This window comes from Falco biarmicus, chromosome 5 (assembly GCF_023638135.1).
Source record: "Falco biarmicus isolate bFalBia1 chromosome 5, bFalBia1.pri, whole genome shotgun sequence".
Taxonomy (NCBI): domain Eukaryota; kingdom Metazoa; phylum Chordata; class Aves; order Falconiformes; family Falconidae; genus Falco; species Falco biarmicus.
This window is the reverse complement of record NC_079292.1, coordinates 40,126,199-40,270,377: the sequence shown is the minus strand read 5'-3', so window position 1 is coordinate 40,270,377 and position 144,179 is coordinate 40,126,199. Positions and strand designations below refer to the sequence as shown.

The 144,179-nt window shown below is 39.3% G+C and overlaps 2 protein-coding genes and 2 long non-coding RNA genes across 7 annotated transcripts; 3 read left to right on the top strand and 1 right to left on the bottom strand.

The window, feature by feature from the left end:
- Positions 1-54,109: 54,109 nt before the first annotated feature.
- LOC130150700 (uncharacterized) lies at positions 54,110-90,485 on the top strand. 2 transcript variants are annotated; one of them, XR_008822337.1, is made up of 4 exons: positions 54,110-54,485; positions 54,577-54,707; positions 76,438-76,519; positions 85,838-90,485. It is a non-coding gene; the product is annotated as an uncharacterized LOC130150700 (long non-coding RNA). The 2 variants fall into 2 exon arrangements; XR_008822336.1 differs by lacking the exon at positions 54,577-54,707.
- A 1,169-nt stretch (positions 90,486-91,654) lies between these two features.
- On the bottom strand, positions 91,655-111,203 carry RPAP3 (RNA polymerase II associated protein 3). Of its 2 annotated transcripts, XM_056339952.1 has the most exons (17): positions 111,062-111,203; positions 108,700-108,858; positions 107,967-108,107; positions 107,347-107,469; positions 105,363-105,490; positions 104,675-104,796; positions 104,244-104,314; positions 103,161-103,292; positions 101,670-101,797; positions 99,911-100,032; positions 99,406-99,476; positions 99,139-99,255; positions 96,893-97,104; positions 95,503-95,698; positions 94,756-94,853; positions 93,241-93,341; positions 91,655-92,145 (listed from the first exon to the last, which is right to left on the bottom strand). In XM_056339952.1, the coding sequence occupies exons 2-17, from the start codon at positions 108,850-108,852 to the stop codon at positions 92,054-92,056; spliced, it is 2,007 nt and encodes a 668-aa protein (XP_056195927.1). In that variant the 5' UTR covers positions 108,853-108,858; positions 111,062-111,203; the 3' UTR covers positions 91,655-92,053. The 2 variants fall into 2 exon arrangements, 1 of the variants encoding a protein (XP_056195927.1); XR_008822025.1 differs by lacking the exon at positions 111,062-111,203 and having other exon boundaries at positions 93,241-93,369.
- On the top strand, positions 95,705-98,076 carry LOC130149843 (uncharacterized). The gene is made up of 2 exons (XR_008822026.1): positions 95,705-96,213; positions 97,437-98,076. It is a non-coding gene; the product is annotated as an uncharacterized LOC130149843 (long non-coding RNA).
- A 124-nt stretch (positions 111,204-111,327) lies between the features above and the next one.
- Positions 111,328-118,291, top strand: ATP23 (ATP23 metallopeptidase and ATP synthase assembly factor homolog). Of its 2 annotated transcripts, none has more exons than XM_056339953.1 (6): positions 111,328-111,565; positions 112,300-112,345; positions 112,452-112,533; positions 112,823-112,960; positions 116,687-116,770; positions 117,740-118,291. In XM_056339953.1, exons 1-6 carry the CDS (start codon positions 111,373-111,375, stop codon positions 117,941-117,943), a joined length of 747 nt encoding a protein of 248 aa, XP_056195928.1. In that variant the 5' UTR covers positions 111,328-111,372; the 3' UTR covers positions 117,944-118,291. The 2 variants fall into 2 exon arrangements, with proteins under 2 accessions (XP_056195928.1, XP_056195929.1); XM_056339954.1 differs by having other exon boundaries at positions 111,433-111,565; positions 112,247-112,345.
- Positions 118,292-144,179: the final 25,888 nt, after the last annotated feature.

The following is a 144,179-nucleotide window of genomic DNA, read 5'->3' as shown; positions in this document are numbered from 1 at the left end:
AGCTGAGGTCTGCTGAACTTTCCTAGCAAACTGAAGTACCTTCTGGTGGTTCCCAGGGCTGGCAGACAGCTAAGTGACATCTGAAGTCCCTGTCCTGGAGGTGCTGTGCTGATTGCTAGAAGATACGTCATTGTGAGCTCATGTGGAAATCAAGGACACTGAAGTAGGTGTTTGAGAGCGAAGCATTAGTTTTCTTTTATAGCAGGGGACTAGAGTCTAATGAATTTTGTAAAACATGGGGGAGACTGTGGTGACTCACACTAGGAATGTGTATTTGTGCCTAAATTACATAAACACAGTAGGATGTCCATATGGCTGTGTTGAAAGAGCTGTTTAATAACTGAATACACAAATGAGGTGCCCATGATGCCAATCTTTACAGATTATTGTACTGATCTGCTGCCTAATGACTTGGCTGGATCTTTCCTATTGCAGCAAGATCAAAAGGGAAAAGTTACATTCAATCCTTTCTTTCCTATAGCTCCAAGATGCAGCCTTAACAATGTGAACATTTTCTTTAGAAACAGCACTATTTTCCAGGGGTTTGCCCTTTCTGCAACACGTTCCCTGGCCAGTGGATGTGCTTCTCATTCATTTCTTACAGTGTCTGAAGCTGGGATCAGAAGGTATTCAGAGGGCTAACTTTGGCAGGGAAATCAATGCTGGGTACCTGTGAAACTTCCAGGTCTTGGGTAAAGGTTGTCTGGTGGACATTGAGCTGGCTCCCTTGAACAATTCTGTTTTCTAGTCTGATTTTTGATGCATGCAAAGCATTACATACTAAATGTTTATCATCCTAATGAACACAAGACTATCGTTAGGACCATTAGACCTGATGCTTGAAGGCATTACCTCCTCACCTTCCTGTCTCATGCACTGCTGAGCATCAGTGTTTACATAGCACTAAGGTATCATATTTATGTTGCACGTGATTAGTAATTTATTCTAATGATCTCTTTGTTCTTTAGAAAGTCTGTTTAAAGTAGACTACCCTTTACTTTTGCCATTAAAAAAAATTATCTTGAACTTGCTGTAAAAGTATCATGAGAATTTCAAGCTCCAAATAGTTCACCTTTCTTTTCAAAATGAGTATTCTTCATCTGAGGAGTCTGCCCACATGCTAATGTTTACAGATGTAGGTGCATATCTGTATGTGTAAAATAGGCATTCTGTACCTTTACTTCAGTGTAAGCCTTTTTTTTTTTTTAAGTAGAAATAGAAGTTAATCTCTGACTTTAATCTTTACTCCCCTACAAAACACTGTTTGTATTGACTGTCCCCACCCAGTCCCCCCATGTCATGTCCATCCCCCCTCCCCGAAGTTGGAATTTCAAAGGGAATTTTTTTTTTCATTATGTTGGTAGTTGGAGACTAGGTAGAGAGCTGCTTACAGGGTTAATTTGGTGTTGCCTTTCTGTGGTAAATGAATTTGCAGGATTCAACTACCATAGCACATACCAGTTATTGGGAGATAGTACAGCCCTTTCAGCTTATCAGTGTCACAACCAAGTCTTTTCTGGTGAAAATATGGCTGGGTGGGCTTCTGTGCTGAATGGTAGGATTGGTAGTAAAGCACACTCAGAAGAGACTTAGAAAAGAATGTACTTGTACTTCCTGACTTTCCAGCTACAAAAATGCTTTTAAAAAGGATTTTTTCCAAATTTCACATAGTTTGGACTGCAACAATGTTCACCATATCACTTCCTCAACTTCTCTGAAGTCACTGCAGTAAATGATCATGTGGAAAAGTGTCCTTGAAGGCAATTTAACAGCTGGAAACACAGAGGAAGAGCCAGTCCCTTGTGAGCAATAAACTCTCAGCAAAGAGAATTTAAAGCAATTTGCCAGTTCCTCAGTGCTTCAGCTATGAGCATGTTCTACGGGAGTAATGGGATAGTTATATTTGTATTATATAAATGACACTCATAACACAGAGAAAACAGCTTCTACAGCTGCAAGGAGCTTTGCTGGTCACCATGTTGGTCACTTCATGCTGCCACTCAGCTCTCCCTGTGGGGCACAATGTCTGTCACAGGCTGGGCTTTCTCCTTGGGGACAGGACGGCTGGGCACTACCTCTCCTTATGGAAACCTATCAATTCCTAAATCAGCACCAGATATTTGCCGCATAAGGTGAGGAGTCAGAAATAATGTTACCTGTTAATCTGAGCTCCATTTTACTTTGCTTGAAAAAGCCTGTCAAATTTTGCCAAATAACATTCCCCCTCCAAATTTTTGTAAGAGTGTTTATAACCTCGTCTTTGATCTAGCAGTTCCCAAGTAGCAAAATGGTTGTTGTTGTTGTTGTTTTGGTCTAGAAGAACTTGCACTTTCTTTTAAAGAGATATTTGTATTTTCATAAATAATAGGCTTTTATTTTTAAAGACTGAACATGAAATCAATTCCAGGTAGGTATAAGCCTATGTTTTAATTCTCTATATGCAATTAAAATGTTGAATTTGCCAGTACAACACAGCCAGAGAAGGAGTTCAGCTGCCAAAATAAGGAGCATGGCAGAATTGCAATGTAAGAAGTCTTGCTAGGCTTGGTATTTTTCTGTTGAATGTAAGGAGTCATTGCTAATGTGTCTTGATTTACCCAGCAATTAGTGAAGCCTTTCAGAGTTGCCTTGTCTTGATGGGGAAAGCTCTGTATGCCCCACCCACGCCCTGGTTAATTGCTGTCTCTAACAAAGCTACTCCAAAGGAGTTGCATTGCTGATATGAAGCCTTAGACAGTAGAAATCATTATAGCTATACTCCTCTCCATGGAACAACACCAATTTATATCATTTGAAGATCTGACATATAGTGATACTGGTTTGTGTGTCCTCTGTGGTTCAGAAAGTCTGAATAAAGGAACAGGTCTAAAAGAAAGACTTCATGCTCTGCAGTAGAATTTACAATATTTTCTCAGTTGACTGAGTGTCAAGCAGGACAATGACAAGACCTGTGCCTAATTCAGGGGAGGAACAAAGAGAATGTACCCGAAACCCATTCGCTGAGAGGATTTACTGCCTTACTTGGTTTTCTGATTAAGTGAACTGGCAATGCCAGGTTGTCACCTGATTAAGGTCAACAAGGAAACCATGTGCTGACAGCCAGATTACCTTTTCTACCTAGAACGTGGATGAAGGAGGTCACACTGGCACTTATTCTCTTTTTGAGATGCTTGAGATGCTTGGTTGACAAGCAAGAAATTAGATCCCAATTCAGTCCTAGAAGGGAGGAGAAGTGATGAACGTATAGATCCCACTCAGATCTGAAGCTGGGGGTCCTTGCAGTGTTCTCACAGGAGGCACCTTCTGCCCCTCTGTGCAAATCTTGCTTGGTGTAAACAGGAAGAGGAGTCCTGGGGAGAGTGAGAAAGAGAAGGACTGGGGAGTGAGAGGCTCTACTACTTGCACTGTGGGGTTTTGTGGTTAAAGTTAGATAGCCATTGGGAAAACCAACGAAGCACCAGGGAGGGCAGGAGCCATTCCTGTGTGAGAGAGCCCATTTGCCAAGGTACAAAATTCTGCTTCTGCTGAGACCTGCTCTCTGGTTTTGAGTTACTCTGCATCTCTGTCTGTAGAGCGCTGCAGCTGCAACAACGAGTATTAGAAAGGTCTCCCTCTGCCTGATGTGTCACTGGGTGATTAGGACAGGCTCCTGCAAAGTGACTGGGGGTAGTGGAACTTCCCACTTCGTGTCTGGGACCACTAAACATGACCCGTCACCTGCTGTTTCCTTTAAATGATGGTGAGCAGGACTGCTAAGTCCTGTGCTTCAGCATCAGTACTCAGAATACACCGAATGATTTGGGGTTTTCCAGGGACATAACTGTAAGAATCACCTAGTTCTTGAATCACAAAACTTTAAGCAAGAGGTAGGTTTCATCAGCCTAAAGAACGGATTATTTCAATATATGCAAAAGCACACACAGCTTTACAGACAGAAAGCAGTTTTCACTGAAAAATGCAGATACATGTATTGAATCAAGAATCCAAAAGAGCGAAGTAGCAATTTTCTAGGTTGCTTCTCTGAATTTAGAAATCTAGCTGGAGATTAGGCACATAAGAAATATTTTGGATTTTGTAAGGTATCTGAGTTCTTTAAAAAAAAATAAAAATATATGATTTAAAAAGGTTATCTACCCGCTGTGAATCATTTTTGTTACTTAATTCTCAAGCTGCCCACAAGATGAACAAGCAGTTGACAGCTTTCTATTGTCAATAAATAAGCATTGCATATTATTGTTTGATGTAAATGCAAATAGAAAGTAAATTGATTATGGCAAACCGGTAGAGACAATCTGAGATGGGCTTCTGGCATCAGTAACTGCAGGTTTTAAAATTATGTCCAAACAGGTAACAGCTCAGACAATAATTCACAGTACGGAGTGTACTTTGTACAGAACACTCATTTCTTACTTGCTCCTGAGACCTTAATAGTTAGAACTAGGTAAGAAATGATACTGTCATTCATTGTAAGGTACTTTTGTTAAGGGGCAGGCACGAGAAGGATAGCATTTTAAAATTCTAGGTTAAAAATAGTCAAGGGCATTTTTTAATAACATATCTTTTATGATTATAAGTAGGAACCATAATGAAGTGACAGAAATATCTCGGTTTTGATTAGATAATGATAACAAATTCATATTTAATTTGGCATGTACCTTAGACACCCAAATCCTTTTTCTGGGAACAAAACTTTTTTTATAGTTTTGTACTAATTTTAGGGGTTTAAAGGTGATTAAGTACTTTAAAAATAAACATTCATGGTTACTAAGCAGCAGCTGAGAAAAAATAATTGGTGGTGTAGTTGTGTGCTTTGCTTTGCTGAATCATGTTAGTGTGACATGGATTGAAAGATAAATCGTAGATTTGTTGGAAAGGAACAAATATGAAGGGAAATAATATTTTAGGCACCATACTTTAAAGATATGCCTTATAAAAAAAGAATTCTGCATGCAGAAGATAGTTTAACGAGTGCATATTCTTCTTTAAATCCACAACTTGTTTTGTGGTCATATAGAAAAGATTGTGTTCAAACTTGTCACCATTGTTGAAATTTCAGATTATATTTTAGCATTCTATAAATTCAACAACAAATCTAGTGACATCTTTTGCAAGTTATAAAAAAGGTTCATTGTTAACTAAGCAGAACATGGTTTAAAGAAGGAATTGAGCAACTCTTATGTTTTACTAAGATTAGTGATGTTGTGGCTTAAAAACTATGAAGGAAATAAAAGAACCTCCAAAATAATAACTATAAAAATCTTTGTATGTTCCCAGAAACAAGTGAGATGAAGCTATGCCCTGGATTTTAGACAGCCATGCTATCTTCCTTTCATGGTTACTTTAGGGTTTTGGAATTTTTTTCCATGACAGTTAAGCAATGACAATTTAGGATTATATAAAATTAAGACACTTTTGGTATTATCATAAAATAGTATTTTTGGAAACACTCATGAATTCCCTGGCACAGAAAGAGCTGCCCTAATTTCTTATATGATCCTAGAATACAGAAAAAAGTGACCAAAATGGAATAAAGGAACAACTGCACAGGAAAAGTCCTGCAAAAGGAAAATGTTTGTATCCCCTTAAACATTGGGATATATATTACAACCATATATTAAAAATAAACCATAATTAATATATAAGCAAAAAGAGCTTCTCTTAAAACGTACAGCTAATGAACAAACCAGAATGAAGTAAAATAGTACTGAAAAGAAAAACAATGAAAGACAATGTTCTGCCTTTCCTTTTCCTTTTTCTCCTCCTTCTCTAGTAGATATATAATGTAGATGCTTTATACATTGTTTTAAATTTCTCAGCTTCCTGGTGCAGCTGAATGGGGAAACAGACCTAGAAAGCTGTATTTCAGCTCTCCATCGAGGGCCTGACAGAGCCCATGTTTGTCATTTAAATATCTACAGTACATGCTGCCGGTGGGAAGAAATTAATCTTTTAGAAAGTATTGTGCAGCTCAACTAGGCACTGGAAGGAGAGGCAAGGACTTCACTGGGAAGAAGTTTATTATTTATATAGCATTGCATGTCCACATGGTCTTATGCACTAAATCAGCAGCACTGGTCAAATATGTGTCTTGCTTCAAAGAGCTGCTGAGGCTGTGTGTGTCTCCAAATAGCCACTGGTTCAGGGAAGAGAAATTTATCACTGCCCAGACAGGGGCAGGAAAGCTCCTAGTGGGGTGACAGGGAAGCCAGGATGGAGGGCACAGGAGGTGCTGAACACTGAAAAATGCCCAAACACAGCTCCTCCTCCTGCTGCTGCTTTTAAGGGACAGGATTACACATCTCTGATGAACTCTGGGGGAAGCTTGAGAGGGAGAGGGTATCTAACTCACATCAGATTACCCCCCTGCAACTATTGTTAGTTTGGTATTAATTCACTTCAACAATGACAGCAGCCTGGCTTGAAGGGTGGGTTAAAAATGTTCACCTACAGTGAGGTAAGGGAGCAGCTAAGTACTAAGTAATTCACTCATCATGCTGTGACCTTCTGAATAGCAAGGATAAGGTCAATACAGCTGTGCTCCAGGGAGCAGCTGGGGTACCCATATGCTTCCAGCAGATTCCCAGCCTCTGTGAGTGGTGATACCATCTTGATCCTTCATCCTTTACATAGGTCCTCCACATTTAATAGATGTTGATTAACCACAGGTTCTGCTTCTCACAGTGAATTTGGAGAATACGCCCTCCATCTGCAAATTTTTGCTAGGCCAAATGTCATAGAGTGATGATGGGTGTAAGTAGGTAAATACAACTGGTGGGGATCTAGTGGTAGGTGTCCCCATATTAAGATGAAGTGTGCAGACCCGCATTGCTTAGCTGTATTGTGGTCCATCTGTAGTCATTCAAGCCAATCTTTCAAGGCAGTAATTTAAAATCGTCAATAACCTGAGAAGCCAGGGATATCTGACTGTTAAACCTGACTTGGTGGCTGATTTTCTGCAAGGTACCTGTAAAACCGCTAGACATTCTAGAGGTGTTTAGCTGCCTAAAAGCCTCAAAAGTCTGACTGCATGGTACTGATTTTGCCAAAGTGGTCGCTTTCTTCCACTTCGTATACAGTGACTGAAGTGGGCCACTGTGCAGCAGGATGCTGTATGGGTGTTCCTCAGACCATGGTAAGAGACCAGATGGGCTCCCTAACAGGAACTTATCTTTCATCCATCATTTGAAGTCGTAAGTATAGGTGCATGCATGTGATTTTAGAAGGGCTGATGACCAACACCTTCACTGGATTCAGGAAGAACTCCAGATGCTTGCACCTTCTGAAACAGGGTCAAGTGTGTCAATCAAGGAAAACCAACCACTCTGAAAACACATTTTTAGAGCTTTTTTATTCTCCATAAATAAACATATCTCCATTATCTCACACATGTGCTGCAGGGATTAGTTATCCACTGCACAGAAATCTCTCTGAAAACCTCCTACAAATCTCAATACAAGTGTTGCAAGCGTTTTTGTGCCATGTTTGCACTGATAGCTCAATTGGCTATAAATACCTGTAATCTGGGATCATTTAGCACAGTGAAGGTAACCCCCTCCATTATTTACCACCCTGAGCACTACTTTGGCCGCTGCGGGCATGCTTGGTAGCTGTGGTGGCTCCTGCACTGCTCATGGGCGTTACACCACTTTCCCCTGTGATGAATGCTGAATCTTTTGTGACACCCACTGTACTCAGTTACAAAGTTATAGTTGTACTTAGTTATAAAGTTACTTCAATTTTCTGCAGTTACTGCTACTGTAACTGCTCTGTTTTCAGGTTTCGTAAAGTAATGTGTTTGGGACTAATTCAAAGACTCTTAAATTACCAATCCCTCTATGAGGCTCAATTTTCATTTCTTTCACTTGACAAAAAAAGCAGAAAGTATGTCATTTTCCTTCAAATATACCTTTGAAAAGTCAAGCAGCTTGAGATCTCTGTAGTATTATACCATGGTGTGGGCAAATGAGCAAGCAACTAATTTCTCTCCCAAATAAGGAAACATTTTTGTAACAGTTAGCTTTTACAGACAAAATGTAATTAGAGACTTGCTATCCGTTATATAGTGCAGAAAGCTGTCGTTACTTGAGTGTTTGCAATTCTATAAATTAGTTGCAGAAATCTGCTGGAAAATAAAGAACAGTAAATGTTTTATCTTGCTATGAGTGTTCAAGATGATTACTTTGACTCCATAGCGAGTCCTTAATAATCCAGGATTTTGTTCACAAGTGGAATTAAATGGAGGGCAGAGAGAAGCAGTGCACAGAAGCAAGACCTTGGCCTTGCATCATGTGCTGGTGCTTAGTTTTCCAACATAGTCTGCTATACTCCACATGATTAAGTCCCTGTCAACTCTTTCTGTGGTTCAGTTATTTCTTTCTGTCCAAAACAGCAGTACAGCTATGCTCTGTTACATTACCATGATGCATTTACCACTCTTGGGGTTCAGTGGAATGATTGCCATACCATATATTATGGAAATGAGGCTAAGGACAGAACCAAGATTTGTCAGCAACATGTATTTTAATAATACTTAATTTTAATAATAATTAAAGTATTAACCAGACAATAGGAAAATACCTCTATGTTCAAAGGGAGGTGAAAAAATAAAATAAAATAAAAAATTAAAAAACCCCAACCTCTATGTTCAAAGGGAGGTGAAAGATGTTTGAAGCCCAAGTCGCACCTGTTGCTTAAACCAGAAGGAAGACACACTAATTGGCACTACCGTGGCTCTGAACAAAACACCACTTCCAGATCCTGTTAGATTGCTCTTAGGGAGGGAAGCTATGGCCCAAGTAGAGAGAATGTTTAGCCAGCAACCTGCTCTCTGAGCTCCTATAGGAAGCAGCACCTTGCTTTTGTGCAGGAAAGCAGCACGCTCTGAGTTGCTTCAGGCGCGTTAAATTGCATGCCAGCTTTCATATTTTCCCCCTTCACCAGAGACTGATTAGGTACAAGGCAAGGACTCCTGAATATGTGCCAACAAGGCACGTATACCCTATAAGGGATCTGTTTATTTATTTGAACTTGGTGGGAGGTTTTAGCCATGTACTTGCATTCCAGAAGTAATAAAGCAAGGAAAATAAATCTTTTGCACTTTCAAAGAGTAAAGACACATGCCACATTTTGGATTTTGGAAAGGGAAATACAGAATTTGTACAACCATATTCCCAAGAGAGGATTTGTTACTCAGGGGTCTACTATTACATGTGGAAGTGGTCAGTAGAGTCTGCAGCCTAGAGTTTAGAGAACAAAGTATGAAGGGCAGCAAATCAACATCTGCTCCACGATTAGTTCAGTATTACTAGAAGAGAGCCCTGGTGCTATCTGTCTTCCAACTGCCAAGAGCACATTTACTCTTCTGGGATGGAATTTCCAAGCTGTGCAAATATGCTCATCAAAGGTTGGGGCAAATTTGTTTGCCATCCCCATTAATCTGAAATCAGTTAGATGTGTTTTTGTAAAGTGAAGCTGCTCATTATCATTTCCACTGGTGGTGACTGACAGTGTGTGACAGTTTGTTGTGATTAAGAGATACAATTTGGAGAGAAACCAAGGCTGTAAAACATTTCAAGTCAGTGCTAGAAATGTGAAAAAGCCTTTAAGCGATTGTCAAGGAATAACATTGGAGTCTCAAACTTTCTTTGGGATTTCAGCATCTGGAGGGCATTTCACTGTTTACATTTCCAGGGGAGAATATAAACTTGGGCTCTCTGCTACTGTGCTGAAGATTAATGCTAAATAGTTCAAGACATTTAGCAGCTCTTTACATCTTACATTTTGTAGTAGCACAGGCTGTGTTGCTCATTTGCTTTTGCTTCTTTTTTTAAAAAATCATCCTTGGAAGAAAATTACCAGTATGATCTAATGCTTTGGACTGTAAATGGACACAGTTTCCAAGGCTCCCAGGTTCTGCCAAGTATGCTATAGAAAGGACAGAGAAAATTTTTTGTGTGAACTTCAGAGTGCAGAGCTGTGTCTTGTCTTGACACTGTGTGTCAGATTCATACTGATTTAGAAAATCAAATTATTTGACACTATATTAATATCACATTAAAAATACTGCCTGATACTTGTTTGGGATCAAGCACAGGGATTTTCCTGGTCTTTGTCATAAAATATCTATTATTTAATTGAAAAAAAAATTAAATATCAATATTTTTATTTTATAATTACTTTTCTTCATTTACCTGCTTTGTCAGCTAAAAAGCTCGAAAAAAGTCCCTTTCACTGTTTCTTAAAGGTAAAGGACAGTTCAAGTCTTTGATTCTCTTTTCAGAGCTCTTCGTTGCCCTGATGCTCTGCTATCTGACCTTCCATTTCACTGAAATAATGTCAATCTTCTGTGTGTTTGACTTCATGAATTTGTAATCTAGCCCTGAAGACATCGTAACTGCATTATACATCAGAGCCCTCAGTCATTTGGGTTGACATGAGAAGAGGCAAAGCTGGGTACAGTCACAAGACTCAATTTCAAGCAAATCAGAGCTTCTTTTCTAGGTGATGTAATCTTAATTTTCCCCTAATTCCCCTCTGTCTTTCTGGTAAGTTATTTCAGGCCCCTTGAGGGAAGCTTTCAGGCAGTCCTGTCTGCTTGATGTTGGCCGTGTGTCATCACTGCAGTGCGAACGGGCTACTTGGGGCAGCCAGTGCTGGAAAGGAAAACCTGGTTTCATTCACATTGGCATAAAATTATTTTTAAATGTTAGCTAAAGCTGACAAAATTAAGGAAGGGATTCTTCTTGGCACTCAGCTGTTTGCCCTAAACAGGGCCCTGAATAAACTCCTGAGGGTAATAGGCGTGATTGAGTTTAGATCCAAAGCCACTGGTAATCACTCATTCAGGGTAGTGCTAATAATGCTTCTGTCTGTTGAACCAGGATCTGTGAAATGAACTAATAGGCTTGAACCCAGTTCCTTTGGGAGTATTTGCATTCTCTCCCAGTCTCTTTGTTTAGCCTTCAATATTAAAATCTATATGAAACTGAGAAATGGTGCGAAGAAAAGATATGGAAACACTTTAGAAGGGAAAACTTGTATTTTTGAAAGGACATGCTGTTAAGTTTTGGAATAAACTATTTAGGATCCTGCAGCTGAATCATGATCCCCAGAGAGTTTCAAAGATAGTTGATATCTTTAGTCCCCAGTTTATCTCACTTAATTAATCCCACTCCATTTAACCCATATGGGAGCTTAGTCATCATAGGTTCTCTGCAAAGTCAGTGGAGAGGGACGGAGATTTTCTGAAGATTTTCAGCCAACCTGAACAGAACTTTGTAAATTCAGGGGATAAGGCCTTGTTGAAATAGCAGTTTTTAGCTATAATGTGTAATTATTATGCTATTAAAAATAATTCACACTGCAAGTGATCTGAGACAAGAACAAGAGGTCACTTTAGTTTTTGATTAACACATCTGGGTTTATATTTTCAAATCAATCAATGGGTACTCTACTTAAGTATGAATTAAAGACATCATTCGACATTAATTTAAGACCAGATGTTCAGAGGTGTTTAAATGGCTCACTCCTGTTAAAATCAATAAATTCTGAGGTTCTGGACCTTTGTGATTAACAAGTTCTACAAAAACCAGCCTTTATTTGGTGGCCTGCTATGTTATGCTCATATAGGATATTGTATGAATAATAAAAGTCTTAGTCATATCATTTGTATCCTTCCTCTGTAACCATAAATCAAATCTAATCAGCACAAAAATGTTTCTTACCCTTCCAAAACCTATTAGGGAAAGGGTTATTGCTCTACATGATGCCAGCTGGACAGTCAAGTTATCATCACACAGTATATTTCACCTTGAGAAGGCTCTTGTGAAAGCCTCAGCAGATCATTTGGATGCAAGCAAACTATTAAATTCAGTTCCAGTTTGTATGGCATCTCTTTGGTTTTTGGGTTACTTTATTCAGCACCAGCTTAACTTCTTTATTTTTTTGATTAATCTCCCCACTTTTCTGGTTGAAGAGATCACCAACAAACCCTGTGCCTGACAGCTTGACCATCTTAAGAAAGGAGTGACACTGGGAATTTGCCCAGTGTGTAGAGCTTTTCTGTTAAGAAGTTTAATGTGAAAGGAGAAGGATCGGTGTTTATAATTTGCAGACAAACCCATTTGGTGTATATTTCTTTACAATGCAAAACCAGTTCTCATCATGCTTAGTTAAAAGGTATAGAAAAAAAGCAAGAAAACTAATCTTAATGAAATAAACAACTATTCCTTATGTCTTTAGTATACAACATCAGTAACATTCCTCAAGAAGCAAATCACTCTACAGAACCAGTGTTTTACTGGCAAGCGCACAGCTTTATTTTCAAGCTTCATAGCTCTTTTGCTCATACTGTTCCTTTAAGTCACCTTACACATATCTTCATTGCTTTACCTCAAGGCCGCTACAATAAAACTCCCGAGCTACTGTTGGGAGAGATGTAAGGAATAGCAGAAAAAACCTATGATTTTTTTTTTTTCACTTTACCATTTTACCAGTACCAGAATTTGCCAAAAAATCCTAAGAATGGAGAAGATTCTTTTCGTTTTGTTCAAAAGTTAAAAAGAAGACTTTACATGTACACTTCTAAGCTACAAAATGAGGAGGGGTGGCACAGAGCCAGCAGCATCAGTTCTCTACTTTTCTGTGTATGACTTTCATTCATACTTCTGTTCCTTGTTCTCCACCATAAATCTTCTGCAAAGTTCTTAGACAAAAAGGCATCCTATTAATTCTGGGGTTAAACTTGGAGTCACCCAAATATCTACCAAAAACCCAGTCTCCCTTTCAATCATTTATCCAAATCTAATTTAGTGTTTCCTACATATTCATTATGTTTATTGTGGTCATAGTGGTTGGTTTTTATACCTGTTCTCATCACGTATTAACAACTGCCTTTGTTATACCATTTCTATACTCATGCAAATAATGCCTACGTACTGTATTTTCTTTGCACACTCTGCCCCAGCCATGAAAGATGGCTATTCAAGAAATAACTTTATGAGGAAATAATTTTTTTTTGTTTCATTGATTTGTGTGTCTTTCCACAAGATTTATTTCGTATTAGGTTCTGGGCTGCCTATGTGTTATTCAGATTTCTAGACCTATCAGTAAATCTACACTCCGCAGCGACTGCAAGCCTCATTTTGCCTCAGCTGAGTTGTTAACCTACAGTTCTGTCATATGTATTCTGCAGCTTCACCAACTTAATGAAAGGCAGCTTGACTACTTAGTAGGAACTATTGCAAATGTGTCTTGTCCAGAAATCCTCTGACAACAGAAAATGTTTGAGCTGTAATATTAAAATTTAGTAAAGATGAATAATTTAGCTTGCATCTGGTTTGATTGCAAAAGCTGTCCTCACTTTTCAGAAGTCTTCTGTAAAGGAAAGACCTTCATGTTTTATAAAACTGTAACCTAAATATGCTCTTGGAATGTGAAAAATGTATGTCACACAGATGTGTTCATTTATTTTTTTTGTACACCCTAGCCTTTCTGCAACTGTATTGTAATAAAAAGTGACCTTGTGTAACAGGAGTGAATGTAACTAGCAATTCAAATCCCCTGTGTGTTATCTAAGTAATGTTAAATGGCCTCAGAATATTTAAGATTCAAACTCAATAATTTTTGTAAAAACTGAAGCAGGATTTCTTTATTCTTTTAGCTTTCATAGAAGGTGGTATTTCAGCAGTTGATGCTATTTGTAGTGATTATTATTTTAAATAAGAGCAGCTAATTTGTCTGTTAAAGTAATCCCTTGTGGAGCGATGACTGCATAAATGAGACTGTACATTGTAGATTTCATCTCTTTTATTTATTTTTTTTACATTTTGATTTAACACCTTCTAAAGATGCATAGAGAACTGGACACACGGTGAGTCCCCAGTGGAGTGGAAAACTGCAACCATTTGGATGTCTTCTGTTTCAAAACAGAAAGAAAAATTATTTTTCAATACTTCTTACCATCAGAATTCTGATACACTTACAAAATCTCAATTTCACAGTTGAAAAGCTGTGCCAACTTTGAGATTATTATCTAATATGAAACATGCTCTTTTTTATTATAATTTCTTCAAGAAAACAGTATTTTTTTCTTCCTGACTCATATTCACAAAAGCTTATTCTGCTCCTGTCTGAATATAATGTTTAAATAATATTCACATGGAATGAAAGTCATGCTCTAAGATGAACAAGATTGAAGGCTCAAATGAGTTAATGTAAAATCAAAACATTTGCAGGGAAGTTGCAATAACTCTCGTACACAGCATGTGATTTATTTATTTTTGCTTTTTTCTGGAGACCTACCACAGAAAATGAAGATTAACAAAGTGCTTGTTTTTTGATAAAAGAAAGTGACTTCTTACAAAACACACTAGTAAGGCTCAGATGAACGTAACCTGCCAGCTTCAGAATAAAACTTGATTCAGCCAATTAAGTATCCTAATTTCATCCCTTAGAGGTGCCTGCAATAGGCCTACACAGAACCACAGACGGAAAAAGACATTTTAGACTAACAGAGACGGGAGACACAGCTACTTGCCTTAGATTGTGTCTCCTTCTGTCTTGTCTCTTTCTGCCTTATCAGGCAAAGTTTTGTTAAGCTGAAATTTGACCAAATTTGTCGAGCCGTAGTTCTATGCTGTCATTGGTTATGTTCATGTTATCCTTGTCGTGAAAAGGTTTAACCCAAGAAAATGGGAAGGGAATCGGGGGGGGGGGGTGTAAATTGAGTGATTACAGCAATTGTTCCTTTACAACATATTCTACAAATAGAGGTTTTGTGTTGTAAAAAATTAGATTGCCTCCCATAACAGAAACTCTTAGTGTAAACCTGAAGGTGTCCCCAGCATGCATTTTGTCATTGTGGAGGTTCTATCCTGTATCAAGAAGTTTCCTTTCATTTGTGTCAAGTGCTGAAGTACCCAGGATTTGAAGTACTCTAAGTACTAATAGGTTCCTCAGATATCAGGGGGTTTCCATGTACTCCTTGTCAGGAAATGTATTACAGCAGATCCAGATCTCATACCTACTTGAGGACACACAAGGAAGTGAGTTCAGGTAGACTCTTCTTCTCTTCATTGTCTCACAAATGTAACCCAAAGAGGAAAAAAAGCTTTAAGATGTATCTGAAGAAACACATTCACACACATGCATCAGTGTGCTTTATTTTTTTTTTTTTTTTTTTTTACTTAGTCTTAAGGCTCAGTCTTAAGGAAAGAAAAAATGTGAAACACCGACTATGTTAAAGCCTGTGTCTGTTTGAATGAGCCACACCATGCAGCATGGAAGAACAGAGGTGCTGGGGGGACACCTGGGGCTGTACCTCTGGGGATCACCTTGCAGGGTCACAATGCTCCTCCTTCAGGCTGGTCCCACTCTGGCTCCACGTACTGTGCTCCTGTCAACAGCCGGAGCACAGGAGAGGGTGATAACTCCTGGTACATGTACCCCCATCTTGTCCAGGAGTCCCACTCCTGCGCTCTCAGAGCACCCCACACTGAATCCACGCACAGTAAGTGGGGACAAACCGAGGGTCCTGCGCTACAGACACACCCAAAGACTACCACAGCAGTAGACAAGGGTTTACTTATCAAACTAGCAGACAGAAACATTACATGAAAAATGTGATACTTTTGCTATGAACCTTTTTGCATCAAACAGTAGCCACAATATTTCATTTCAAGAGAAATCTGCATTTTCACTCTGGCTATAGAACAGCTTAAGCAGCTTTAACTTGAGTTTACAACCCTGCTTTAAATTGCTCTGTATGCTTGTACTGAGCCCTTAAATACATTGTATTAACTTCCTGACATTTTGGCACTGGGGAGGAGGCTTCCAGTGATTCTGCCTGCTTAACCACAGAGCAAATATTTCCTTTTACAGAGATTAACAGAAAAAAACCCTATCATTTCATGAAGTTGCAGGAGTCCAATTAAATAATTACTTTCAAATTCCAGTGCGTTTCAAGAGTGTTTTTCTCATCCTCTCTTGGCATTAATCATTTCTTTAAAATGTGAAGTATCACAATCTGGCCAATGCTGTCTCTGCTAGGGATGGATAAACAGGAAGGATGATTGGGTTTTTTTGCAAAATGCAGAACCGTTAAAATGTGCTTTATCTTCTGTTTGGTTTGCTGGAATATTTTCTGATGCATGCCAACAAAAGTCTAATCAGATTACAAAAAAAGTCAAGTCCTACTGATTTCTGTGGGAAAGTTTCACTTTGGTTTTGAAAACTTAGGAAAGAAAATTTCTCTTCTTGATATAAAGCCTTAAGGAATGCCTCTCTCCCTCCCTTTCTGCCTTTCTCCCTGAACTAGACAGATTTCCTGCAGTCAGTATCTTTTCTTCAAACACCCAGTGCACCATAACTAATAAGGGAAGAAGAACTTTTTCTAGAATTTGTTATTTGTAGAGTTCTACTTATAAAGTCTGCAGATATCCTGCTAAATTATAGAGTTTTATCCTTTTTCTTATTCACTTTACTAACATTCTGACTTTTAACTACCATATACTTTACAGTAACCACAAGATGCCTGAAAAAAAGATAGTGAAGTCTAAAAAATGTTTAATGATAGCCAGACACAGAGTATTGCATTAAGTAGTTACAGAAAGAATTTCTGAAATTAAAAGTAGCTTCTTTAATTTTACAACAGATTTTATTTTTTCAGCAAAACAGATTTTCCAGTCCTTCATAAACCAATGCTTTTATTAGGACCTGAAAGAAAAATAATTTCTATTGAAGTTTCAATTATGTGATATTTTTAGGATTTTTCCCATTACAAAAATTGTTTTCTGCTGGCTCTAATAATCTGCCTACTATGTATGCTCTACAAAAATTCAGTTGTACTGATGGTTTTTGCTTAAAACAGCCATAAGTCTTTTCTAAGCTATTTCCTAAAAAGCCTTTTTTTTTTTTTTTAATTTCTTATCATATTAATTTAGGAAGATTTTCCTTGGATTGAATTTTTCCTTATTTTAAATATTTTAAAACTTTGAATTATTTCTTATTTCAAATCTTCTTTCTACCTTTAAGAAGCTTGGCACTTTTAGGACACTGTATTGTCTCTTAACCTGTAATGCTTTTCTTTTTTTCCTTTCTACTCATGTACTCATATTTCTTGTTTTATAATCTCTCTTTCAGTCCAAAACACAGCTGCATGAATTTAGCCCTTGGTCAATCTCTGTATATAGGTTAAAATGACAGACAACAAACCTTAACTACCAAAGAATGATACTTCTTGCTTTGGGCAAAATGATATTCTTGTATGTCTTTGGTTATGTTCTATTATTTCAGTGTTCAGTAAGCCCAGCCAAACTAGATGTAAATTACCTAATTTGAGCATGAATAACATGACATTAGTGGTTCCCAATACTTCCTGATTTTTAGAATCTTTTCAGTTCTCAGGCTGAGGCACTGGTGCCTCTGTAATATATTTAGTCTCCTGACAACAGTTTTCCTTTTTCTACATGTCTCCTACTGAACATCCACAGATTTTCCATTGCTCATGGATTACAATTTGAAAATCACTGATTGTGGTGGTGCTAATTTTCACTTCTTAAAATAGCGAGCTCTGGGCTGCACGTAGATGTGGTTTCATTTTTTTCTACAAATGTAACAATGTTGGTGTAGAAAGGGATTTTGATAAATTACAATTGATGAGAGATCTGATAAAGACTTCAATATTCCAAAACTACTCTAAAGAGGGTAAAAACTACTGATCTTCTCCAATATCATTAGGTTGAGAAGTAATGGACTTTAATAAGAGACCTTTTGGTTAGATATTAGGAAAAGCTTTCTAAGAGGAGATTATGAAGCACTGGCAGTAGGTAGGTTCATAGAATCATAGAATGGTTTGGGTTGGAAGGCACTTTAAAGATCACTTAGTTCCAACCCCCTGCCATGGGCAGGGACACCTTCCACTAGACCAGGTTGCTCAAAGCCCCATCCAGCCTGGCCCTGAACACTTCCAGGGATGGGGCATCCACAGCTTCTCTGGACAACCTGTTCCTGAGTCTCGCCTCAACACCCTCATAGTGAATAATTTATTTCTTATATCTAATCTAAATCTACCCTTTTTCATCTTAAAGCCATTCCCCCTTATCCTGTTGCTACATGCCCTTGTAAAAGGTCCTTCTCCAGCTTTCCTGTAGGTTCCTTTTAGGTACTGCAAGGCTGCAGTAAGGTCTCCCCGGAGCCTTCTCTACTGCAGGCTGAACAACCCCAACTCTCTCAGCCTGTCTTCAGAGGAGAGGTGCTCCAGCCCTCTGATCATCTTTGTCGCCCTCCTGTGGACTTGCAAAAAGAACAGAATGCTGTCACAGGAGACCTGGGGAACAATTCAGGCAGATGTCTGTTAGAAATGGTAAGGGTACTGTTGATCCTGTCTTGCGATAAGAATGTACACTTGATGATCTACATCTTTCTTTAGTGATTTCAGTTGTTGCAACTTTCTCTCTAGGTAGGAGACGTGAAGAGCTTTATGATGATAGTGGTTCTTTCCACAAGCAGAAGAGTGCCCTCACTAAGGATCTAAAAAGAGCTCTATTTTTTTCCAAGTGGTATTTATAACTCTGCAACTAGGAGAGCTTGCTGGCATTGGTATATCCTCATAGAGATGTAGTTTATGTATCAGAGAATCATTCAAATGTTGGTTGGAAAAGTACCACTGAATTACAATATGGCATTTTTTATAGCTTAGAGCAATTCTTCTAGTGAAACTGGGTATTACACTGGAGTAATTATGTAAGGTGAAGTAATGTTTTGCTAGTAGACTTCGTGTATGAGATATTTTGCTTGTACATGTCTTTCTGGAGCTTGGGGTTTGCATTTTTTTAATACCTAACTGATATAGACATGCCAGTAAGACATATAAATACAGGCCCAGTCTGTCACATCAATACAAAATTCTGTGTGTAGAGAAACTCTCCAGCTGGCAAAGACCATGCATAGGCCCTTTAAGGTTACTGGTGTAACTAAAAGGACAATCCAGGCATTATTTCTGAACTTGTCTGAAAAGTCAGATTTGTCAAAGAAGAGCTCTTGTGACACCTGACAGAGTGCAATTTTAGAAACCCCTGGTCTCATCCCTAAAAGCATCACTACACCCATCCTCATGAGCCCTCCTGAGTGCTTTGACACGCAGAAGGTAATGAGCTTGATGTTGTGCCACCTGCAGCTTTCAACTTCTCCCTGAACCCATCCTACTGTGTTCGCAGGGTGCTGCTTCAAAGCCGTGCCGTGAGAGCTGACTTTATATCCCACCATGTACCCTGTGGACATGCCCTTGGATAATCCATTCACCATTCTTCACAGGAGGTTTCCTAGCCTCAAACCATGAGAGAAATAAATGAAATCACAAAGTTTTATGAATTAATCTTTGCAAAATTTCACACACAGCATACAGTGGCTATTTTCTGCCATGTCCGTAAAGTAAGAACAGTAAACCTAGCAAAATTATGTCAAATTGGTAAGTATAAGGATTTTTTGGTACATTCCATTGTGCTAAACACAAATAAATTGCAAAATTATTTACAAATTCAGTCTTCAGAACTTTACAGCTCAATGTTTTATTTTCTGCTAGCCTGGAAAGGAAAGTTAGTAGAACTATTCACAGTATTAGTATATATGTGTATACATGTAATGTGTATACATATATTTTTATATATGCACATACAAGGTCATGTGCATATATACATATATGTATATATTTGCATGGGGAATTTTAAATAAATAAATTTGTTCATTTAGGGAGGGAGCATCTGAAGTGTCAGTGCCCAAAAGGCACACTGATAATGTTTGCAATGCCAAGAATTTGGGTGGTCTAGAAGTAGGTAAAACTAAATGATAAGCAAATGAAACAACTAATGCAGATTGGAAGGAATATCCATGAGCCACTATTTACACTTGATCTTGTGCTGAATGTAACCCATCAGATAAAATGCCTTGAAATCATTATGAAAATCTCTGCTTTACTGACAAAAGCAAAACTTCAATTTCCTAATGTTCCCTTGTAGCAGATACAGATGATCTTTTTTTGTTCTTCTTTCTGAGACATTCTAACATTACTGTTTGCAGCAAGGCTTTGAGATTTTGCAGAAAGGAAAAAAATGAAAAGTCTTTTCTTTGTCCCAGGAAATTCTTAGTGAAGCTATCACTATTAATTAAATCACTGGCTCCTGTAGAACAGTCTGTACTAGGTACCACTCAAAAGTGTAGCATAGGAGAAGGGTTAGGCCATAGCTTCCCTTCTTATTCCTGCCCCCATTGCACTTACATATTGTGATACAGACTTCAGCTGCATGGGTTTTGTTGGTTTGGTTTGGTGGTGGTTTTTTTGTTTGTTTTTTGTTTTTTGTTTTTTGTTTTTTTTTTTCCCCAAGTGACTTGAGCACAAAGTTCACAAAGTGACTTTACAGAGCAAGATGCACACAAGCTGGAGTCAAATTAATGCTGCCCCTACATGTTATATAACTTCAGTTTACCCTAACTTCTGAATGCCTGACTTTTCAATACACATATTTTTTTAATTCTGTTTGCCTGTGGACCTATGTAAATATGAGGATACAACAAAATACGAAAAAAAAATCTTCTGTTATCTATATTAATTTTGCTGAATGACTGTATAAGACACCAGAGATGTTCAGTTTTCATTCTATCTCAAAAACAACAAAAAACCCTGCAGAAGCAGATGTTCTGAAAGGCACCTTGTTAAAATCTGATGCTTTCCTTCTGCTCCCAAGTCTCTGAACTAGCAGCAGTTTATTTTGTATTTGTATACTCTGGAAATTCTTTGACTTTCTCCCAGTTGTGAACAGTTGTCAAGGCTGGTCTCAGGACTGGAGGGACAACTGCACTTTCTAGGTTTCTTTTATCCCTGTTTAAAAAAGTCATTTGCTATTCAAGAGCATTTGATAAAACACACTGACATGGTTGATTATAATGTTACAGTTTAATAGGATCATTTTCAATAATATAACTAAAACCTGTATGATTCATGACATAAATCTGCTGAAAAAGTTTAATCAGTTTAGACTTTCCACTGTTGGCTGATTCAGAGGTCCTGGGCCGCCTGCACAGTTTGCTGTAATGCAGTAGGTTAGAAATCTGTACACACTTGCTGCAGTTGCCAATGGACTTAGACTTATTACTTTTCTCCTAGATATTTGAGTGCTTGGGTAATCCTTCTTGTGGAATGGGGTTCAGAGGTTTTACTTCAGAAGAGAGATGCACACAGCTTAGAGTTGTAGAGATTCAGAGAACCAGGATGACACCCCAGAGGATGTGAAAGCCCATAAAACAAACTTCTAACTGATGCAAAGGTAAAGATATCTGGAGTGATAATTGGTAAATTCTCCTTCACTGCTTATTCATCCTACAATCTTGCATCTTTCTAAAAGAGCTGGCATAGGCATTTGAAGACATTTTTACACAGGTATTTGTGCAGAATAATGGTGCATACCATTCTCTTATGGCTACTGACTAGATTTATGAGAGGATTTTGGTGTGTAAAGCAAGGTGTAAGTGAGCTGTAGGCACCTAAATCCTAAGCTGGAAACCAAACACACTCCAGCCTACCTTTCAGCTGCGATTCTACGAGGGAAACATCTAGGTGCCTGATGTCCTGAGCATCCCACTTCCCACATGCTGCCCCAGCCTGAATGTCTTGGGGATGCCATTGAAAACACTCGACCTCCAAGAGGGCAACAGATCCTGCCCTATTGAGAGCTGAAATTCTGTGAACATTAGATCCCTTGGAAAGGAATTTATAACAGCAACTGGATGATGGGGGACACCATATGCTCATCACCAGGAAAAGTTGGTGACCTTTGTCTGTTTCCTGGGTATAGGCAGAAATACAGATAGATAGATAGATAGATAGATAGATAGATAGATAGATAGATAGATAGATAGATAGATATTCTGGACTTAAGTACAAAGCCAGGTGTTTCAAGAAATACAGAAGTGGTGCAGAAAACCTTAAGTGCCTGTGCTTGGCTTTCATGCATGAGCAACTAGACATGCTTGTGCTACTGAAGATTCTCAATTCCTTTTCCTCCCTCAAATTCAACTTGAGAATATCTAGATCTGACAGTTTATTTGCAACACATCTTTAAGAACAGATCAGGAACTCAGTCTGCATTCAGCAGCAACAAGTTGGAGATGCTGATGTCTAACCACACGTGTGGGGCTTATATCTGCCTCTTCCATAGTCCTCAGTTGTTTTTTACCATCGTAAATAAAAGGAAAACCTGAGATTTGGGTGTCAGGATTTCCAATCTGGCCTTAACATTCTTGGCCTCATTTCATAAGAGGTTTGGGGGGGGGGGGTGTGTGTGTGTGTGCTTCAGCATATGCTTGATCTCATTGGCTTTAATAGGATAAACCACTGACATATTTAATTTACCACCTTGCGAAACTGGGGTTGCAGTCAGGTGTATTTTTATTGATTTCCGCTGGCTTCCTTCTGTCCAGTGATTTTCCTTCACTACCTTCTGCTGAAGCAAATTACCTCAATCCATATAAAGACTGTCACATTTTTGTCTGAAGCCTAATGGAAGAGAAGACAGAAATGCTCGTTTCAAGAGAGTTGGGGTCAGTTCATTTGCCAGCCTTCAGATCTTTGGGAAACAGATTGCTACTGCAGATTCCCTGCAAGAGGATTATTCTTTGGAGGTATTTCTCATCCAGCTGCAAAAACATTCACTTTTGGTTTCTTTAGGTAAGATAGTGCTTATCTGAGCTCAACAAATAACAGTGTAATAAAATAAACCACATAGGGTACGTAAATTCCTTCCTTCCTGGGGAAAGAGGGAGATTGCAGAATATGTGCATGCAAGTCTGAGCACCAGTGAACCATCTAGATCCATCCAGCACTCTCCACTACGTTTGCAGTAGGTTTGCAAAAATCAGGCAGATATAACAAAAAGTTTTAAGGCTGATTTTTCAGAAATTATGAGTGTTTAGAAGTCCAGGTGATGTCAGTGGAAAGTGATTATTTCTCAAATTATTGAAAATCAATCCTGTAATGAACAGATTGTTTCCTGCTAATTTGCCCTATTAACAATGTGTCTGTAAGTTGTTTATTGAATGTGAATGGATTTTTGGGTGTGCTTTCTCATTTATGTCCACCTTGCACTACTGCAAATCCCTTGACTTTCATTGGGTAACTCTTGACTTACATCAATTTGATGAAACAGCAAAATTCAATATATGCCTGTTACTTGCACAAGGCCTTCAAAAGTGATGGTTGTCTCTCCTGCTATCTTAGTTGATACGCAAGAGGCAAACAACAACAACATCAAGGACTATTTTTTGTGGTTTCAGTTATTCCATGAAAATTGTCCTTGTCTCAATTTGTGGGTAACACAATGGAGTTAATTCTCCTCCACCACAAACTTTCCTACAAGTGAAGATGACATGAATACAGTGAGGGACATGGGCACACCCCCACAACAGCTTCTCATGTGTCTGCTCTCTCAGAAATTCACACTTGCTTCCCAAGGAGAAAAAAAATCTAAATATTTTGTGTCAAAGCTGTCAGAACATTTCAACAAAATAAAAGCATTCCATTGTGGTGTTGACACTGGCAACCCTTAAACAGACATACTTTTAAAGTAGCAGAATAAAAAGTTATTTCTAGCTAAGAAGTTGAAGCAGGCTGAAAAAAATTGGGGTTTGTTTTGTTTTTCACAAGGAAGAATATTGACATAATTTCTAGATGTCACCTGATTTTGAATGAGCCGCATCTTCTGATAGAGAAAAGTTCTGCATTTCTTTTTCTATCACTCTGAGATTTTTTCTTTTCATTGACAAGCACTAATAGTCTGTTTATGTTTGTAGTATCAAATTGGTCTGAGTGTGATCTTAAAATTGTATTTCACTATACTATCCTTTTTAAGTCTGAAATGAATATTTTTGTATTTAATCTTGATCAGAATTCATGCTATAAGGGGAAAAAATAGTTTTAAAGAGATCCTGTAAAATCACATACTGGTGTTAAATTGACAAAGAGCAAAGTCCACGGAAGTCATAAATGGATATCGGTTTGACTCTTTAGATACCTTCTGCAATGGCATAGATTAAGTACAGAGTGTACAGAGGAACCTCCCCAGCAGGCAACAAATACATGCACTTTCTACCTAGCTACATTCATCAGAAAAACAATATGGAGTTTCACACTATTTTCTTTTGCTTACTAGTCAAAGTACACCTATACCCTGGAATTCTCATTTGATTTATTTCAAAGAGGCTGACAAAAGTTAACAGTGACATTGCAATTTGAGTACTTATTGCATGGTACCATAAGCACAATGAATTTATGTTGTTGCAAACAAATGGAGAAAAAGTAACATATTGCAAAAGCTCTCAAACACTGAACTATTTGCAACTTAGATTCTTTCAGCCAGAAAGGAAGAAGGAAAAAGGGAAAATCTGGGGAAGTCAAAAGATCAGACAGTCTTTGGGAATCTCCTGAACAGATGAAGAAAAATAGGCTTACTAGCACTGGGTGCTGAGCCAGGATGAACTTGCTCATAAGTGCCCTCACGCAGCAGTGTACCGGTACTTCCCCTGCTTGACCTTAAAAGGGTTGCTGGGATGTAAAGCATTTCATTATCTTTAAGCTCCAGTTCCTTGCAGTGAAATTCAGGGGTGGATGATGTCACAATCATCTGTCACAAAGATTTATATTCTAAATTAGAGTTAGCTACAATATATGTATGATTTAACAGATTGTCTTTACTATATTATAATGTCAATGCTGGACATTCCATGCTTCATTTGCCTCTAGCTGGAAGATTTAAGGGGTAATAATCAGTGGCTCGAGAGGACTATAAGTCACCCACTTTTTTAATCTGCTTTTTTTTTAAAAAAAAAAAAAAACAAACGAAACAACAGAGGTAAAATGGAGCTTGAAAATGTACTGTGGCTGACCTGGCCTGACTGCATTCCCACTTTAAATAACAAATACTCCTCTCCCCTTACTATGGTCTAATGCAAGTGAAAAATGTAGTTGGACATTATGAATTGAATATATTTCGGTAATCATGGGACCAAAATCTTTCATGGGAGACTTCACTCATTTCTCAGTGTCATTTATAATGAGAATGCATCAATAACTGTTATTGATGGTTATTGAGCAGATACATCAATAACTGAAGTAATCATTAGATTCTGGTAAATATAATTTTGTTTGCAAGATGCTCAGAAACTGTACAAAGTCTGGCACAAAATAGGCTGCTCTACTAAGGAACTTAAAATTATCTCCCACCTCTATGTGACACACAGATCACATCAGTCTTGGCTTAGCTGGTTTTCATTGCTTCCATCTGAGCCACTATATGAATAACAGGTTTCTTAATCAGCAGTTTTCTATCTAAGAAAATGGACCAACTCTTCAGAGGGAGAGAGAGGTGTTACTGAAAATGTTTTATGTTGTGATGTGGTATACAGCGTCTGTAAAGAAGAATGCAGAAGCTGCAGTGTGTCTGTACACCAGAAAAACCTTCACTGAAGAAATTAATTAATTTGAACTCTTTGACAGAAACATTGAAACACAGGCAAAGAAGTTTCTTTTGGAATATAAATGGCAGGCAAAAGTCAGCACTTTGAGGTGTGGAGGGACATGTGAAAGAAATTGGGTATGCCTGGGTTAATTTAAACTTTTTTGTAAGTGATCTGGCAGAGTCAATTACTGCATAAATTGCGTCAACCTTATAGCAGTTGTCATGTCCATGAAACTGTCTGGTGGTACTTACTCAAGTCACTGCTATAAAACACTGGTGAATTTCCAAGATTTCAGGAAGAATGGAGCCAAGAAAGTGTCCCAAAATTTTGGGACACTGACCAGTTATTATAGAATTAACTTTCCTCCAGGGGGAGTTTCCTCCATCATTGTTCATGCTGGAGTTTTTCATACTCACTCTGGAGGCTTCCATCTGTGTGCTGGAGATAGAAAAATATCCAAGACAAACCGCTGGTCTTCTCACACTTGCAGACGAATCTGGACTATGGGAAGGGAATGAAAAAATAAAATCTATTTAACCTGGGGGAAAGTTTTCACAAAGTAGTGATTCTACAGTAGAAAATCATTTGGCAAAGCACTGGGGTATGTATATTATAAACATCCAGAATTCTATTTTCTACAAGAAGGTCATCTCATCCAGAATAGACACATTACATTGCAATGCCCTTCAGATATTCAAATCCTCAATTATCCACATGTTTTCTAGGTCCCCTGTGACATTTAGAAAGACAGGTTGTGCAGTATAACTCCAAAACATGAAAACTCAGGGGAAAAAAAAAAAGAATTTTCTTCAATAGTTAAGGAGGTATAATAGCACATATTTCATAGTGAATTAAATGAAAACATTGGGCTTAGTCTGACCGCAAAATGCTTAGTTGAATCCAGTTAGCCAGTGGAAATAAGCAGCCTTCCTTAAAATTAAAAGTTCCCATTCCTACCAAGGAAAAATATGGCTCTCTGGATGCTTCCTAAACTTTCTCAGTAAAGAACATAGTATATACCCCACCCCCACCTCACACTCCCCCAGTAAATTCAACTCAATTATTATAAGACAATAGCATTTTTTAGGTGCTATTTCACTCTTAAAATAACTAGTGTTAAAATCTCTAATCTGCAGCATATAGATAAGGTGCAGTGTAGATTAATAAAAGCCCTCATGAGGCTGTAATAGACTATAACTATCTAGGTGCAGGTGTTCATAAATTAAAATTTTCTCCCAATTAATTCCCATACCTGTGACTAGGATAGGATAATGACATGTGTCATATTAGCTCAGCTGGTCCTTTGCCAAGGCTTGGCAATGATATCTGATCTCTGTATTCTTTTCCACAGGGTGAGGTTTCTAATTATAATCTCTAATGATAAGAAAATTGCCATTGACAGCGTTTCCAGAGAAGCGCTTTGATTTTTATACTCATGGAGGTATAATGCCAGTCTACATTTATAAAGAAATAAGACATACAGAAGTCTAAGAAAATATTCTGCTTTCTGCAGTCCTGCCTGTATTACTTGAGCAAAGAGCAACTGCAGCATTCAGATGGCAAATAAATAATCTTTTGGTCTAATGGATGTGTGATAGATAGATCCTACTTCACAACTTAATTAATAGCTAAGAAGCAGAAAAATGTAATTAATTCACTATACTCTCTAGAATGAAAGATTCCTAGTTATTTTTTGTTTAGTCGAAGTATTGAGCTATGCTGCTTCCAGTATTCACTGGTATGTCCATTTGTTTTGGACAGATGAAGTTGGAATAGCAACAGTAACTCTGACTGCCAACATGAAACCTTTAAATAGGGGTATTTACTCAAGTGAAACAAAATTCCAATGGTTTTAGTGGGAATGAGGTGGCGATTCTAGATGGATACCCTAAAATACATGAGGTTTCTTAGTGCAATCCATTGTTTTTCTCTCAAGACCCTGCTTTTCAGTTAAAAAATACCTTTGAAATAGAGATTACACTGGAATGTGCCAACAGCTGCTCCCTTGAAACTGCAGCTATGGCCTGGAGGCATGGAAAGCCCATGCGATGGTGAGGAGCAGGCACCTGCCTGCCTCGAGATCTGCCAGATGCACCCCTATGAAATCATCCATATTTGGCTTCAAAAAACCCCAACAATACATAGAGCCCTAACCCTGATGTTTTTCTGTGTTCACAAAGGCCTGTCCCTTTTCTCTGTTGTAGCAGGTTCTGTCACTCCATTCAGGATGCACTGGAATGAATCAGCTTCTCCCAAAAAGCCTGAGAGACTCTCCTGGGTGGCAGCTGGAGAGTGATGTTGCAGCTTGGGTTTAGGTGTTTAAAATAAGACTAGGTACATATGAATGTATGGGGTAAAGGAAGTTGGGAATTATGATCCTCTTAAAAGGATTCAGCCTGAATCTTAAGAAGGAGGTAGCAGTACCTTGATTTCCAGACTGCCACTTCAGGGGTCCTTTTTCTACCAGTTCTATCAGCTTTCTCTGCCAGATCCTATTCCTCATTCCCCGTATTCCTGTGCTGGAAACTGAAGCAGTGCCCACAATACATGTCGGCAGGAGGGAACTGCACTACAATATAGTGTGATCTGGAAGCCGAGTTTGCCTGGATGTTTGTAGCAGGGTGAGAAATTAACACAGTAGTTTTACTTCTCCACAACTGCCTTTAAGCACACTTCTGAGAAGAGAGACCATTAGTTTTAATAGAAAATCAGACAAGTGAACACTGCAAGTCTTGAGTATTATTGGCGTAGATCTCCTCACAGCATCTAACATCCTTATTTTCTGCCCAATGAACAGCACTGAAATTTTATTTCTATAATACACAATACTGACTTCAATTCTTCACTATTTTACCATGTACATCTTCTTTAACATGAATACCAGACACTTAGGAAGGCCAGTGGAAACACACTGCTTACAATTTTAGTCTACAATGAAGTTACTCTACTTTTGCTCAAACTGATTTGTGTAATGGAGCAAAGTTTTAACACATAGGTCATAATTCAAGTCTGGCTAACCAGCTGTTGCTGGTTAGTTAGGAATTAATGGAGACAAGCAAAGAAGCACCTGTCCTTTGCGTAAAACTATTTAATGACTACTTCTACACTGTTGGTGCCTGCTCTGTTGTTTGGGAATGTTTTCAGTCTTTGGGCACATTGGACTGATCAGATACTAAGTATGGCCACAAATTCATCATTAAATCTGTACTGTGTAAACACAATGCAAATATATGTTTTTTTAAAAAGTAGTCTTTTCTGTCTCTAGAAAATAATCCTATCTGCTGGGCATGAAACTATAACTTAAAAACATTCAGAATACTAAGCAAGTGCAAAATATAATGGCTTATTTAGTTAATTTACAGAAACAATTCAAGATTTCAGTTTCAACCTATAAATGTTTATGGCTAGCTGCTAACTTTTGCGATCTCACTGTGTTTGCTTTTGTGTGATGCCAAGTAAACTCTCAACAGTGCCAGACTTGAATTGTCAACCTCTTTAACACAGGAGTTTTTTGTTCCAGATCTTACTCTTACTTTGGCTACACAAACATGTTCATTGACGTGAAGTTAAATCAGAAGGCTTCTTTTCTCAAGGTGGTATTTTTCAGAGGAACGTCATTATAGCAACATTTTAAAATCAGCCAGTAGACATTTAGGAATTAAACCCTCATTGCCCTTAACTGTACTTTTGAAAATAAAAGTGAAGTTCCTGGTTACTTTTAGTGATTTGAGAAGACTTAACTGTGTTTATGCGTACTATTTATCAACTTTGAAAGACCTGAACAGACTGTTCAATGCACTGGCACTTGCTTTGGTTTAGGTGAGGTGGTTTTCTGAGGCTCCTCTTCCATGTGAATAAAGAAAAATACCTGCAGAGAGTGATTCAGAGCAGCAGCCTAACTGTAAGTGCTCTGATTCATCTGTCGGAGGAGTACATCTCTCTCCTGTGACTCCAGATGCAATTTATCAACCTGCCTCCCCAGTCTAAGTTAGCCTGCATGGATCTTACCTGTTTGTTTTTCTTCTGAGTTCAGTTCTTCTGGCTTCATAAAATGTTTAATACTGATGAGATAATTTCATCACGGCCCCCCACTGTCAGGTTTTTGCTAGCCAAACTGAGTTTTGGTCTTGAGATTTTTGGAGTGCAGTTTTGATAAATAGAGGTTATCACCACTTCAGATTGGAGGTTCTCTGGGGAGGCAAATAAACAATGCTATCTTTTTGGAAATAGCTCTAATGTGCTGTAGCCCTGGTGTGGTGTATTTGGTTTTCTTGTTGTCTGTTTGTAAGCGATGTGTGTGATGTGTCTTGCTGGGATGGTGGGACCCTCTCGGAGGGGAGAAGTTTACTGCTGCCCTTGGGACTTTCTCACCAGCTGAGGAGGGAGAAAAATCCCCTCTCAAAGACTGCAGGGAAAAGGTAGAAGAGAAATCATGGGGTAAAGCAGAAGGCTTGCACAGGGCTCCTGGCATGCACAGGGAAGAGTGAGCTGGGTCTAAAGGGAGGAGAATGGAAGCGTGTCAGTGTAATGCAAAAGCTTAGGCAGATCTCACTCAAACAAAACTTTGCCTGCTTTGTGGTTCTAGAACATAGATACATGCAGATCTCACTAGATTATTCAGCAGTGAACCTGAACATGCTGGGCTATTGCAGTTACTGTCCCCACAAAATACGATTCTGGAAAAGCCATGTGAGAAAATTGAAGTCATATTTCTGGTAAATTCAGTTACATGGTGATCTCCTGTTGCAAAAAACCCAGCAGTTACCTCTCAGACACGGGGATGCAAAGGAAAAAGTGAAGATCACTACGTGGAGGTAATGAGACTGTCATACCCAGCTCTACAAGAAACTAAAATATTATGCAGACCTGACAAGAAAAAATACCTCTGTTTTCCAGTAAGTTGTAATTTTGAAGGAAGATGATGAAATAGTAGTAGAGAAAGAAGGTAAAAACAACCTTACATATTATCAAAATCAGATTTAGCTCTTCAGATTCCTGAATTAGCATACCCTGCCTGTTTTGTTTTCAGTTCTCTTGTTTCTTGTTCCATGATATATTATCGTTACCGGTAGCAGGGAAATTAATTGCTCCTGAAGCTTTTACAGCAGAAGTTAGAGACGAGGTATTCAAATTTAATGAAGTTGTCACTCAGGTGCTTCTTCTTCTTTCACTTAAAGATATAAATGAATATTTTCTCTCATCATGGTTATATCTGTGCTTTTTGGTATGCAGTGTTCCTTGAAATACTGAAATGTTTTAAAATAAAATTTTAGTCTAAAATTGTCGGCTTACTAATTGGTATCTTTTAATGTATCTTGTCTAAGGTCTTTATTGTACTCAGTGAACTACTCTGAACTGTTTTGAAGTGTGCACTGCGAAGAAGCAGCTTCATTTAGAAAAAAATGGTGTTAAAATTTTGTGAGAAATGATTGTGGCTTATCTAAAAGTATCTTTCTAATTGCATGTTCTCCAGATAAATGGAAGTTCTAGGAAATTATGGTACAAAGGAAAATAAAGGTCAGAGCAACAAGTGAAACTGTCACATTCCATCGCCTGCAGTACTAAAATATTAACTATGCCTGCCAGGGGTACTTCTTCTGTGTTAATAAATCATTATGTTTGACTCTGCTGAAGTATTGCTGTAAAACAAAACAAGCCATATCCTCAGAGAATGACATCATTCTCTTTGAGATCAGTGTATTATCACTTTCCTTGTTTCCTCTTAAGCATATTTTATACAGGACATTTTGCTATTGTCAGGTATTGGATGGAAATTAATTACTCTGACAGTTCAGTTACAGAAGCCTCTGACACTTTGTTATACTGAATTCAATTTGTTTTCCACCAGATAAGTTCTGTTTTGTGCATTGTTCCTCTAAGCACATGTCCCAAAGATCAAATTTCCACCTAAAATTCCCAGTTTACTAATCTGATTTTTTCCCTTTTGCTGCTAACATAATTGATCTCTTCATTGTTATATCATTTCCTGCCTGAGCTGAAATTGATGATAATTAGATGCAGAAGCTATGGAGAAAAGACCAGCTTTAGAGGAAAGTCAATTGCAAGTGTATGGGTGGATGATATATTTAGTTACATTATTACTATAATACATATCTATTCAAAAGCTCTTTCTATATGCAGAAATAGTTTGAGGAAAGGACATTCTAGAGAAAACCCAGGTACTAGGATTTTGTAGGGGATCTGATAGAAGACAACAAACTGAATAGAGAACAACTTTATTCAGAAACCCTCCATCATTTCACATGTAAGTAGAAATATTTTCGCTTAGCATCCATATCATTTTTTTTTATATGACCATTAAATTTTTGACTGTTAACCCCAGTTCCATGCAGCTGTTAGGGTTATACCCCTTCCATGTTCTTACAGAGCACTTCTGTCAGCAGATTCACAGAGCTATCAAGTCTTGCATGCTGAGTGTGAGACAGCACAATTTACCCCCTTTCACACTCCCCTGTAGCAGTCCATAGATCCAGCACATTTTCCATGCAGGTCCCCAGACTCTGTCCTTCCTCAGGACCCCTCAGACCAGATGTGTGTGTTCAGCATGTACCTGTCTGCCATACCCTTGTGCCAAGAGCCCCAGACGAGAATGGCTGAACAGGACTGTTCTATAATCAGGACCATGTACTGGTAGAAAGCACTTACCCACCCAGCTGCAGAACTGTTCCCTGCCTCATGCCATGATACACCTGGGTCTCAAGACCATGCCATGATATGGAGTGTGTCATGCCATGTTCAGGTGCCATCCAACAGCCTCACGGCTTCATGTCAAGTGAGTCTCATACATCAGGATCTTATTCAGCTGAGAGGTGTGAATTCATAGTGTTTATCTGCTTGAAACCTGTTTTAGTTACAAGAGCTGACTAGAAAGAGCCAGTGTTAAACTGAGGTTAAGAAGAAAATCAACACTACTTCATATTTCACTTTGTGGAGCTAGGGAAAGAGTTCCTATAGATCATTAACATGTGATGCTGTAAAGAGCTAGAAATAGTTTTAATCGTATTTCTGAAGGACAGATTCATTATAGGACATTCAAAACTATTCCAAAGTAGCTCCAGATTAAGAGCTTGGCTTCTAAGAACAGTAACGACAAACTATCTTTTCTTAGTGCCTTTTCCTAAGTATCTATGCTTAGCTGATATCAGGACAAGGATGTGGGCCTAGATGATTCCTTTGTCTGACACAATATAGCAGTTCTGGTGCACCCAGGTGGCTGATGGAATGGGAATACTTAGTGAAAATTCTCTCTTCTCCACACATACCCTGGCTAAACTTTTAGAAATGGCATTGTGCCCCAAAACTTTCAACCAAACCAACGTTAGACCTAAGGAAGGTGCAACAGAGCACCAGCTGTTTTCGTACACACAATAAAACACTTCTTTCCTTCTAGGCTCTTGGAATGGGAATGACTCGAGGAGTTACAGAAGTGTCACATTCTGTCTTTCTGCAGGTAACGTTCCTTTCAGCCAATGGCCTTATATTCTACAGCTCTTTCCCATTATTTTTAATAATAGGTCCTCAAAAGAAGAACAGCTGTTTAATTGCCTCCAGAGTATAGACCAACTATAATGTAAAGGTATACCAAACTATCAAGCAAGACAGAATATTAAGAATGGGATTTCAAAATGGTGAATTTTAGCATCTTCCATTGTTAGTGATAACCAATTCAAAACCCAGAATAAAATTTACCTCCTTGCTGTATAAATCCTTTTCCCCCCCTTTGATAAATAACAGGGTTTCTCTTTTTCTTCATAAAGAAAAATTCTAATATGGATCTAATTTGGAGGCATCTCTTTTGCCTCAATTTATCACCAGTGCCTTCAGCATTGTCAGCACAACAGTGCACGTCAGGGCAGATAAACTTAATTCCTTCTTCTGACTGGCATACGGTGTCCTTAAAATGGAACCAAATATGTCATAAATAAACAGTGGCTATCTTTTTACACTAAAATTTTTACTACAATGTATATGTATACAACTAAGGATGTGTGATTTAGGCTACATCTGAGTATTTTTGTTGTGCTTTTTGAAATGAAAGATATCTGAATATGATATTTTGACATGAAGTACTGTCTTCTTTTCCTCACAGGCAAAGAATATTGTATTAAATTGCTGCAAGATCCTTTTTACAGCAGGACTATCATGTTTCCCTGTAATTTCAGCTTTGATTTTATAATTTACTTTTTTTTTGCATTGACACAGCAGCTTCATTTTGAAAAAGATCCCAAAGCATTCTGAAAACTGTCACACACTGAAATACAAACTAGGCATAAAGACTTCAATTCTCATGTGCCGACACTTTTCTGTGGCTGAGGGGATGGGGGGAATTAGGAATTACTTGTATGGATTTAAAAGACTGTAAAAAGAAAGGTTATGGTGATTTTCGAGAGCTTTCAGTAGCAATTTGGAATCTCACATAATTGTGTTTGGCACTTTACGATGAGGACAGGGTTTTTTTATGTTTTAGGAAGGATCGGAGTGAACAGCCATCAGCAGGCTTTTACCTGAAAAGATAAGCCAAAGCTGCATATTTTCTAGGTAGCTCTCAAACCCTACCTTGAAATTACTCTGTCACCATAGTAACCTCCTAACTGCTAAACATGGTGCATAAGTGTACCACATTACCGGAGCTTCATCTTGGCCCAAAAACTTAGATTCTGTCTCAGCTGTGGAGCTTTCTGACTGGGAGGGAATTTGATTGCTCTCTGAAATGAACATATATGTATGTGTTAGTAAATACTAAAAAAAGGGAAAGAAACAATTACACTAAAATGCAAGGTTTTACCTGATGGTTTTGGATTAAACTGTCCAGAAAGGTACTGAGATGGGGGAGGTCTATAACATTCAGGCAATTTTTTTTCAGAACAATTTATAATAGGTATTGTGGAGCCAAAGGTTTTTATGGTGAATTATATGATGTGGTTACCTGCCAAAACTGTGATTTCCTTGCTTGTGCAACAGTTTACACACTACGCTGACTGCCAGAAGAAAAAACAAATCCAATTAATTCCATGCTTTATTCCTCAACGAACTCCTGGGGACATTTAGACTACAAGTTTTACAAACCTGGGAGACAAATTTCTGGTGCCAGTTTTCCCCAGGGGCCCAACAGTTGCTGTTACCTTACTGGATGTGGCCAGACAACACAGCAGCAAAATGCAAGCATTCTTTATATGGATACATGACCCTGGTCCTGCACACAGGTACACACACACTCATGTATGCACAAATGCACACAAGTCATGCAAGGAGACAACACAACCAAAGCTCCAGCATGTGCACACGTATGCAGCTTCAGGTGGAAATCACAGAGCCATTGGGTGACACAGCCTGGTGTGTACATGCACCCCATCAAGGGAGTGCCTGTATTTCAGGTCAGATGCTGGTGCTTAGTTCATAATGTTCGTGTAGCTGGTTGACATTCAGTGAAGAGATGGGAAAAGGAGCTAGCCAATGCACTCTGAGTTTTTATTTCACATGCCATATAGCTTTGCTTCACATATCTTGCTTCACCATTTCTCTCTGACTGAACTCCAGCAAATAAGCACTCAAAAGTAAAGTGTAAGTGTTTAAAGACTTAGCATCTTTTCTCATTGCCCTTCAATCAATGTAAGGAAACATTTCAACTACACTTCTGAAAGCCTCATCAAGCCTTTGAACAAAATCAAGCCTAGACTTGATGATACTTCTAAATTTAAAATTCAGAAGGCCCCTTGAAATTTTGCTGATCACAAAAGCATAAAAAGGGCACAAAACCTCTTAAAATTTTTATTTACAGTTCATATTTAATTCAGGTTATTAGGAGAAGTTATGGATTAGTATACCCTGCTGTTGTAAAATACATATTTATGAGATTTGGATGAATAATTCACAAAACCAATGTACTGCTTGGCTACTGAAAGGATATTTGCAAGCAGATCATGCTTTTCAGGATTTCTTTATTACTTACAATTACTAAATCAATGTATTTGTGATCAGAATTTTTAATCTGTGGCTTGCCTGTGACTGGTTCTCAGAATATTTCATATTCTAGTTGTTTTGCCTGGTAGCAATAGGTGAGATAAATCATGTGATGCTAATTCCATGCTCTGATTTGAGTGATAAATGAACATTTCTAAAGTAACTTGTCATGTGGGAGGACAGAATATTCAGTTTCTGTGAATACTTGTGCATATGACTTCAAAATCTGTTTTCCACCAACACTTGTGCCAGCACAATTTGATCATACAAACATTTGAACAAAAGAAATATAAGCTGCTAGCAATCATACCAAAGCAAAATGTGAGCAAATATTTAGAAAAACATTTTTTTTCCGCTATATTGTCTTAGCTTGAAATAATGAGAGAGAAATCAGGGAATTTTTTGGAAACTTATTCTATGTAATGGGACTAGAAGCCAGCTCCTATTCTGCTGTGCCAGAACTATCTGCTCAGTGTTCTTCAAAGAAATAAAATGTCTGCATTTGTATGTGCCTCACTTCAGAAAAATGAATATTTTTTTCTTTATTATACTTAGCATGGGTCCAGAGTATGAATTAGCACATGCATTTCACAAGGAGGAAAAGAGCCATTAATAGCATCCTTTCCAATTAATAATTAAAGTAGGACTGTAAATGATTCTTTCCACTCACTACTGAAACTGAAGGAACCAACCTTTAATGGTGATAATTGACAAGCTTAATAACACTGCTTCAATATATCAAAGGATGATATGACATGGGACAGTGAATTGAAGAATTATTTTCTGCATTTGATCAGCGTTGTCGTGCAGGTCCTGCTTTGCCGTTTTTGTGTGACCTTTTCTTTCCCTTGGCTGTGAATTCTAGCGGCTACTTATAAACTCTTGGAAGCTCAGATATTCAGCTTTCCAAAGAGTGGGACATCACTTTAAGATGGAGAATTGGTGGCTGGGAGGTGAGACACTCAGCTAGGGCTCAAGTCCTCTGGTTTCTGCCTTAATTTTCTATGCCAGCTTGGGCATATCACTTACAATTTTCTTTACTTCTGTTTCCTACCTGTAAAACAATCATAATCATGCTTCCCTATTTTTGTGAGGACAACCTAATGTTAATGAGGTGGTTAGCTAAGTAATATAGAAGGGAATGAAGAGTGGATCCAGATGACACACACAAATGAAACCTTCTGCACAGATGACATTGTCTGACTCAGAGACAGATGAGTGTTTCATTGTCTGAGTGTCATACCAGCAAGCTCTGAATGTCAAACTGTCAATATTGCACAAAACCAGAATTCTAAACCAGTGGTTTAGAATGCAACGCATTTTTCTAACATCTTAGCAATATTGTTATGAAATCTCCCTTTTTATTAGCTGAAATTCTAATAAAAGTCACTTAAACATTAAGGCTTGTGCTCTAGTTGTGTAACAAAGGCAGATGATACAAAAAGCCATTTATCTCCTTTGTTCTTCTTTGTAACAAATTGCTCTTCTGTTTTTGGGTGACAAAGACCCATTAGGAGCTTCCAGAAGGAAGAGTGGCATACCTCAGATGACCTAGCCTTGGAGCCCTGCAGAGCCCTCTCTCTCTCTACAGGTGGAAGAACACACTGAAAACATTTGCAAAGGGCAGCAGAGTGTTTGTCCTCCCCAAGGGTCTGCAAATTGCTGTGGCAAGGACAAGAAAGAGACTCCTTTGGACAACCCCTGGGGACAATGTCCTTCTCTGCCATGGTCACCTAGCTAAGAAAATGAAATGGAACATGGATGAGCTGATTCTGTCACGTGAAATAGCATAAACCACTAGGCTATTTGCATGAAAACTGGCTTCAGCTATATACCTGAAAAAAATGTATTTGACAGAATAAGAGCATTTTAAATGTTTTGAAAAAGGACAATGATGGTAAGACCTTCATATTTTATATTGCACCATGAGGGTGGCAATATTATTAACTGATAGCAGGCCACCTTTTTCATTAGAGTCATGAAATAGTTTGCTACTGGAAAGTGATATCTCTGAATCAAGTGTGTGCATGTCTTTCCCCTTATGACTTTGATCACTTTACATAAATACATACATATGTGTGTGTGTATATATATATATATATATGTATTTAATGTGCATATATGTCTACGTACGTGAAGATGACATGCATATTTGGTGATCAAAATAGGAATGTGGAAGCCTTGATATAGGCTGGTTTTCATCCATTTCCTCTTTGGAAAAGAGACAGTATATATCCTTTGGCATGTCTATGTGCACATATATGTGGAATACATAATCATCTTAGATTCAGTCATATAGGGGTATATGCACATACCCAAGATGTTCACTTCCTAAGTCCTTAGCCTGACTGTACCCATTCACCCATGCCTGTGGGAGAAAGGCTGATGGAATCTGTATGAACTTTTCCCTTGATTGTCACAATGTCAGAATATTGGCAGCTGTCCTAATGGAGATATAAGTAAATCTGGCAGACCATAGTTTAAAATTAGTTCTCTCTATTGTCCTACTTGTTTTTTTTGCAACAGCCCCAGCCACACTGAGCTTGTACTGTATCATGCAACCACCACAGTTTTGCAGGCTGCTGGACATATTCAGTGGTGTGGACAATTAGTGGTCCACTACATTTTTACTTTCATAGAAGTTATTAGGCAAATACTTAGATTTTTGAATACATTTAAGGATGTTTACTACATTAACACAAAAAACTGCTTTGCCCTCAATGAACTCTGAAATTTTGCTTCTGCATTTAATGATTTACATAAAAAAGAACGAAGGCCATGAAGAAGGATGGCTGTCAGTGCATCAGTGGTACAACAGAACGATTCATGTCAGACCTTTGGAGGGTATTATTATCTTTCTTGGACATCTGCACTCCTGGGCTTATATCTGCCATTCTTCTACTTGAAAAAGATACTTCCAAATTGAAATTATTGCTTCTTCCAGTAACTGCAGACCTTGGTGTTTTCAGAGTGTTTGGAACACGAAAAATGCCTGTTTCTTGGTCTGTAAATTCTCTTATAATCTTTAGAGATTAACCCTGCTCAAAAATCATGGCTTAAACTTAAAAAATATTATATTTATAATGAGTGACAAAAAGGAAAGATCACATTGGTTTTCATTTGCTTTAACTCAATTTTATTTCTAGGGGGAAACTTCCTATTTGCAAGAGCTTCAAGCTCATCACTAGATGCATGTGCATACACCCACATCTAGAGATACACACAAGCCTACCTCTTTCCTAGTTTGTGGAGATTTCAGCTAGACAGCAGTAAGGCTGCCTACAGTCTTACACAATTAAGGCCTAAATCTACATAATTAAATTTGATCTTGTAAGTGAATCTTAAACAAAACTGGGGAATTAAGTAAGTAGCTTTCCTAGTGCCTGTGTAACAAGAATTTAGTACTTCCTATCTAATAGTTATGTTTGTAGTCTCAATGCCTCCAAAAGAATTCTTGAGACTGTTTCTGCAGAATTCTGCTTACCAGACACAAGGCCATGTCTCTTTGGCTTCTGTTTGCAATACCTAGGTAACCTCAGAACCGTCCATATTTTTTAGTGGGTTGCAGGCTACTGCACTTCAAAAGCAGCTTGGTTTTTCTTTGCTTATATGTGGCAGAAAATCTTAGTGGAGAACTTCTACTATTACGTTTCACTTTCAACTTTTAGAGTCAATGAGGTATGCTGAAGCCCTGCAAGGTTGATGAAATAATCTAGGGCAAAATGAAGCAAAGAATTCTCTGCCCCAGGCAGATTTGCAGAGGAAAGCATTACAACCTAATGAAAATAATTTACATAACATTACAATAATGAAAGAATAATAGGAAGAAGCAAAGTGCTTTAATTAATGATATATTTTGGAGTCAGTTGGAAAGTCAGATCACCTGGATCTGTGGCCAGCTTGTTTAAACAAACAACATGAAAACAAGTTAACAAGGAAATGTATAGTTAATAAAATTGGTGGCTTATATTTGCACATACATTATTTCCATGTGCTGTCTAACTGAAGTTTTTTTGCAGAGAAGCTATGTGTTCTCTGCCATTTACTGATTTATTATCCCTTTGTTCAGTGTAAACTTGACTATTATAAGCAGCTATATCAATACATCCTTATCTCCAAACAATTTGTGTGCCAGTTTAGTGAGATTCAGAATGTACTTAATTACTTTGGTGTATAGCAACGGCTGTATCTTGTGGTAATTATTTAAAGCTATGCAATTTTTTCATTGCATTAAGGAACTGGGTGCCAAAAGGTCATTTGTGTTTATGGTGCTTCCTTCCCTTAACACCAGATTTCAGTTGTTACTGATTTGTTCATTATGAATAATAAATCATTACTGTGAGGAGGTAAACAGCCTCATTTTTCTACAATTAGAAAGAAAAAGTGTGTAGGCTGGCTTAATTTTAAGGCAGGTGAATTAATAATACAATGATACTTAGATTTTTGTCTTTATGCTTTCCATACCCAGAACTGCATGTCTTTAGTCTGCTCATTTGTACTTCCAAGCATCTCTCATTCCAGTATTTGGCACAAGCTGTTCCCACAACTTTAAAGTCACATTTTGTGTTAGGATTTAAGGTCAAAAAGATTGCAGAATGTCAACAAATAAAAAGATTGCTATATGCCTGTTTGATATGAATGCAGCAAATCCCATAAGGAAAAGTTACCACTTTCTAGCCAGCTAAAAGTTTTAACCTCTGTTTCATTTTATCGGGGTACTAACTAGAAAGTTACATCATACATGATTGATCCAGAAGATCAGTTTTACACAGCAATTCAGATTTTGTAGCTGTACGATAATATGCCAATACAGGCTGAGTTTTCTCACATGTGCACAGAGGTGCCTTGAGATTCTTCCTATCCTAGACCTAGCAGTACTAAAAGATTATAAAATGGTCTTTAGTTTCAAACATTTAAAGGTGGTCTTATTCATGAACATGAATACATAGAATGTCAGGGGTTTTATATTAAAATGCATTTCTACATTTGTGGAAGCATGATACTGCTGAACTGGTCATAATTTATTTCTGTGTGTGGCCTCTGTCCAGGCTTGATTTTGAGTCCAGCAGCACAATAAGCTACATATATGTTTTCCTGGGTTGCTTCCTCCAGCCCCCAACCCCCCCACCCCCCACCCCCCAGTGGGTGGCAGTACAGGGGTTTGTTTCTATTGATTTATTCATTTATTTATTTCCCTCATGACCTATTAAGTATATGCCATTGTGCACAGCCTACTTAGCAGTCAGCCCAACAGCTGATGGATCCTTGGGTTGTTTGGTTAAAGAGAAACCAGGAATGAGGGTTGGTTACAAGCCCGGAAAAAAACACCTGCTTGCCTCACAGTGTGCAGTGCATTCCAGATGCGCGCCCTGGGGTGTGAGCTGCTCCGCGCTGCCGCGGGGCGCGGGGGCTGATGTGGGGCCGCGGGAGCCGGTGCGGTTCGGGCAGCCCGAGCCCCGGCAGTGCCGCGGCGTTTCAGCACCACGGACAGCGCCCCCGCCCCGCCCCGCCGGGCTGCAGTTGGCCAGCGGTCACGGCCGGGACCTTACCCTGAAGAGGTATTTTTCCTCCACTACCAGCTGTTACCATCACTATCGGCTCTAAGTCACGCCTTCGACCAATAAAACACATTTGGAGGACTGAAGAGAAGCTTTTATCTCTCTGACTCTGATCAAAGCTTCACCTTTGTTTTCAGAATTAGAAGGTTGGGAAGTTGGGGTTGGACCTGCTGAGCATGATGTTTGCTTGAAGATTCTATTTGTCAAGGCAAGACCAGGCTTTTACAAGTCTGATGGCACTGACAGTAAGGAGTGTTCCTTCTTGTGAGAGTAGGAAGATACTTGGGCATTGCAATGGGTTATACACTTGTATCTCAAACAGGGATTACATGGAGAAATTTGGCCTTCCAATGTTTCTCCTGAGTTATTGTCTGTAAACTATGCTGATAGCTCAAAGCAATTAGCCTGTGGTCTCACAGAGTTTCAAAAATGAGATCTGAGCACATCTTACGTAGACTCCAAAGCTACAGGCTACACAGGCTAAGTAGCTGGATTGCTTTTTTTTTTCTTAATCCTCCTATCCCATTAACCCTACCTAGTAACCATAGGTGAGTACCTAACTGGATGAAAGATCATCTGAAGAGGAGAAACATATTTCTTATGTAAGACAGCTCTCCTTTAGTAACTCTAAAATCCAGGTTTCACTTTTGCATCCTCCACTTCCACCCCTACAGGCTCTGATGCTGCCAATAGCCAGCTGTTCCTGGCCACTTCTAACAGGAGAAGGAGAAGGAGGAGGAGGAGGAATGCTTCCAGCAAACTCTTTCCTCTCATGGCAGCAGAATCTTCTCATTGATTTAGCTGCTAAATAATTCAGAAGTAGCAACCATCTGTTTAAGTCAATGTCCTGTTTCATGCCTCCCCAGGGAAAAGGCAGCAGTCCAGGAAGAAATATGAAGTGCAAAACGCCGACTTTCTTACATGAAGACTATGCAACAGTTCAGATATTTTGCTCCTACATTTTCTTTCACTTGAGCTGGATCAGGCTAATTCAGACTTTCACACACCAGAGACCAATTATAAACAGGGGACAATGGCCTTCCCCCGAACCAACTTCAAGGAAAGAGAAGAGCTGTAAAGATCAAAAAGGTTCAGTTCCATAAACATTCTTCAGGGTCTGAAGAAAAAATAAGCAGATGTGGGAAACCGGGTTTCAGGGACTTTCAGGTACCTACTGCATATGTACACATTGGATGCAATAATTTTTCCACATGCCTACTGGTTAGTTACGAATCTGAGTCAAATTTAACTTTGACATCTGATTCACTCTATGACAGAGAACAGCTTTTTAAAGCTAACATGTGATTAATGATCCAAAGTTTCACCAAATAATAGCAATCTGAGTCCACATAGAAAATTCAGTAACTTTACATTCTTTAAAACTGACAAGTGTGTGAAATAATGATTTAGTTTGTCCTTTAAGGCTGATAATAGACATCTGTAAAATGTGGTACACAAACATAAAAAGTTTCTGTGCCTCTTCAAGTATGTCTATCTGAGTTACTTTCCATTTGGTTTTGGCAGGACCACTGCTGAATTATGTGATGGACCCATGCTAGGACTCTCCTCTTTTTCTGCCACTCCAAATCTGAATAGATACTTCAGGTAATTTTTCCCATTCTTTTGTAGGGAGTTTCTCTGTGTGAAATCAATCTTGAAAGACTGGAGCAGGGCAGAAACTTTGCCTGTGTTCAAATACATTTTTCAGTAATGAGAAGAGAGAGATAAGGAGAATAACGTGTGAGAAATATAATCAGAATACAAGTAAGAAAAAATTACTACCACTGTGATAGCATCTTATAGTTTAGGCAATACACTGGTTGCTCATTAGACTGAGTGTTTCATCACAGAGTGTTTTGGGGCACACATGGGGAATTGCTGCTCCTTCAAATTTTCCAGGTCTCAGCAATTCCAATACTGCCTTCCAGTCTAGGATTCACCTCACCTAAATTAACTTAATAGGTTGGTATCTAACCTTATCTAGCTGATTGCATTCTGTAGTTAATGGGGAGAGACAGACACTTCCAGAAGGCAGCTCATTACATCCTAACCCAGGGCACCAATCAATGTAGAGGGGCTGAGTTTCATTCAGGAGATGCCTGTCTCCCTAAACTGGTAATTGTCCAGAACCTATATAACTGTGTTAACCTAGAACACTCCATTTTAGAAGTATAGCATTATACAGAATATTCCTACTTGTTTCCAGATCCATGATTTGCGTGAAAGTCGACATCAGAACCGTCGAGCCACTAAACTTCAAACTCATCCTTCAGTCTTCCTCATTGCTTAAATCCAGCTTTTCTCAGAGCTTCAGTATTATGGGGTATACATGGTTAAATGAAGAGGTACAAGTAAATTCACGTCAGCACCTACTGCTTTCTTAACTGACGTGGACTGCTCCTCCTGGCATGTGCTAGTGTCCATTCAAGTTTCCAAACTGTTTCTTTTGGGTATTTTCCCTGATAGCAACTCCTCTGAAAGCTGAGGTGTTATGACCTTATCTTTCAACCAGCCTGCTTTGACCTTTGTCCCATGATCCGACAGAGTTCATCTATTTCAAAAAGTCTGCACACTTGTTTTCCACTTTTCTTTCAAGCTCCTTTTTTATTGTCATCTTGATCCAGACTTTTCTGGTTTGTATTTTTTTTAGTTTATATAGACTTGTCGACTTGTCTTTGCAGATAACATTGGTGAAATTGTTTTCTTTTTTTTTTTTTTTTTTTTTTTTTTTTTTAGATCAGACATTACAGTCCAATATTCCAAAAGGCCTGGCAAAGCTCTGCTGTCAATGATAATGATTTCTTATCTTTTTTTCTCAAATAATATTCAGCCTAGGGCTGAATTACTGCATATTGAGTCCATCAATGATATTGCAATTTCATAAAAGCATTAGAGATAACTGGTTTCCCCAAATCAACCCATTGTATGAGAATGAATAAGAGGTGATCTTATAAATCTGAAAAAAAAAATACAAGCATTGGAAAACTGTTAGAAAGTATTGATTTAGTTACACAGAAATTGTGAAATTTTTTAAATGAGAAAAAATATAACAAAATACTGCAAATTCCATATAATTTTTGGTTATGCCCTAAGCAGTTCTCAAAATAACAATGGTACATGTCTTAGCACTTGAAAAATACTAAGTCATTTCATCACAAGATTTAAATACTCCTCTGGCAGATACAGGTAATTACAGTATTTCCTAGTCTGATAGGGAAGACTTTTATTTACCTGGAACGCAGAAGAATCTAAGTAAGCTTTCTGATTATTTAACTCATTGCTAACTGCTTTCCTGTGTATGCCTGAGTGTGTTTACAGATACCTAAAACTCTGTCTGGAAAAGTATCAGAAGTAATTAGCTTTTTAGTGATAGCTTAGGAAAAGATGAGTTAAGGTAAGGATCGATTGTCACAGTACTTCTTACCTAGTTACTATTGCCGAGACAATTAGGTTAATATGGAGTCTCACTAAAAATGAAGTTTATTTTTCATGTGGTTTTCAGACTAATATTATTTTCTTTCAGCCTATAATGGAATAAATGGGGCCTCATGTTTGAAAGAATTATCTGCTTAGACATGCAGTCAAACAGCTTCATCTTGTTTTGAATTGCTAACTATCCCCAAAGAACTACTCATTAATTTTACCTCTATTTTCTATCTGAAGTATACATTTTCTTCTGTTGTGTGCACCACACAGTCAAAATGCTAAGAAATCATCTTGAAGCAGAGAAATAATCAGATTGACTCCATCTTGTTGCAGATAATTTAACTTGATTTCCTCTGTAGCCATGTATCATTAAGACATTGTTCATGAGAAGCCCTAAAACCGTTTGGATTAGCTTCCCTCTTGTCCTTTTGGGAAGATCTTCTAAGGGCTCTGACAACAGCAACACTCCCCAGACCTGTAGCATCTGCTTAGTACTGTTATTTCTGAATCTGATTTAAAAGTTCACATCACTTTCAATGGGCTTTTGGACAGGTTTAGGAGATCAGTAGACCTAATTGTACTTTATTATCATGATAGTGACTTAGAATAATGGAATTGTAGAACCACAGAATGGTTTGCCCTTAGAGACCAGCTAGTTCCAACCCCCTAGCCACAGACAGGGCCACCTTCCACTAGACCAGGTTGTTTAAAGCCCCATCCAACCTAGTCTTGAGCACTGCCAGGATTAGGCCATCCACAACTTCTCTGGGCAACCTGTTCCAGTGCCTCACCACCCTCGCAGTAAAGGATTTCTTCCTCATATCTAATCTGAATCTACCCTCTTTCAGTTTAAAGCCATTACCGCTTCTCCTATCACTACACTGCCTGGTAAAGGGTCCCTCCCCAGCTTTCCTGTAGGCCCCCTTTGACTACTGGAAGGTTGCTATAATGTCTCCCTGGAGCCTTCTTTTCTATAAACTAAATAATCCCAACTCTCTGAGTCTGTCCTCTTATGGGAGATATTCCAGCCCACTGATCATTTCTGTGGCCGTCCTCTGGAGCCACTCGAGCAGGTGATAATTTCTTGGGAATAACTCTTTCAGTTAAATGAATTCAGTGATTAATGAAAGCCTGATTTTCTATTTGACAGTCACTGGGAAGAGTTCATTTCAGTTCTGCCATTTTTCCATTTTTTTCATTTTAAAATGACTATTTTTCTTGACAATATGAAACCATATAAAAAGGGATTCTTATGTGAACTGCTTATCTTTTGGAAAGTGTGCACTCCAGGAATCATCGACCTAAACCAGCAACTAAGTTAAATTACACAGACAGCTCAGATGAAATATCCTAGTTTTTCTTTTCTAGTGTCCTGTATTAAAAGCCTGTGTTTTTCAGAAAGATGAAAGACACGTTCAATAGCAAAATAGATTTTGGACTACTGAAACCCTTAAATCAGCCAATTATACTAGTATCATTAGCCTTCTCTTCTGGGAAAAGCCAGAAAACCATTTTGAAAAGCAGGGGTCCCATTGAAAAATAGTGTAATAAATCTGTATCGCAGTACTCTTGGGCACCAGAGTTGCTTGTAAACAAATAGTCATGATTCATTGCCATTTATTAACACCCAAGACAGAGTTCTGTAGAAGTTAGCAAGGTCTGAGAAAAAAATGCATATGAGCTTATTCCTGTTCAGGAAGTGGTAATATATTAAATCTGTCCTTTAGAATCTACTACTTATCTTTAATATATGCTTACCTTCATTGTTTCCCTATGAAAACTACATCTTTCTCAAATTATATTTTTTGGCTGAGGTTTTTCAAAAGAGGACTATTTTTCTCCTCTGCCTACAAGGCCCTAGTTGCCTTTTGTTGCCTTCTGCAGTCAGAGGTAAATGAAGGAAAGAGAAGTGATTAAGCAATTTCAATATGATTTAAAAGCCATTTAAAAAAAAAAAACCTGATATTTTTGAGTTCTAATTTTCTGCTTCTCTGGCCAATTTTAGCAAAACTTCAGTTATCCTGCTATGTACTCAAAGAGCTAAGCTAAACCAGAGCATATTGACACATGGTAGTCATTTGAAGGCAGAAAAAATTCTTACATTTCACTTACATTGCTTTCAGCAGTAGGATATGAACATCTTCAAGGTTTAAAACTAAGTTCAAGGTTCATCACACCTATCTTTTTTCATCTTAGTTTGGCACCTATCTTGCAATTGTCTAGACTCGTTCTAATGGGCAAGGGCTTACTTATAAAGTTTCATCCCATTTGAGATGAAAGAATGAATAAGTCCCTAGAAGTACATGTGACGGGATTTGAATTTAAGTTACTGAAATCGAACAGGTCGGTTGAACTCTTTTTTTCTTATGTTATATATGTGTAATTCTAATTAATAACAGCAAGAATACAATACATGAACTGCATATATTGCTCATTTGATTTACACAACTATTTTATTAATTCCCTGTAACTTAATACAGCCTGAAAAAATCATTAAATTTATATATGATAGTGTGGTGGGTTGACCTTGGCTGGATGCCAGGTGCCCACCAAGCCACTTTATCACTCCCCTCCTCAGCAGAACAGGGGAGGAAGAAAATAAGGTGGGAAAAAACCACATGGGTCAAGTTAAAGTCAGTTTGATAAAGCAAAAGAAAGACCACACACAGAAGCAAAGGAAACTGAAAGATATCTCCGCTACTTTCCGTCAGCAGGCAGTGTCCAACCATTTCCTGGGAAGTAGGACTTGAGTATACATAGTGGTTGCTTTGGAAGACAAACATCACTATAGTGAGTGACCCCCACCCTCCTCCTCCTTTCTCTTAGCTTTTATTGTTGAGCAGATGGCATATGATATGGAATATCCTTTTGATCACTTTGGCTCAGCTGCCCTGGCTGTGTCCCCTCCCAAGACCTTGCCCACCCCCAGCCTGCTGGTGAGGGGGGATGTTGCAGAGACAGCCCTGATGCTGTGCGAGCGCTGCTCAGCAGCAGCCAAAGCGCTGGGGTGTTGTCAACACCTTCTAGCCACCAATGCAAGCACAGCGCTGTGGGGGCTGCTGTGGGGAAAATTGACTTGACCTCAGCCAGACCCAATAGAGATAGATATAAAGTATGGAAACTCTAGAAAAGCTCAATCCTATAAAAAGGATGAGTGAGAATTCAAGGAGTTTTTAATCTCAATAGCTTCTCATTATAAAGGGTTGAGTCACTGAAATCGTTCTTGGCAGGAAATGGTCATGAGCATCGCTGCTCACCCTTTTCTTTACCTTTAGAGAGTGTAAAGAGAAATAAAAGCTATGATGGCAGTGGTTCAAAACTGAGTCAAAATTACAGTTAATTCAAAGTTAAGTCAATAAACAAATGTTAAAAGTGGTTCAAGTATAGATCCATATTTTATTGCACTCTACTTATTTTGGAAAATAAGGACATTATTATTGCTCTGCTCTGCCAAAACTTTTAGACTATTGGTTTTGTAGCTTGGTGATGTGACATTTTTTTTTAAATCTCAAACATTTATTTATTTTTTTCATTTATATCTTTATTCTCTATATTTTTTACAAATAATTAAAATTACTTCAGTGGTGGGTTAAACTTGGGTGGCTGCTAGGTGCCTACCAAGCTGCTCTATCACTCCTCCTCCCCAGGAGGATAGGAGGAGAAAGTGGACGAAAAGCCTCATGAGCTGAGACAAGAACAAGGAGGTTGCTCACTAGTTATTGTCACAGGCAAAACAGACTTGACATGGGTAAGGTCAATCAAATCAATTGACAATTAATGACAGAGTAGGATCATAAGGAATAAAAATAAAATTTAAAAAACCTTCCCCTCACCTCCCCTTCTTGCCAGGCTCTAATTCATTCCTTCACTCCCAGCTCTTCTACCTTGTCCTCCCCAAGGGAACACGGGGAAAAGGAATGGGGGTTGTGATCAGTTCATAATATTTTGTCTCTGCTACTCCTTCCTCCTCACATTCTTCCCCTGCTACATCATGGTGTCCCTCCCTTCAGGATACAGTCCTTCAAGAACGGCTCCAAGGTGGGTTCTTCTCATGGGCTGCAGGTCCTCAAGACCTGCTTCAGCATGGGTCCTTTCCACAGGGTACAGTCCTTCAGGAATGGACCGCTCCAGCTTGGCTCCCTCACAGACCACAGTTCCTGCCAGGATCCTGCTCCTGTGTGGGCTCCTCTCTATGGGCTGCAGCTTCCTCCAGGGCTTATCCACCTGCTGCAGTGTAGGATCCTCCATGAGCTGCAGTGTGGGTATCTGCTCCAACCATTGCCCTCCATGGGCTGCAGGGAGGTAACCTGCATCACCACAGTCTTCTCCATGGGCTGCAGGGGGATCTCTGCTCTGGCACTTCAAGCAACTCCTCCCCCTCCTGCTCTGACTTTGGTGTCTGCAGGGCTCTTTCTCTCACATTTTCTCACTCCTTTCTCTCATAGCTCCAACATATCTTTTTTTATCTTTTCTTAAATATGTTGTCACAGAGGTGCCACCAGCATTGTTGATGGGCTCAGCTTTGGCCGGCAGTGGGTCTGTCTTGTAGGTGCCTGGAAGTGGTACTGTCCAACATGGTGGCAGCTAGTCTTTTCTCACAGAAGCCACTTCTGCAGCCTCCCACCACTGCCAACACCTGGACACATACACCCAATATACCTTCTACTGTTATAAGGCTTTTGTGCTGGTTTGCCTGGAAGATAACAGCAACTGAATATCTCTAAGCTGTTAGATGGATCCTGTATTAGAAACCTGGAAAGATGGAATGTAGCAGTTCTCCTGCTGTATGCTGAAGAATATAGGAGAGGATTTGGCATCTGCTTTGAGAAACTAAAAGGTTAACATTGCCTACTGGTTATTTTGAGCGTACAAAATGATTTTGAACAGCTCCAAATGAGTATTGTAAAATGATTTATTGCGTTCTGTCTGCACAAAAAAAATATCTCTCTTCTCTGGAGATCATCCCATTCTTTTTGAATGCCAGAAATTCTCACAAATAAACTTTGAAAAGGTGAAAAATTATTCCTTAGCAGGTAATGTTCTGGACGGCCATGCTGTAGTACTGGTAGATATGAGTTGATGTCCACATGTAACTGCTTTACCTTCCCCCAGTGATGGGGACTTGCAGTTCAGTTTTAGAGAGTTCAAAGTAGCTGTCGTCAGATTATTTCTATAGCACATCTAAGCACAAACTTAAACAAAGGAGCCATTTGTGTCAAACTGATCCTAAGATCTTTTACAAGATACATCTGTCTTTTACATTTTTTGGTTTGATTTCCTAAGAGAATACACATTTTAAATGCATGATGGATTATGTCATAGCTAATGAACATCAGTGCTGATCTCACTTAGCATCACCTGTTTTCTTCATCATTTTGGTATTCTTTGTCTGTCTGTAAAGATACCAATTGCTTTCTTGTTGTAATCTCTGTTATCTTGGCAACCATGTGAATATTGCAGATTAGTGATTTGAATGTAATGAAAATTTAAGTGCCTTTGGTTTTTTGCTTTCTGTGAGAATGTCTTTAGTCAAAATTATCATCTGACAGCTAAAGAAACATCTTGTCCTCATTTTGTATAGTAAAAAAAGTGTTATGTACCTGGAATGATACCATGATATTTGACAGTGAAAAATTAACAATCAAAAAATAATTAAAAAAACCCAAAACAAACAGCAATTCATATGTGGTGGTGGTGGTGGGTTAGCTTTTTTTTTTTCCCCCTTGGATATGGCTACCTACATCCTTATCATCCCATAAATCCCATAGATTAAACAGCCTCTTACATAATATGAAGTAAATATTTACTGTTTCCTCAAATTTGCAACCTAGTAGTAATTCATTCTAAACAGAAATGACACATTTTGAAGTGTGATGCTCTGTAAACTCATTGAAAGGAAGTGCATTTGGGGTTATCGTGGAATTTTGATTATCTTCCTTCTGCAGTATTCTGCATGATTCCTGTGTTTGCAAATGTTTTCTTTAGTAATAAAATCATCAGAGCTTCTTTTGCACAACTCATTCCTATTAATCCAAGTCTTTTGTTACATCTTAAACTCTCATTGAAATTTACCACTAAATCTAAGTATATAAATTTATCTTTACTCCCACTATTTCTTACTGTGTGAGTTTTGATCTATTATATAGCCTAATCTCCTTCTGGGAAGATTTTGCTAACTGTAGGCATGCTAGAGGTAGAAAGAACCATGAGTCAGTGCAGGACACCTATATACAGAGAATGAGGGTTCACTAAGACAAAGGGCAGCAGAACCTGATCTGTTTTTAACAAGCAAATGCTCTCTCCAGTAGCATCACAATGTGGTTTAAGCATGGCATATGTGTTTAAGATCTTCAAGCAGATATCCAGTTGCAGTGATACTGATATATATACATATATACACACACACACACACCCCCCATCCAATTATTTGATCTTTTCTTATGCTTTATGTACAGAAAATAAACATATACTTCCTTTTATTTGTACGATTCATAGTAGAATCTAAAATGCTGAAAGGATGCCACTACCACCCTTGACCAAATCCTGTAAGCCCATAAATAGGAGCAATACTAGTGACAACAACAATGGGCTTGAGACATTCTTAATCATACAGATCTTATAAATATGCTTATTTTGGACTATTATAGTTCAAAATTAACATCACATTTCATGCTAATACATGTGATATATACTGTGGGAGAATGCAGTATCTGTAATTCTTACACAACAGGCTTGGCCTGGTTTTGGCTGAGAAAGAGTTACCTTTCTTCTTAGTACCTGGTGCAGAGCTGTGTTTTGGATTCGGTGTGAGAACAATGTTGATAACACTGATGGTTTTAGTTGTTACTGGGTGATATTTATACTAAGTCAAGGACTTTTCAGTTTCTCAGGCCCTGTCAGCCAGAGGGCTGGGGGGGCACAGGGAAACTGGGAGGGGACACAGCCAGGGCAGCTGACCCGAACTGGCCAAAGGGATATCCCATACCATGGGACAGCATGCTCAGTATATATACTGGGGGGTGGTGGTGGTGGTTGGAGTGGGCTGATCATTGCTCAGGAACTGGCTGGGCATCGGTCAGCAGGTGGTGAGCAGTTGTGTGGTGCATCACTTATTTTCTTTCTTCCATTCCCTTTGGATTTCATTCATCTCCCCCTCCCCCTCCTTTTCATTATAGCTGTTATTGTTGTTATTACTATTGCTCTTTCATTTTTATTTTACCTCAGTTATTACATTGGTTTTATCTCAACTCTTGAGTTTTACTTTCTGATTCTCCTCCCCATCCCTCTGGGTGAGAGGAGAGTGAGCAAACAGCTGCGCGGTGCTTGGTTACCAGCTGGGGTTAAACCATGACAGTGCAATATAAACAAAAGTGATAAAGCGGGGCAGAACTGAATAGTCAGTGAGTATGAAAAAACCTTGGAAATAATAGTATTCCTGATAAGTGAATAAAAAATAATAAAAGGGGAATAAATTACAATCACTTAGGGACCACTTCCCACTTCATCCCAGTCTCTATAGCTATGGAGCTTGTTGTACTCCTTTTTAAAAAAACCCCAAACGTATAAGCTTCCATATTTCCTCCTTTTTGTCAATGTACCTGATTGTGCTTAAGTGGAATTTGCCAGTAAAAACTTCAGCTTTTGAAGTTTTAACATTTTGATTTTCTTTGTTGAAAATGCTGAAATAATTTCTGATTAATTCTTCCAGTAAAATTCCTGAAGAAAGAAAATTCTACTCCCACTGGATCCATAGTAAACTGTATTCAAGGTCAAGAGCTGCATTAGAAGTTTAGGGATATCAGCAGAACACAGAGAAGAGGAAAAAAAAAACCCAAAACTCTTGCAATTTTATTCCTATAAAATGGGGTATAGAAAAGGGAAATCTGTGTTTAAAGGAAAGCTAGGAAAGGCCACATCTTCTGTTGTAGCACTAACATCCTGGGGTAGGATGGGGAGATTACTGAAGAGTAGTTTTATTGGAAAGCACAATTGGGTGTCTCACTCAAGGCCCTTTGGGTAGAGCCACAGCTACAACCACAGAATACTGCAAGAAAAGACAGGAGCTAATCAAAGACCATCAATTTAAAAAGCAACTGATTGACCTTAGGAATCTCATAGCTGTCCAGATGACAATATAAGGATGTAGAACTTCATTTTAACAAAATTACTGAAAAATAGAAAAGATTTTCAGAGAATCAATATTAAACCATGCAGAGTAATTTCTAGGAGGTGTTGGGTTGTAAATTATTGCCTTAGATGGGATTCCTTCCCATGTCTACAGTGGACTAGCTCTGTTCAAAGTATGCACCTTCTAATCCATGAATAGTCAGTGGAAAGAAACAGGTATTTCTGGGGCAGGTGCTTACAGTAGATGCATATGTCAGGGAGCAGCAAAAGCAAGGCTGCTTCAGGAAGGAGGATGAGCCAGGAGGAGAGGGTGACCCCAGCACAGGCAGGCAGAGATACCCTGAGAGGCCAGTCCCACCACACCCACGCAGGAGCAGGGTGGTGGTAAGGACACAGTCCATCAACAAACAATTCAGTGATCATCAGATGAGGTGAGGTAACAAGTCAGGTCCAGGTCCACCTAGGAAGTCCAGGCAGCATGCCAGGACAGCCGGAGACAGGGCCAGAGAAAGCAGTGACAGAAGACTATGAAGGTCATTCTCTTACATGAGTCATTATTTACAGCGTGTGACCTGTGGGGCTGACAGGCTTCGGCTGTGCCTAGCTTTGATAGAATTATCCTGGCAAAATTCAGGTACAAGGGAAAGAAATGGGTCTGAGACATTTCCTTAGGCCATAATTAATTGTCAACTATTTTCAAATAAGCATTTGATCCTTGAAATATGCGTATTCCTCATTAGTGGAAGCATAGCTGTCATCTAAATGCACAAGGTATGTTGGGTGAATTTGGCAAAGTGGTCTTGAAATGATAGTCAGTTTAAATACAAGAAGAATTCAGGTGGCATAGACCCTAATAATAAATATCTTTAAAACATTTCTTTTGCCTTGTTAAATAGAAAAAAGGTATTTCATTCTGGTTTTTTCAATAAGCATGCTTGTCCCTACTGTAACCCTAAAGGTAGGAATATGGAAGGAGAACACCCTTAAAAAAAAAGGCATTTGGCAGATCACTGGTTCCTGGACTGGTATGCTCATATCTCCCAGCAGAAGAAAGGCCACTGTAAAGGAATGCAGGCAGTGGGTTGATCAGCATTGATAACATGCAGCTGTGGCCTTGCCTCAGAGGCAGTGGGCTGATTGACATGGATGATGTGCAGCTGTAGCTCGTTCCTGCTAAGTAGTTAAATAGCCCTGAGGAGGGTGTGGTGCAGTGCACAGCACAATGTGGACAGTAGATAAAGTTTTGAACCCTTGTGGGGGATTGGTGGCTGTTCTGGGGCAAGGTGTGGGAACTACTTATTGAAGTTCACCTGGTCTGGGATGGTAAAAGCCTGTTGCACCTGGGTAGTTTTGATAGTGCTGTGACAAGTTCTCTGTACAAGCTGCAGGGTGCAAGAGAAGGGGTGTCAGTGCAGAAATGGGAAGGAGTGCACTTGGCCAGCTGAGATGTCCCACGCTCTTATCATACCTCAGGGCAGGGAGTAGGAGGGAGAAGGGGTGTCTCTGGGGGGAGCTGTTGTAGTTCTCACAAGGGGGAGCATCACTGAATTCTGAAGAACAATCTTAATAATTTGTTGTCAAACATATCCAGTTGAACTCTGCCAGCTTGAATTTTGTGCTGCTGCTCCAAGGTGAAGTCATCAGCCCTTGCATCTCTGCAGTCAGTCATCCACACAAGGATCACAAGATACTGTTTTCTACCAGCAGGCCAAAATGCATATGGGCAGAGCACAGTCTCAGGTGATAGCACTTTCAGGAAGTGTTGCTTAGTCAGATAATGCCGTAGTACTTGTACCAAAAGGCAATAGCAGTTTCTGCTTCAGAATCCAGAGGGTTGGCATGTGGCTGGATGAAGTATCTGTCCTGGGTATCTAAATACTTACGCTGCAAGTAAGCATTTCAGTATTTTTGTTTTGTTTCCACTCAGTGCATACTCATAATCATTAAAAATACTATAAATAAGTTATTTGTCTTTAAATAGAAATGAATGTTGGAGTGGAGATCTGACATTTAGGAGCTCTGGGAAATACTGCTAGGAGTGTAGCTGGGGGGAAAACACTTTTCTATTCTGTATATTTTTGACAAGTTGTATTTATTTGACCTCTCCAAAAGGTAAGTAAACTAATTTTGACTTTTTTATTACTCAAAATCCTGGGGAAATAGAATTTAATTTCAGTTAGTTATTTCATTTCAAACACTTTGAGAATTAATATTTTTTATATTCAAAAAGTGTTGTCATAATTAACTTTTAACTATGCTCCTACAGTCTTAAAACATGTAATTCTAAATAGAAAGTTCTTAATGGAAATTCTGAACTGTAAGATTGTCAGTTTAGTTTTCACCCATTTCCAAATCTTTGTTAAAAAGAAAAAAAAAATCTTCCCTATGAGAAAACTGTGAATTCCTATTCTGCACATGTAAAATGTTTTGCTACAGTAAATCTCAAACTCCTTATAACAGTAAGTTTTTGTTTTAGAATCCTTAAGAACAGCAGCACTTTGTGGAAACTTTAAAATTTAATGTTTCAAATGGTACCAAATGTTCTTTTCTATCCATGTCTTTTTCAGCCAGTGTTAGATAAGCAACATTTGCAATACCTTCTTAACAAGTACACTAATACCCCAGTGGATTCAACCTTTCTGTAAAGCTGGTTCCCTGATGTAGAAAATTCCATTTATTTGTACCATTACAATAGCCAGGAAATGAATGGAATTCAGCTCTTCTGTGTTCATCTTCTAAGCCTATAATACTAACTACCATACTAAATAAAAATAGATGACCTATTTATCATTCCCTAAGATCTCTTTCTGGCAACCAAGTTCTTATATTAACCAATACAGCAGAATGCATTTGTTTCATGTCAGTGCTTTCATAATAGAATTGTTTTGCTGAGCTTGTTGTGCAGCTTCCATACAGGACCTTTGGTTCCTACTGCATTCCTTGCCTGTCTTTATTGCTATCTAGTGGTGAGCTCCAACAACAAGTGTGCTCCTTCCTCCAAAGAAAAAAAGAGCTGTAAGGACTCTGTAAGTTTGCTGTCAAAATAACTTTTCCTCATGCTCCATCTTTATTGTAGATGTACAGGGTGTGAATTCAGTCTTAGTTCTGGATTGCCACTAGAGTCCCAGGGTAGGTCCAAGTGCCTGTTAATGGAGGAGGTCATTCTGATCAGGTCACTCTGATCAGGTCACATACAAATGTGGCAAAGCATGCACAGATTTATCCTGAAGCAGCTATCCTGTCCTGGGGTTTTCCTAAGGCCAGTATACTACATCTTCTGAACTGAAAATCAATTCAAGCAAACAGGTGATAATAGGGACGGAAAATGACTAGAAGACAGTGGTCTGCTCTCATGCCTGCTCTTAATTTTGGGCAGACAAGGTCAATTTGTGAGTGCAGCCTGTGCTTCAAAAACATATCTGAATATAAAGCTCTTCGCGTCCAACATTCTCCCTCTACTGTGACAGGGCCAAAGAAGGGAATTTTGCTCTTCAGACCTTAGATGCAGAGATTGATTGTCGTACTTCATAAAGCACTCCAGGCTTGATTCAGCTGCTTGGAAAATTATCATGAGCTGTTATGATAATTTCAGCAGTTCCACTGAGGGCAGATAGTCCACAAGGACTGTTAAACTGACCTTTCCTATTAGGAAGAGGAAGGTTGGGGAGTCCGCACTGACTGCTGGTTAGTGTTACACTGAGGCTGTATTTGAGAAGGTGGTTACATTTTGAACTGGTTGAAGGTTTTTGAAAGTTAGAATACCTAATCTTAAATTCAATAAACTTCAGTAATCTGGTTACTTGTCATAATAAGTGAATTTAGTGAACATTATATCAGGCCCATTATGCAAACAAAAATAAATTTTTTGAAAGTTGAAAAGACATTCATGATTATACCCTACAAAATGAGCTGCTGAGAAGTTGTTACGACAAAAAGTACCCTGCCCTTTTTTACCAGCTACTCTAGCAAGGGGGAAAGGCTGTGGTTAATGATGTGGAAAGTAGTTCTTCGTATCTCAGCATTACTGCCTTGGCTGTCAAAATCACTATTCATTTCTGTGACTTGAAATGGACTCTGTACAGCTGTTTTATGAAAGTGCTTTGAAAGCCAAGCATTGTTGCCATGTGAGTTAATGGAACTCACATAGTAGCTTCAAAGAAGAATTATATAAATTTGAACTACATGAAGCCCTAACTAGAGTGAGCATGATGATTTAGATAATTCCTGATAGTCTCCTATAGAAAATCAGACATTGCATACATTATTGTACAAAAAAATTCATCCAGCTACTTCTATTCTTTAAGCATTTGTCTGCAACAGAGCAGTTTTCCCTTTTAAGCGCTTCTTGCTAAGGCTGACAATTTAGATGTGATCACAATGTACTGATCTTTAATGCTATAATTGTCATATGGTACTTTGTGTTCCTGTAATAGGCCTGCGTGATGCTGGAATTGAATAGTGACAATGGATATCCCATGGAAACTCAGTAACCCACCTATGCTATGCTGGATGCTGCTCCTACCAGAATCAACGGCAGTGTTTCCAATTATATCAATATGAGCAGTATTGTGACTGTCTGTGTGGGAATAAAAGTCAGAGGCAAAGAAGAAAGGATCTGCATGAATCACATACAAATTAGCCTCTTAGTGTCTGATTTTAATAAAAGGTTGTTGAGGAAAAAAAGGGAGGAAAGATAAGACTAGGAATGTCATTTAACCTTGGTTAAACTGTTGTTATCAATATAATTTCATCACATGAACTTCCTTTTGTAAAAAAACAATGGAAACATTAACAATTGTCCTGCCACAGGTCTGCCTTCCCCTCCCTCGGGAGGGTCTGGCTCATGTGAGCTTTACAGTGTGGCTTTGTGAAAAGCCACCTGGTGCATCTATGTTCATTGCTGCTGCTGCGTGAGTTGGACCTGTGACTGACTTCCACCCTGTCGTGACTAATGCCATTGCCTGCCTCCAGCGGTTCCGCCCGCGGTCCTCTTTATTAAATATCTGCCTGGTCTGCCTTGTGGATGGCCTTTCCTCATTAAGATATTTCCTTTTCTTCACTGCTCTCTCCAAACTCTCAGACTCACAAATCCAGGTACTTTCTTGCATAGACGATTATTTCTTGTTTTCACACCTCAGTTCATACTCTTTTACTGCAGCGATTTGCAATCTGTTCTTGGCATCTACCTCCCGTCTGGGTGGACTGTCATCTTTTATGGACCACATCTCAGGAATACAGAACTGACATGTGGGACAGGACTATCTGCAAACCTCTAGGTTTCCAAGCTTGTGCTAAGATGGTCTCTACAGTCTGTGTCAAATTCATATCTTGTGTTTAGTTCATGCAAAATAAAATTAAAAAGTAAAAATCAAGCCAGTGTTAGGATACAAGCTGCGCTTGTGTTTTTGCAACTTCGTTTTCAGAACAGCAAACTTCAGACTAAAGCTTTGTGTCAAATTTTTGAAGCTCCTATTTGTGCAAAATATCACGATGGGAACTTAAAAAATGGGAGATGGCAGATGTGCCTGAATGCAGGAGCTCAAAAAATATAAGATTTTCATGAAGAACAGGACACAATTCAAATGTAATTCTAGTGCATCAAAATGAAAATTATAACACAAGGTCAATAGGCCAAAAGATCAGAAATTCTTGGGCTTTACTTTCATACTTTCCTAGCTGTTTAAGTGTAGCACTTTAGAAGGTTCTAGTGCTATCAGACATGGAGTGTTATTAAAGCACAAAACAACAGCTTAATCTTAACTTTGAAGTGTTTATAAGGTACTGTAGACTTAAGAACATACTAGATATGAAATATAGGATAATATTTTCTAAAAGAGAAAATAATAATGGGTATAATTCTTTTCTTCTATTTCATAATAGATCCCTGAAATATATTATAAATTTTATGTATTGTCTTGTGAGTAATTCAGATATTTGACTATCAAACTGAAAAAAGAAAGAAAAAGAGACATGGGAATTGTAAATGTTGATCTGAACTGTGTGAAGCCTCCATTTTAAAATATTAATTTGACTTCAGAGCTTTTTTTTATATTTACTAGGAAACTACAGATTGAAGTAACCTCAGTAGAGTCACTGTTTAACATCATTTTTGCAATACTGTTACATTAAAACAGTTATGTTTCTTTATGAAATCAAATTACAAAAAGCTCTCATCCAAGACACAGAGGTGTATGCTGTTCAAACCAAAGGCATGCACAGCCAAAGGACTTTTTTGCGTATTTATTTGTGGAGTGTTTTGAGTTATTTTAGGAGAAAGTGTCTATTATTGCAGTTACAGAAATTCACATGGGGATTAAATTATTTCTCATATTTTTCCTGAATGCACTGTCATAGCCTTTTCTATTGGAGACAAGCAGAAATGCCAAAAAAGGAGTGTTTGTAGTAATAGGAAAAGTAAAGGGGCAACTGAAGTATGGTGAGCGCTAGTGGACAAAGGGCTGTGTAAGTCCTGTAGGTGGTGCTCTGCCTTGTGCATGAAAGGGAGAGAATGGAATATGAAACATAAGGAGGACAGATAGCCAGTGATGGGGAACAATGAATGCAGAAATACAAGTGTGAGGGTTGGGAGCTCAGACATGCGTGGCAGAGGAGCTGTTGAGTGACACTCAACATTTCTGAGAGCACCCACTTATCCTAGGAGGTATCCATGGAGCTGGGAACACAGTACTGTTTGGAGACATGACAGATGTGAGAGCAGAAGTCTTTGGGAACTCTTCATTGAGTTTCCTTCTTCAGGTGGTCAGAATGGACATGGGCAGGGCCAGGATGAGAAGGTGGAGTGACTTGGTTGGGCCTCATACAGGGGAAGAGCTGAAGAGACATGTGCAGTCAAATCTTCAGCAAGAGGATACGGAGGAGTTGGCAGTGTGACAGTGACCTGAAACATTTGGGGTACATGTGTGCCAGGGACTACCTTTTGCCACAGAAGGATCATGAGCCAGGGTACCCATCGTGAGGGGGATGTGCCCATGCCTACCACTCTATGAAGAAAATTCTTGCATGTGCCAGGCATGGCCTGAGGTCCAAGTGGAGGTTGTCTCTGAGCAGTTCTTCACACACCCCACCACTCTCCCCTTCCTAGATGACAAGTTGTCCCATCTTTTGGTGTCTGGCAGGATTTAGGGGTGAGAAAATGGAGTGACTGGAGGACAGACATGTACAGGTGACTGTGGAGCCCAGTTTTGGGGTGGATGGGCTCTAAGTGACACTGACAGTTTGCAGGTCATGCACAAGCAGCTGGATGGCATGCAGGGGGCGTGGGCTGAGGAAAAGATCTGGAGAACTGGGGCTGGGTGGGCAGTGTCTGCTTTCTGGCAGGGCACCCAGGACAGGGGGATGCACAGGAGGCACCTACAGTGATGAAAGAGGTGGGTCCCATGCACTGGTGGGAGGGAGCATACATACTTTTTACCAAAATGGAAGATGAGATAAAGGCATTAAGAAGAAAAGGCTGCCAAAGGTATCAAAATACTAATGAGAGAAAAAAACTAACATTCAGGACAGGTCTAGTGAGGATTCGTCAAGGCCCACAACTCTCATCCTGACGAAGCGCTGCAGCTAAGCAGCGCTTGGCTGGTTTTTGTTGTGAGGGAGAACCAGGTGAACCCAGTGGTGTAATCTGAGATCAAACCAGGCAGATGAGCCTTCAGCTCTTTCAGATGAGTTGTCTTTGTTCCAATGTTTTGTCTGAATGTGAAACAACCAAAATTCAAAGCAAGCAGAGTCCCACGAGCCTGCAAGGCTAATCCCGTGCTTTGACAATGCTCAATGCAAACCTCCCTCAGATGATTCACGTGTGTTGCCTGCTCACTTAGTGACACGACATGTTCAGCAGGATCCTCTCTGCTCCAGAATTAAACCCAAACAGTGCAAAGAGCATTCCTCTATCCCCTCTAAGGATCAGAGGAACTGGCTGATGGCTAAATCCCTTTGAAGCAGGAGTTGGATGCAGCTGCACTGCAGGCAGGTGAAGGCAAACTGCAGTGATACAGCAGTTCTGTTAGCTTGTGAAACAAAATGTAGGCCATGTTCTAAAACACCATTGTAAAGTCCAAGCATTCTCCACTATAGGGATTTCAAATTTGAAAACCTCCTCATACTTCACTGCTGTAGCACTGCCAGGTAGATGGCTTCTAGAGAGAGGCTGCATCTGCACCTTTCCTCTCTCCCATGAATATGTCTAGCTGCCAGCACACACTTCCTGAATTAGCTTTCCCTTTCTACTTTTTGATTTTACTGAAAACATAAAATAATATGAAGCATATTCTGTCACTGACAAGTGCTTTACAGCCTTCAACTCTCAAAGGCAAACCTGACATTCATTTCCTATAAAAAACTCTTGCACAGCTCCAAGCAGACTGGGAAACCATGGAATGCTTTCCATGCTTAGTTATTTTTCTTTCAGAGTGCCATAATTTCTGCTGTGATTATTGGTGGAACTGTGGTATTTATGAAGCAGAGATGCTGTAACATGAGGTATGGTGCCTGGTGCTTACTCTTGTGCACTGCCCTGGACCTTTCACGTGGATCAGTTTCCAGAGATGTGTAAAGCTGGATGGCAACTGAGCGCCATGTTTTCTCTGTGGGAACCCATTTATTTTTCACTCCTGTGCACAGCACACGGTAAGCTTACATGCTGAGTAGGTGGGCAGCTGGCATCATAGCCTTGAGTCACTGAGGGAGTTTCTGGGTGCAAGGGGAGGTTCCCAGTGCCTTTAGGTACATGCTGACACTGAGGGCTGTAATTTTGGATTTAGTATCTAAGTTAGGATTGTAATTTTCTTGTTGATATCCAAGTTGGGGTGAATTCTACCTGAATTTAGCCATCTAAAAGTTAGCTGTCTAGTCTAATATTTCTTAAGACTCACTTTTACTAGTCCTAATCCTTCATGCTTGTTACACACTATGTAATGCAGTTTAACTGCTCATCTGTGGAACCCTACCGTGGCAGCTCTGCTACTTCTAAATTATTCTACATTTGTCTGGCTGGTATTTCTCTGTGTCCAGGTCCTGTGAAATGTCTGACTAAAGAATTGACTAAAGATTTTTATTCCATATCGTGCAAAATCTGGAATAAAAATGCTCTGCAGAGAAGGACCAAGCCAACATCAAAAAATATGCTGAAGTGCCTCATGTAGAAACTAGAGAGGGCTCTTCCAATGCTTTGTAAAGAATATGTTGACATCTATTCTTAGCCCCCTGATTTTCTCTATGTGATAGCCCAGAACCCAGGAACCTCAATTCATGCTCTAGATGATGAAAGAGCAGCACTTGTACCCAAAGGTTTTCTGGAATTAATTTAATAGTCTTTGGTTTGCACTTACACTTTTTCAGTAAATTAGCGACATCATGATGAGTGATATAGTGATATTGTTATATTCCAGTTTTGTGGACTCATTTCCTTGATTTACACCTTTATCTTTTAACTCTAAGTTAAAGTTGAAAGAATTCCCCCTGCCCCCTTAATATCTAGGCTGTTTATTCTCTGTAAGGTTTTGCTGGGGGTGTGTGTGTGAATCCTTTCCTCTGAGAACAGCAGTAATGTGAGAGTTTGACAGGGTCTTAATGACCTAAATTGACCAAAGTTGTTCCTTGATGAGGTGGCTCTGCAACTGATTTTATCTTAAGTTTGTAGGAGCTTATTAAACTAATTGAAGACAAGGAAGACAGCTCCAAAATGCAGACAGACATGATTGTTCCCAGAGGAGAAGAGTTAATGTGCAAAATGTCTTCAGCCAAGCTGATAATATTCAGAGTTTGGCTTTGATTCAAACTCACCTAGAAATAATTAATTATTTTCAGAAAACCTTTGCTTGAATACTGATGAAGTCACTTTGTAAATAGTGTAATGTTTTCCGTTTAATTTCTTAACAATAGATTAGCATTGTAGAAACTGTACACATAATAAAATTTGATTCACAGAACAGTAATTTCCTTTATTGCATATTACTTCCTCATATAAAATGTTTCAGTTGTGTGGGCCACATCAGTCTAACAATATCTCCATTTTCTGAACTTACTGTTTTTTATTTACCGTAATTGATTTCTGCCAAGAACAGACATCAGCTTCAGAAATCCTCAAGTTGTAATTGGTAGACATTGCCTCAAAGTAGTCATTAGCTTAGTAATATTGATGCTTAGTGCTTGAAGACAATGGGAATCTTTCTATTCATGTCAGTAAACTCTTCATTAGACCTTTTTGTCAGTGATGAATACCAGGGATATTAAATCAACATTTTTGCATTAAGTTGCAGCTTTTACCTTTCCACATAACAATGAGCAACTTCTCCTAAAAAATGCTTTTGAGGAAATTACCTTGGCACATTCATTTGCACAAAAAGGAAAACATTTTGGTGATCCCCATCACACACCTTCCAGAGTGTTTCTATTCAACATGTACGTGATACCACATGCAAAGGCAGAGAGGGATTCCTTTGATTTCTGTGCCTGTTAAGATATCCCAGAGTTATTAAAACACTACCTTAATACCCATTTATTTTTCACTCCTGTGCACAGCACACAGTAAGCTTACATGCTGAGTAGGTGGGCAGCTGGCATTTTGAATTCACCCCAAGCAGTCTGTCATAAATGACACAAAGTGCTGTGATTAGACTCTGAGAAAATGTGTATGTCACCCTAAGCACCTGTCTCATTATAAAACAAGCAGTCACTATTTCTCCAGGGTCATTTTCACCCTGCTAGAGATTTCAGCAACATGTGTTTTAATATATTTGCAGGGAAGCCTCTGTAAAAGCTATCACATGAGAGGGTCACAGTGTCAGTTTGGATCAAGAAGACTGGGGCATTGTCTTGAAATATATCAGGAACTGGAGAATGGGGAACCAGTCAGGAGCATAGTACAACTGTGAGGCGGTTTCTCAAATTCTAGGGTCAGGGTGACAACAGAAGTATGTCTGCCTAGGTATCTGCTGCATAGTTAGGGCCAAGCTGCAGCACGAATTTTATAGATAAATACTTATTCTGAGTTACACTCAGAAACAAACCCAGAGCACATATGTAATCTTCCTGCAACACACTTGCTAATAAAACAAGGTATCTTGTTCAGCAGAGGAAGAGCTTCTGAATCCTCTGGGAGCCTGACACACTGAAACAAAACCCATAACCCTCTTGCTCTGTGACCGCCCTCACCATTGGGCTCAGCTGTCTGTCTTCCCGTGTCTCAGGCCTAATTCTGACAGGTCCCCACTGTACGAATTTGTCCCAGACTTCCGAGCAAGTAACAAAGCTCTGAAAAGGGCCATAGGAAAGCCTATAGAGAGAACCATGCAAAATAAAAAGGGTAAAATTATGGATAGAGAGACATGAGATGGTGTTTGTTGGCAGCTGACAGATTCAAAAGGAAAAATACCAATATAGAAAGGAATAAAACCCTAAAGGCAGAAAGGTGGAGTCAGCAGATGATAACTCATCAGCATGGAGGATCCAATCCAGGGGCAGGGGCCAGTTCTTTCCTTCCTGACTGGCACCTTCTGACCAGCAATGCTTCCTCAGGTGTCTTGTGAGGGTGGTAAGCACACTAAAGCTTAGAATTGTAGCACCTGGGAGTGATAGTCAATAATTGCTTTACACTATAAACCTGTGCGTGCCTTGCTTGCAGAGCCCCTTTGCACATAGCTCTTTAGCTGGCTCCTTCAGGCTTCTTTGAGCCTGAGCAAAGTCACCCAAGAAAGGGTTGCCGAGGTGTAAAGTGAAACCTCAAGGTAAGTCCATCAAACATTGCTCACTACTAAGAAGGATGTATAGGAAGAGAAGATCAATGGTTTTGGAAGAATAGGTTGCTTCAGTTTTCTGCCATTACTCTTTGCCTCTTTTTACCATGACTCACCCCTTTTCATTGGCTGCCCTTCAAAAATGCTTGGGTCGGACCTTTTTCTCACCTCAGAGGTCTGTAAGGAGGAGTTAAGCTATGACAGTCAGTAACAGCATAATTTAGATTGGAGAACTAGAACCTCTTGTGACTAGTTCAGGTGTAAAAATATTCCAGGCCACAGCATCAGGTACGACTCTGCTACCGCTTTGACTGGGTCTGTAGAGATTTTAGTCTCCAGCTGCTCATGAAGCTAGTCCATACCCAGGAGGAACCTGGCAGTGTGAGCTTGACGGCGATCAAAAACTCTTATATGCTAAGATGTGACAAAGTGGGTATCAGAAGCACAGAGCCACTAAAACAGCAATCTTCCCCTCTCTTTCTCTTCAGGAATACTCTTAGGTATTTGCGCAGCACTAACACAGATGACAAGCCAAAATCTGCAACCAAAATCATGTTATGTTCTAAACATGGAAAATATTGATGGCTTTTAATTATTTTTTTACTACCATTAAGAAAACAAGAGCCATGTCCGGTAAATCTCTTGATGGTAATTTATATTTTCTTTTCTGTTCCAATTACATAAATTAAAATACATGGCATGCCACAATTGTATTTTTAGAAGGTCTTTTGAACTAAATATTGCTAGCAATGGGAGATTGTTGATTATATTCACAGCTCGGCTAGGTCTTGTTAGATGGAGTTTTTTTGTTATGAGCATGTAGTCATATGTCATTTTGTGAATCTCTGCTGTGTCTTGAACATTTAACTGCTAGCTGAAGAGCTTCTGATTTTTCAGACATGTTATTTATAAAGTCCTATGAGGTTGCAAATGATATTCAGTGGCAATTAGAAGAAAGTTCATGTATACAAAAATTATTAGTAATGGAGACAAACTAGACACTGTGAAGAGCTTTAAAATTAAAACCCACCAATATTAGTCTAATCAATATTCTTTATAGAAAAATTAGTTACATACTACAAAAGTCCCAACTGACAATAAGAGATATTTTCCTGGGGCAAATGAGCTGTATGTCAAGAGATAAAATAATTGCATATGAAATATGCCACCAAAACAACATTTTCATCATGGAAGAATAATTCAAGAACAATTTTCACAAAGCTCCCACTAACAGCAGTGGCTCATTATAATCAGTAAGTCAAACATTTACTTAGCATCATTGATGCTGACAATTAGTCTTTTGTCTTTTGCATCTGGTGCTTTTAGCAAGCTTCATTTGATCAAGAAGTTTTCCAGATACTCTTTAAGTTAGTGGTACCCTCTCAGTTTATTTTATAACTTCCATTCATGATCAGAAGATTCTAATTCTTTCCTTTTTGAGAGAAATTAATTATGACTGTATGACTTAAATAACTAATTACATGGATATTTTAAATAAATACATAAATTAAAAAATCAAGTTTTGTTTACACTCACTTAAAACACATGGTACTAGGAATATATACCAGAATGTGATTTTTAATTATTTTTGTCACAGATCAGAGCAAAACTCAATGCAGATTTGCAGGAACAAAACAAGGTATGTCTCGATCAAGAACCAGATGTTGCTTTCCTTCATTAATTTGGAAAATAACATGACTATGGGTGACAGGCTTAAGCTCATTATCAGTATTGTGAAATTTTTATTTTTTTTTTTTTATCAGTGGCAAAACAGAAGAAAGAAAAGTCCTTTACCATAAAGAGATTTCTTCTCTTTTTCTTATGAAACGTCTTTCTTCTCTCTGCCCCCTGGAAAATAATGATCAGGATGAAAATGAATTATCCATGGTGTAATAATTGAAATGTCTTTTATATTTTTTATAGTTGTAGTTAATTAGATTCAACTAAACATGTTTTTTAAAATACAGCATCAAAAATATTGAATATGTTTTGGTTTTTTAAAAAACAAATCAGTTTTTTTCCTACCCTTTAATTAAACTCAACTCAGTTCTATGAAATTTTGATGTAGACTGCATTGGTACATCAAAATTTCATAGAACTGAGTTGTTTGTCCAGTGCATATTGCCAGTTCATATTCTGCAACACTTTTCAGAATAGCTAATTCTCACTGTCATTCTTGCAGCAGCCCTTCAGAACACCATGCAGCAACACTTCTTCAGTAAGTGTGTAGAAACATTTTCTGCATTTACCCAAATTGCTTCCAGCAGACTCCTGACAATAGTTATAGCCTGGACATCTCAAAATGTAACCTTTAGTTTACAGAGATCTTCACACAAATAACCATCTTTTATGATCAATAGTGGTTTCCTTTATAAGAAAGCAATTTGTGTAATTCAAGAAACTCAAGTGAAAATAAGCATCCTTTAAAAGACATACATATTTCCTAAGCCACAAAAGAAATAACAATTGAAAGTCAATCTCCTTTTTTTTTGGTGCAGTATCATTGATGCAGCTTTTGCTAGCAACTGGAATTATGGACTGAGATAGGATGTAAAAAAAAGAGGAAAACCCCCAAGCTTCTGAATAAGCCAGCCCTCTCCAAATTCTTACAGTTCAAAGGCAGAAATAACTTCTCCAGTTACACACCATCCTTCTTTTATGGAGTGTTTCTTATGCATGCTAGGCAGGACAGGTGATTTGTTTGTCGAAATAAGAATTTTAGTTGAAAGACAAAAGAAAACAAAAAGATCTGACAACCACCCTGGTTACTTGACATTTATCCATCCTGACACCTCGTAAAATTCCCAGTAAGATGTTATGTTCATTTATGGCAGTGGGAGTTAAATAGCCGTGAGAAGAACTTGGGGCCTGTCCTGAAGCTTGGTTCCATAGGACTAAATCTATAAATGTGCTTTAGTGAAATAGCAGCAAGGGGTAGGCATGGATAGACAGCAAACATTGCTCCTGGTATGGGTTTGGAGCAGGCATGGTAACTTATATCCTTCCAAGACAGCACCAAATAGACCTGGCAGCAGCAGCCTGCATGTAGCCCAGCTGTTTGGGAGGGGAAGAGAATGTAGCTGTCAGGCTCTAGTATCCGGCTGCATTGCAGAGAACAGTCTCCAGCCTATATTATTTAGTAACATTGCTGTAACTTTCACCTATGGCATATGCCTGGAGTTTTAAACCCATAGGCTCTGCCCAGCTCCTGTTCAGGCTTCTGAATCCCACTCATCTGATTCTGTGTGCATCCTACTGAATCCCACAACGTAAAACTTCTCCTATACTACACAACCCCTCTCGCATAGCAAAGGGAATTTTGTTTTATTTTTACCTAAAAAGGTACCCAATTCTGAAAGGAAAAATCAAAATCTGTGAAGGAAAAGAAAAAAAAAAAAACACCCAACTTTGGAAAAGCTGCACTTGATAACCCTCCCTGGACTTGCAGGAAGGTAGATGGAAGGGCAGATGCTTTCCCTTTTGAGTGCGAGAAGTACCTAATGGGAGCTCTTACAACAGAAGCCAGCTCATATAACAGCTGCTATTTCTAAGGGTCCAGAGAGCAAAAGAGAGAGCTTAATCTTGTCTCTTTTCTAAAAAAAAAAAAAAAAAAAAGGAAAACAATGTTAGTTTTGTATTGACTTGCAGCTGTCAGCACAAGGGTAACTTTTCATTGCTGGCTAACTTAACCGACTCTTTCGCAATAGCAACGTAGCTATCTAATTTTGGGGTCTGTAAATTTGTATTTAGTATTTCATGGTGTTCTTTTCTCAGGCTTATTTCTTGTGTCAAAGAGGAAATGCCTTACATATCTTGTGTTTATATGTGTGCCATTTCTTAGTCATGTTTAGACTAGACACATATTCATATGTTAAAAATTTAATTTCCCCAACACTGGCATAAACAAATGTAGGAAATGTATTCTGGGTCTTACAATGAGATATTCTTACCATGATGATTGTCTTAAGAAGCTAATAGATGTTACATGAGACAGAAGAGGATGTATGAAAAGACTCATTTTCAGAATTTGAATGTTTAAAAAATAAAATTACCCAGGTATCCACAGGCTTCGTGAATAAAGACAAATAACTTGTAAATTAACAGTTTCAGAAAAGGGACCCAATCAATTTAAAGATCTCAGTGAGGTGTAATGAATTTGCTTTCTTCACAGCAAACATAATTTGTAAATTGTGACCTGGCAAATGCTCTTATAAAAGCTAGAGGAAGATTTTAAAATCTCATAGTGACATAATGTGTATATTGCAGTATCTTAAGTTGCGTGAAAGCAACAGCACAACATTTACAGTTATTTAGGTAATGACAGCTTATTAGGGGAAAACTGCCATTCTCTTTATCACATCCCCATTTGCTCCAAAAACATTAAGGAGCTTGTTTAATACTGACACAAAACAGTAAAAATAAATCACAACCAAAGAGATGAGCATGTCTCTGTCTGGATGGGGTTGGGATTTTGAAGACACACCTTGCAGAGCTGATACACGTAGTAGGGTGCAAAAATAAGTAACCATAATTTTAGGTAAACCCTCTTCCATTCGATTAATCCATCTACTAAATAATGGCTCTTGATTGCTTTTTTAGCTGAGTTTATGTCATGACCTAGCAGAATAGATGCAATCCAGCCCACATGCTGATTTAGCTCACAGTAAGAGCAACCAGCAAGTTGTATAGGTAGGAGTGGAGGGCCGCCTCCTCTGTTGCCATCAAGTCTTGCATGGTGCTAGGTATGTCCTACCAGATGGTAAATAACTAAGGATCTCACTCTAAAAGTGTAAATCTTCTTCTTTTTCCCTTCACACTGTGGGTGGCAATTTGCACACACAGTGGCAGATTAAAATGAATTGGCTGCGTACTGTGCCCGTGTACCCACCCCACGCCCCCCATGGTCATGCCACCCCCTCTGTGGCAACAAGTGAGCTGTGTAACCATGTGTGTAGCTTCTGACTGTCAGCCCATGCAACTAGATCAAATCTTCTGGGGTGTATGGATGTGCCATGCTGTAGGATGAAGAGGTTCAGGAGCTGCTTTGTGTGTGACGAAATGCTTCCACTGCAAGACAACTTAGTCTAGCCTCTAGACAGTCTAGTCTGGCTTCTGGACAGATTTGAGCCTCCCCTGTCATTAACTGAAGACCTTAAAACTAATTTCTCCATCCTTTCATTGCTGATGAATGTTGGCTTCATGCATTTGAACCAAGAGTTTAGTAGTTTGACAGGTCTGATGATCCAACTGGAAGAAGTTTGGTATCGCAGATGAGGCTTTCTGGTCTCATTTCTCACACTTTACAGGAGTGTAATCCAAATATATTTCATGTTGGCACAGCTATACGTTACTTCAGAGCAAATATGTTCCCCCTGAGACCATTAAAAATTCTGAGGTGTGGGGAATAACTAGGAATGGCATTTACTTCTTCAAGAATAGGTTAAAGAAATTGCAAAAAGAGGGATGAAGATAACTTCTACAAAGTCAAAGAAAAGGCTACGGCATCGCTTAGGTGTTTTGGGCCAATGTTGCAGATTCTCCGTCTAGAAAACACCAATATTTTTCAAACCTTGCTGATAGTTTAAGGAATTATGTAACAAGGTTTCAGTTTTCACAGCACATTATTTCGGAACAATTTCTGTAAGGTTCCCTTCACAATTTAGTTTTGCAAAAAATAATTTTGTCTTGAAAATATTATACAGAGGAGGTGTTTTTCTGATACGTTTTGGGAGTTGTTTATTCCACTGTGCAATGTGAAAATTGCTTATGAAGTGATCTAGATATCGTAACACATCACAGCAGTGCAAACACTTAAAATGGATAAACTACATGTCACTGGTGGAAGGGAAAGATGTAGGAACCAGATTTTGGGACAAAATATGAGCCTCTTGCTTTGTGATCTTGTTTATTTATATGCCATTTATTGCTTGATCTGTGTCTGCTGTTCCAAATTGTTATTTTAATTAAGCATAGCTGTTCTGCCAGAAAACAGAGGGTCACAAACATCAGACCTAAAATAACTGAGGATAGCAGGATGTATTTTGAAAATGCTCTCATGAATGATTTTTCTTTAGTGAGATTTTTTTGGTCATTACTATACTGTAACACCATGTGGAGATGTCTTAGTGATAAATTTGCTCTTGTGAAGGAGACAGACAAACGCATTCAGTGTTTGTGTCTGGTCAGGGTGTAGTGGGACATCTGACTGGAGAAACGCTCCAGTCAGGTTGGGAACTATGCAAAAATGAACCTTACCTTTTTTATTATTATTATTATTCAATATCACTGTAACGAAAGGAGTCACCCAGCACATGAAATCTCTAGACTAGTCCCTCTTTTCTCTGAGGAAACTCTGTTTCCCTGTCTCACCTGATCACTAAACTATGAACCACCTTGACAAACTGGGAGAGAAAAGGCTCCTAGCCTCTTTTGTTAACTGCATCCCATTTCAAACAGAGTAAATGAAGCTTTATCAATTAAAAGGAAGAGAGAACAGTTAGACAGCAACCACAACATTGGCCTGGGATGGATGAGATATGACTTTCAATCCGTGCCTCCCTAGCCAAAGGAAAGGTGTGAACTTACCTACTCCTTGTTAAGCTGCTTCAGCCATTAAAAGATTGGGTGTTTGCTTTTGGCATGTCTTCTGGGAAAACTGCCATAGGGTCTGAAAGAGGCTCATGGTGATGAACCCAAACCTTCGAATGGAGGAGAAGAATTCAAAAGGGAAAACTCTTCTTGGTCTTTTCTGTGGTTCATTAGGCTCCCTACAAATCCTGTCCGTCCCATCCATCCTTTTCCAGGCACTGCACAACAAACCCTGATTAGAAACAAGCTGTAGGTTTTTCTGATGCTAGCACAGGGCTCAGTAAAGTGCTGTCTTTTTCTGGGTTGGTTCATGGCATCTGTATGTTGTTTAATTGATACAGAATGTGTGTGCCTTCCCAGTACTTCTTTCAAACAGAGAAGCTGCAGGGAAAACTGCCACTTGTTATACTGCTTGTTTTATGAATAGGCAAAGTTAGGGTTACTAGAAATGTGCCTGCAGTGTGCAGTTTTCCTGCCTCACTTTGTTTTCAAAAAGATAAGGAAATTGCCAAGGAGGAAGAGAGCTGTGTGAATACAGCTTTGGCTTTTGCATTGCTCCCAAGGAAGATACAGAAAGAAGCCAAACAAGTCAAGGATGATAATGCATTACTTGTAGCAACTTACACTTCCACTTGTCAAGAGCACTCCAAACCAAGCTCTTGACTGAGCACAGCTGTTCCTTCTTGGACCATCTCCTAAACTCAGGAGCATCTACTCAGTAACACCCCAGGCAGCACCAGCCCAGCTCAACACATCCACATCCACATCCACGTGGCCCTGTGCAGTCAGATTTCAGCTGGAAAGCTGTGTCTGTGCCAGCTAGCTATTCTTGCCAGTAAAGTTGATGGTCCAGGATTCAGAGCCAGTGCTACACGCTTCTGGTGTTTGCTCAGCCTCTGCTAAAACAGGACTTGCTGTCCTGCCCTGCAACTTAGCATGGGCACCTGCCAGAGGGGGGTGCTGGGAGCTAACCCCACCTGAAGCACGGTGGTGGTTCTTGGTGTGGGAGACAAGCTCAACATGCAGCTCAGATGAAAGGCACACTGTCCCATGATCTCTGTCGGCCTGAGCTTTACACTGATATGCATGTTGTCTGGATAGAGAAAGGCATTTCAAAGACAAGATTCACACTAATCCCGAGGGTTTTAAGGCAATGCAATTGAAGATGCTTTAAACTTTACACCTTCCTTTAATTCTCATCTTACATTCATCTGTTGTTTATGGTTGTACTTAATAATCTTAAAGATCTTTTCCAACCTAAATGATTCTATGTTCCCTGATAATTAAACCAATATGTTAAATATAAAAAGGTTGTGGTGAAACAGATGTACTGGGAGACAATATGGAAATCTGTCAAGGTCATCAGTCTTGCCAAGACAGTTTAAACATTAACCAATGGGCATTTTGGAGAGAAGTAAATTGGAGATACTAAGAGGCTTATTAACCTACCAGAACAAAAGTGAACATCTGGAAGTTAAGCCCAAATCCAGCTAGAACTTAGGTGCTGCCCCTTTCAGTGATGAACTGGAATTCAGAAACCAGAACCAAAGAGGAGGCATTTCTCCTTCTCTTGACATCTCCAGGTCACATCTAGATGGCTTCCTGTGATCTGCTCTGTCTGAATACAATTATTGGTCTCAATACAGGGACCTGAAAGAGAAATCTAGTTTGTTGTATATGGGGTTTCTCATGGGGAGACGGGAAAAAACAGTGGTCCTGAGCCAGACAGTAGCAGCCTCAGTGGCTTCAGGTGTCTGGAGTGTGGTGCAGCCTTGGGCGGAAACAGTGACAAGCCAGCTGTAGTCAGGTGTGATGATAGGTATGGCTGCATAACGTGCACAACGCAGAGGTACTCAAGCCAACGCTCAGCCTTGCTGAGAAAGTTGGCAGTTGCCTCTGGCTGCCTGCGTCACAGTGCCATACATCGTTGCAAGGGTCAAAGTAGCACTTTTTGGGCTGTGCTGTACTCATTTACCTGGTGATTGGATTCTCTAGAAAAGTCTTCAAATTCCCTCTACACCTAAAAAAAAAAAAAAACTGGGTAAAACTAAGTTTGAATTTATATAGTTTATGACATGAAAATAGAGACTGGAAAAACAATTCATGCAGCAACAAGTGAAAGTCCTCTGATTATTTTTCATATTCGGTTGACAGACTTAATTTCACCCACAACTGTGTATGTATTTTTAGAGGTAGGACAAGTAGTGGTGGACAAGGGGTGAAAGAGGCTGGAAACCTTCACTACCAGTGCAGCTCAGAATTGTTCTCTCTTCACAATGTGATACAAGCAATGGATGCACACAGAACATGCATTTTAAGTAGGAGACGGCTGTATTCTTGGCTCAGTAAATTCGTATCTGATTTTCTTTTTAATGCAAACTACAGTGTATGTCTAAGAGATTAATCAAAAAGATGAAGTAGTTTTAGTATCCATTCAGGAAATGCTACATTAATCATTGATTTTCATTTGCATTACAAAAAGAAATTATCTGAGGCTTGACTGCAGGCACTCAGTTAAACCCCATATATTTGTTGCTAGCAGTCTAATAAAAAAACCTGCTTCTTTTGTTTTGCTGCTGTCCCACACTAGTCTATTTCTTCAAGGCAGTAGTGCCTGGCTGATATACTTAACACTTTAAGTCAATATTTTTAGTTCTACTTGGGTTTTGGAATCAAATATTCAGAAAGTTGACCTGGGCAAAATGACTGTTTCAAATGCCTCTATTAAAATATTAATGCAAATTTAAGATTTTGTTACAACTTTAGTCTGCACTTTTGATTCTAATTGGAAAGAGTAAATCTGTCAGAACAATATAACTTTATAACTACAGAATCATCATAAAACAGGAACATTCCATACTTCAATATTGTTTTCCAGTAATTCAGCTTTAAAATAGGAAAGAGAGTTGTTTTCAATAACAACAGCCCAATAAAGAATCTAAATCAGTGTCCTGTTCTTAAGAGTTCGTTAATAGTAGCTTCTCAAATCACCAATGAGTTTTATTTGAAATTAACTTTTCCATTAAGGTTGTCCATCCTGTATTCCACTTGACTGAGGTAAAGTGAAAAAAAGACCAATGTGTCCACAGTAGTTATACTCTGTGAGGTTTTATATAATACTTTCAACAGAACTCGATGCTTAGTTTTAAACAGCTTCTCCTACAACGTGTATGAGAGGGAGGGTGCTAGGAGGGATTAAATATGATAGTTACTGCTCCTGCTGCTTTGTTTTGTATTCATAGTAATTGCTGTTGCTATGTATTTATTAGTTCATTTACCTACCCATTTTCCATGACTCTCTCTGGGGAACTGTTTCAAAGCCAGAGGGGTAGGTGTGGAGCAATATCTTCCAGAAACTTGACGTGGTATTTGTAGTTCGTGGCTTAAAGAAACAAATGTTGTGAAATAGGCTGTGAAAATCTCTCCAGTAAAAACGGAGCAAGAATTTTAACATATCCTCATATATCTGGTAAGGTGAGGATTAACTGACAGTCACCCTCACAGACACCCAAAGCGTTTCCCCATAGCTGTGAGATTTGTGTGGGCAGGACACTATCACTCAAAGGCTGGGAACAGGAGCTATGCTGGAATGTGCAGGGCTGGTATTAAACCCATGAGGTTCAGGCATGGACCCTTCTGCCATCAGGTGTGGAAACAGACACCAGGGCTCTCCATCTACCAGAAACTGCCCCTCTCATGGAAAGTTTTGAGCATTACATTAAGTATGCAGGTTTTCTGTTGCCTACTTTCTCTCTTGAGTTCTATGAACCATAAAATCATAGCAATATATCAGGTTGTAAGGGAGCTCTGAAGGTCTCAAACCCAGCCCAGCTTTTAAGCTAGGTCAGGTTCCTTAAGGCCATGTCTGGTCAGATTTTGAGTATCTTTTAGGGTAGAGCTTTCACAACCTCTCTGGGAAATGGCTTTGGTGTTTAACCACCTTCATTGTGAACATGTTTTTCAATACATGCAGCTGAAGTTTCTCTTGTTACAACTTGTGTCCCTTGCCTCTTACCCTATCAGGGAAGACACCTTCTTTGTGCAGCTATGAGATGAGTATGGCTCTACCTTTCAGGCAGCTGAAGGCAGAAATTAGGTGCTCCTGAAGCCGCCTCTCCTCCAGGCTGAACCAGCCCAGGTCCCTCAGCCTCTCCTCCTCACAGGCCAAGTGCTCCAGCCTCAACCAGCCTGGGAGCCTTCTACTGAACTTGCTCCAGTTTGTTGATGTTTCTTATACTTCACAGCCCACAAACGAACTCTATAGGACAGAAGCAACCCTGTAACTGCTGAATAGAGATGAAGAGTCATTCCCTCAACCTGCTGGCTGCATTCTTGCTAATACCTTATGAAGCTGACTTTCTTCACCACAAGGGCACACTGCTGACTCAAGGTTCAACTTGTTGTCCATCAGGGGACAGGTCCTTTTCTGCAAAATGCTTTCTAGCCATCCAAGGTAGAGTCTGTACATTGCATAGGTTTATTCCTTTCCAGGGTCTTTACATTTGTCGTTGCTGAACTTCATGAGGTTTCTGCCAGTCCATTCTTCCAGCTTGTTGAGGCATCTCAAATAGCTGCTTTGCCCTTTGGTGTGTCAGCTGCTATCCCCATTTCATGCCATTCATTGTCTTGTTGATTGTGCCTTCCACCACAGTGTCCAGTTGAAGACAACAGTATTTGCCCCAGTATCAGCTACCGAGGAACGCCAATCATTACCAACCACTCAGTAGACTTCAAGTGATTTATCATTACTTTTGAAACCTGAAGGCCCATCCAGTTATTTACCCATCTTGTAGCTTCTCCATCCAGTCTACACCTTCTCAGTTTGGCTACAAGGAATTTTGTATCCTTCCACACAAGGAAGCCTGGCTTCAAGAGGAAGAATGGAAACTGCTTCCTTCCTCCTTTGACTTCTCCTGTTCCTTTCCATTGTTGCTGTAGATGTCTCACTATGGGTGAGTGTTGTAGCCTCCCATGTTTATATAAAAGGTGAGTGGCAACATAGATTTTTGCTATAATTTTTGAATGAAAGAGACTCCAATTCTGGGTTGTTGCTGTGAATCCAGGGAGATCTACGTATGCCTACTGTAGTAAAGACATCTGCTCACTGTGCTATATTTGAGCTGGCATTGAGGCTCTCCCACTCATTGAACGTGGCTTTGATGCTGAGGCATTTTCTCTCTCTGATAATTTATGTACTCCTACTGTGCCTAAAAACACATTGGGCAATGCATACTTTTGTCCTCAGTACACTGTCAATTTTCTATCAGCCCTCTTCCTTCTCTGTTACCAGAGATAGTTGTAGGAATCTACCCAGGGAATGTGGACTTTGTGCTACAACACGAGTGGAGACCTCAGTGATTTCCCTAAGAAAAACTGTTTTAACAGGCTCTCTGGCAGAGAACCACCGCAACCTGACAGTTTGGGATCTGACCATCCAGACTGGAGATCTTCCTGGAAGCTGCTGTATCTTCCTTTTCCCCTGAATCTGGGTTTTATTTCCACAGAAAGAAGTGAGATGGGAGGGAAAGAGTGTGATACACACCCACACCAGAAAGCCAGCATGCACACCAGGATCAGCCACTACAGGTACTGCTAATATTGGGCAAGAGGATGTCCTGCAGATAACATCATGTTTTGTTTTCAATCAGCAGCCTCAGTTTTAGCACACGACTTTACACATGACATGTGGCACACACACTGGAGACTGCTGCTGTAGCCATCAATCCAGTATTTACGCAGATATGAGCTAGCTATGAAAGTTGATCTCAGCAGCTGGAGAGAGATCAAGTTTTGTGTCTTTGTATTCTGCCATGTTATTCCACATCTTTTCAAAATACACAATGATCTATGCCCCACAAGTGCTTGAGGTGACTGGTAGTCCTGTCTTCTTACAAATCTTAATTGTAATGCACAGTTTCCCCATGCAGACAGTATTTCTGTGTTGTCTGCTAGATGAGTATTTACCAGTATGTGTCCTGTCTGGGCAGTGAGAGAAGAGAAACTTCTCAAACAATTATTAAAAAGTGTGGAAAGAGGCACACACCAAGCTCTACTTCCTTGAAGATGGCACCACCTAACACTTCACTTGGTTGAGATTCCTGTCTCTGCCTGGGATTTGCAATCGTTAGTTGCCTGCTAACGCTCAGTGCCTTTAAAACACCTTTACAGGGGTTCTTTCTCATGCTAAAAAGATGTCAAAGTAGGACATCTTCTGTTTGACATACATAGTAAATATGCCAATAGTCAGGGCAAACATACCTTGGATGGTATAAAGCTGAATTCAGGTTTTCCATCAGCTCAAGTTTCTGCTATACCCCACCAGACTTACAGTAATGTTCAGATGGCAGGAGGAAAAACGTGGCTTCAACAGCATTGTCTATTGAAAGTGCTGCTCTTTGCATGCAAAAATGTAAGAGAAATTCCTTTTACCAAATGGTAAAGAAGAGATTTGGGGCATTTCAATTCCTATTTTAATACAAACCAGGAGTTTTATTGAAAAACATGACCTCTGATTAGGTCATACAAAGTGGAATTTTCAGAGGGATTTAGGACCCACAGTCCCAGGGCAGTCTAGGGCACTGGCTTGTGCTGTAAGGAAAGGAACTTGAACAGGATTTCCCATTTTGAGGCTCATCCAGTGTGATCTTAGGGAGGACATAGGGGCATCAAGTTTTCCCTTGAGGTACGGTTAAACTAAAGGATCAGGTCCTATTGGTAGGGGAGATAAAGGAATATCCCAGACTCGTTTCAGCATCAGGCAAGTCTTGGGCAACTCTGTTCTACCTGGGCTTTGGTGTCTGCGTGTGCTTATTGTGAGGAACTTTAGATGATTGTGAAAATTTAGTGGTGGAAATTCATGCGCTGAAGAAATTTTACCTCATGGGGGAGGGTGGGGTGGGTGGGTGAGAGAAGAATTGGATCTGATACAGCAATGGGGGTCCGAAATCCTCTTTGGGTTGTTAGACCTCCAAAACACCTCTCCCCCCATCACTGTTTTATGTGGAGCAGCTAACATGACTGATGACTGTTTATGTTTCCTCTACCACTGAGAATACACATATATCATACCCTTCAAATCACCAACATGCCGCTGCACTCACTGAATATAGATTGCAATCATCTCAATAATTAAACCACAGAATTATTAAACAACTTGAAAGACTCCAGCAGAAATATTGTGATTTTAATGACTTAGGATAAAAAGCCGTTAAACAAGAATGTAAAAAAGCAATAGTTGCGCTCACAAGTGCAAGCTGTACAAGTCAAGAAGGCTGAGAACAATTTGAAAAGGAAAAAGCCAGACTTTGTTTTTATCCTAATTTACTTTCAAAGCCAGGGGTTTTGGACACGCTGAACTGTGCTTAGTCTGATTTATTATTTCTGTTGCTGGTTTTGTTATGTCAGTTTTTCTGTGGTGCTTTTTCCCTCTTTTTATTTTATTTAATAATACTTTTTGTCTATTTTTTTTCTTAGAGGTCATTTAGAAAAAAATTACATTCTACAAGTGTAATCATGAAGCTGGCAGTCAGGTTATTCCTTCCTGTGTGTTTCTTTTCTAAATCAGGTTTAATGCTGGCTTCTGCTGTACAGCCTACCAATCAAACAGAAAGTCATAATGTACTTTGTGGTGTGACCACACACTCTTCCTCATCTTTCTTCTTTACTTTGGCATAAAGACCCTTTTGGTGGAAGCTATTCTATAAAGCTATTTATTGCTTTGCTTTTCTTACATTTATGTTCACAGATAAAAAAGCATTATGAGGAAAATTCAGTGTTGCTCCAACCTTGTTTTGCTTTATGTCGTGAACAAGACTGTCGTGTAAAGGCCGAAGAAGCACCAAAGAATCATGAAAGATTCATGTTTGTCATGTTTTGACAAGGTGGATATGAATGAGGAAAAGTGGTTTTGAAACCACAGAAGGGAAATACGTGCGTTGCATATGTTGTTGGATATTGTCACTGGTGAGGGGAATGTGACATCCAGCTCTATGCCTGAAAGCAGTGTTTTTCATTCATTCTTTGTATTTAGCAAACTCGCTTTTCCACAGGAACAGTTGCTGTGATTTCAGCAAGTGTAGGTGTACAAAAAGTCAGACACTGGTCTGACAGCCAAAGAGGGGGTCCTGGTGCTCCTTTATACCCTGCCAGCTCTCCCTTTCCCTCCTTGCTGCTGCATGGCACAGCTGATGCTCTCCACACAGAAGAGCCAGCTCAGCCTGAGAGATGCTGTTTCTGGTTTTTTTCCAGGCCCTATGGGCAAAGTGGAAGAAATGGAGAAATTTAGGAAAGACATTTTTCAGCCCCATGTAGCTTCATTCTTGCAGCTTTCCCTCAACCTATGCCTATTTTACATAACTTTCATTCTTGCTACATGTCTTATTTAGCCTCTGGGCTAAATGGAGTGCACAGTTTGAGCCAGTTGAAGATTGTTCCTTCATGCAATAAAACTGCATTTGCTTCATTTGCCGTGAATGATAAGCAGGAACTTCTGCAAATCAAACATTTATTCTTTCTCTGTTACACAATGATTCACAACAACAATTTCTTTTGGTAGTATATTAAAAGATTTTAATTTCTCCGAATGGAAGTCCATTTCTATTCTCTTTTTCTCATTACTTGCACTTATGTTAGCACCGCAAAGACAGTTCAGCACAGGGCCTTTCATCAAAAATGCATAAAAAATAAGAAAAGAGTGTGAATTAGATGATTACTTCCCAGTGCCATCTTTTGGCTATTATGTTGCAGAATGTAAAAGCTCTGAAGAGCTACCTCATTTTTGACTTTGCCTGCAAAAGAAGAGATGGAAATACAGACCCATTTCATTTGCTGTTATTGTGAAGGCAGTAAATCACCCCATTTTTCCCATTTTGCCTTTTCCCAGAAAGGACTAATCCTTCCTCTCTATTTACTGCCCTCTTCATTTGAAGGTACCCCCATGTACCTCCAGTTACACTAATCCCACATCTTCCTGCTGAGCTGGCTCTTCCTGCAACATTTTTCTTTCACTCCATCCTCAGACATTCTTCTTTTTTCTGGAATATGGTGCATTTTCAGGCTAGGTCTAGGGATGATGTCATGATTTGGAGTCAGGGCAGCTTCAGCAGGCTCCTGGAAAGCACTTCTCCTCCTGGCACATTCTCACCTGCCAAGCACACGGCAAGGCACTCACCCCCTCACTGCTGCCATGGCTGAGCACCGATGCTCTTGCTGCTCACAGGCTTTCTTTTAATTGCACAGCATCGGCAACTATCCAAAAGGCTCTTAAGTAGAGCCACTCTCTCCCCATCTGGCCAACATGAGATGTGCTGGGTTTGGCTTCGCTGGAAGCAGTTCTATCCATGTCTTTTGAGGTACTTTCAAAAAGCTCGTGGCTTGTTCTTTAGGAAAGTGTTACAGCTCACAGGCACAGTTAATTAGCACTTATGAATAAAAGAAAAAAAAAGTAGGAAGGAAAATTAGAGTAAGAAGAACAAAAATGAACTGAAAGAAAAACAATGTAGGTCTGTAAAAGCAAAGCACTCTAAAATTCATAAAAATAATATTGATGCTGTAGGTTTTACAGCGATTTTTCATACCCAGTCTGCCTAACATAGAGCAAATACTCTGGTGTATAGTACAGCTGAACCAGCGAACACACAGAGGTATGTCTGTCTGTCAGACAGGTGCCTTTCATGCAAACAGCCGGGAAGCAGGAGAGTACTTCAACAGGGAAACCAGAGTAACTCTGTGTTTGGGTGTGTGATTGATGCTATTATGAAATTTTTAATAACCAGCTGAACAAGGGCCACTAGTCTCACTTTACCTTCCTCTCTGTGGCTGCAACTCATTGTTAGATATTTTTTTTTAACAACTGTATTATGAAAAGCTTAGAGGCATGAACTGTGTTGCAGAAGTGACAGGCTGCCCCCTCGACAGCTAAATACAGGCACCAAAAATCTTCCTGGAAAAAAAGTACAGTCTTTCAAACAATCTACTGACTACAGGACAATACATACTTTGAGTCCTACTGCTAGAAGGTAAGAAATTGGGCGTAGCAGGTAGTTAAAGATTGTACCATGGTATGAAAAATACACAGATGGGCTGAATAAAGGCTAAGTATCACTTTGGGCATAACTGACATTTTGAGCCTCTTGAGTGCTTGACTTTGCAATTCTACTCATACTCTTAAGAAGGACCATTGTTTTCGTGATTGTCTGCTAGCACGATCAATAGGCTCAGTACAGCCAATGTATCCTATTTATCCATCGATCAATACACACACTTTACATTGTCTAAGAGAATGAATCAGTGACCAGAAGAAATCTACATCAGCTATCATGGCATCACAATTCCGGGATAAATCAGGACAGAAAGAGCAAGTTGTGTCAGACTTTGTGTTTCCTGTCAGAGTAGAAAGCTGTGGCTCTTTTCTAACTTTTTTATTTCCTTTGACTCTGATTAGTGCCAGCAAGTCATTTCAGGGAAGAAAAGCTTCCCAGGAGCCAAGGGTTGGCCACTACTGTCTCTTTCTATCTATTTGTTTATGCTGGCTCTCACACCCTCCCTATGTGCCTAACCATCTTGTGCTACTCTTTAATAGCAACAGCGATGTCCCAAGACATATTAGCCTGGAAGATCTATTTACAGTTTGTGCCCTAGCTGTCAGGGGTGATCATTTCCCCCAGTATTGCATTTTATGGCAATTTTGTGCAGTTCCAAAATTTCCTGTCAAAATACACCTTGTTGGTAGGCTGTTGGGTAAGGAGGGGAATCAAGATTCTCATTTTTAGCATTAGGTAGAAGAGAAAAAAAGCAACCATGATCCTGTATGACAAGTCAGATGAACCAGGGCTGGGTGATAGGTAATAAACATCAGGCTGGGACTGAAATAATTGAAGAGCCAAAGGTTTTCTTTGCTGGCAGAAATAATTTGGTGAAGAGAATGGCCCTGTGCTCTCTTTGCCTGCCAGCATTTCTTTGCTCCCAAGCTGAATCAGACTCAAATCTTGTGAAATAAATTAAACAAAACAAATACAGTTCATAGCTTTCCCTGCACAAAATTCACTTCATAAATAGTCTGTGGATATTCTTGAATCATTATGCCAGCTCTATAATTAGGAAGGGAAAAGGATATCTCTTTCATGCAAATTTCATCAAATACAATCTTCAATGAGTAGCACTCTTAGCTGTAACATGAGCCCAAAAGTTGCTCTGAGGTTTTTCCCCCCTAATTCTCATTTTAACTCTAGCTCCTGTGAGAATCTCCAGCCCCACTGAGGGGTTCAGCACGTCTCCCTCTGTCCTGACTCTCCCACAGACCTAAAGCTGCCTTCCCCATCAGGAGATAACATTTTTACCTTCTGCCAATGAAGAAAAACTCATCTTTATGCTCAGGCAACAGTCTTCCTAATTATGTCTGAAAGCCTCAGATGCTCCACCTCCTGTGTAACGGGAGATCCAGCTCCACCATCACGCTGCAATTTCACACGCTGACAATTTGTTCTTAGGCAGCAGTGACAGCACACAAGTGAGAGATACGGGTATGGTGACATGACAGAAGATTCGCATCAGCTTGATGCCCCCGCTGCCCCAGCCCTCACTATTTAAACCTTGTGTTTTATCTTTCCGAGTGCCAGCAGCTATGGACCTAGGTGAGAAACTTAACCTGGAGAAAGACTTAAACGTGGGCTTGCAGATAAACAGACACTTGAGGTCTGTAAAAGTAATATAATTTTGTAGGTTTTTAAAACCAAGCCCAGTGTCAAAACTGACATGCTCAAGAAAAAGAGGCGTGTAGGGTGATGAAAAAAGAGGCATCGGGAAGAGGGTGAACGGAGGCGTTCCCCATCTGGCATGCAAGTGGACACATGTGCACAGCCTGGGAAACAATCCAGAGGGACAAGCACTCCACAGGGTCACAAGGCTGCAGCACTGCTGCAGGACTGGAGAGCTGCTGTGACCGCCCACGTGGGTGGGTGCCAGCTCTGCAGGTGAGATGGGCAGTGGGGAAGAAGAAAGGAAATGCCCTCTGCGCAAAGCAGCAGCTTGGTGGTGCAGAGCATTGCCATGGGACAGGTGGTGGGCTGGGTGCAAGCTCATGGCTCGCAATCAGAGGAGAGGCCAGTGAGGACTGGTAGGTGGGACGTCATGGAGCAGCTCTGAAAAGATCTCAGGAGACTGGCAAGCCTTTAAGGATGGCATCTGGCAAGCACAGGTAGAAACCACCTTGATGTTCTGGAAGACAGGTGGCTGGCTGTAACAGGAGCTGGCTTGGTTACACAGGAGACTCATAGCAGAGCTCCCGCACAGAAAGGCAGAACGCAGGATGGGGAAGAAGGGATAGGCTAAAAAAGAAAAGAGCAATTATGGGAGAGTATTTATTGGAAATATTCTCTTTTCTCCAGGGAAGAGAGTATTTATAAGAATCTAGGGGAAAAAAGCACACAAAGAAGTTACACAGCAGTCTATCTTCAGGCAGAATTATCTCTCTAAATGTCTCAAGTCGCAGATGACATATGGAAGCTCCGCTAATAATTTTTGGCCTGAGACACTGGGCTGGGAAACCCAGAATGCTTTCAATAATACAAAACCCCCCCAAACTATCAACACTTGTAAATTAGTTCTTTGAGAAAGGTTTTATAGTTAGCAGGGTGACACAGCCGATTTCTGTTGAGAGACCTTCTGTGATCGTGTCTTTTCAATTTTCCACATGACTTTCAAACTAATCAAACCTGCTCTGGTCCTTGAACCTAACAAGTTAAAGGACCAAAAGCTTAGACAGAAGGATAAAATAGCACAGCCATGTCTTACCAATAAAGTTGGAAACAAAGAAGTTTTCTGAATCTTGAACTTAGGGGATGACAACTAATTTCCAGGAAGGAACTTGCCTGAGGCATGGGGCTGTGGACAGAAGTGGGGCAAATATCAACACAGGGCAATTCATTATAATAATGGAAGATAACGATGGAGGGGCTTGGTCTTGTCCCTCACTTCATCACCTGATTTCCCTCCTTTACCCAAGCACTGACTAGTCTAAGCGTCCCTGCGGTCTGTAACAACGCTGGACCTAGCACCGCTTCCATAGGCTGTACAATGCCGCTGTTTTTTCCTGAGATTCAGAGGCATATGGGCATTTAATTGTCACTTGTGTCTTTGGCAGCCTCCCAACAGGCACTCATCAGTTTGGAAATAGCCATCTTGTTAAGAATTGAAATTTGTCAGTGTGGAGTACTGTACCTGGGGGAATCCTGTACACAGGGAGGTCAAATACATTGAGGAGCTTGAAAATACTGCTTTGGTCTATTGTTCCAATTTAATTTGACCCATTCAAAATGTCAGTCTTTCTCTGACAAATGCATGGGCTATATTCAGCCAGGAACCAGCAATGACAGAGCACAGGCAGGCTGAAGGATGGCAAGTACCAGCCTAGAGGGAATCAGCAAGGGAAGAAGAGAACAAAGATTAGAACAAGCTCTGTTCTATGCATCAAGCAACCGGGAATGATAAACAAACTTCCTTTATCGAGCTCTAAGGTTTGAGAGTCTTAAGATGAAGAGCCCTACGTTGTTACCCCAGGTCGCCAAACAGGAACAAACAAGACCCCCAGTCAGCCTTTGAACACAGCAGCTGATCCCTATAATGTTATTTTACATTGGCATTACAGTAGTTGGAGAAAGAAACGTTACAAAATGACTTGAGAATGGAGCTCTGGTGGTGTGGTAACAGCACCTTCCTGTTCCTACCAGCACAAGCCGGGTAGGAATACAGCTGAAGACTCTCCGTTTTGGGTGTTTTTTTGGTTTTTTTTTTTTTATATGCAGCACATGGGTATCCTGATCAAGCCACATTTCTTCATTGTTTCTGAACCAGCAGAGCTGTTCTGACAAAATCTGATAATTGGAACACTGACCACAGGAATCCGTCCTTAGTACAGCTGGCTTCACATAAACCAGGTGCAAAAGCATGAAAGGACAAAGACAAGGACAAAATGTAATTCTCAGAAAATTAGCTGAAGTTACTAAAAGAGACCTAGAGCTAAAAAAAAAAATAAAATACCCCCCTCCCAGTCTCAGTTTCAATATTCAGTGTTTTCAACATTTTAATTCAGTAAAATCTAAACATTAATGAGTAATTTTAACATGAGAATTGGAGAAGCTAGGATCTGAACAAACCCCACTGGCCCTTTTTGAGCCCTAGGTCTGTTTTAGTAACTTCAGCTAGCTTTCCCAGATATGTGATGTGTCAGCTGATGCCTCTGCCCCCACCATAGCTCAAGGAGATGTACCACCCCTCACCGCTGGGCAGCCCAGTCCTTCCCGCTCCCCTTCAGGGAAAATCATCGAGTTAGTTCAGACCACCCACAGAAATGGTTTTACCCCAGAAAGGGAAGTCTCCCTCCAGCCTCTCAAGTCCCACATCTCTTAACAGTGGGGAGGCTATGCTACCCATTGGCCGTCTAGATCGCAAAGCCCTAGGAGAAGGACTTACTCCAAGCAGCCCCAGGAACTACCAGGCCTCTGTATTTCAAACTGCACAACATAGTTACAGTTTGAGCAAAGCAGGCAAAACAAGCTGCAAAGCATTTGTTTTATCAAGATATCATCCTTGAAATTTCAGGCAGAAATGAAGTAGAGGCTGCTCCTCAGCTTCTCAAAAAGGCTCCAGCCACACATGAGCCCACTTGCTGTGGTCTGAACATATTTTCAGCCAGCATCAAGTCACTCGCAGCAGTATTTCAAGTACAACTAGAGATGGGATGCAGGACAAGGGCTCTCTCAAGGTCAGAAGATCAAACCAAAGCTTGCCAGTTGCAAACGAGTGCAAGGACTGAATCTACTTCACTCTCTTGCTTTAATTTTGAAGTCTAGGGATGATACAAATTTAAACAAATGTGACATTGTTCTTAAGCTCAATTAATGCTTGTAGATTTTTGGGTGAGAGACTTACCAATTGATGAGAGAAGCTTATCCACAGAAGACTGGAACAGAAAGCAGAAGAAAATCTCAGATCTGACAAATTCTTAAGTATTTATTTCAGGTTCTTCCTTTGTTACAGATTGTACGGAAAATATTCCCTAAAATGTTTTACCCATCTGTTGAAAACACACACGCATTTTCTCTTAAATATTGCATTTAGTAAGATGTAACCCTGTATATGCTGGCTAATTTTCATAACCACCAGAACCCAATCACAAAATGCAAAGAAATCTTAACACCAAGGACAGAACTGGAGTGCTCAAGGTGCATGTGCTACACAGTGTTACACACAGGCATCAGCAGTTACACACAGGCATCAGCACACAGCAGTAGCTCATTACTTCTTATCTCAGCCATCTGAACTTCAGGCTATTTTAGAAAAAGTTGGCAGTCTTTCCACTTCCCAACGAAGACTCTGGAGTACACTTCTCTGAAGTCAGCAAAGTATTCCCGATTTTTCCAAAAGTGATACCAGTTCATTATAAAACAAGCTCAAGCACCATTTGTCAAACCGAGTAGTCAGCCTGGTATAGCCAGAAAGGCACCAGATTATGACTTAAGGCAGATACTATTGTCCCATCGCAACCACAACCAGGCAAATCAACCATTTCATTCTTCTCTGCTTTCTGGTGATATTTATATAGACTGCTCATTCTTCAGGGAGGAAGCTGCCTCTGAGTATATGCTCTTGCAACCTGAAGTACAAGCAGTCATTCCTGTAATACATATAAAAGCAAAATATCTGGGGGTTTTTTATTGTTGTTGTTTGCTTTTTGTTTATTTAGGGTTTTTTGTGCATTTCCTCACTTACACTGATCTGCTGCTTAGCTCATTGTGGAAGACCTGCCCAAGTATGTAGCCACAAAACAGGACTTTATACAGAACATTAATCTGCCCTATCTCATCAGGCATCAGGACAAGGAAGACTTCCATATACTCAATTGTTCGTTAACGTAATCAGTATTTGTACTTAATGGTATAAACCCAGGCAGACTTATTTGGTATGAAGAAACAAGTAATCAAATTTATCTTTTACCCTACCACCTTAAACCTTATTGATTTAACAACTGTGGGAAGACAGACTGGATGGTCTGAAGTTTGAAGATGAAGTCTGGAAAGCAAACACTACCTTCTGCTAGTATTAAGAAAGCAAAAGATTCCAGTGTATCCAACCACAACTGAACTCACCAATCACTTGAACAGGAAGCAAGGAGAACAAAAGAAGAAAAAAAAAAGAGAGAAAAAAAAAGGAATTACCTTGGTTTCTACACTGTACTTGCTTCAGTTTATAAAGACAGACATTAGAGTGGAATATTCCTACAAAATGGAGCCTGAAGAAGCAGAACTGTTGGAAGGAACTTCTAGAAACAAAGCCTTGAGCAGAAATTTTTAGAAAACTGAAAGAAGCCTTCAGATGACACCTTTAGAGGCTGAGCTGCTTGCAACTAATGACAGGAGAGGGTAGGCAATGGAGAACATAAAGTTTTGAACCTGATGGAAAACAGAAAGGGCACAGTGAAAAGGAAGACTGAATTCAGAGAGAGGGAATCGGCACATGGTGACAGATGTAATGAGAAAGATCTGATACAAATGGTTCATGTGAAATAGTACAAAGAAAAAGGAACAGACATGCATAAAACCCACACAACTTCACAGCTGCAATCAGGCTGAACTGCATACTTAGAGAGTTGCGACAACAGTGAAAAATACAATTTCACCTTTTATTCCAAAAGCTGTATTTTCCCTAGGCCTAATGGGCAAAGCAGATAAGCTCAGATTAATCACTAATGCAATTCCAGGTCATCTGGCAGACTTGCACCTGCCAATATCACAAGACGACTAGATTCAAACTTAGGATGTGTTCCTGAGACATCAGGGTAGTAGTTTCCTGCTCTCTCAAGGATAATAGGTAACAAAGGATTTTGCAGGGTAATTTTGTCTTCTGAATAACACAACCCTTAGAAATAAACCTTAAGGAAGTTACTACAGTGTCATGCAAAGGCAGCCATGATACAACAGTTAGTATATATATGTATCTATTATACAACTGGTTCTGTAAGATCTGAGAAAGACAAATATAGTAATTGACAGCTGCTACAAACGAAAAGCTACAAGGTGAATCTTACTTGGGGAGAAGTGAGAATCAACAAATGTGCAGCCCTACTCTTTTATCAAGGCCCTTCTTGCTACCCCTAGGAAGTCACTAATTCACTGAAAAAAATAAAAATAAAAATTTGCTTACAGTTGCCATCATATGGGACATCAGTAAAAAAGAGAAAAGATGTATATTAAATGTCCGAAATCTTAAGTTTCTAATACTGACAGCAGAGCAATCTCGAGCTGCCTAGACATGACAGCACCTAAATGCAACTCTGAAAGCTTCAGGCACTTAGTAGTCTGCTCTCTACTACTGCTGCTGTTCTAACACTGCTCAGTGAGGCTTCATGGGAGGAAAATCTGAGGGTGGAAAAAGGTACAGGAGACCTGGCAGTTCCCAAATAAATGTCATGACAACAGGTTCAAATTATGCCAATGGAAAGAAAGGATAGCAAGTGTAAAAAGCAACCAACCTGACCAACAAAGAGCTCTTCAATGATATCAGAAGAAAAAAGCATATAAGTAAAGCAGGACAGATTATTTAAGAATTATTAAGTAGGAGCAACAAGAGAACACAGGGACTATATCAGAACCAAAAGATGAAAAAAAAGTTGCAGTTGACAATATGAGATTGCTCTGTAAGTACACCTGCATCAGAAGAAAAAAACCCAACAAACCAACAACCAGGAAGCATTAGTTACACAAGATGGAAAATAAACAACTGACAGCTAATGACATTAGAAATGAACTTGTCAATGGCTGTTCTCACTTCAGTATTCCCTAGTGATGGCAACTCTAAGCAACTGTATTCACACTGACAAAGAAAGATCTCTGCCTAGTAAAAGGAAAGAATGGGTTAGAATGTGTCCTGAATTTCAGTGTTCACGGGTTCTCTGGGCCCCAAAGGCTTCTCCATATACGTAAAAATTGATATGTAAATTTTTTACCACACAAAAATACGGTAAAAAAGTACCCTCAACCCCAGTAGTAATAGTAGTTGTATTTGAGAACTGGCAAGTTGAAATGCTTATTTGTAAACAGAAAGACAAGGAAGAAGAGAAGCAGCAAAACCTTCTTGACCAGAGTCAAGACCGTTAATTTCTAATTCTAAAAAATATTTTGGAACAAGATCTCAAACTATACTCTTTTAACGCTTTCCACAGTAACTGACAGGTCAGACAAGAACAAATTATGTTAAAATCCTTTCTTCCACATTAGTGTAATGAAAAAGCAGTAAATGAAGGATCTTTATCTTGACATCTATCACAAGATAGTCTCATAAGGAAGACTAATACAGTTCAGATGAAACTATTACTTTATGAATGCAGAGCTAGAGTTATCAGAAAAGAAAAAAAAATAAAATCAGTTGACTGTCAAAACAGAAAGCTGCAAGGATGTTCTGCAGATGTCCTAGGATCATTTCCAATTACATCCTAATAACCTAGATGAAAATCAATAGACAATATAGAGTTTAAGTGTCTCCCAGATCTACTAGAGGACAACAGGCAAAGGAAAAAATTATCTTGACAAGTTAAAAAAAGTTGTCTAGAAAAATCTTTAATACTAATAACAAAAGGAATCATTCAAAACTCAAGTCTGAATCAGTCACTGCAGCAAACAAGACCTCAGATTTCTGACACCTTGAATGCCGTAACATAGCAAAGGAATATAAAGTATTCCTGTTTAATTGCCTCACTATTTACCTTAGGTTTTTTCCTGACACAATAGGGATATAACCATTGAAATGGTGTAAAAAAAAAAAAAATAATCTCTTTCTCTCCCCAAAAAGAATTCTTGACTTACTTCAGATCTACAAATCTTTTATGAAACTTCAATTTAGAGATTTGGCAACCGTGAAGGGAAGAACACTGCCATCTCCTGGAGCAAGCGAAACTAGCAGTCCCCTGAATGCCTCTGTTCTGCTCTCCATCTTGCATCGCTTTCTATGCACTGAAAAGTAACCTCAGTCACCATCAGATGTTGTGTTTGGAAATACAAACAAAAGGCTACGGTAGCCTACCACTTGGCAAGATAAATCTTGGCGGCTTAGGTTTAGTAGCAACGTGAACCAGGTCCACCCACCCACCCCAACCAATTCTACATGCATGAACAAGTTTCCTTTCAATCAGCCCTCCTTAGCACCTACAAATCCTGAACAGAAATCTCCATAAATGCAGGACTGTGACCAGAAACCAAATACAGGAGCTTATTTTCGTTAAAAGCACAGCAGAGTGGATGAAGTGGAGTTGTAGGTGACTCCTGGCCTACTGCTTTCAAATCTTTCTGCTATCAGCTTGCTTTTACTGTCAAGGACCCATGTTACAGCCACCTCTTTTCATCCAACAACCTTCAAGGGGCATCTTCTGAGAATGTACCAAATGCTCTATTATTATAACCTAGTCAGGTACACACCTCTGTGCTATGCTAAACAACTGGTAACAGTCCGTAAGAAGGTACACTGTATCTGCAAAAACTCTATCTATAAAATTACTTCAGTAATGCTCCCCCCCCCCCCCCCCCCTTTCTACCAGTTACAGCAATATCCCTGACAGGTCGTCCGAAGTGCTTTACAACAAGGGGAAGAAATAGGCAGTTACCAAGGAACTCTGGACACAACTAGTAATAACAGTTCACATTGCAGGTAAGCTGCAGGCAGTGTTATTATAAAGGCTCTTCTATTTCCCCAGTAACACTGGGTATTCTCCCAGTGCTCAGCTCCAGGGCTAACCGGAAGCTACCTTGGGGATCTAGTGCTCTCCATTCATGTCAGTTGCTACCCAGCTCAAGGACACAGCTCCATTACATTTTTGTGTAGGCCATCACACAGCTGCAACCGTTTTAAAATTAGTTTTCTAACACCAGCTACGTAGAAGATAACATATCTTCTATTAACCCATCCCAGAAGTTTTAAGGAATTTTGAATGCTACAGCTGTCTAATCATCCCCCTGAAATAGAGCACAATTACTAAACCAAAAGCATTAACGTCAGAAGGCTTCCATAGTCAGAGAAGCTTCAGTAAAGCACAGGGACTGGAGCAGGATGAAAGCAAACTGACAGAACATCAGCATCAGTAGGCCGAAAGCCAGCAGTCGAGTGTAGCGACACAGGCAAATTTTTAGACATCACTACTTAACTACTACAGTTAAATCTCACAGTATAGTTGACAAGTGCTGTTATTTCCTCCTTCTGGTCATGTGAACAATATAAGTAGTTTATTATGCCTAACATTATTTCTTATCTCATCTAGGAACTTCAGGTGAATTCATGCCTTTGTCTTCTTCATAGTGGAAAGTTATTCCTCTTAGCTTCCTGAGGGTTCTTAAGGGCTTTACTTGTTCAAGTACAACTGACCCAAATGATAATATTTCATCAGATTATTTAGAAGTACTCTTGACAGAAGTCAAAAAGTGTTTTCCCCTATACTTTTAGTTGAATTCTACAGTATTTGTCTTCCTTCTATTCTGTAAGTACAGTTGAGGTTCACGGGAATTATCCGGCTGTCAATGCTAAAACTCAGCTTTTGAGTAAAATCAAGGAAAAGACTTCTGGAATTTTTTGGCCATCATACCTCAAGTTTACTTTGCACGTTTTATGTTCTGATGTGTGCATCCTTAGAGAAAAACTGTTTAGGCATATATATTAATAAAAAATCCTTAAAAATTTAGTATCTTTAATTCAACATTTAGTTTATTTTCTAAAATAAAAAACCATGCACATTTGTAATATACATCATTTCATTCTTACCGAAGACATGTTTATAAATTTTTTTTTCTTTTTAATAAGTATCTCCATCTGCAGTCCAAATCCTGAATGCCAATCTGCCCAACTGTTTTTTAGGCAAACAGATTCTGCTGAAGACAATGTAGATCTGTATTGTTTCAGGTGCTGGAAAGCAAGTGTACCTGAAGAACCTGAATTGTCTCTTCAGGCACTTGCCATTTGACCAAACCAAGATTAAGAGTTTCATTCTTATACAAAAGCAACAAAATTCCAGTCTTTACGGGCTTCTTCAGCTGACTTCCACATGAAAGAAGTATGGCAACAGTAATTTACATGTCAGTCATCTCCCTAAGAGAAAATGCCGTATTTCTTCTCCAATTCTTCAACAGAAGTACCTTTCAATCCCATGTGGTTCACGTGACTGAACAATGCCTGTGTAACTGTTAAAGAAAAACCCAACATCAACTGTTAATTTTTGTGGTTCATGCTCTTAAGGTAAATTAGTCCAGTTCTTTCCTCAGTCAGAGTACAGGTTGGATTATACAGCTGAAATAGGAGTAAATTTTTAAAACTATGGAAAAGATCAAAAAACAGTAGCAAAGGGAAGCTCTTACTTTGTTTTGAAGCCCATGAGCCACCTAACAACATTTACTTAAACAGGTATATAATCCTGACAACATAAACAGTTTTGTTTACTATTTTGACACTATGCCATTAAATACAGAACACAAAAGTTAATGCCAGATGGCAGATAAAGCTTTCATCAAGTTAAAGGCATGATTGCATTTCTTGAGAGGAATTAGCTTGCACTTCAGCAAGTCAAACAAGTCATTTTATTTTAAGGAGATTCAGATATCAAAATTTTGGAAGTATAATGTTTATCAGTGAAACTCAGCTGTAAATAGTAAATTTGATATTACTTGGTCCCAGAGAAATGTTTTGCTTTTAAGTGCCTCACTGTTACACTGTCTGGTGTGCTAAATAAAGAAAATGTTTGAGACAAACCCCACTTTTAAAAGCCATGAATTCAAACCAATATTAGTTTGAATATTAGGTTGATATAAGTGATGCTGCAAGAACAGGAAAGATGACCAGGCCGAGAGGTTTAGAAACATCTGCATTCTTTTTGTGAACAGTAAGGTCAGGATTGCCTAGTAATAAATTATGGAAACTGTGTAACTTGGATACTTTGCTTTTCAGATACAAGATTTCATACAACTTCATAAAATTGTAACACTAGCAGCTCCAAACTGAAATGCTAGCAAAGCTTATTTCGTCAGACTAAAATGCAGCACTACTGATAAAACCCACAAGGATTCAGGTGTAGTTTAAGTCTTAACAATTAATAATAAATCAAAACATAAGAAAAATTACATGAAATTCATATTAACTTCTAAAACAATCAAAAAGCTAGACAACTAACAGATCTTAACTGATTATTACCTGGAATAAACAACAACAGCACTAAATTTTACGTACTTCTTGCTAGATTCTACAGCATCACAAATGAAGCTTAACACTACAAAATTACTTACTTTGTTTCTCTGAGCCTGACATAAACATCACTGCCATATCAAATCTTTTTAATTCAGATAGCCTCTGGAGGATTTCAAGGATGAGCGATGGCTCTTCTTTCCTGAGGATTATTAGAAATATAAAAATAACTACTGTTGATTAGAAAGATTCAGTAGCTCCAAGCAATATTAAAGACTTCAGGAGAAAGAAATTAAAGAACCAATGGAATTCTCATATTCCCTGCCTTTCTCATTTTTTCTGTTCATTCTTCCACCCATGCAGCAAAAAGTCATCATCCAGAAGTCTTTGTACAAGTATCATTCTGATACAGAGCAAGAGTGAAGAAATATAAAAACCTAGACTGATGCAAACTGACTGCTGTTCACATACAGAGTAGCAATTATATGATCTAATGCTTACACCTTGCTGTAACATCATTGTTTCTATACATATTTGGGTGTGTGAAGGGAAGTAGCACCTGTGGTCATAGGAAGCTCAAAGAGCACCTCATTACAGTTACCATTGTTTTTATCCAGAAAATTTCTAATTGTATTCATTTTAATTCCTGTTCAACAGTAAACAGCCACTGTCTTTGTTACAATACTAACAACAAATGGTTATTTTTCCTTCCCAACTTGTCCTGTCTCCCTCCAGAAGAAATGTCTTTTACCTTACTGCAAATAATTTCAACTTCCTAGCCTTTGCATGTAATACCACCAAATGTAGGACTGTATCTCTTAAGATGTCATGATTCATCCACATGATGGATATTTTCTTTTAAAGAAACTGAAGGAAGGGCAAACATTGATTTACTCTTGCTTTTCTCCATAAAACACCACCCTAAAAACATTCTGAGCGTGTGCTCTCAGAGTAATTCAGAGAAGCAATACACTGTCTCTGACAGGCAAAATGAACTTTAAGACTCAACTGGTAGCATGCATAGAGATTTCAAAAGTAATTGTCAGGTCCTGTCTTATCAGAACTTCTAGCTCCAATACACATTTACCACAGGCTAATGTAAAATGCTAGCAGGTAATAAAAAAAAAAAAAAAGAAAAAAAAAAATCGGAATGCATCACAGTAAGCATCGCACAAATATCAAACCCTCTGTATTTCTCAGCCTTAGAAAGTTAATATAGAAAGCTAATAATGTACAATTATACGTGATGACATACAGAGTAATACAAAAAAATTTCATGCAGTCTAATATTCAGTTTCTGATGTTATTTAGTAGAACTGAATTCAACAACATACAGTAAAGGCCATTTATTTCTTTACCTGTTTCCTATATCTTACTCTTCAAGATATGTTTAATTTTTAAGAAGCAACAATTGAATCATTCCAATTGTTGCATCATGCTCATGTAATGCTGCATGCTGGAAATAGTTTTGTAAGCCCAAGGATGGGGCTAGGGAGGGGAAAAGAAACAAAAACAAAAAACAAACCAAAAGCTACAACCAAAACCAACCAACCAAATAAAAAACCCCAACCAAAAAACCAGAACAGCATGTAAAACAAAGGTGGAGTTAAACTTACTCAATGTAGAAATCATGTAGAATTTTCAGTATCTGGTTAAACAAGTCTGGATCTAAGGATTTCTGGAACAGTTTTGGATAAAGCGAAGGCTCTATTTGCTTTGGAAAAATTAAAAAAAAGTGTTATTTTTAGGCAAAAAAATACAGTTGAGTCACAAGAATTAGAAATAAGTTATTAGAATGTCTTTGATAATGTTGACATAACATGAAAGCAAAAAAAATCAAATCACTTGCACTATTTCACATTGAACAAATCTGGGGTTTTTTTGCAATGATGGTGACAGCTAACTTCTTTTAAAAGGATTCTAAGAATTTTTATTGTGAAATATGTATAAGCAGAAGTACATATTAAGTAGATTGATGCATTTCAAGCACTTCCTCAGTTTAGAGAGATAAGAGAGTTGCTATGTCTAATTACCCTAGAAGCATTCATTTGAAAATTATGTAAAGGCTTAAATGCAGTAGTAACCATGTTAAATTCTAATCTTTTTCAGACATAGTCCCTGATTTTGCAGAAACTGATTATGCAGAGTGTACTCAAAGCAAAGTAAGTCAGGCACAAGAGGAGAAATACTCAGATGTGGATCAAACTACTTAGTATTAAGTGAAGGCACTTCAGAAAAGTAACTATTGTACACTGTTAAGACACTCTACACATAGCCACCCTTTCCACCTAAGTTTCCATTATTTCTTCAATGCCAGTTGAAGAAACTGTCCAAGCACTGTCAACCAATACTACGTTTCTTACCTTCAGGTACAAATACATATTTTCTGGGCAGTCTTTCAGCTTCCTGAAGTCAGACTCTAGCTGGAAGGAATTTGCAGGAATGGCAGGGACTGTAGAAGCAGAACTAAATGATCTTTTGATTTCTTTTTCTCTCTGTTTGTTCACAGGGAAAGATGGATGCAACATTGATGAAATCCCTTTCACACTAGCAGAAAGCCTGCAGAGAGATTTTGAAACACATAATCAAGACAACATTCAAGGAAATCCTACAATGAGACCTAAGTGGAGACCTTTCAATTCATTAAAAGCTAAACTACTACCAAATTATTTTTAAAATAATGTATTTTACTTTAAGCAGGTATCTAAAAAAAAATCCCTTCAAATTATGGAAGCTTTACACTTAATTCACTTTTTCCTAAAGAAACCCTAACCAAACATCTGCAAACACAAATATACTCAGCCTTTCTCTACTTTGTTTCTAGAAATAGTTGCATTTTATGTTACAGATATCTACGATACATAGCTGAAAAAAAAAGACTTTTTCTGCAATTTCATGACGTACAACAATAACCATGTCAAATTAACAAACTTTGTAACAGTGATTACAGTGGGGCTATTTTTTGTCCTGTAACTGGTCAGTTAAGTCCATTTACTTTTCAGAAGTTATAAAAAGGCTAAGAAATACATTTATTTTTTCAACACATCATAGTAAATTCATCTGAGCTGGAAAAGGTAGGTGTGGGAAGGTGTTTCTTAGAAATTCTTCTATCAGAATTCCATAAAAAGTATTTACTATTAACAGACTGAGATTATGCTAATGCAGCAGACAATAAGCAGAGTTCCAACACCTAGCAGAAATAAAAGTTAGGATAGTGGTTTCTATACTTCAGCCTAGCTTCAGCCAGCCACACTTGAGTTTCCCTTGCTAACACAACAGAGCTTGGGAACTTTGAGCAAACCCAAAGTTATCAGCTGTCTGCTCAGCAGAGGAGACTGGGGACCCTCTCATCTGCTCCTTTTCTCTCGCAGAACTGGTGTGCAAAGAATGTTTGAGCTCTGCTCAAAATTTACTTTAAAACATTACAAATAAAAATCACAGCTAGGGAAGACGAGAGCACGAGCAAAAGGGTATGGCATGCAGGAAAATACTATTAATTTCTTTATATTTCAAATGTAAAGAAAGATACTAATTTTCCATCTGAAACTAAACAGATCTTATTTGTCTCAACCACTGCATGATCAAAAATGCAGATGTGTAAGAACTGCTGGGGTTTCTTTTTCAGTATTTTCTTTTTAATTAAAATTCTCCAAAATATGTTTGATACCTCATCATACGCACTAACCTGAAAATGAAGATTACATTTCAACTACATTTACCTTTTAAAGGGAGGATCAGAATTTTTATACTTACTGTAATGGTGATGTATCACTGATTTCTTCTATTTTCAAGTGCTTAGCTTTTGGAATGTCCGTTGTAGTCAACTGATCATCCCGATCTAGATTCTCTGTTGTTTCAACACTCACTGAATTCCTCCAGTTATTGACTAAAGTAGTAGTGCTGGGCAAATCACTATCAGGTGTGTCATCATCAATTTCTTCAATGGCTATTCTTTGCAAAGGCTTCTAAACGGAACACATTCATCATGTCATGTGTGTCCCTCAACATCAGTGTATATACAGGCCCCAGATAAGCAGCTGTGTTTAATTTAAAATAATCTCATTATAACCAGTTTCATCTTTAATGGTGCACATGGAAGATACTTCCATGTGAGATAAATGGCAAAAAAGGAAACTTCATGACATTGTACAGGATGCCTTATATCTGTTACCATGTGATCATGTTATTGCCTTATCCTTGTAAACCACTGAATCCTTACACTAAAGATTCTCAGAATCTGCATCCTATTTCCCCTGTAATAATAATAAAAAAATATTATTTTTTCCTTCCTACTAAGGTTGAATGGGCAAGGACTACCATATGACCCAGTCAAGCTTTGTAATTTAGCTGAACAAGTGAGTATCCAGCAACATAGGCCTTGACTGCCAACTTAAACTTTTGAGATAATAAACATCTGTAACTCAGCCCTGTTGGTTGACCAAGTTGCATACAATATAAGGTAATTCATTCCATCCTAGATGATATGCTAACAAAAATGTTTCAGGTTGTTTAATTTTGCATGACCACTGTTATTTTTGGCCATCACCTAGTATCACTTTCCCAGGTCTTACAAGAGAGCACCATATAGTGGGGGCAGAGGAAGAAAAAAAAAACATTCATCACCTTTTGCTTTGGAATTTTGTTTCCTGAACAAGGACATAGTGTATACTGCTCTAGAAATACAGATTCAAAACATACTCAAAAATTCAGACTTTTAGAAATGGCAGATTTCTCTGTCCAACTCTAACACAATGCCATCATCTTTACAGCAGTTTGCAAACTGCTTTAAGCCATGCCAAAAAAACCCCTGTCTTGGTGTATTGACAGACAATACACTCTTGCTTAGACAATATACCATCTCATCATTGGACCAAGACTGGGAGGATGCCTGGTGGACATGCAAAAAAAAAAGTTCTTTCTGCAATCCTTGGGCAGCACTAGAGAAGCACAGCTGCTTCATCTATACTTGTCCTACCTCAACAGAATAACAAGAAAAAAAAATAATCAACCTAGTATCTCCACTTAATTTAGCAGCCAAACTGTAAACTTAATATATTAATTATCTCCAGTATTTCAGCTACTTCACAACAAATTCATTTAGTTTTCTAGAAATATTGTATCTGGTTATAGAGAGTGCATAATACTTCCCTCCCTTAAAAGTATGAAAATAATCACACATTTTCTATTAATACTATCCATCTGAATTCTGTATTTAATGGTAGTAAACAAACATTTTGAAATCAAAAGCAAAACACTACAGTACTCCACACAACGCATGAGCATGCCTTGTATTTATACAACTCACTGCTGAATGTATAAAGGTTAAATGTAGTAAAAGGGCATGCCTAATACATAAAGAAAGCTGGTATTATTCTCTGTATTATCCTATTTTGTCATATGTAAATTCATAAATCTGACCATAACGACTGACAATTCACAGTCCAAATATGTTCCTTCTTGAAAGCCAATATCCAGCTTTCTACAGTTTATGTGGATTAAAATGCTGGTTCAAATCTCTTGCAGTAACCCTAGGTGACACCAGCATATGACATGGGTAGGCAACGTGTCCTGTTATCACTGCAGCTATAAAAACTGCAAACAGCAGATGTAAAGAAGGTTTCTCAAGTCTGCAATTAAACACAGAGACACAGCTGCCTCCCCTTTACTCTCAACTGCAATATTAGCCATGGATCCAGGACAGGGTTGTGAGGTTGCCTTCGCGTTTTTCACATTTTTGTGAAAACATTTTACACCATATTTCCCAAAGTGTGGTACTGCAGGTTGAATGCTTACACCATAGCTATTGTTACACACTTGTGGAAATGCTGAAGTTATGTTCTTGCAGAATATCAAAACAGTATATCTGTAAATTTTGGGCTTTCCACGGGCAAGATGTACCCACCAGGAGTTAGCCTACATAAATAAGCTGTAAGTGGTTTTTAACTTTAAGCTCTATTTCTCCCATCATTATAGAAAGCAACTCACAAAAAATAACTTACTGTTGATTTCAGGTGTAATGGATTATCAATCAGTTTCACTATATTTTTTATTTCTGTTTCTTTTATCAATACTGCAGGATATTCTTGATTACTCCACTGTTCTTTCTCAGCTAATTCCTGAAAAAAAAGGTAAGTTTTCCAAAAGTTCAAAAGTTTGATGAATAATTACAAGAGATGTTAAAAATTACAGAATAAAGAATGAAAATATTCTATTACTATAGGCTTAGAAAAAAACAAACACACAACAAAAACCACAAGTATACATACATTCCTTATTTTAGTGAGTTCATTCATTGCTTGTTTATTTCCAGGTTCCAACTTCAGAACATCTTCAAAATCTGAGGAAGAAACAGCATGCAACAACTGTATTTCAATTTACAATTTCAAGTTACAAAGTACTCCTTGCAAATTTTTAAGCCTTCTATTTTTCCCTTCATAGTCACAATATCATTAAAGGTAGGCAAGTCATCCTAATGCTTACATCATGACCTAGTTTTTAAACACATTTTTCAAAGTATTTCTTACTACTTATCATAAGCAACAATAGCTGTAACTTTGCGCAAAACTGTCCCCTGCGATTCACTGATTGCATGGATACCAGCACAAAATGTTTTATACATATTCAATGACACACAATAAAACTCCATCATCCTTAACTTTTGCACTTCTAACCTCAATTAGTCAGCAATTGATTGAAATGCTATTATAAAAGAAATCAGGATGTCCTTACACTCATCTCTTACTTATCATTTAGACTAATTCAAAGTCATACCTTGCATAGCTTCTTTTAGCTTTCCAAGAGCAACTCTGGCAGCTCCTCTTCTAGCAAAGGCTTTAGAATAAGAGGCATCTAAAAGCAGAGCTTTTGTACAGTCATCTTCTGCCTCTTCATATCTCAGCAAAAGAACAGTACAAAATTAATAATCATTTTCAAGAGGCAGTTTCAACTGAAAAGACAGATCTATCCAAAACAATTAAAATATGAAATCAGATCTTAATTACCTATATACATATAAATACACACCACTGAGCTAAAATGTAAAATAAAAGTAAACATATAAAATATGATTTCTCAGCACCTTGAAATTTCAGCCAAATCTTTTGGTATCTCATGACACACTGCTGATTTTCTTTTTATCATCACAGAGAAACTCACTTCCTCTGTGAAAATAAATGCTTAAAGCTTGTCAGAGCAGAGTCCACTTTAAACATTAAATAGCCTTGAAATGAAAGTCAGCATCAAAGATTCTTACTTTTGAAAACCAGAAATACCATTACACACACACTCAAGAAAGGATAAGCAAGCATATATGAGAATAAATTTCTCTGTATCTGAATTCTTAACTATTTCAAAACCAGAAGTACATCCTTGCATTAAAGCCATAAGCTTCGTTGTAAGATCAAATTTCCTCATCACAGTTATACTAGGTCATAATTCCACTATGTGTACATTAAAGTATTTCCATTCGTTTCTCTTTTATCTATCATTAAATTTATGGAAACAGTATTTTTTCTCTTTGCAGTTCTCATCAGTTCTAGAGGTTTATAAGAATACAATGAGCTTCTGTTGCATTTTCTGTTTGGTCATCTTTGACATGTAAAGACCCGTGATACACAGTTTTATCATACAGAATCAATTTTCTTGCTTGGTCATTCAAAGTATCACTTTCTCTGATTCTCCGAGAACATTATTTGCATTACAATGTCCTCTATGGCTTTAGTACTAAATTACAGATGTTCTGTCAGAAATACTAGCTGTGCAATCTATTTTATAATCTCAAATTATGAAATCAATGTATTGTTTCTACAGATACCTAAACATGTCATGTTAGAACAAATGACCAACACAACGGTCAGCTCTCTGCTTCTCATGCTACCAGTCCAAAAGTTTTAAACTACCACACCAACAGGAAGTCAAAAAAATTCAGACTTCAAAAGTGGTTAAATGGAATTTCTCTCATTTGCTAGAAAGCATGCATCTCCTACTGTTACTGATCATTTGAATAAAGTTTAATTAAAAATTAACTAACTACACATACATGTCTCCATTAGTGGAGTTAAAGAAAAATATTGTAGAAGATGATGATTTCCAGAAAAAGCTCCTATCCATTCCCTTTGAAGTCCGAATTCATAATCCACTTCTTTTTGCAGTGCAACATTTAGTAGCTGACTGGGTTTTATAGTAAAGAAAAAAAAAAAAAAAGACATAAAGCTTTGGGCTGGTCCTTTGAGAAAGGTGAGTATCTAGAATTTTACTCACATAAAAGAATGAAATTCAAACTTTAGAAACTAATTTCATACTGATGCTATTTTATTCTCTCTGAACTTCCTTCCTATGAAATGCATTAAAAGATCACACATATCAAGTTGTTCTCTCTCCCTTACTGTTTTCACTATGATTTATTCTATACTGAATTCTAAAAAGAATTAGGAGTGACATTAACTAAACTTGAGTGAAAATCTACTAGATCATTCTTTTGTCTTGTTCACCATGAAGAAAGAAACAGTATAGCACATGCAATCGTACTTACTTTTCAATCTTGAGATAGGCCATGGCCCTGTTAGCTGGCAGTAGGGCATTGGTGCCATCTGCTGCTATACCGCGGGTGTAACACTCGATTGCAGCCTCATACTTTCCTTCTTTGAAATACCCATTACCCTTTAATATTTAGATTAGAAAAAAAAACAAAAACCTACGTTCAGAAAGATCTATAGCAATGAACTTTTCTCCTTTTCAGTAGACAGGGTCACAATATCAAGAAGATGGATCACAAAGAACACCCACATCAGGGCAGATATTTATGGCGTATTTATTTTTATCTAAGCTTGGGAGGTAAACCACAAAAAGTATCTTAATTTCTTCCGGTACTTTGAGGATATAAAAAATCCTGCTACATGCATAGTTTAAGTGCAAACTTTTAAGTCTATAACTTGTGATTTATCTTTACATTCAAAGTGCAGGATAAGCCACCCTGTACCTCCTGAATTTAAATACAAGCTGAACCAAGCTGAACCTTTATAATTCCCTTTTCAGAATGACTTTTTGCACTACAGAAATCCATCTTTATCCTGCTACATCCATGCAATTGTTATCCTCAAATATGACTGGGGCCTAAATGTTGCACTATTTTCTAATTAATGCTCCATAAAAAAAAATTACATTACTTTTTTTGTTTGTTTCCAAGAGACTAAAATTGTCTTTTGCTTCTCAGTACTAATATAAAGCCATGTATTATCTTCTCCACTACTACTCTGCTTACTACCAAAAAAGCAAATATCACAGCTCATACTTGCCTGGATCCATGTTTTCAGGATCAGGCCCCCTTGTTAGTCAACTCTGCTACCAAGAAAGTACTGCGCTGGGCTGCTTTTCTGTGGCCTCTTCAAGCTTTTGTTCCCTTTACCTACTTCATGCATGCTTTCATTCTTTTCCTACTAACTACCTCTTACAACTACTAGTATAGGAAACCTGAACATTGATAAAAATATCAGAGGTTACTAGCTAGGTAAGAAAATCATGTTTTAGTTGCTGATGTTATTTTGTAACAGCAACAACTGGGAGAGAGATAAATCAAACGGCCAACCGAGTCAAGACAAGGTATCCAGAAATATATTTTTGTTGTCATGGTTGCCTGCGCTCCATGAAGTCTATTTTTTCACTATGTAATCAGAGGTTTGCAAACACAAAACAGAGTCCACAACTCTACTTGTACAAGCAGGAGTCAAGATGCATCTAACACTGGAGAAACGGGATCTTTGTAAAAATACAGTTCAACTTCTACTTATCTTACAAGATGTTTGAAATTTATCATATACAATTTGGGCTACAAGCCCAAACAGAACTCACTGTCCCTCTCTCTGTAGAGCCCAAAACGGGAAACAGTTAAGGTTATATCACAAACATTGTATTTAAGAACTTCAGGGAAGTATCAGGTTTAATTTACACATTTGTACAGCTAATAGCACAACACAATGTTTCTCTTTGCTAGCTCTCTCCTGTTCCACCAGAGCTTGTGACTTACCAAATCTTTTTCTGTAACAGCCTTCTGCTTGAGCTGCTGATCTTCAATGCGTTTCTTCTCTTCTTCTGTTAATTCTGGTCTGACCACATCTTCAAACTCTTTCTGTTCTGAACTTTCTTTTGATGACAAAGCCTGCAAAGATGCAATTTTTTTTCCTCAGGAATTAATTCCCCCACTTACGCATTTTCAGAACATTATGATATATTCTGAAGTTTTAAAATGCTTGGCAGACTTTTGCATCTTAACGGAAGTGTCTGTGTTTAAGTTGAATACAAACTGAAGAGATCATTCTAAACTGTTCTTGAAAATGTATTTCTATGAGGGTCTGCAAGTACTTGGTGAATAAAAAGTACATAATTTCTGAAGCACAACGTAAAATGACCCACAGAACCTGTCTATATATATTCCAATTCACAAATCACTTATCTCTTCAATTACTGGAGACTTTGGTTTTCATTCTGAAAATCAATTTTTCAAGCACTTTCAAAACTACAATTGAAAACGTATAAGCATATTCACACAGTAATGACAAGTGGGTTTATATTTACTAAGCTTATCATAATCAACATTCTCTCCCTGTCATGAAAGGGATCACACTTGCAGCAGAGTATTACATTCTGCTAGGCTTAAACCCACTTTCTGGTCTGGCAAACCACAACAAGCAGTGGGACTCCTGGAACTACAAGCAAGCTAGCAGTTCAGCTTTATGGCCAAGAGCACACACAGGTTCTCTCTTACATAGTGCTACCTTGTACCAAAATACTAACCATGACTTGAAAAAAACATCAACACAGGAGACAGAAAATACATCTGAACGAACATTCAAACAAAACCCCAAGCCACTCTACGCTAGTGCACACATTCAGTCTTAGCCTACCAATCCACTATTACACTGATGTTTGCACACATGAATTAATTGAGAAGAAACTTGATTACAGATTTTGCCCTCAGTGAACTTGAAATGCCCGAAAAAGCATGAGATTTTATTGAATTCAGTTCTTGTTATAAGTTGATACAGATATTGTTGATACAGAAACTGAACAGGGTGCATTAATTTACATTAGGGCCTATTACTCTTATTACCTGATCAATTTTCTTCAGTTCATTTTTTGCTTCAAAGTTGTTTGCATCCAGTTCTAAAACTTTTTCATAATCTATCAGAAGATCAGAAAACAATGTTTCAGGTAGGAACTACAGGCTAGTAAACAGAGTATAAAGAGCATTCTTTTGAGATAACCCGTTTTTGTAGTTATCTAAGAAGCCTCAGATATTGCAAGGAACACAGTATTCTAAGACATTCAAAGCTGAATTATCCTACAAGTACTAATACCTACAGCAATCATTTGGACTTGCTGCATGAATTTTACCTTGCCAGAATATGCAATGTGGTATTTAGTTTCTTTGTTTACAGGAAACTAAAATTCAGTTCTTACACAAAATAAACAAGTCACACAAGATTTATTCAAGCAGACAGTTTATATGTATTTCAAAGAAAGAATTTTAAGACCACCCACCTTCTTTTGCACCTTGAAAATTTTTCAAAGCAAAGCGAGCAGCCCCTCTTCTGGCATAAGCTTTTGTGTAATTTTTGTCTAAAGCAAGTGCTAAATTGCAGTCAGATTCCGCAACAGAAAACCTGTCAAATATAGGAATGAGTTTGGACACATCTAGGTAACAAAACCCAAAGCTTCAGCTATTTAGCTTACTCTGAAGCTGTACAGGTTCTCTCTAAAGTGGAAATCTTACATGTTTCAGCAGGGGCACAGAACAAGCATTTAAACGTCTCTCAAATTTTTAATACATCAAAACAGGAAAGGAAAACAGAGGTCAACAATCTCTACTGCAACAGAAAGAATAACCAGCTCCCCTGTACCCTTGCCTCCCCCAAAACAAATCAAAGCCTTAGAAGTAGAGCTCACTGAACCTTCTCTTTTTTCTTGTTTTGAAGTCTTACACTGGCAGAGAAGATGGTGAACTTCTAGTGTGAAAGCAGAGTATAAAAAGATGAGCAAGACTACCAGATTCCTTATCCTGGCAATTCCTATTATACTTCGAAACTGCAGTGGGCTGCAACAGCCGTCTTATGTAAACTGTATTGCAAAATGATAAATACTATAATCAAGACTGAAAATCAGACAAAAAAAATCTGAAGAAAGCATTTCAAATAAGAAAATACTATGGATTTAACAATGTAAGTCTTACTTCTTCATTCTACAGAAAGCCGATGCTCTGTTTGTGGGCAATACTGGATTGTATGGATCAGAATGCATCCCTCTAGTGTAGCATTTTATAGCTTCATCAAAGTTCCCTTGTTTAAAATAGTTATTACCCTATGAACAGAAAAAGTCTTTTTAGCAAATTACTGTACATTTGCATTGCTAATTTTTGGTGAAAGAATTCAAAGCTTATATTCCAGAATGCTCAAACATTTTTGCTTAACATTTCTCACAAAGTACTGCTTTACTGTGAAAAGTTTCTTTTGACTACAATATTCTAAGCATCCTATATTAAATATTTCTCATTATTTATGCAATAACATGGTTTTATTATTTACTGATTTTCAACATCTGTAAAGTAATTTCCAGAAACCTGTAACAAGCACATACATAGCTGGTTAAATTGGCATAGAAAATTACTGACGTCTTTTTGAGTTTAGTTTTAACTAGATTTGTCACCTTTGCTTTCCAAGGTGACTATTCTCATTTCTGCCTCCTTTGGGACACAACTTTTATCTCATGTGCCCTCAACTGCTTCACTGTAGCCAATACAATAATGGTCAAAGACATCTCAATTTCTCAGTGTAGACTGCAGCTTACACATCAAAGAATTTCCACAGCAGCAGGGAAACAACACAGATGTCACCTATGCAGACAATATTAAAAAAACCCTGAAGCATGAACTGATACATAGTGCCTGCAAACAAGTTTCTCAGAAGCACAGAAGTTGTATGCAACTTAACCTATCTATCTCATATGGCATTGAAGCATGAGATAGGTCTTGCTGTATTCTACTCTGAAAATAAGGTAAAACTAAACTGGTATGAACTTGCCATTACCAAGGCAAGGAAGACACAAGCTCACCCCTCATTCCTAGATGTACTGGCCTCACAAGGGGACTAATCTTAAATTCCTGGGGATTTAGCTTGCGGCATTCAGACCCTTTGTTCAGGTAAACACCAGTTTGATCCATATGGTAATTCTATACAGCAATCCAACCTCTCAAAGCAAGCCTGACAGGCTTTGCTGCAATTGGTGATGAGAAGAAACAGAAATGCAGTGAGAATCTTCTATTTCGGAATAACAAGGAAAACAGACATAAATTCCAAATGGGCAATTCTTCTACCAGAGGTGTCATCTCAGTGGACAATCTTTTAAAAGAAACTTAAGTGCCAGGTCCTGCCCTTCAGTCACAACAACCCTACACAACGCTGCAGGCTTGGGGCAGAGTGGCTGGAAAGCTGCCTGGCCGCAAAGGACTTGGAGATGCTGGTTGACAACTAGCTGAATATGAGCCAGCAGTGTGCCCAGGTGGCCCAGAAAGCCAATAGCATCCTGGACTGTACCCAAAACAGTGTGGCCAGCAGGACAATAAGTGGTTGTCCCCCCGTACTCCACACTGATGAAGCTGCACCTCAAATACTGGGTTCAGTTTTGGGCCCCTTACCTCAAGAGGGACACAGAGGTGCTGGAGCGTGTCCAGAGATGGGCAATGAGGCTGCTAAAGGGTCTGAAGCACAAGTCTGATGAGGAGTGGCCAAGGGAACTGGGGTTGTTTAGTCTGGAGAAAAGGAGACTTGGGGGGGGACGGGACATTATTGCTCTCTACAACTACCTGCACGGAGGTTGTAGCAAGGTGACAGTAGGTCTCTCCTCCCAAGTAACAAGCAACAGGACAAGAGGAAATGGCCTCAAGTTGGACCCGGGGAGGTTTAGGTTGGATATTAGGAAACATTTCTTCACTGAAAGGGTGTTTAAGCATTGGAACCAGCTGCCCAGGGAGGTGGTGGAATCGCCACCCCTGGAGGTGTTTTTTAAACATACAGAAGCAGTGCTCAGTGACATGGTTTAGTGATGGACTTGGCAGTCCTAGGTTAATGGCTGGACTTGATCTCAAACTTCTTTTCCAACCTAAATGATTCTATGACTTAAATTGCTACTTTGCAAATAAACATTTATAATACTATAACCTTTTCCTTCTCTGCAAGAGCCTTTTCTGCATCTATACGAATTCCATCTTCTTCAGAGTCCGATTCTGGAGATACAGAATCATGAGTACTATCTTCTTTATCAAGTTCTTCAAGTATTTTATCCTGAAATCATACAAAATAAACTATTACCTTCATTATAATTTATCAATGTAAAATACTACAAGTAAGACTTCAGGAGAATTAGTAGTGTGGTTTTAAAAATCTCTAAGCTTAAGTCTTCTTTACTAAGGAGTACTCCACACTTCAAAAGTGAGAAATCTATCCTCTCATACTGCCAGCTGTGTTTAGTCTTATATTCTGTATTAATTATGACCTTTTAATAGACCTATTCTCAAGAAAAAAAAATGGTTTAAAGTCAAATCAATCTGCTGGATGAGAGCACAGTCAATAGAAAACTCAAGTATTTCTAAATATTCCAATTTTTAAATGTGTAACTACCTGTAAATGTTTTGGGGAGAAAGCTGCTTTCTGTGTTTATACAGCACCCAGCACAGTAAGATACTGATTCGTGGACCGAACTCTCAGCATCATAACAAAATCTTACTTAAAAGAATCAACCGGGGACAAGACTCAGCTAACAAGCAAACATTCTGACTCACCACATCAAGTTTTCCCCATGCTTCATAATCATATGACTTGATCTTATTTTTCTTGTTTTCCTCAGTGGTTATCTTTGAAGGAACTTTAGTTTTGCTTTTCTTCTTCTTCTTAAAAGCCTTGTTTCGAATTGGTGGCAAATTCTAAATTGAGATAAGCAATTTATTATAAAACAGATGTGTGAAAGTCACTTGTATTGAAGAATTTCTAGTACCTATATCTAGGTATAGTATCTACCTACTGGCTAATTCTGGAAATCCATCCAGCAAGCTGCTCTCAGGAGCTCTACAAAACCACTAAGGACAACAAGTGTAAATCTTTCAGTACTTAATAGGAAATATTACATGTATGATACAAAGCTAAGTTTTAGAAGGCAACTCTCTGCAGAGTATCACTGAAGAATAACATCAATACAGTAAAAGTCAGCAGTAAATAAGTAATACTGATGCTACAAATAGAAGTATTCTCCCTGATCTACCTGGAAGTGACTAAAAATTTACTGGCTTCATCACCTCCAGAGGCTACTGCCCCACAGCTCTGTTGGTGAAAGTCTACAGAGGAATCTTTGGGCTACTTCAGATGAAGAACAAGTCAGTTGGGTTAGCTCACACCTTCTATTCAGGTATTTTAAATCAACATGTGTAATTTTGCTGAAGCAAAAAGTAATTATAAACATTAACACATTATGAATAGCTGAGTTAATATTGACAATGGACTTATGATTTTTTTTTTTACCTCTTCTGGGACACCACTCTGTTTCCTTAGTTCAGAATCCACTTCTTTAATATCTTTTTCCCAGCTCTCCAATTCTCTCATAAAATCTTGCAGCTCTTCAGCATTTTGCTTCATTTGCAGCTGTAGCTCTAGTGCTTTACTTGGTGCACTCATTGTACTCTGCGAAATTACAAGGAAAAAACTTTCTGAAGAAAACTTGGAAGTATGTATCAAAGGAAAATAGCTACTTCAAAATAACTAAGTCTGACTTACAATGCAAGACAGGCTTCCCAACAGCATAGTAGGAACGTTAAATACTAATAGACTAAGAAGAAACAATTGTAAAACGTCTTTGAAAAAATTAAGGGAAGTTACTCAGATAAAACAAAGTATAACATAACAAACAACTATTCATGCTTTCCTCACCAAGTGTAAGGTAAAACACCCAACAAGTCAATGAAAATCTTTAAAGTGGTAAGAAGGTGGTCTTAGTTTAAAGCAATTTCTGCAGTGTTTCCCAGATGAAAGAATGTAAAACACTTTAACATGTTAAGTTTTAACTAAAAAAAACCCAACAACTAATTAAGATACACCTGCTGCCTTGTATCTGAACAGAAACAAGGTGTATGAAGAACCAACCCCAAACAGCACTTTTGACTTCTACAAGTAAGGACGCTCAAATATGCATGTGTTTTTAGCACAGAAATAAGTAAACACATGAGGCATTTTATTATGAAGTCTAGTGAATTAAAAGTCAAAAATATTCTTTGAATGTGCTCTTTGTACACATCATTACCCCTCCAAGTACCTGAAACACTGTTTGATAATTATTATTACTTAATAGTCTTCATCAATTTTGTTGTCTTATTTTTAGCATCTTAAATGAAAGACGTATTATCATGTAAGTATCAAGTCACAAGTAAAAAATAACTTTAAAAGAATTCTTGGTTACAATTCAAACACAAACCTGCACATTTGTACAGCCCATAGTATAAAATGCCGAAAGGATAAAGCAAACAATCTGAAAATAATCGTTATTAAGTAAATCATAATGAACTAAATACAAACATAGACAAAGTAAGCTACAAATGGTAACTATAACCTCTTGACTGAATGCTTCAGCATCAGTTACAATCCTCACATTAAGGACAAAGAAGCTTTCTGTAGAGATATATTTTTAGGGGAGAAGAAAAAAAAGATTAGATTTTTAAATTTATTTATTATTAACATCTGGTAAGATAATAATCTAACAGCACAAAAATATAAAAAAAATTATGGGCCAAACAAAGCTAATGATTTCTGCAATACAATGTGCTGTAATGATAGACAAGAATCTCATGAAAGATGGAAAAATACACTGCACAATTACTAGTGAATTAACACTACCAAAGCAGAAATGTTATTCCATGCTCAGGACTAAGCCACCGAGCAGATGTCCTGCTGCAGCAGTTGTGCTTCTCCCTACTTTACACATAGGTGGTTACACACTTACACCCTAGCACCATGTTTTTCCTAAAATCTTCTGAATGTCACATTGAAACAAAGTGGAAAAAAAACCTTAGATGAAGTTAAAAAAATGCATATTTTTCATCATATTTCCAATGTAGGTGTTTACTGTATTTTTTTCCACCTACAACTGATGACCTATACTGAACTGTCCCTGCAATATTCAGCCAGTTAATTCCATGAAACCTGGGCACGGCCACACCACATATTCCATACAGCCTAGTACACTCTGGCCAACTGCAGCTAGAACAAGATACTTTAAAAGACGCAATAAAATACACTGTGATCTGTTAACTTTTCTTTTTGCTATCACTGACTAAAATAATATTCTTATACATCTAACAATAGGTTTAGCAGTTTCTTTTCTCGTGTTCTAGAGCGTCTTGCACAAGTGTTTAATGTAAACTTGCTCCATCACCCCACTAGCTTAACGCTGTTTGCTCACACAGCTTAGCAACGACGGCTTTAACCCACGCGTTGCCAGCAGACGCATTTACTGTACAGCTCTTACGCCCTTTAAGGCAATTTTATTGAGACCCCCAGCACTAGGGCCTGCCTTTACCTTACCCAGCACCTCAGGGCTGCCTTGTTCCAGCGACTCCACCGGGCAGCAGCCGCCCCGCCCCAGAGGCCTGGCCGGCATCCAGCGGAGCAGGCCGGCACCCAGCGGCACCGCAGGCCCACCCAGCAGCGGGCGCCGAGGCCACGCCGCAGGAGGCCCGGCCTCCCACCGAGGAGGCCCCCAAAGCAAGGCTCGCTCCACACCACCCCGGAGTTACAAACGAAGCTCCGGCTCCTTCAGGGTGGGTTCCCCCGAGCCTCCCCATCCCGCACGGCCAGGCCGGACAGGATAAGCCCGGTCCCGCCGCAACCTCACCTGCACCAGGTCGTGCCTCCTTCTACCGCCGCCGCCGGACGCCCTGCCCGCGCGGCCGAGCCTCCTCCCAGAATGCAGCGCGGCCCCCCGGCGGGACGGGCCCCGCGCCCCGCCGCCCCCCCGGCGGCAGGGGGAGGCAGAGCCGGAGCAAACAGCGCATGCGCCCGCGGCCCGACACGCTTCCTCTCGCGGCCCGCGCCCCTCCGCGCTGCCTGGCCACGCCCTCCCGGTCACGTGGCGCGGAGCGGCCCCCGTGATTGGTGCCGCCGGGGACGGTGGCCGGCGGGTGCGGCGGGCGGCGGGACCGGGCCATGGAGCAGGGGGGGGCCGCCTCGCCGCCGGCGGAGGAGAAGGTGGGGAGACAGGAGGGGGAGGAGGAGGAGGACGACTTCGGCTACCGGCTTTTTCCAGACCGGAACAAGAAGCCGCAGAGCTTCCTGGTCCGCAGCCTCTTCACCTTCCACAACAGGTGCCAGCTGATGCTGAGGATGACCCTGGAGACGAGTAAGCGCTTCCCCAGGGGGCCCGGGCCGAGCCTGGGTTTGGCGCAGTGGCAGGCGCACCGGGTGGAACCGGGGACGCCCTTCTTCTCTGCAGATACCGCCCGCCGTGGCTTGCGCGGTGGCCTTGGGCCGCAGGGTCTCGGGGCGGGGACTGCTCGCTCCCCGCTGCCGCTGGCCCGGCCCGGCCCCTCCCCTCCCCGGCCTGCGGCGGCCGGACGGGGCCTGAGCGGTTCGTGGGGCGGCGCTGCTGCTCGATGAACGCGCTGATTTTGGTGAAAATAAAGAAAATACAACTGCAGAAGTGGCTATGTTGGGGTTTTTTTTCCTCTCAGAAAGCCTTTCTCTACTCCTTTCTCGTGAAAACTTGAAAGGATTGGTTGATTTGTTCATTTGTACCCTTTTCACTACGTAATATTGACCGTGAATGTTATTGAAAACAATGGTCACTAATAGGCCAATCTGCTTATGTGTATTACTAACAGACATTGTAACATGATTCCTGAATAGTTTTGTATCTATCATGATTCTATATCACTTTACATAGTGATAGAGCTCTAACAGCTGCCAGTTGCATTTCATTAGGGTTAAATACTGCAGAGTCTGAATTTAAATACTGCAGAGTATGAATTTGCATGTGTAGTGTTTTGGGCTTTTTTATACTATCTTTGTACTTTGATTATAGATGATTTTCAGAACTTTTGTCTGGAGAAATTGATTGCAGCAATGTTTTTCTAGATCCATATGCGCAACTTCTTCTTGAGGCTATGAAGCAATCTGGTTGGTATGTAAACTAATTAATCTTGTTCTGTGTAGTAACATCACTATTACATGAAGTTACTGGTCTTTTTCAAAGGTTTCCCTATAACTTTCTTTGTTTGGCCTTTCAGCACTGTCTTCAATGACCGGCACTTTTCTTGTGAAAACTGTGATGGCTGTGTCAGTGGAGGTTTTGATTCTGCCACATCTCAGGTAGGTGCTGGACATTGTCCTCTTTAAAAAGACTACACAGTTCTTTTAGTGTTGTGTTACTAGGTTTAAATCTACTAATGCTGATATTAGAGCTAGTCACGAAAGCAAGATAAATGAAAGATGTTCCATGGTATCTGAGCTAGTACACTGCGAAATGATGAGGCTGTTACTGTTGAAAAACACTGATCTAAAGAATCTAATTGTTGTGGGTGGTGTGCGCTGGATCTCTGAGAAGTAAGGGAAATGCTGAAACTTGCTGAAAAGACTATCTACATCTTCTCTTCCACAGATTGTTCTGTGTCAGAACAACATTCGCCACCAATCCCATATGAATCGGGTGGTTACACATGAATTGATTCATGCTTTTGATCACTGCCGTGCACATGTTGACTGGTTTAGAAATGTCAAACACTTAGCATGTTCAGAGGTAAGAGAAAATGCTTCTACTGTCATTATATTAATTACTGCTGGTTATTAGGGATTCGTGTTTAAATAGGTAGGCTGTTACACAGATTTAATTTGATCCTGTTAATACATTTTGTGCTTTCTGTCAGGTCAACCTAAATAATATAATTCAGAAAACAAATATGTAGTTTTCACAGATACTAATAAGTCAGTGAAAGTAGAATGTGATGACTGTGAGTGTAACTGTTACAGGAAGTGGTTATTGACAAATGAGAGTAGTTAGAGATGAAAGTATGTTCACACATTAATCAAATGTTTATAGGGTTCTTTTTCTCCCCTGCAAATCTTGGTACGTTGAGTAGTTTTTACAACACTGTGGTAACTTGATTTTTGTTTAGATTTTTTTGGTTAACAACAAACTTATAATTTCCTATAACACAGGGGTCCTCAAACTACGGCCTGCAGGCCGGATACGGCCCCCCAGGGTCCTCAATCCGGCCCCCGGTATTTACAGAACCCCCCCCGCCGGGGTTGGGGGGGAAAACCAAGCAGCTGCAGATGATTTCCTGCCACTTAATCCACGCGCCAGCCCCCTGTTTACAAAGTTTGAGGACCCCTGCTATAACACATATTTTTCGATTAGGTGTGGTGTTGCCAATAGTACACTTTAGTTATGACTCCATGTCCATCTTGAAGGACGTAGGAATTTGCTGCTTGAAAGGCCTTAAAAATTCATGCGTTAGGAGGTAAAATTAAACTGAGCACGGACCATTAAGGATTCCTCTTGTGTACACGAGTCAGGTGTATTCACATGCTTTTAGTTGATTTCTGATGTAATTGGTATCACTTGACCACAGAAAGACTTAGCCTTATGATGAATATTATGAAGTGACATTCTTGTGACTCTGTGAATGGGGTGGCTTTTAGAAATATGTAAGAATATTATAGTGGCTTTATTTTGGGGTTTCTTTTTGCTTTTAGGTTTTGTTTGTTTGCTTGTTTTTAATGAGAATGTATTTGATTCCAGACTTAAGATGTGCACAGGTTTCACCTATAACCAGTATGTGAGAGAACCAAAATGATTATTTTGGTACAGAAAAAATAAGATTTCAAAAAAATTAATTTTAATTCATTAATTGAATTCATATTTGCTGTGGAAGAGAGTTGCAGTCACATATTACCTTTATCTTTTTATAGATAAAACTTAGTGAAGTAACCTTATACAGTATCATTAAAGCCATTCTGTATAACTGTGGAGGGTTAACCTTGGCTGGCTGCCAGGCACCTATCAAATCATTCTCTGACTCCCACACCTCAGTAGGATGGGAGAAAAAAAAAAAAGACTAAAAAGCTCATGGATCAAGATAAGCATGTGGAGGTCACTCACCAGTTACCGTCACGAGCAAAATATACTCAACTTGGGGAAGATTAATTTAATTTATTGCCAATTAACGACAGAGTGCAATAGTGAGACATAAAACTAAAAATACCTTTCTCCCCACCTCCCTTTCTTCCCAGGCTCAACTTTGCTCTTTCATTCCTGACTGTTGTTTATTCCTCTCCTTCCCTTTCAAGCAGCACAGGGGGGTTGGGAATGGGGGCTGCAATCAGTTCATAACACTTTGCCTCTACTGCTCCTTCCTACTCACACTGTTTCCCTGCCCCAGTGTGAGGTCCCTCCCATGGGATACAGGCCTTCATGAACTGCTCCAATGTGGATCTTTCCCATGGGCTGCTGTTTTTCAAGACCTGCTCCAGCCTGTGTTGTTTCACAGCGTACAATCTTCCAGGAATGGACTGCTCTACTGTCACTCCCCCACAGGCCACAGTTCTGCCATAAAACCCTCCATGGGCTGCAGCTTCTTTCAGGGCATGGCCATCTGCTCTGCCATGGGCCTTCCCCGAACTGCAGTGTGAATATCTGCTCTGCTGTCTGCTTCTCAGGCTGGAAGGGGACAATCTGTGTCACTGTGGTCATTCCCACAGGTGGCAGGAGAATCTTTACTCTGGTGCCTGGAGCACCTCCTCCCATCCTTCTTCACTGATCTTGGTATCTGGGGCTGTTTATCTAATTTTTTTCTCACTCCTGTTTCTCACAGCTGCCTTGTAGTGTTCTTTATCCTTTCTTAAATATATCATCACAGAGGTATCTCAGGCACTGCTGATGGACTCAGCTTTGATCAGTGGTGAGTCAGCTCTAGAGCCAGCTGAAACTGGCTCTGTCCAACATGGGGGCAGCCCTTTTTCTTGTTGCACAGAAACCATCCCAGCAGTTCTGCCCCAACATCTTGCCATGTAAACCCAATAAAATAATGCTGAATTATTAACTATCTTTTTTTTTTTTTTCCCCCTCTAAGTGTGTAAACTTCAAACATAAAATTAGGGAAGATGTACAAATCTAGATTGTGCATGTTCTTGCTCTTCTTGAGATCATATGTTTGGTTCAGGTCTTTCGATACTTCTTTTAATATATGGTATTTACAGTCTTTATTGTCAGCTTCTTAATGCTTACAGTTCATACTTTCCATGCATTTATTTTCACTCTGGTGCTTAATTATGGGAAGTCTAGTTTTAGTTCTGTTTCCTAACTGATGGGGTAGAGTGTGGAACAGCTGGCAGACAAAAGAAATTATAGCGCACAGGGCAAGACAGCTAACAAGATAAAACATCCAAACTGTATTGGGTTTGGCTGAACCACAGAGCAGCCCCCACAGTGCTGTGCTTGCATTGGTGGCTAGAAGGTGTTGACAACACCCCAGCGCTTTGGCTGCTGCTGAGCAGCGCTTGCACAGCATCAGGGCTGTCTCTGCAACATCCCCCCTCACCAGCAGGCTGGGGGTGGGCAAGGTTCTTGGGAGGGGACACAGCCAGGGCAACTGAGTCAAAGTGACCAGTGGCATGTTCCATACCATGTGATGTCTGCTCAGATAGAAAAGGTAAAAGAAAGAATGAGGAAAGGGGCAGGGGGGCATTAGTTATTTATGACACTTGTCTTCTGGAGCAGCCACTGGACGTACTGAAGCCCTGCTTCCTGGGAAGTGGCCGAACATCGCCTGCTGATGGGAAGTAGAGAATAACATCTTCTGTTTTCCTTGACTTCTGTGTGCGTGACTTTTGCTATTGCTTCATTTTATCTTTTGGCCTTTATCTTGACCCACAAGTTTTTTCTCCATCTTATTTTCTCCCCAAACTTGTTCTGCTGAGGAAGGGAGTGGTAGAATGGCTTGGTGGGCACCTGGCATCCACCTACCACACATACTCATTTAAATGTGGCTTTTCCTAAAGCAGGTGGGTTACTGCTCTTCTGGATGTTGCATGTAGTCTTTGAAAGGTATTTGCCTTTCTTTCTGGCTCTTCTAACACCTTCTGATACAGGTTGGGGAGAATATGACTTTCCATGTTCTTTCAGCAGTTCATATACATGTGTGTATATATATATATATATATATATATATATATATAAATAAAAACATACTTAGGATCTCTTCTGATCATTCATTTAAGCTTTGGGAATACGTGAGATGGTCCCTGGAGAAACTTAGAGGTTCTATAGTGATACTTTGCAGTTCATTGAGGCTGAAAGGGTGGATATAAACAGTAATAGGTACTTAATAAGTAGAAGTGGCCCTGGGAATATTCTGTACCAGCAGTCACCATAAAGATATTGAAGAAAGTAATTTGTTAAAGCTTTTTTGACTTTGTATTTCTGTGTATTTCTCTGATCATGTGGCACTTTTTTCCTCAATAGATTCGAGCTGCTAATCTCAGTGGAGACTGCACACTGATGAATGAAATAGCCAGGTTTAAATTTGGTTTAAAAGGACACCATCAGGTAAAGACTGTAGATGTTAAAGTCTAGTGATTTGTTATGAGCCATCTTTACCTACTTGATCTCTGTCTTTTACACTTTCATAGCTGAAAGCATCAGAGAAAGAAGTAGATGACATGGACTTGCTGCTTTCTCTTAGTTAACCTTAATAACCTTCAACAGTGCATGATAATTTTTTTTTCACCTTGTTATTTTTGTTGGAGTGAGATTCCTGAGTACTTACTCAAATCATAGACCATTACCACTGACAAGGGATAGTTAATAACAAAGCAAAAAAAAGGTTTTGCAGGGGATGTAGTGGGAATACCTTAGCCACTTTAAATGGGTAAAACTCTAAAAAGTCTTTGAAAACTGGGGGAAGGAGATTGGCAGAGGTGCTAAATAACCATGTGTGTTAAGTCTTACAGGAATTAATTTTTTTTTAATAGTAACAAAGACTACAGGTTGAGTTCCTAGGAGTTGCTCATGTTAGAGTGGCAGTTAGCTTGTAGCTTGGGTTGTTTACATTTTTAAAAATCTTTTAGTAGACAAACTCTGTAAGCAAAAGTTGCCATAGAGGTATCAAAATGATGGCCAGTAAAGGAGTCATTCCTGTATGTTTTACAGCATATTTCAGTTGGAAAAATACTAACTGGTATTTATGTCTATTTCTTTCTGACGTATTTTCTTGTGTCTGCATCAATTTGTACAAATACTCAATGCCTAAAAAAATGCCAAACTATATTTTAATTCCTTTCTATGGAATGTCTTTTACTTATCTGATGGTTTATTTGCACATGGAAAACTAGAACACATAGTCAACACGTGATGGAATAAAAATGTACTTTAATGCTTATTACATTGCAATGTTTGACTCTTCTGTGATACAAAAAATTATTGCATGTGTAGTAGGAGTTAATACTTGGCAAAACCTGGAAAAAAGTTATTTATACTAATAATGACAGATTTTCCTTTATCTAATTCCCACTTTAGACTTGTGTGCGAGACAGAGCAATTCGTTCCATTCTGGCTGTTAGAAAAGTTAGCAAAGAAACAGCAGAAAAAGCTGTGGATGAAGTTTTTGATGCCTGCTTCAATGATCTGGAACCTTTTGGAAGAATCCCACACAGTAAAACAGATGCAAAACGTGCTTATAGAGACTTTCAGAACAGAGATCGCTATAATGCTAATTTGTGAAGGAAAAAAACCATGGAAAATGATATTAATATCTGATTGTTCTGTAACATCTGGAGTTACAGTCTATGCTCACAGTGCTGGTGGAAAGGGCAGTTCTATCAAATGTGTCAGTTAATTTTGTAAGCTTTTTCCAGGACCCAACTTCCACGGAAGTAAACAAAGTAAATGAACAAGACTAAAAACTGTCTTTCCTCATCTGTTATTCCAGCAAGATAAGTTAGTAGACCAAGTGACTTGTCAAATAAGGATCTGCACATTTCAATGCACATTTAATTCTGCTCAGCCTGACTAGGACTTGGTTTCTGAAAGTTTTGTTGTTGCTGAATAAATCTTTTCATAAATTCTTTACATTTCCACCATCTTTGATTTATGAAGTCATAAACTTCATGATCTTCATCACTCCATTTCAAAAGATGGGCAATGAAACTACAGCTCTAGCTTTAATAACATTTTAAAATTACATTTTTTTGTTAAATGCTAAACCCACAATTCAGTAGACTGCTGCATTTGTTTATGAGCACCACCTGAAATTTTTGGAATTCCAGCTCATCTAATGTTAACTTCACAGGCAGATAAAACCCTTTGTCTTTTTAGGAATTTGGCCAACAGTACTGCTTACCAGATCAAAACTACAAACTGGATAAGCATTGGTGAAAGTCTTCTCACCAGATTGAGCTTTGCTCAATATGTGGGTGTAGTTTTTGGTCTTCTTGCTATGCTTGTTAGGTGGGTAAGTCCATCTGAGGAAAGCAAGAAGCTCCTAGCTTCATCCTGAGAGAAGCTATCTCATTCCTCCATTATTTCCAAATGTAAAGTATTATATTCATTGTCATGGGTGCAAGAGAACCACATTTTCTTCTCTCTCTTGAAATTGAAGGTGCAAGTCATCTACTGGTGGGGTTCACTGATGTAATGGAGATGTGAGTCCCCAGTCAAAGGTTTGTGGGCATAGCTGCTGTTACAGTTACTGGATTCAGACTTGAGTGGGAAATTTGGGTTCAGAGAAGATGAAACAGTGGCCGGGTTGTTACTGTTTCATATGTGCAAGACATTTTAGACAGGCTTTCAATTTCATAGGATGTCAAGTCTGAGTAGTGGTAGTGGTGTCAGTTTCACTGTGTAAAGTTCTTCATAACTGCAGAAGCATACAATTGCTGAGGTTGAAAGGGACTTCTGGAGACACTGCTGTTTCAACCACGCTGCACAGAGCAGGGTCAACTAAAGCATGTCGCTGAGGGGCGTGTCTAGTTGGGTTTTGAATATCTCTAAGGGCAGAGACTCTACAGTCTCTCAGGGTAACCTGTTCCAGCATTGGATCACCCTTGCAGGTTGGTTGGTTTGGGTTTTTTTTCTCCTTACATGTAAATAGAGTTTCCTGTATTTCACTTTTTGTGCCGATTTCCTCGTCTTTTCCTTTGGCACCACTAAAAAGACTGAGTCAGTCTTCTCTGCTTCCACCCTTGCTCCAGCAGGTATTTATGCACATTGGTAAGATCTCGCTGACCTTTTTCTCCAAGCTGAAGGATCCCAGCTCTGGGTCCCATTTTGTAGGTCAGATGTTCTGATCCGTTTATCATCATGGCAATTTGCTGAGCTACTCTACCATGTCCATGTCTCTGTTGTACTGGGAAGCCCAGAACTGGACCCAGCACTCCAGGTATCTCACCAGTGCTGAGCAGAGTGGAAAATCACCTCCCTCAACCAGCTGGCAATGCACCCTTCCTAGTGCAGCTCAGCAGGCTATTGGCCTTGTTTACTGCAAAGCTGTGTTGCTTGCATACAAACTGGTGTTCACCAGCTAGCTGATCATATTGTGTCTTGGTGCCTGTGGTTATTCTTCCCCAGGTGCAGCAGTTGGCATATCCCTTTGAACTTGATGAGGTTCCTCTCTGCCATGTCAAGTTCTTTCTAATTAGTAGCCCAAACCTCTGGTCTATCAGCCACCCCACTCAGTGTTGTATTGTCCATAAACTTGCAGGAGTTGCACTACTCCTATCTTCCAGGTTGTAAATGAAGAGGTTAAACAGCATTGGCTCTCATAGCAATACCTGGGGCATGTCACTAATGTCTGGCCTTATTGTGACTGAGCCCCAGACATGTTTAAAGAATTTAATATGAACTTGGGAACATCTCAGCCAGATGGTTTGCATACATGTACTTTTTAGAAGTTTGAAAATCTCCATGTGAATTGTTCTGCTCGCTTACCTTAAGTGTCAGAAAACCATTCTAGGCATGTTTAATTTATTGCTGCGGGTGTATCAATAGGTCAAGTGCCTGGAACTTGGATCCTAAGCAAAAGAATCTGCCAATCAAGTTTTGTTCACATTGAACAAAAGACACTCTGCTCTGCTACTTGTTGAGTTAAACCTACCTGGAAAGAGCAATAGAATGCTGCCTGCTACCTGGATCGTCTTAGACAGCATGTAAGGTCACCATGCAAGTTTGCAGTTAAAACCTGGAGCTCAGGCTTAATGACTTAGAAGAATAGCTGTGTTCATACAGGTATTTTATTCTTTATTGTAAAATGCAAAAGCAGTCCTTGGAGACCTGAACACCCAGATCCTGCAGCCCAGGTTATTATGCAGGCACTCCCCAAAGAATATTCCCATCACAGGACCACAGTTTTGTGGTTCGGCTCTTGCTTTCCTTGGTGCTGTGCAATTTGCTTTCTTCAGTTCTCTTTGTCAACGAGGTTTGGAAAGAAAGTGAGAAAAACTGGATGAGAGTGGAAGTGATGACTCCATAAATATATTGGGAAAGGGAATTTAAGTCATGGTACAAGGTTGAACAGTTATGAAATGGTCATGGTTAATTTAAATAGGAAATTAGAAGTTGGTATATAAACAGCTGAAGAGTAAATAAACAAACAAGGAATAGGCTTTCTTTATACTGGGGATGAAAAGTTTACGAAAAAGTTTCATCCCAAAATGAGAAAAGTTAAGTCCTTTAGGATTCCAAAAAGGGTCAACTGAAACTAGGTTGTTGTGTGATCACTTTTTTTGCATTTTATTTCAGTGTAGTAATCTTGTATTTCAGGATTTCTTCTGGGCATTGGCAAAGTCTGTAAAGGAAAGGGCTATTCTGCCTCTTTTATGCTGTCTACCCCCAAAGATGTCTAACTCCGGATTTTAGTTCTCACTTGTCTTCCCTGCAGCACTGGGGGGTGGTGGGGTGGTGGCATAGTGATCAGCTGAGTAAGGCTGAGTTAGGACAAGCTGATGAAATTGAGATCTTTAAACCCTTATAGTACCACCTTGGTGTGTTTTACTCACATGTTCAAGGTTAAACTAATCACCAAATTTGGGATCAGAAATGAAATTTTCCTTGCTTAATTTGGTAGGGATGACTGGCATTTCTGTTGAGCAGCTGGATGCTATTTCATGCTGTTCAGGTGCTAGTGGACAGCTTTACATTTGCAGCCTCTGAACGAAGAGTCCTGTGTGCCAAGTCCAGTGCTGAGCTGAGCTGCGATGACAGTGGCAAGGCTGGGTGTCTGGTCCTCGGAAATGAGATCTGAAGCAGATGATTATGCCTGTGTAGTATGAGCTACCCTGCACACTGGGGTGTTAGCAGGGAGTTAGGCTTCCTGAGCCTATAGTGACCACTGGGACAGAGTGGCCAGTGAGAAAGGCAGACCTGGAAGGAGCAGCCATCTGAATCACCTGAGAATTTAATGTTGAGTGACGGTCTTTCTTGTTGCAAGGATGAAACTCATTGGAGGGACCTCAAAGGCTTTCTCTTTCCCGACTGTGGTATATCCCAGCTGGGATGTTGGCCTTTTGACTGTAGGCCTGACATTTGTCAGCAATGGGAAAGCTTTTGTCACTTGAGTCCTTTACGCTATGAATTGCTGAGCATGTTCTGGTTGTCTCTGGTGGTGAAGGACTGGGTATAATGATCAGTGTTGCCTTCTCCTGTTCTGTGTCCCTATATATTTTCTGGCAATGGGACTGTCATTGTATGAAGCTACAGGCAATACGTAAACTACAAGATCTGGCTGCAGTGGGGCAGCAGACTCCTTGGTGAGATTTGAGCAGGAGTGAGGCACTGAGTTATTCAGGTAAGGGAAGGTCAGGACATGCACGGATTTCAAGTGTCTGACGGATGCTCAGGCTGGAAGGCAAAGATCCTCCTGAGCACCTCCAGAATTAAGCAGCCTCTGAAGGGGCTCTTGTTTGACTGCACCTTTGGGCTTCTGCAATCCACCTATTTGTTTCACGTGCCTAGAACCTTTTGGATCTGACAGTCATTCTGTAATTTCCTCCTGAGAAGAATTCAGTCACGTAATTAGTCTCCAACCCAATGGGCCTGTTCCTAAGGTGCCACTCAAGAACATGCTGCATGAAGCAAGTGGTAGGAAAGACAGCTGCTTCTCCTGTCCCCTGTGCAGAGCCAGCAGCAGTGTGTCACCATTTCCTGAACAGCAGCAAACACTTTAAAGAGATTCAAACATAAGCACTGTCCTCACAAAAGGCAAAGCAATGTATCCAAGCAGTGCCTGAAAGATCTGATCAAGCCTGATTTGTCCGAGTTGTTCTGCTCATGTTGGATTATGGGTGGGCTGCATTTTCATACCCACAAGTACCATTGCTTCTGGGGCCAAGAATTAATGCAGATTCCCCAGAAAGTCATCCTAGTTGTCTTGGAGGAAGTAACATCTTGGCCAAGATTGCCCAAACCTGTGCTTTCAACAGTTTTGCAGAATTTCAAATGGAGATTTAGTAATCTTATTTTCTTGGGGTAATTCCATGAATGACCAACATAATTGCATGGCTGAATATCCAAACAGAAAAAAGATGGATATAATACCCTACATACCTATGGAGAAAATTACACATCACGGAATTCTAAGCTTCCCTTCTTTGATGTAATCTAGATAGACCTTCTGGGTTTTCTAAAATCCTTGAGGATCAGAGATGCCTTGGAACAGCATAATCTTGTGTGTTAATATTCCCTTAACCTTTGCTGTTTTTCAAATCCCTGTTTTAGTCAGTATGATGTATGATGCTGAATTTTTTTATGACACTTCTCACATATATTCTGGCAGATATTTCTATCCCTTCATTATACCTTATTAACCAAAGTTCTACTTTAACGAATGTGTGTGTGTGTGTGGTTTGCATTTAAATTGCTTTTTGACCAACACGTTGTTTGAATATATATAGTTGTCTGCTGAGAAAGCTTTGTCAAATCTCTGTAGAAATGGAAAATGCAGCCGTAAAGACTAGAATATACAAGCATAAAAGTGACTTCTTTTTTTTGTTTAGCATTTTGATAGGTGAACACCATCAAGATAGGTGAACAACATCAAGGAAAAAAAGTATTCCAGAGACGTGGGTAATAAAAAGTGCATTGACCTATGTGAAGATATAGTTTAAAAATAATTAAACAACACCAAAAACTAAAACTACAAAATGTGATGTGATGGTTGGAGGCCATCTCGGGCATAGGAGTCACGAAATAGTAGAGTTTTGGATTCTTGGACAAGTAAGGAGGGGTTCAGCGGAACGGCCACCTTGTACTTCTGGAGGGCAGACTTTGTCCTGTTCAGGAGACTGGTTGACAGAGTCCCTTGGGAGGCAGTCCTGAAGGGCAAAGGAGTCCAGGAAGGCTGGACATTCTTCAGGAAGGAACTTAAAGGTGCAGGAACAGGTTTTCCCCATGTGCCAAAAGGTGAGCCGGTGGGGAAGAAGACCAGCCTGGCTGAACAGAGAGCTTCGTCTGGAACTCAGGGAAAACCAAGGAATTTATGACCTTTGGAAGAAGGGGCAGGCCATTCAGGAGAACTACAAGGATGTCATGAGGTTATGCAGGGGGAAAATTAGAAGCACCAAAGCTCAGCTAGAACCTAATATGGCTACTGCTGTAAAAGACAATAAAAAATGTTTCTATAAATACATGAGTAACAAAAGGAGGACTAAGGAGAATCTCCATCCTTTTTTTGGATGCAGGGGGAAACATAGTGACAAAAAGTATGAGGAAAAGGATGAGGTACTTAATGCTTTTGCCTGAGTGAGATCAGTTGTTCTGTGGGTGACCAGGCCACTCAGCTGGAAGATGGGGACTGGGACCAGAATGAAGCCCCCATAGTCCAAAGATAAATGGTCATCAACCTGCCACCATCACTTAGACACACACAGGTCTATGGGGCTAGATGGGACCCACACCAGGGTACTGAGGGAGCTGGCAGAAGTGCTTACCATTGGTCCCAGCTGACAAGAGGTTAGCAAATGTGACACCTGTCTACAAGAAGGGCTAGAAAGAGGATCCGGAAAGGTCTGACCTCAGTGCCAGGGAAGGTTACGGAGGAGATCATCTTGAGTGCCATCATGCAATATTGTGCAAAAATCACTTGGAGGGGGGAATTGGAGAAAACTGGGACCTAACAGGAGTGGCATTGTAACAGCCTTTTTAGGGTAAAATACAGTTTCCACTTTCAGGACAGTTGGCATGCACGGACTATACTCCACCATGGTTCCCTAGGCAGCACAACCTGCTGTTCTAGGGGAGCACTGGAGGGTGGAGCAGCGTGGAGACCCTGTGTCCAGGCTCTGCTGTACTTCCTGCAGGACTGGGAACTTGATGGTACCGTACAGCTGGCAAGCTGCATAGCAGCCGTCAAATGAGAGATAGATGTCCAATGCTGAGCCAACAACCATGGTGGAAATATAATCTCATTATAATAGTACACACACCTCCATCCCAAAGCTACCCACCTCCAAGGTATGCGCTTTACATTTATCAACTATGTCTTTAAATGAAAAGCAAGAGAATTTTACACCAGTCTAATGAAAGAATGTATGACTAGAGTCACTCAAGAGAAGTTTAAAAAGTGAAGGAATGAGGGGTGAAGCTGGGGAAGACACTATCATAACTTCCGGGATCAGCTGATGGGCTGAACCTGTCCTCTCCCTCTAGGGACTTGTATTGGGTAAGAACTTTGTCTTACGCATGCTTATGCTTATCACGCTAGCTGATATTAGTGATTAGTTTTGGTTGCATATAATTTGGTAGTATATAATTTCAAGCTTGTTTTTGCAGACAGTCCCTTTCACCAGCAGTCATGAATCCTAACTTGTCACAATTTTGTAATAAGAGTGTTAGTCCATAAACTGTTAGCGTGAGCCCTTTGCAGGCGCTAGCAGTTGCCTGCAGCAGGTAACACATTTAAACAAAGTGAGGAGACCCTCTGAGGGGTCCCCTAATGCTGTTGGCGTGTTTCCCTGAACAAGGCAGTCAAATCATCCTCTGATCCAGTGGGACTGTTCAGTGAAGGGTCCCTGTAATGGGACACTGGCAGGCTGGTTGGGCACAAGGCTCTCGGCTTTGCTGGGGTGCTGATAGATCAAAAATCCAGGGTTAGGAAAATATTTCCCCCTTGCCTCCAGCTCCTTCCATGTGACAGACATGTACAGGACAACCGGGTGACCAGGCCCGGTCAGCATGGGTTTGTGAAAGGCAGGTCCTGCTTGACTAACCTGATCTTCTGTGACAAGGTGGCCCGCTTAGTGGATGAGGCTGTGCATGCTGTCTGCCTAGACTTTAGTAAAGCCTTTGACACCATTTCCCACAGCATTCTCCTGGAGAAACTGGCTGCTCATGGCTGGGACAGGTGCACTGTTTGTTGGGTAAAAATCTGGCTGGCTGGTTTAGCCCAAAGAGTGGTAGTGAATGGGGTTACATCCAGCTGGCAACCAGTCATAAGTGGTGTCCCCAGGGCTCAGTACTGGGGCCAGTTCTGTTTAATATTTCTATCAGTGATCTGGAAGAGGGGATTACGTGTGCCCTTACTAAGTTTGCAGACAACACCAAGCTGGGTGGTGGTGGTGGGGTTGCTGTGACCCAGGTGCAGGACCTGGCACTTCTCCTTGTTGAACTTCATACAGTTGGCTTTGGCCCATCGATCCAGCCTGTCCAGATTCCTCTGCAGAGCCTTCCTGCCTGAGGGTGGTGAGGCTGTACCTCGAATCCTGTGTTCAGTTTTGGGCCCCTCACTACAAGAGGGATGTTGAGGTGCTGGAATGTGTCCAGAGACAGGCAACAAAGCTGGTAAAGGATCTGGAGCACAAGTCTTATGAGGAACAGCTGTGGGAACTGGGGGTGTTTAGTCTGGAGAAAAGGGGACTCAGGGGGACCTTATTACTCTCTATAACTACCTGCAAGGAGGTTGTAGCAAGCTGGGGGTTGGGTCTCTCCTCCCAAGTAACAAGCGATAGAACAGGAGGAAATGGCCTCAAGTTGTGCCAGGGAGGTTTAGACCGGATATTAGGAAAAATTTCTTTCCCAAAAGGGTGGTCAAGCATTGGCACAGGCTGCCCAGGGAAGCGGTGGAGTCACCGTCCCTGGAGGTATTTAAAAGACATGTAGATGTGGGCTTAGGGACATGGTTTAGTGGTGGACTTGGCAGTTCTACATTAACGGTTGGACTTGATGATCTCAAAGGTCATTTCCAATCTAAATGATTCTACGATTCTATTAAATAAAATCATGTAACCAGGAAATGTCAGCTTAAGCAGCAGATACATTTCATTCACCAAGTCAAATTGTAATGGCAGAATGGCACTACAAGTCACCAAAAAGCAATCGGAAGAGTCAAATGGGCTTCTTGTCATTCCCTGAGGAAAGGAGGGACAATAATTACCTGAAACTTTGCACACACTGTTTATCAATCCAATCAATCATTTCATTGCTTTAGGTGAAATTTTAATCTGCATCATGTTTTCTCATCAAAACAGAGGTTAAAAAAAATGAGTAAAAGCTAACTGCAAATATGAAAAATATGGGAACTGATTAAGCAGCAGAGGGAGCTGAAGGACTGTGGAACAGCGTGCTGCTTGGAAAGCCAGCTGCAGACCGTGCACAGCTGTTGCTCTATGTGCACTTCAGTTTGGTTTAAATCTCTGTTTTAATCAAATTTGCATAACTCCAATGTTAAAATAGGGTAAAAATTAATCATATTTCAATTGCATTATTCTGATTCTGCATAATATTTGCTTCCTTTAGAAGACCACCCCAAAACATTTATGGAAATGTTTTTGACATCTGTGCTGTTTCGGAGTGTGACTGTGGTTGCAGCAACAGTTAGGTAAATGCTGGGGTGCATGTGGCAGACCAAAACATCCAGCTGTAAAGCCCCATCATCAGTAATCAGAATCATACAGATTGTATTAGCTCAATTCCTTATTCCTTGTGCCTGAATTTCCAATACTTTATCATTTTATCTCTTATACCTGAAAGATATTGAAGCTTCGATGAAACCAAATAGAAAGAAAAAAAGAGCATCATTGTCCAAACAATATATCCAAGAGCTATAATTTTACAAAGAAGAGTAATTTAATATAGAGTCTTTAGGGATTTTCTTTTTTCCTAGAGAAGAAGCACTAGCCATAACATACCTTACTGAACAGTTTCTTGGCTGAAGTGTTTTTAAATTTTGTAGTACCTAGCTCTCAGTTGCCTGGATGCATGCCAATACCACAGGAGCCTTCATGTGTTGATTGTCGTTTTACAAAACAGTTTTAGAGAACAGTAGCAATTATAAGTGCAAACAACAAAAATCATCAGTAATCAGAAAAATCCAACTCTGATATAATGAAAAGTTCAGAAGTTTTCAGGGCATGTGCAGGGAGTCTTACCTTTTGCTAGAACTGAAGAGTTCAGCACCAAGAGGTTATTATCCATCAGAATTCCACCCAAATTCACTAACAAGCATTCATCCTCTAGTTTGCTGGTAAGCCTGATCAAAAAGAAAACTAGGAAATAAAGATTGACATCATCTTTTTATTCAATAGGGGTTTTTGTTGTAGCCTTTTAATGGGATATGAGAAATTCATTCAGAGCTTGGGAGGAGTGAAACTATGTTCTCAGTTTCCTTGAAAAGACGATGGAAAGAAGAAAAAGCAGAAGGGCATGCACAAATGACTCTATGTGCTGGTGGGTAAGTGTCATGGTTTAACCAAATATATGAAAAGGGAACATGGTTTCAGCTCTTGCTCTATTGAGCACTAAGCAAAAAGTATTGAAGTGCTGTCTGGATTTACACCTATGCTCCCCACTCGCAGGCATCAGCTGGGGAAAAGGCTGTAACCAAGGCAGGGCTGGGTGACAGCTGGGCAGAGCGGTGGCTGCAGAGGGAGCAGAAAGCCTTTGGTACCCAGTAACTTTGATTATTTCCTCTCCCTCCTTCTCAGTGCAAAGTGGAGCAGCTTCAGGGACACCTTTCCCTCTCCCCAAAATGCTTCACAGCTGAATGGTTTTCCTTCATCTCCATTTTTGTCCTGCTGTTTTCTCCTTGTTTGAAGGAGTTTCTTCTCAATGAACACATTACACTGTCCCTCTCTTCTCAACTTCCTCCCGTGTGTGTGCAAGTAAAGGATGCCCTTTCTTCTTTTTCTTTCATTACTCCTTACCTCCTTCTCCTCCCACTGTGCATCTCAAACACGCACAAGGGAAAAGGGAAATGAAATTATAAGTGGGGAACTGATCTGCTATATTACATGTATGAGAATGAGGGGTATTTCATGCCAGTGTCCTCTTTCAGTTTCCACCTCCTAATCCTATAGCAGTGGATTTTACTCTGATCGCTTCAGTCTGGTCTGGTGGGAGCAAACTGGGGATTCCCAGCAAAAGACTGTGAATGAGAAGGTGAATCCCCTTCCCCACAGTGCTATTTTTACAGAGCTTCTTTCTCACCTCTGGTCATATGCTTATGTGTATGCGTCCCGACTGCGTATCGCCCACTCCTCGCATGCCCCAGCTCCTGCAGCTGTCCTCCTCTATTCCCCAGCTGCCCTTGTGCTCCTTGCACCCATGCTAAACTGTTGTTGGTGCTAGCTGAAGGTCCACCAGGTTTTAGTCTCTTGATTTGATGCTTTAATGGAATTCATTCAGGAAACCATCTGGGCATATGTTTCTTTACACATGGAACCATGGCAGGGAATGGGGATTATCAGTCAGACCTCATGCCGATACTGACCTGAACTTATGGCAGGGCTGAATATTCATTCATGGGAACTGAGAAGCATTCCTGGGTATCACAGAATATATATTACCCTCAGGGTTCATGCCTGCTGCTTTAGATCTGGTACGAGGAGTAGGGGACTAATTACCCATAGGACTGGGAATACAAGAAAAGAAGGTCACAGGTACACATTTCCAGCTTCATGCATTTTTTTCAGAAATGCTGTGTAAAAGCAGACTTAAAAGGCCAGCTCTAATATAACAGTCCTCTCCTCCTGCTCTTTGGATGCCTCCAATAGAGTGAATTTGACTGCCAGCCACTAACTGAAGAGGACTGGCTATTATTTCAACTCTTTCTGACTCTCATACACTTACCCCATGCAAAAAAAGATAACAAGAGTGTCCCCTGCCTTCTCTTCAGAGTACCAGTAGTCTAATAGGACATTCCCCAAGCGGTGAGAATCTGGGTTCAAACCCCCTCAGACTTTTACTTAGGAAGGAAAAAACGCTCGCTACTTTAGACATATGGGCTCAAGAAGCTTTCCTGGGTTCAGTCAATAAGTCCAGGGTAGCTGATTGCTTGACGTGGTTAGGTTTTTACAAATCATACTGTTCACAGTCCTTTTTGATTGCCTGTCTCATGTCGAAAATGGGCTTTTCTGAAGACGTTTTCTAGAAATGCACTAACCTCTCCCAGAGAGGCTGGGCATGTAATTTGTACATTGCATAGATCACTGTGAAGTAAGGCATCTACTGCATGTGCAGTGCTACAGTCTTAAAGAATGTGTGTTTACCTGAAAAAAAAAAAAGTCAACACTTCCTTTAACATTTCTTTTAGATTTGACTTTAAGAAGTATTATGAGCTTAGGTTTCTTTTGTCTTGTCGTGCTGTAGATACTTTTTGGGACACACAACTACCACCTTTCGTGACTTGTTTAATATAAGCAACTTAACTCCAATCCAAATGCTGACATAAAAGACAGCAGCTGTGGTCCCAGAGGTTGGCTATCTGAGGACAGGTGGTCTCAAGTTGCCCAAGGATGACTGAGGCATTTGTGAATGAACTTTAGGAAAACACTAGGATAATAGATTTTGCTATTCAAAATCACCCTTCGATGTGACAGCCCTCCTTCTTGCTTCTTCCAAGACTCTTGGATGTGCTCCTTATCTCCTGGCATCTCATCATACCATTCCCTGCTCTTTCCATCCTCGTGGACCTTCAGAAGCTATTAGTCCTCAGGCACATTTGCCTCCATCCGAGAAACTCAAACTAGTGCATATGGTAGACCTCCCTCTTGCACAGTCTTTGCTGCAGCACAGCACTGGAGATGTTTATAGAAATAGTTTTTTTTAGAGATCTAGGTTTATGTCTAAATTTCTTCTGAAATATTTTAGTCCCCGTCCCACCCTATTTTTTTTTAAACAGAATCCTTGTTCTCTTCAACTCTAGCCTTATAAAGCAAATTCTCAAGGAATGGGTGAGAGAAAGGATTTTGAGGGGAATTATCTATTTCTGTTTGTTTAAACTGTGCCAGTGAAAAATACCAGCCCCTCTCACTGCTTCTGTTTCTCTCCTTCAGGAATCCTGCTTTCAAGATGTGAATGTCAGGCTCTCAGGGACACAGGCTCTTTTATACAGCTCTGGAAGTTCTGATCAGTAAAGCACTTAAGCACTCACTTACATTTAATCATGTCATTTTTAGAGACTTACCATTTGTTGTCTTGTGAACCACAGTACTCAGCACCTTGAAGAACTGTGCTTTAAGTGCATAAAGTGCACTTGAACTTACTCAATGAGTTATTGGATGTATGGTCCTCTCAATACACAAAAGGAAGGTCGTTAAATTGATGTGACACACTTCCCGAGTAGTATGTTAACTTCCCTGGTCTCTTTGCATTTCCATTTGAAGGGTTATTGTCTGCCTGCTGAGACTTTTCCTGCTTTATACTAGTCATATCTTGTCCTAAAGTGAACTAGACTTTACTGTGTGTTGTTAAAAATCTTTCACAACCGAGGCTGCTGAAATTCAGTGGTGAATGGTAAGATTCACATATGTAATTTGTCATTTTTTTAAAACATTTGGGCATCCTTTGTCCTGAAAAACACTCTAAAAATCTAAGATCATTATGACTGTCACTTGTCTCCTTGGAGAGAGAAAAAATTTAGCTGCTCTAACAAATCTTAGCAGCATCCTCATCCCAATAAAGCCTTAGGGTTTGTTCATTGAAGTCACAAATTTCTAAGCAGAAGTGGAAATAATAGGATACTGATAGCAAATTGGTTTTTTCCACATCATGACTATAAGCAAATTACCTAAGCCAATTTATCCAATCCAATTTCAGTATAAAAGTTTACACCTAAGTTTGTTGGAAGGAATGATGCAGACATCATGCAGAGTAAGAGTGGCTATTGTTCCTTAATGCTGTTCTTTGTTTAGTACTTAGATCCCATATCTTAAAGTATCTTAAAATAGGAGACATTTCACACAGATTCAGTTACAAAGAAGGCAGATAAATAAACTTTAGATTGTAAAACCTACATCAAAGAGGGGGGAGATCACTAGCAGGACAAGAGCCATGCTAATAGTAAGGCAATGTATTTGTAGAAATTCTTTTGTCTTCTAAGCAAGTTTTTGCTTCTAATATATTCATACACCTTCTTCTATTCTCCCTTTTATTTTTTTTCATAAAATTAATATTTATAATGCTGTATCTGTGGGGATATAACTTCATGAAACAAGAGATTTTAAGTGAGGCAAGTTGTGGAATATTAGGTCAGCTACTGAAAGAACTGAGGTAACAAAATGTGCTTTAGGTGACCAGACACACAGGTTCAGGCACTGAAACATGCACATGAAACACATGGAGAAAATATCGATGAGCATCCCAGAAAACAAAGTTTGTTTGAACAAAACATTTCTTGAAGAATTTCAAAGAGAATATATTTTTCCTAAAAACTACTGTTTGCCAAAGTACATTTTTTATCATTTGTAAGGGTAGAACACTTTTTACTTACATCCAGGTAGTGGTGGGAGACTACTGACTAGTCTCTGGTCTTGCAGTGAAATACTCACAGTAAGACCCTGCTTATTACTGTGGATGAAAGATATGGTGGAATTTCAGGAGCTGCTTACCACATTTGTTGTCAGTCTTGTCCTCTCCCTGTTATTTCACATTCCTTCCATAAAGGGAGGAATGGTTAACACAGATTTGACTTTTCATCTGAATATTTTCCTATTTGTAGCTGTTTTGTGAGATTAGGGTAAATAGATTAGCTGCGGATTTGGCCTAGAATGTAATATGTGTAACTGTCAGAAATCCCTTTTGAAAAGCATATTACATATTTGTTATGTTGTAGAGTTTATAACACAGATTAACTTTGCCTGAAAATGTGTTTTCCTTCTTTTTAAGGCAATTACATATTTGAAATGCATAATTTTTCCTTTTTCATTATTAATCCTGCAGTTGGATGGTTAGAAATTCAGCGCTGTTACATTTCTCCTGATTCCCACACATTAGTAAAGTCAAAGCATTTAGCATGATGAAACCCAAATTGAGAACCAAAAAACTTCATGTACTAATGAAAAATATACCTTATGTTTCTATAGTTCCTAAAATCAAAATTATACAGCAGTGATGTATCTAATTGAATGTCACAGTATCAGTAATTGTGCTGTCTATGAAAGAAATTTGTTCCAAAGTCAAAGTGTCACCTTGCTGTCAAATAATCCCATAGATTACCATAAACAGAGCTAGCGAAATTGTACTGTGACTGAAAAGATATGTGATGTGAATCCTAGTCATTACCAAAGACATGACTTCCATTGTAATTATCTGCCTATCACAATAGCTTCCTCTGCCAGATCTTGCTTACCTGCTGCCACACAAACTCATTAACATTTTTGTCGATGCAGTACCATTTGTACAGTTAACCTTTGTGCAAAGTGGGGTCATTTCTTCATTATGATGGATTCTGTAATACCACAACAAGTTGCATTGAGGATTAATATTTCTCTTCTCTTCATTTATGGTTAAATTAGAAATTAGTCTAACACCTGTGTTCCATTATACTGAGTTGCCTTGTCATCTGTGAAAAATGCAATTTGGTTTACAGGTAGCTTCCATGTTCTCCAAAAAGGGATTACTGCTGTTGCTCAAAGCTACTTTTAAAGACAGATAAATCCTTGCACATTTCAGCTGTTTTTTGATGGAAAATAAAAATATTTTCCAAAGGCAATTAAAGAATTATGGTTTTCACTTTCAGATATCAAACTATAGAAACTGCAAAAGTCTTGCTATATCTAGACTTCATAACAAAAATGTTACAATCACTTTCCTAGATGGTGCTAGGCTAAAGATTGATTTTATATCAATATTTTAAATTCATAATAGCAATCTAAGTTTTTACTTCATTTTGATGGTCTGCAAGTGTAGCCTCTTGTTGCATTTGTTGGACCATTGTAAACTATGAATAGTTTCTGCAATACTTATAGAACACTTTCCATAAGTACTTATTTGATCCTTGTAAATTTAGATTAGAATTATTACTACTTGACAGCTTTAAGATTGAAAGCAAATACATTTTTAAAGTTCACTGGTGCTTAGAAATATAAAGAGAGGGTTAGTTCTAGCCAGAGGAAAACTATTATGTTTCAGGTCTTGGGTGGATCTGTAAAGCTTGTTGCAGTATAGTTTAGATGATAAATCTGACATTTCATCTAGTCATTTCATTTTGATTATTAGGCACCTGGTGTTTGAATTAACCCTATACTTCTCACAGTAATGTTGTTTGTGAAGCTGAAAGTGAACATCTGCTAATTCTGCATTTATGAGTTCTGTGCCTTGCATGCAGCAGACATTGAGCTGCTTTCTTGCTGATCATGTCTCTTCCTCTCCTGAGAGCTCAGGCTCTGCCACCTCTTGTTCTTCCCACCATCCCATTCCTAAAACGTGTTTAATCCCTTCTCCCTTTTTCTGTCATATTTATGCCCCACATCAGTTCCTTTTTAATTCTTTTCTAAGGTTGCCTGGAGTATCTGTCTTCACTTTACTGTGCAAATTTCTAGTCCCAGCTGATGCCGCAGCAGGGAGGCAAGGTCTCTCACAGACTGTGTATTGGAGATAGAAAAGGACTCTGGGTAGCAATGGGGTGTATTAGGTCAGGATGCATTTTGCACACTGATCAGAAGAGCTCTGTTAAAATCCAGACCATGAACGTTTGCCAGGGGACAATTCAGCAGGTCAATTTGATACAATGCAGAGCGATCTTAAGCAACTGCAATGACACAAAATGAAAATAAGCTCTGGTGGGTTTTCATGAGATATGGTTATGGTTACAAAATGTACACTTAACTCTGTGACCCTGAGACCTGCAGTAGGGTATTGACATTGCTACTATCTGGCCGCAGGCTTTGAACTGAGTTTGCAAGGCCCAGGACAGAGGTGTGTCAGGCCTGCCCTGTCTGAACTGTTTTTGTTTTACCTGGGTTAGCTTTAACAGCAATTTTCCTAATGGCTGTGATTGTCACTAATCTGCTCTACCTTCACAATATCACAGAATGGTTGGGGTTGGAAGGGACCTTTGGAGATCACCTAGTCCAACCCCCCTGCTCCTAGAGCAGGTTCACCCAGAGCAGGTTGTACAGGGTCACATCCACGTGGGTTTTGAATATCTGCAGAGAAGGAGACTCCACGATCTCTCCAGGCAGCCTGTTTCAGTGCTCTGTCACACTCGAAGTAAAAAAGTTTTTACTTTACATATTCAGATGGAACTTCCTGTGTTTCCATTTGAGCCTGTTGCTCCTTGTCCTGTTGCTGGGCATCACTGAAAAAAGCCTGGTCCCATCCTCTTGACACCTGCCTTTATGCTATTTGTATGCATTATCTCTCTTAAACGTGGGAGCCCAGAACTGGACACAGCACTCCAGATGCGGCCTCACCAGGGTGGAACAGAGAGGGAGGATCACCTCCCCCAACCTGCTGGCCATGCTTCCCCTAATGCACCCCAGGATCCCATTGGCCTTCTTGGCCAACAGGGCACACTGCTGGCTCGTGGGCAATTTGCTGCCCACCAGAAGTCCCAGGTCCTTCTCTGCAGAGCTGCCTCCCAGCAGGTCAGCCCCCAGCCTGTGCTGGTGCCTGGGGCTGTTCCTCCCCAGGTGAAGAATATTACAGTTGCCTTTATTGAACTTCATAAGGTTCTTCTCTGCCCAACCCTCCAGCCTGCCCAGGTCTCGCTGAATGGCAGCGCAGCCTTTGGGTGTATCAGCCACTGCTCCCAGTTTTGCATCATTAGCAAACTTGCTGAGGGTACACTCTGTCCCTTCATCCAGGTCATTGACGAATTAGTTGAACAAGACTGGACTTTTTCCTCTTTATCTTTGTAGAGTATGATCATAGTTTTATTGAGATAACAATAGCAAGCAGCTGTTCTATGTAGAATGAGGTATTTATGACTGCCACAATGATGTAGTATTCAGAAATACCAGCCTGGTAGAACACCAGTGGCATTGAGAAGTGAGAACACAGGATGTGCCACAGAAGAGGGCAGGCATGGGATGTTAAGTGATGGGCACAGGCTGGCACTGGAGACCCCTGGCCTATAAACAACTCACCAGTGGTCAGCTAAAGAAGGGAAGGACTGGAGCTGGACAAAACTGCTTTTAGGGATAACAAAGAGAAAAAATAAATAGTATCTAATACAGGTAAAAGGGACTGTGTATAGTAAATTTGGCTGTAACATGGAGCTTCAGATCAGTGGAGAAAGAACAAAGCATGAAAATGTCGTAATAAATGATAAAAATGTCCCCAGGTATATCATAGTGTGAGGGAGAAGACACCACCACTGTGAACATCATATTCATCCTGGTGAAGGACTCCAGATACTGACATTTATCATAACATCCACTTCTGCCACAAGGCTGAAACCACTGATCTCAGGACCTGCAGGAGTGACAGAGTGTGTATACCACTAGGAAAAGGAGTAAAAACTTTGTGTATAGTATTAGTAGTGTTAGTATTGTTGTTGTTGTTGTTATTATTATTATTATATTACTATTATTATTATTATTTATTACAGATAATTTTCCCAACAGAAAAAAAGTCTTTCTGTTTCTGCAATAATTAGATCTAAATCCAATAGTATTTCTTGGATTATACTGTTACAGTTTTGAGTAAATTTTTGGCTTGACATATAAGTTATGTTTTCCCTTTGCTTGTAGACAAAATTTTCAGCGTTGCAACACTAATTGCTGGAAACGGAAAAAGATCATAGGCAGAATTCAAAGAGATTTTGTCCCCTTATTCCTATAGCTTGCTAAACTTTCAGAAGCCCTTCTACAGACCAGCTCAAAGTAGAGGGACAGAGATCTTTTTCGAGGGTTGGTCCATTTTCTGGGGCACACTACACTTTCATTAACATGTACTGTATTAATCAGCCATAACCTCACTGGGGCCATACATCCTCATTCAAAACCATACTCATTCGAGCACCTGAAGCTCAAGGAAATCATCTGGATTTAGGTGCATGCTTTCTTAGAATGAGGCTTATTGTCTTATGCAGGTTATTCATACTCCTAGGAAAACAGTATTTTGCCTTTTGTGTAATAGGGTGAATGTCTTGAGTGTGTGGTCACTCTCAGCCAGAAAATTACTATAGACCAACACAACTACTAGTCATTTTTCAATACTGGCTTTAGGATGCCTTTGAAACACTCTATAATGGATGCATTAACTCTGGTATTTTGGAATAAATGAGGCAGAAACCAAAGGAGGAGTATTTTATGTGCTATGTTTATATGAAAACAAGAAATGTATCCTAATTCCTGTGTAATAAGGCTCCCAATAGGGAAAGCTTTCAAGATTTTCCTAGGCATTTGCACCTAGGGTGGGAAGTAGACATTCAGTGTCTGGAAAATTCAGCCTTCTTAGGAATACAGTAGTAACTTTTCACAGTGAAATCAAACAAAAAAGACTCACAATTACAGGTGAAAAGAAATCTTAATTGCTTCTGATTAAGGGAAAAAAAAGTAAAGTAGATTAATCAAGAAAAAGATATAAAAACATTTTATTGCACAGACAGTTTGGAATACTTTGTAATTATGGGTGCAAGGGTTAAACCAGACGGCATACATTTTAAATAAGCACTACAGCAATGTGTCAAATATGTCCATATTTGCATATACTTTGTTTTAAAATCATGCCAGCACTGCCTCATATATTCAGAGCCTGGCAAGTGGAAGTCAAAGAGGTCACCTGTACAGCTGGTGCAGGTACTGCAATTCCCATCAGGCAGGTTTAGAAACTGAAGAAATGTGCTGAACACAACACTCCATCTGTTTGTAACCTATTGAGACAAACATGCAATTTGCATGCTTTAAAAAACAGATACTATGTCTTTTAGTATATTACCATATTTTGTGTGTTCTTTAATTCCTTTCAGTATGTGTAATTTATTTGGACAACATGTATATTTTCACATAAATACCTAGGTCATGTATACTATTGTGTTATGGAGCTTGCCATCCCAGTTCTGCTTCTGATAAAGAAAATAGGAATCATCATAATGATCTTAATGATTAACCTAACAAAGCAAATGCTGAGAAATATTTTATGGCCATACTGTGCCAGGTGGTTGTTTGTTACTAAGAGTGAACAGTAAATAAAATGATAAAATCAATCTGAAATGGTGAAACGATAAGCATGGAAAGCATAAGACAAATACTTGTGAGAGCCATAATAGGCCAAATTCTTCTCTTAGACAGCCATGAAGAGCTTTAGCTAGATGTCATGTAGTAATTTTGCCACAGAGCAGAACTGATGGCAGTGTTTCTCCTACCTACTTCAACTTCTAACTACTTTTTTACTCTATAGTGAGAACCACAGCAGCTTCAGACCATGACTGAATACAAGATTTCGTATTGCACAATAATTACTGTGCGGTGTCTTCATAGTGTGTCCTGTCTGCAACTTTACAATGATCCTATCCAGGTTACCTCAGGAGCAGATGAGGGAATACGCACCTGCTAATGTTACTGCTTTTGGCATTAGCTGATTGCTTTCATGTCTCACCTCCTGCTCTCCTACCAGCTTTAGCCATTTTCTCTGGGATTTCTGGGTGCCCAGCAGCCCACTTGAAACAGCAGCAAGACAAATGACAGATGCCTATGTTCAGGTCATCTATATTTTGCATGCTCGGTTAGTGCAATCAACTGCCCTTGGGTACACACTTGCGTTGTGAGCATGTTGACCACTGTCTAGGTGTTGTATGGCCTGTCTGCTCACACTTCATGGATCTGCTAAAACTGTCCTTAAGTAGACTTGTTAGGCATGTGCTGATTAGCTGCACAGAGCACCCACACAGCTCTCAGGGTGTCCCAGCATATCCATACTTTTAACTTGTGTAACAAATCAGAGAGGAAGTGGATGAATTCATGCCGTAATGATATGGTGAGCCTTAGTCCCCTTTTCTGCTTCAGTCTTTTCCTTGGCTGGTGTGTTGAATAGGGGATACTGTGGGCAACATCAGATTATATTGCAATACACTTGGAGGTATCACAGTGAAGGCCTGAGGGTGTTGTAGTGGTGCTGATGGTAGAAGATGAAGAAGCTGAGAGTATTGTGATGAAGGGAGAAGAGAGCAAAAGGTTCATGGAAAACGTGACGAGATTTAGATCTGTTGTGCATTGTAAAGGGCATGATAAATTCTTTGTAAGCCAGGCTTCAGCCACTGTGTGCTTTATGTTAGTTATATTCTTGCTTTACAGACCTTTCAGCTTCACTGTTTATGCATATGATGTCTTAATTAAATGAATGTTGTTTTAGCATCATGTGGATATACAAAGTGGCTAGGACTCCATCAAGTCCTTGTAGTAGTATCTTCTAATCATGCTTTGTTCATTTAATAACTGGATGAGCACGTTTCTTGTCACCAATGAGTTAAATACTCCCACCAATTTATCTTTCTTCATGGAATCAAGAAAGTTATAAAAGAAATACTCCTAAGGCCAAACACTTGCAATTTGTATTTGTTCATGCATATTAAATCTCTTCTTTTAAGAGTATCTTTTTAAGACTATCATCTGAAAGATTTCCCAGGAACTTACTACTGAGATAAAAAGCATAAATGAAGAAGATTTTTAATAATGCAATATTACCTGCAGAGTACAGAGGTTCAAGACATATTAAGTTGGAGTATGAATAATTTAGATATGAACCATGTTACTTGATCCCAAAATTCTTAGCTCAACACACATAACAGCACAGCTTGTGTTGTGTTTGGCCTGTACGTAGCCTATTCTGACACAAAATTTACATCTGTTTTTGTACCCTTAATAAAAGTGGATTGTTACCTTATTGAATTTATTAGGTAAATTAGGAAGTATTTCTGAGATCTTCCTTACCTTAGAGTGCCTCTCTGAGACAATCCACTGGGCACTTGCTGATTGTAATTATTTCCTCTTTTTTTTTTTTTAAAGCAAAATTGTGTCACAAGAAAGATCAATAAAAACGATCTTCTCATACACTGATAGTCATAGTATATATTTCACCCTCCAAAAATTGATTCTTGAGAGGCAGAATGCTTTAGTAACCAACGGGTGAGGATGTGGGCTCTGGCTGCTCTGCTACCATGGCCCAGATCTGTGGATGGAGAGAAGGTGATGGCATCCTCTTTGCGCTATTTCCCCAGCAAAGCAAGAGAATAATAATGCTTAATTACCTTGCAAACTGTAGATGAAACAGTGCTCTGAAGGTGTTCATTAGTAGTAAAAAGCAAGTCATACCTTTAAAAGTGGGTCTTCTTTCCTAAACATGAAGTTTAATTAGTGAAAGAAAGAAACATGATTTTTGTCTTTGCCTGTGATTTCCTGGAGAGTGACTAAGAGCATACTTTATTTTGAAAACTGTTGAAGGAGTAAGACAGGTTTTATAGAATTGTTGTAACATGGCAAAACATTCCTAATATTCATTTAAAGGATCTGTACATTCTAGTTTATAAAAACTGGTTATAAGGAAAATATATCCCAAGGTAATTTAACACCTGCTCTTCGCATGAAGAATTCATTTAACAGCAATTCTCAGTTATTGTCTGATAATTGGATAAGTGGACTTGGAAAAAGGAAATGTTTTTATTTATGTTACAAAAGGAATGTGTTTATAGACAAATGAGTATATGTGTGTGTGTATAAATACACTTGTGTATGTATGTTGCAATATGCAACATGATCAAAGAGCAAGCTGATCCTTTTCTTCCAGAAGGCATTTTGGGCTCTTAGGCTCAGTCATTCATGTGAGACGTGGAACCTTTGTAAAGACACCTTCACTGAGTGTGAGATTTCAACAAGGGTGTGGTTACAAAATGCTTCAAACTGAGGAGTCTTTAGGGATAAAAGTGAAATTCAAACTGAGGTGTCTTTAGGGATAAAAGTGAAATAAAACACATGCTTACCATTTTCAAAAACTTTTGCTATTACTGTTAGGAATATGCTAATATTCCTACTTCACAGAAACATCAGGCAACTAGTGAATATCAGTTCTACTTTCATTGCTGTGATGGTATATCAAGAGTTTATTGTCATCTCCTTTTAGTTCCACGAAATTTATAAAACTCAGGGGTTTCAGTAGAGCATAGTAAAACAGAAAAAAGTTATGTGGTTCTTTAAGTGTAGAATGATGAATTAAAGTTTTATGGTCATAGAGGATATTAGGGAAAGAAAGCAATACTACTCTCTCATATTCAATTAATTATTGACATTAACATGTATACTAATTGAAAAGGGTACTACTTGTAATAACGCTCTAGATCAGACGTATCTTAGAAAAATCAAAGGTGAAGAGATGACCTTATTCAAGTCAGAAATAAAATTTCTTACACTTCAGGGAGGTTCAATAATTCACTTCAATTTTGAATAACAGTATACCAATTTCATATTAGGAAATAATCACAGTTCTCACATGTTAGAGTAATACATAAGATAGCAAAAAAAGTAATTTGATACATATCCAACAGCCATGCTTACATCACATTTTCTCACACCGAACTTATTTTTATATCCTCAATAAATGCATATCTTAATCTGAGGATAATTAATGTTCTTAAAATCTTTCACTCTCACTGTGAAAAACTCTTTTAAAATATAATTTGCAAACTATGTTCTTACTACTAACTTCAAATATTTCCCTTAGTTAAAAAAATATATTAAAAATTTAGATAATTTTCTCAGGGGAGAGTGGGAATACAATTTATATTTAAATAAAATGTCTTGTTACTGGCATTGCTTTGTGTGTAGCTTTAGTCAAGAATAAAATATTGACACTCCTCTGATATCAAGAGATATTTATATGCAAGACTTTATTTCAGAGTTGCAAATCAATAGCAAAATGTAACCATTTTTTAAACTGTCCTTTACTATATTATATTTACCTTTTATTTTATATTCAGGCATGTGTGCGCATGAGCACACAGTCTCTCCTCCTTTCACACACAGATACATAAATATAGATATCCACATAAGATCTTTATAATATTGAATTGGAAGTTGGACTGAAGCTTTAACTTGTAAAACTAATGCTGCAAGATTCTGAGCAAGTGCCTTTGAATTTTTTAATTTTGATATGAAACAGAAGGGGGTTTCAGATAGTTTTAATAGGAAAAAAAGGATACTACTTCCATGTCTGCTACAGAAGACGCTGGTCTGAGTAAATTGTTAACATATTATATGCATCTGACTAAATACTCACTGAAGTTGACACCACCTCCTTGAAATCTGAATATATCTAGGCAATAGAATACTTGCCTTGGCTCCATCCCAGTTGTTGTCACACACTATATCTAGCTTCGTGATGTTAATTTTGCCTTTGGAGGGGAGTAATATGGGGAAATCAGCCAAATGCTCCTCAGGGCTCTTTCTACTCTTCTTTGGTCTGACTTCCGAGTGTGTGGAGAGAAAAACAGAAATTATCAACCACCTACACACATCATCCATGATAATAAAATAAATTATTAGTTGCAAAATATTTCTATAATTTTATTGCATTTGTCCCTTTATCAGAGCAAAGAAATGCTTAATGTTGTTGACCTAATTCTTAGTCACCTAATTTATTGACACTGGAAAAAATAGCTAAATTAGAAATACTAAGGTGGATAATACTGTATTGATTAGAAATTGGATGGAATAGAGCTCAACAATCAATTGTAATAGAGTCATTAATGAAAAAAAAAAAAAAAGTTTTAGCTTTTATTCTCCTGGGGAACAGTCTTTATGGTATGTACTAACCTGATCTGCCACTGGTACAAGAAAGTGAATGTAAGGTCGACATTCCAGGTAGTGGTGACTTGGGTTTGGATCTTAAGACCTGTATTACATGCAGAGGTGACACATAACTTGCACACCTAATTTATAATCCTTTAATCCTCAGATATTGTTGTCATCCTTGGAAACTGAATCAATCTTTAGTCTGTACTTGCTCAAATATTTTTTAGTTGACCTTTCTTTCACACATTACTTATCTGAAGATTATGCTGAATGTATATTTTTGACAAGGAGTAGCAACAGATACAATTATAATGGCCAGATATTCTGTCATTTTCCACATAAAATGCAAAAATCAACAAGAATTGAGGCAGAACTACTCTTTTGTCTTCAGTGTGGTATTTCAAGGTCAGAAAAAGTCATGTTAATGGGGCAATTTAGCATGTAAGAAATAGCTCATTGCCATTGCATGTATTATATTTCTTCTGCTATCTGGATATCTGTTAGCTATTTTCAATCCCACCTTTCTATGAATAGTAATGTTCAGGTTTTTAAAATGAAGTAAAATGACTATATAACTATGTTTTCACTTCAATACCACCAATCATGTAAAGTATAATCTTATACTTTTTATACTGTGGTGTTTTTTTTATTTTTTGTTATAACATCTGAAAACAGAATATATGAAGGCAGCTTTTCAAACATTGAAAACAAAATATATATTGGAAATATTTGGAGTTGTATAAATTTTACAAGGCAGTAACACAACATTTTATGGCAAAAAATGTTGCTGACTGAAACACAAAGGACTGAATTTACAAAACTCTTACATAAGACTTTTATTTAAACTCGTAGGCTCTCTCTTCAGAAAATTGAGCAATATTTGACCATAGAACTGAGCTGAAGGATAGCATTGTTTCGGAGTTCATTACTTGCCAAGTTAGCTAATTGCAGATGTGGTCTAAGTCCTACATATGAATATGTAAGTGTAGGTGAATATGAATGTGTAAGAACTGCTTATTCTTTAGGACATATTTCCTAAACGTGATAACCCTGTTTCCAATTGGTTAAGTTGGGCGTGGCAAGCAGGACCTCTTTTGCAAAGGTTGTTGCTTTCTCCCTGCTTAAAGCACTGCTGTTACTCTTTCCGTGGACACTGCATCTGTAGGAGACCAGCTGGAAAACCAAGCAATCTAACACCAAGGAAAGCTCAGAAGGGTGTGACCAACAGCGGAAGATGAAACTCGTTAAACTACAGCCCGTGGGCCAGATACGGCCCCCCAGGGTCCTCAATCCAGCCCCCGGTATTTACAGACCCCCCTGCCGGGGGTTGGGGGGGAACCAAGCAGCCGCAGATGACTGCCTGCCACTGCATCCGCGCGCCAGTCCCCTGGTTAAAAAGTTTGAGGACCCCTGTGTTAATGGGAACAGGGGGTGGAGACCCCCTGCGCCTGTCCAAGTAAGGTCTCAGACACTCAAGGAATGTCTCAAATACTTGCAAGATCAAACAAAACATTATTTTCTATGAAGTAAAGACTGACAAGAGGGAATAAAAGAGGAAGGCAAGTGCCATTTTAGGGGGCAATAAGAATAAGAATAAAAGAAGAAGGGACTGCTGGACAAGTGCTCCTACAAGAAATACTCCTGGTTGGTGGGCCCAATGTTGGGTCCAGGACTGGTGATTTCTCTGTTTCTTTCTCTCCACCTCCCCCATCCTCTTTTTCTCTTATTCTTTTACCTTTTTCTAGTAATTAATGCAAGGCATAAAACTTTATCCACATGGCAAGTGATAAGCATTTCTGCTACCTAATTATTTACCAATGAGCCTGACTATGGAATAAAAGGCTTTGTTTACTTACAGACCTCTGGTATTGTGTGTACCCTATTCCAACCAAGAGAAAGAGTAAATCTGAGTCATTCCTCTCTCATGTTGGAGGATGTGAAAGCATCAGTTGTCAGATAAGCCTCAAAAGTTCAGCACTGACAGTAGCAGTATCACCATGTCACTTTTAGTGCAGTAACTCATA

Bases quoted from the DNA above. Each gene is read 5' to 3' on its own strand.
- RPAP3 (XM_056339952.1), bottom strand. From the start codon at position 108,852: ATGAGTGCACCAAGTAAAGCACTAGAGCTACAGCTGCAAATGAAGCAA. The intron at 99,256-99,405 runs GTATGTATACTT...CTTTTTTTTCAG, and splicing joins AACTCACTAAAATAAGGAAT to GAATTAGCTGAGAAAGAACA. The intron at 95,699-96,892 runs GTAAGTATAAAA...ATCTCTCTGCAG, and splicing joins AGTGATACATCACCATTACA to GCTTTCTGCTAGTGTGAAAG.
- ATP23 (XM_056339953.1), top strand. From the start codon at position 111,373: ATGGAGCAGGGGGGGGCCGCCTCGCCGCCGGCGGAGGAGAAGGTGGGG. The intron at 111,566-112,299 runs GTAAGCGCTTCC...ATGTTTTTCTAG, and splicing joins GAGGATGACCCTGGAGACGA to ATCCATATGCGCAACTTCTT. The intron at 112,346-112,451 runs GTATGTAAACTA...TTGGCCTTTCAG, and splicing joins GCTATGAAGCAATCTGGTTG to CACTGTCTTCAATGACCGGC.